We start from the raw sequence: 121,896 nt of genomic DNA on the forward strand, positions 1-121,896 counted from the left end.
ACGATTTGGAGCTTTGCTGCATCAAATTTTTCCAGAAACTGTGAGAGACCTGCAGGTGGACACCATTCGGAAAATTCAGATGGCTTTCAGGGACCATTTTATGGGGATTACACAGATTAAGGAGTGCTCCAGCCGGTTTAAAGACCGCCCACAGCGTCTGAGAGCGCGGCGCACTCCGAGCGCCGATCAACAGGCTGACACCCTGGTGAAACAACCAGATCATTTCCAACGTGAAGGCTTTGTTGATCCGGGACGTCGTCTGACTTCCACAAAAAAGACATAAGGCGTGGACATCAGCAGTTTATCGGCGACGCGCAGAATTCCTCCGCTCCTCTTTCCATGACAAAAACTCCTGTAACAGTGGAATGTGCCGTTCATTTCTAAACTGGACGCTGTGTTTTATCCGGGACATCCTCTGACTAGCACAGGAATTGCGGAATATGTGGACATCAGCACTTTTTCGGCACATTGAGACAGACATGTGGTTGGCTACTGGCTACTGGTGGTTGGCTCTCACTGCGGTATTGTATCACTTCCTGTTCCGGAGCACAGCGGTGTTTTTCTGTATCTGTTAGCTGTTTAATCTGCGCAGTTAGATTGATCTAGTTACCTAGATTACAATTTGTTTCCCAGTGTAATCTTTACGTGCCTTAACTAAAGCACTCCTTCTGCTGAATCACCTCTAAATTATTTACACATTATTCACTTTGCGTGTTTTTAGGAATCCGGTAGCTTAGCGTAGCTACTAGCTCTTAGCCGATTTAGCATGGCGGCTTCTCCTGTCTCTCCCGCACTTTTCTGCTCTGGGTGTGAAATGTTTAGTTATTCCTCGGCCTCCTTTAGCAGTAACGGTACTTGTAATAAGTGTAGCTTATTCGTAGCTTTGGAGGCCAGGCTGGGCGAATTGGAGACTCGGCTCCGCACCGTGGAAAATTCTACAGCTAGCCAGGCCCCTGTAGTCGGTGCGGACCAAGGTAGCTTAGCCGCCGTTAGTTACCCCCTGGCAGATCCCGAGCAGCCGGGAAAGCAGGCTGACTGGGTGACTGTGAGGAGGAAGCGTAGCCCTAAACAGAAGCCCCGTGTACACCGCCAACCCGTTCACATCTCTAACCGTTTTTCCCCACTCGACGACACACCCGCCGAGGATCAAACTCTGGTTATTGGCGACTCTGTTTTGCGAAATGTGAAGTTAGCGACACCAGCAACCATAGTCAATTGTCTTCCGGGGGCCAGAGCAGGCGACATTGAAGGAAATTTGAAACTGCTGGCTAAGGCTAAGCGTAAATTTGGTAAGATTGTAATTCACGTCGGCAGTAATGACACCCGGTTACGCCAATCGGAGGTCACTAAAATTAACATTAAATCGTTGTGTAACTTTGCAAAAACAATGTCGGACTCTGTAGTTTTCTCTGGGCCCCTCCCCAATCAGACCGGGAGTGACATGTTTAGCCGCATGTTCTCCTTGAATTGCTGGCTGTCTGAGTGGTGTCCAAAAAATGAGGTGGGCTTCATAGATAATTGGCAAAGCTTCTGGGGAAAACCTGGTCTTGTTAGGAGAGACGGCATCCATCCCACTTTGGATGGAGCAGCTCTCATTTCTAGAAATCTGGCCAATTTTCTTAAATCCTCCAAACCGTGACTATCCAGGGTTGGGACCAGGAAGCAGAGTTGTAGTCTTACACACCTCTCTGCAGCTTCTCTCCCCCTGCCATCCCCTCATTACCCCATCCCCGTAGAGACGGTGCCTGCTCCCAGACTACCAATAACCAGCAAAAATCTATTTAAGCATAAAAATTCAAAAAGAAAAAATAATATAGCACCTTCAACTGCACCACAGACTAAAACAGTTAAATGTGGTCTATTAAACATTAGGTCTCTCTCTTCTAAGTCCCTGTTGGTAAATGATATAATAATTGATCAACATATTGATTTATTCTGCCTTACAGAAACCTGGTTACAGCAGGATGAATATGTTAGTTTAAATGAGTCAACACCCCCGAGTCACACTAACTGTCAGAATGCTCGTAGCACGGGCCGGGGCGGAGGATTAGCAGCAATCTTCCATTCCAGCTTATAAATTAATCAAAAACCCAGACAGAGCTTTAATTCATTTGAAAGCTTGACTCTTAGTCTTGTCCATCCAAATTGGAAGTCCCAAAAACCAGTTTTATTTGTTATTATCTATCGTCCACCTGGTCGTTACTGTGAGTTTCTCTGTGAATTTTCAGACCTTTTGTCTGACTTAGTGCTTAGCTCAGATAAGATAATTATAGTGGGCGATTTTAACATCCACACAGATGCTGAGAATGACAGCCTCAACACTGCATTTAATCTATTATTAGACTCTATTGGCTTTGCTCAAAAAGTAAATGAGTCCACCCACCACTTTAATCATATCTTAGATCTTGTTCTGACTTATGGTATGGAAATAGAAGACTTAACAGTATTCCCTGAAAACTCCCTTCTGTCTGATCATTTCTTAATAACATTTACATTTACTCTGATGGACTACCCAGCAGTGGGGAATAAGTTTCATTACACTAGAAGTCTTTCAGAAAGCGCTGTAACTAGGTTTAAGGATATGATTCCTTCTTTATGTTCTCTAATGCCATATACCAACACAGTGCAGAGTAGCTACCTAAACTCTATAAGTGAGATAGAGTATCTCGTCAATAGTTTTACATCCTCATTGAAGACAACTTTGGATGCTGTAGCTCCTCTAAAAAAGAGAGCTTTAAATCAGAAGTGCCTGACTCCGTGGTATAACTCACAAACTCGTAGCTTAAAGCAGATAACCCGTAAGTTGGAGAGGAAATGGCGTCTCACTAATTTAGAAGATCTTCACTTAGCCTGGAAAAAGAGTTTGTTGCTCTATAAAAAAGCCCTCCGTAAAGCTAGGACATCTTTCTACTCATCACTAACTGAAGAAAATAAGAACAACCCCAGGTTTCTTTTCAGCACTGTAGCCAGGCTGACAAAGAGTCAGAGCTCTATTGAGCTGAGTATTCCATTAACTTTAACTAGTAATGACTTCATGACTTTCTTTGCTAACAAAATTTTAACTATTAGAGAAAAAATTACTCATAACCATCCCAAAGACGTATCGTTATCTTTGGCTGCTTTCAGTGATGCCGGTATTTGGTTAGACTCTTTCTCTCCGATTGTTCTGTCTGAGTTATTTTCATTAGTTACTTCATCCAAACCATCAACATGTTTATTAGACCCCATTCCTACCAGGCTGCCTACCAGGAACCCCTACCATTATTTAATGCTTCGATCTTAAATATGATCAATCTATCTTTGTTAGTTGGCTATGTACCACAGGCTTTTAAGGTGGCAGTAATTAAACCATTACTTGAAAAGCCATCACTTGACCCAGCTATCTTAGCTAATTATAGGCCAATCTCCAACCTTCCTTTTCTCTCAAAAATTCTTGAAAGGGTAGTTGTAAAACAGCTAACTGATCATCTGCAGAGGAATGGTCTATTTGAAGAGTTTCAGTCAGGTTTTAGAATTCATCATAGTACAGAAACAGCATTAGTGAAGGTTACAAATGATCTTCTTATGGCCTCGGACAGTGGACTCATCTCTGTGCTTGTTCTGTTAGACCTCAGTGCTGCTTTTGATACTGTTGACCATCAAATTTTATTACAGAGATTAGAGCATGCCATAGGTATTAAAGGCACTGCGCTGCGGTGGTTTGAATATTTGTCTAATAGATTACAATTTGTTCATGTAAATGGGGAATCTTCTTCACAGACTAAAGTTAATTATGGAGTTCCACAAGGTTCTGTGCTAGGACCAATTTTATTCACTTTATACATGCTTCCCTTAGGCAGTATTATTAGACGGTATTGCTTAAATTTTCATTGTTACGCAGATGATACCCAGCTTTATCTATCCATGAAGCCAGAGGACACACACCAATTAGCTAAACTGCAGGATTGTCTTACAGACATAAAGACATGGATGACCTCTAATTTCCTGCTTTTAAACTCAGATAAAACTGAAGTTATTGTACTTGGCCCCACAAATCTTAGAAACATGGTGTCTAACCAGATCCTTACTCTGGATGGCATTACCCTGACCTCTAGTAATACTGTGAGAAATCTTGGAGTCATTTTTGATCAGGATATGTCATTCAAAGCGCATATTAAACAAATATGTAGGACTGCTTTTTTGCATTTACGCAATATCTCTAAAATCAGAAAGGTCTTGTCTCAGAGTGATGCTGAAAAACTAATTCATGCATTTATTTCCTCTAGGCTGGACTATTGTAATTCATTATTATCAGGTTGTCCTAAAAGTTCCCTAAAAAGCCTTCAGTTAATTCAAAATGCTGCAGCTAGAGTACTGACGGGGACTAGAAGGAGAGAGCATATCTCACCCATATTGGCCTCTCTTCATTGGCTTCCTGTTAATTCTAGAATAGAATTTAAAATTCTTCTTCTTACTTATAAGGTTTTGAATAATCAGGTCCCATCTTATCTTAGGGACCTCGTAGTACCATATCACCCCAATAGAGCGCTTCGCTCTCAGACTGCAGGCTTACTTGTAGTTCCTAGGGTTTGTAAGAGTAGAATGGGAGGCAGAGCCTTCAGCTTTCAGGCTCCTCTCCTGTGGAACCAGCTCCCAATTCAGATCAGGGAGACAGACACCCTCTCTACTTTTAAGATTAGGCTTAAAACTTTCCTTTTTGCTAAAGCTTATAGTTAGGGCTGGATCAGGTGACCCTGAACCATCCCTTAGTTATGCTGCTATAGACGTAGACTGCTGGGGGGTTCCCATGATGCACTGTTTCTTTCTCTTTTTGCTCTGTATGCACCACTCTGCATTTAATCATTAGTGATCGATCTCTGCTCCCCTCCACAGCATGTCTTTTTCCTGGTTCTCTCCCTCAGCCCCAACCAGTCCCAGCAGAAGACTGCCCCTCCCTGAGCCTGGTTCTGCTGGAGGTTTCTTCCTGTTAAAAGGGAGTTTTTCCTTCCCACTGTAGCCAAGTGCTTGCTCACAGGGGGTCGTTTTGACCGTTGGGGTTTTACATAATTATTGTATGGCCTTGCCTTACAATATAAAGCGCCTTGGGGCAACTGTTTGTTGTGATTTGGCGCTATATAAAAAAACTGATTGATTGATTGACATGCGGAGGAATTCCACGCGTCGCGGCGGAGCCGTATGGCGCAAAGCAACGCCGTGTTGGGGCATGTCCAGCTCATCCACAATTTCTCGGATAGTCACACGAATAAAAAGCCACCGACAGCCGTCTGAAATCCATCTCAAAGCCGTCCTGTGAGACCAACACCGAGGTGGTTTGACCCGCGCAATGAGCGGCACGGTGGCGCATCTGTCCGCTTCTTTTTCCATGAAAAAAACTCCTGTAACAGTGGAATGTGCTGAAAAAGTGCTGATGTCCACGCCTTATGCCTTTTTTGTGGAAGTCAGACAACGTCCCGGATCAACAAAGCCTTCACGTTGGAAATGATCTGGTTGTTGGGGTGTCAGCCTGTCGATCGGCGCTCGGAGTGTGCCGCACTCTCAGACGCTGTGGGCGGTCTTTAAACCGGCTGGAGCACTCCTTAATCTGTGTAATCCTCATAAAATGGTCCCTGAAAGCCATCTGAATTTTCTGAATGGTGTCCACCTGGAAGTCTCTCACAGTTTCTGGAAAAATTTGATGCAGCAAAGCTCCAAATCATTCAGACATTTATTCGCAATAAAAATCCGATGAGTGGGGTGGACCACTGCTCACACAAAGCCTGCTCACAGGCGAATGACGCAACCGACAGGCGTGAAAAAACTCACGCATGCGCACGAAGGTTCAAGCTTGGCTGATGAAATCACACGTGATTCAAATCCATATGGTTTTTGCAAAAAATAAAAAGGTCCGATACTTTTCTGACAGACCTCGTATAAGCAGTGCCTTGATTTCCTTCTCTGAAGACCTCAAGTTCTCAAGCACTTTCACCATCAGACTTTTTAGTGAGGTGCAGCTTCTTTATGAACCATTATGTTGGGTTTCTGCTCCAATTTTCTTATGTTGAAGAAAATCTGAGTTGAGCTCAGAAATAACTGACAGTTACAAACATGAATTGTCTATAGTTGTCTAAGTCACACGACTTCCATCTTTTATTGGATTGTTCTTGTTTTGAAGTCTCTTTGTTACAAAGAGAACCTAAATGACTAATGTTCTCTGTTCTTCTGTCTTTGCAGGCATTTGATATGTTGATGGAAGTTAGTTACAGTAATGGACTGGAGGCTGATCTTTCCCAGCATTATCCTCCACCCTTATTACCAAAACCAGGCAAAGACAATGCAAAGCTTCAGAAAATCAAGAAAAAGAGATCCAAGAGAAAAGGTAGCCTCTCTCAGACGCCTGTACCCTTCCGCTCCTGCTTGTCGCCTGTCAATGAAGCAAGCACAGACCTCGAGTACAGTGACCAGTGCAGCCCAACAAGGACACCGGAACCAAGGACACCAGATTCACTTGACACTGCAGACTCCACGGTGTCTGGTTTCCCCTTTGGCTCACTCTATCACCAGCCTGCACCTGCATTCCCTCATACTCAGAGCAGACCCCACAGCCAAACTGGCAGCTTCTCTGCTCAGCCTTACACACCTCAGGTCAGAATGTCTGACGAGGTGGTGGCTCCATTGTACGAGTGCTCCTCTTTTCTATTTGATGATGCTACAATTCCGCCATCAACTTCACCTCTACCAGAACCACCTGAGCTGATTTTAGCACCCCCTTTTCCTACTGCTATGAGTTTTAACATGACACCACATCCCCATGGGTCAGTCACAACAATCGTCCCACCGCAAACCTCAGTGCCAAAGCAAAGTGCTGAGATATCAACTCATAGCCTGACCCTCTCCTCAGCTGCCCACAACTGTAGCTCAGATTGCGCACCTTCTCATATTGCAGACCTACCTCCTGTTCCACTGTTACCATCAGTTGATGCCAAGCAAATTTTTACTGTCAGCCAGAAGGAGACAAATGCAAAATCATTGATCAACCCTCCAAACCATTCATTTTCTTGGACTGCGAGACCTGATAGGAGTTGCAATTCCCTCATAAACCAGATGCCTACTGAAGTAGTTGCCTCAAAGGTATCGTTTGTTAAAGCAGTGAGAGAAAAAAGGCCTGACACACCACACACCAGGATTTATACATCAAAAGCAACATTTTATGAGATTTCTAAGCCACCTTCCTTCCAGGACCTCACAGAAATAAATTCACCCATCCAGGCTCCATCAGTTTCAGTCATATACAAGGATAAAATAGCAGTCTCAGCTGTATCCAGGACACCAAGCGGAAGACCAAAGACTCCTGCCTGCACACCGTCACGGTTGACACCTCTTTATGAAATGTCCAAACCTAATCCTCTGCTATTTGCTGCAGGTCCTGCGTTTAACTCACTGAAAGATTTGCAAGCTCCTGATATTAGCAATGATGCTCCAAGAAACCAATCAGCAATGAAAGCCAGCAGCAGGGCTTCCAGGACTACAGAAGAACTGAAGCAGACTGATTTTAATCACAGTAAGTCCACCAAATATCCTTCAGAACAAATTAGCAATGAGAAAGAAATGCAGATTCAAAATGCCAAAAATGATCCAATAAGCAGTGGCAATGCTGAGCAATCCCTAAGAGAGGATTTAGGACCAAATATGACTGCACTCACTTGCACTCTGGTCAGACCATCTCTAACAGAACCTGTTATCCCAGATGTAAAAGCTAAAGTCTGTGAAGGTGAAGCTTCAAATTTGCCAAAGGTTCCTTCAAATCTATCTGCTATATCAGAGACCTCAGTTCTCAACTCTACTCCTGTTATTTCAGTCGAGGTCTCACCAAGTCCAAGCCTTCAATCATCCACTTTTTGGCCACCTGGCACTCCTGTCATCGAGGCACGCAAGTCACTAACAACATTATTGGAAACGCAAATTACATTAGAGACTTCAAAGTCCAAATCCAGGTCAACATATTATGGCCTTACTCCGAATGAGTATCTTGCCCATGGTGGGATTAGGACTACCACATGTCCCAGCCCTGTAGTCCCCAGGGTAAATGAGTGTTTCTCAAACAACAGACAGCCAAATCTAGCTGCAAATGCATCACATGTCTCATCAAAAACTGATGTAATACAACCTGTTAATGGACATGAAGATCTCTCTGCTGCGGTGGAGGTTTCCGCTGGTCATATCTTGCAACCTCTATCTCCTTCAAGGGATGATGAGGTTCAAGATGAACTGATGGTCACACATAGCAAAGATGTGTTTGAGGATCATCAGTCAGAAGCTCACAGTACTAGAATAAAATCCAATAAAACATCTAGTATGGAGACAGTAACATCTGAGCTTCCCCTTGTCTCGGGACAGAAAATGAAACAACAATCCACATCTGAAGTATCCACACCAAAAGCCTCACGTTCTGAGGCTTCAATACTCATACCCACAGCAGGTGAGGTACACCCACAGACAAAATGCTCACTAAACTTGACTCCATGCTTTATTGATAGCAGTGGTCTTTCAAGTTCGTCCATACCCTTAGTGAAGATAAATTTGCAGTGTTCAACTGTAGAAAAAATGAATAGCGTGCATGAAATAGAGAGCATACAGAAAACTGGTGTATGTGCAAAAACGTCCACAATACCAACTTTACAGCCTGACAAAAACTATAAATTTCAGTCAGAAAAATTTGAAATTGCTCACAAACTATCTCACCAAACTACTAGAGAAGTTTGTCCACCAACCGCAAATGGCATAAGTGTTCATGTCATTGCCAAGCATGTCAATGTGCTCAGTCATACTGCCAGTTCTAATGTTCAAGAAGAACGGCTAGGGAGCATTATTACAAATGGTAAGGATTTCTTAGAAATACAGCAATCCACCAAACCAGATTTAGAGGCACTACTGCCTCGTAAAGAGGTCCTTAAAGTCGAGGTCAAACAATGTCAACAATCTCAGAAAAACAGAAAAGCTCACACAGATGTTATTCTCTCCAACAAGGCGACCATGTCTACTGGTGCAGATCATGCTTTATGCGGAACCAACACTGAGCCCAAATTCTCAAATGTATTCTCTCCACAACAAATCATTCCTACCTCAAGAGCCATGTTGCTACATGAACCTGTGACAGCATCAATATGTTTTGCAGAGAACAGTATCTGCACAGAGTCTGTAGCCAAGGAAACCACAGAAAAATCACAACAGTTTAACACAGAATATCAAAGTCATAAAAAAATCTCAGAAAACCAAATCCCTTTACAGCAACTTTCACAAGCATTAAATGCAGCAAATATAGCTTATGTACATGCAACCAATCTACCTGGTCTACCTAGCACTGGAAACAAAGTGCCCAAAATGTCAGATATTATTTTTCCTGTAGCCAGTGTAGCCACAAAAGGTACTGAGAAGCTAACTCAAACAATTGAAAATGAACTTTCAAATACCCAAAATCACATGGCATCTAGTCACCAAGACAAAGTTGTTCAAGTCACATGTGTCTATACAAACTCAAGCAGAGCCACAACAGATGCTGTGCCAGATATCAAGCCTACAATCAAATCTAGTTTTACAATCCCTGCTCAAGACTCAGTAAAGACAGAAGTTAGTTTCCCCAGTACTGTTAAAAGTGACTCAAACCAAGTCACCTGTTCAGCAGTAGACACAGATCGGCATCCACTTGCCACCACTGGAAGTTTACTGACTAGAAAAACACCAACAGAACAAGTCCCCATTATATCTCATACAGTTGTTGGCAGTAAAACAAAATGTGGTACGGAAAAAGCTTCTAACAACAACAACAACAGTGTTACCAAAATGCCCATCAAAGTCTTAACAGGCATGTTAAATGACATGATTTCACTTGGACAAGTGCAAAATTCAATAGGTGTTGATCATAGTGGGCATGCTACAGAAATGCCACGGTCAAACAAATCTGATAAGGGCAGCAATTCTCTCAGTAAACCTACAGACGTTATTCTGCCTGTAATGACAGATACAGGAATAAACAGTAACCCAACATTTACAGTGGAGGTCAGTAAACAGACTATACCTTCAAGCCTAACTATGAGGCACATCATACCAAAAAGTCCTCAAATGAGATCAAAGAGATCAGAAAATCAATCTGCAGAAAAGACTGCTATGGATGCAAAATCTGTCACCGGTTCAATTGGTCAAACAGGTTTCTATAGACATTCAGAAGCAGATGGCGAACAACTCACTGAACCCGAAGTACCCAAAACACCTGAAGCTCAACTCTGCAATAAAACTATAGTAAAACATCAAGCCTCTTGCTTTGTCCCAAGCCAAGAAAATATGCCTTTGGTTAGGTCAACTACACCAACAAAAAAGCATTTATCATGTTTAACTGAAACAAGTATTTCTCCTTCTCCTGGGAATTTAACAGCCACCATACCTAGTTTTAAGACTCCAACAGAAAATAAACTCTTAACAAATCCATGGAATATAACAAGAGTTTCACCTCTTCCAGAGACAAGAGCGTTTAACAAGACTATAACAGTTATTCCTGATTTACCTTACTCCTCCAAAATCCAATCGCCCATAAACCATGAAATAGAAATTAATCCTTCAGGCATCGCAAGCAAACCACCAAACTCTCCAGTTATACATCTTCAGACAAATATCCCTGCTGCTGTTGTTCAGCCCTCTTTAAAGTCTGCAACAGGGAGCACCTTAAATACAGAAAAGACAGTACCCACAACTAAGGGCATTACATCTGTTACCAATGATCTCATGACAAAAATGCATTCCAAAGCCACACTAACAAAAACACACCTAATACCAAATTGCAGTAAGGTAGACAACCTTCCATTGATGGCAACTCAAACTGGTGCTCTGCTCCATCCTGCAGATCCAGATTTAACTATTAGTTGTACTACAAAACTACAATCTCCCACAAAGCAGGTAGACTTGTGGCCTTCATCTGCTGTTGTTGAAACAAACCCCCCTCTGATAGCAGGTGCTGAAAATTCAAAACCTTCCCCTGAGCCTATGCACACTATCATACACAGCACTAAGGATCACACTTTGACAGAGCTGCCAAAAAAGAACATTTCTCCAGGAGAGACAGCAACAGGTAGTGACATGAAACCGTCCATATTTAAAGGAGATGTGATTGATTCTGCCTCTCTGCCTCAGGACTCAGTCTCAGTCAAAGCTCCATCCCCAAACAGAGGAACGTCACTGCCATCTCTGCAAAAAACTGGACTGAAAGACATTCTGAAGACCAAATCTACAGTTGGCCCAGAGGACGCCCTTGCACCCTTTTCGAAGTCAGCGACATCAACTGCATTTTCAACTGCTGACAACAATGTTAGAACAGTAGAGACATCCCCACCATCCACTGAGTCCAAGTCAACTCAGAAGCCAAAAGGCCTTAAAGCAAAGCTCAGTGGATGGTCCCGACTCAAAAAACACATGATTGTTGAAGAGGAAGAACCCAAGTTTCCTGAGCCAGAGGAGAAATCACAGCTTGATTCTAGTGATGCTGATGGCATTGGCGACAAGGACACAACACAAAAAAGTACCAATCAACAGCTGCTGAACAACAAAGACAACCCAAAGGCCTTGAAGATGTGGGATGCACTCCTCTTTCAGATGTTCTCCACCAAAGAGAGGATCATGCAGCAGATCAATGCCCACAAAAAAGATTCAGACACAAAAAAATCCTCTAAAGACAACCAAGAAGAGGTTGCATCTTTTGTCAATCGGCTGCCAATTTTACTGTACAGCCCCCGTTTCGATGCCAGGAAGCTTAAAGAGGCAGCGGAGAAACCACTTACCAAAATTGCTACTGTGTTTGAAAGGGGTTTGCTGAAGCGAAAATCTCAGGAAGATGAGCACAAGGATTTCAACCGAAAAGCTAAAGGATTTGGTTCACAGAAAACTAAAGACATGTAACTGGAACTGCTGTATAAAGATGTCTGGCGATGCTGAACAATTGGTTGCTGGCTTCTCTGTTAGGTAATAATCTATCCAAAAAAGAATGTTAGAGTGATTCAGGGAAGACGAAGGGGATTCCAAGAAAAAAAAAAAGAAGCAGACAGAAGAATCTGGCTGCATAATGAAAGTGAGCTGGAAGAATAAGTAGGTTTCAGGAATGAAAAAAGTGAAGTGAATTTTGTGTGTCCGCACAGCAGCCATTCTTTTAAAACTAATCATTTATCGAACCTGATCACACAGCAAAAAGGTGATGGTGTCATGAAAAGTGATTTAATATAGTAGTTCGTGATACCGTCATGAGACTGAGTAGATGTTTGTGATGTTGACGTTACGAGGAAAGGAGACGGAAAAGAGAAGATAAAAGGAAACAAACGGATGTTACAGTTATTTGTATGGATTTATAAAAATGGGGGAGGGGGAGGCATTGGGGGAAGGGTTAGAAATAGTGAGCAAAGGTTGATGGCATCAAAAAATGTAACATTTCGTCACAGTGTCAAAAAAAGAAAAAAAACCTGAACAATCAAACATGAGACTGGACTGCATTTATCACCATTTAGCCTGCAAAAAAGGGGGTGTCTATAAACAAGATAAAAACACTAAATCTAAGGGAGAAGGTACTCAAAACAAACAAGATTATCTGTCCATGCAGCAAGATAATTTCACTTGTCAAGATTTCTTAAATTAAAAAATAAATGATTGATAAAATAAATGATTGTTAAATCTAGAAAGAAGATTAGAGTGTAAAGTTGAACACTTAAAATAGGAAATTAACTCTTAAAACAAGATAATTTATCTACCAAGATTTTTTTTGCTTGTTTGATTTTTTTTTTTATCTTCATAAGATCCAAATAATTTGCAGTGCAAAACTGGTCAAAAATGTTGCCATGGTCCTTAAAACTAAAACCAAATTTTAAAAGTCTTTTACCCTGGTATTTAATCAGTTATGGACATTATAACATATCGGACACATCTATCAGGTAAAACACAAAATAATAGAAACACGTGAAGAAAAAAAAGGCAGATGGTCTCATGTTTCTGTAGCATAACTCAGCCATTAGCAGCCAGTAGTGCTTTTAGTGAAGTGAAACTGTTCCGGTAGGTTTATAACATATTTCATTTGACTGTTTGGAATGTCAAAAAGACACAAAAGTCCTTGTTTAGACAAAAAGGTGAGTGTACAAATGTTTTAACTTTCTGACTTTGACAGCTCGATAGTCTTTTTTTTTGTTTTTGTTTTTTTTTGCCAGGAGAGAACTAACTTTGGTAGACCCGTAGTTGTTACTACTGATAGGTACAGCAGGTCATTATTTCTTTTGCTCATGCACAGGAAACAATAAAGCAAAATTTTATTTTTGTCAACAAAGTGATAACAGTTCTTTCATCCCACATCAGAATATGAGCAATCAGCAGAACTGAAGGTGCAAAGACTGTAATGTTTTGATAGTGAATGTTATTACTGTGAAAGCAAAACAAACAAACAAACAAAAAACAAAACAAACAAACAAACAAAAAACAATAGGGTATAATACAGGTTAGTACATAGGGACAGCTTTGCATATTAAATAAATATGTGATTAAAGTAAATTAAGAGAATATAGGAGAGGTAAATTACTTTTATTCTACTTTGTTAGATCATCTGGGTGTAGTTTTGTCCAGGTGTAGATAAAGATTGTTCATTTGCTGCTATGTTTTTTTTTTCTAACCATATTAAGGCACTTTGCGCACAACGCTGGTAGGCCGTGTTTAATCTGTGTAATCCAGTGGTTCCTAAACTCAGTCCTCAGATTAACTGTAATCAGCTAATCACCAGAGGGGACAGGTGTGAGCAGGACAAGGTATAGCAGGAGGACACAGTTTAGGACACCCCTCATCAGCAATAGAGCTTCTACATTCCTGAAACAACTGCAAAGAACCTAGAAAAAGGAACTGGAGAACTGGTTTCATCTCGACTGTGTCATGACTGTTTAGAAGATAAGCAAAACATTAGAGGCGGCTGCCTGACTGTGCCTGACTGTTAGGGCCCGATCACATGGCACACGGCAATAGCTGAACAAAGGAAAAAAAGCAAAATTTCACAAACCGTCGAGAAAAGGTGGGCGAATGATCCTGTACCTTTTCCATCAACAAAAAGCCTGCAAATCAAGAGTGCAAAAAGGAACAAAACAAAACTGAAGCTACCGATAAACTCTTTAACCGAAATCAAAACATTCACAATTACATGACTGATAGAGGGTTTGAGACCGAGCGCAGCCAGCCTTGTCCTCGTGTCCACAGCACTTGCAGGGGCGGGATTTGGTTGTCTTGACAACAGGTGAGATGTTGTCTTCACAACAACACAATGTGTGTGCACACGCAGGCCACCCACAAACAGCTGGAACATGTGTAAAAAGTTAAAGTAGTTGATAAAACGCTGTGCCGCTATTGTTTCCGTATGAAAATGTTGCTTTAGTTATTGACCTATTCAGATATCACCAACGCCTGTGCATTATGTCAGACTTGGGAGGTTGGACGAAGTTGGATGACAGTCAAATGGAATGGTGACGTCACGGAAACTACGCAAATGATAAGGAACCGTCAAGACAGAAAGCAAAAGGGAATACAGACGAATTGAGGTTGTTGTCAGGATTCGTTCACATTTTTCAACAGTTTGAAAATTCTGACGAAGCGCCATCTGCAGGAACAGAGCCGGATGGCGGTTTAAACAATTCCTCCAAACATCAGCGCAAGTCCCAATTTCTTGTTTTGTTTGGGCTTCGTTGTCCTTCGTCAGTACTGTGTGAATGGGGCTTTAGACTGCTCTGAGAATGCTGGCTAACGTTTTCAAATGCAACTTGACACTCCCCAAATGTGGGTCAAATTTTCATTCGGACATGATTCGGGTTCATTCAGCCTCTAGTGTGATGGGGGTATAACTTTCACTGCATCTGTCTCTTGCTGTCCACTCCTGTTGTTTGTTGCTCCTGTTTAATTAAATTCTATTTAAATTGAAAGTAGAATGTGGACACTGCATACTTCTACACTATTGTCCTTTATTGACTGAGTCATCCTGTCACTTCGGATCCCGCAGTGTTTTTTTAGCCGCCTGTTCACACCCACAGCAAAGTTCAAACCGCCCGCTCCCGCGATATTTGCGTTGGTTCCCGCGGGACCTAATCCCAATGCAGCCCTTTACTCTAGACTACATCACTTGCCTCAGATGATTAAATCTGTGCACCATTCTCTTTGTTCCTCTACCATTAACACATATGATGGATTTTTTGCACTAAATAATCCAATCCAATCCACCTTTATTTGTATAGCACATTTTAAGAAACAAGGTTACCAAAGTGCTACACAACAGATAAAGTATAAAAAAATTAAATAAAGTTAAAATACAGTAGATTAAAAACAAATAAAAACAAAAAGATATCAGATAAGATAAAACAGTAGAATATAAAAATACAAGAAAAACAGAGACAGAAGATCACACAACTCTCATGCAGTATTAAAAGCCATGGAATAAAAATACATAACATATAAAGTCACTTCTGTTTTATTTCCATTTCACTCCCTGTTCCCACTGGTGTGGAACTGATATTTGTATATTACAACCCCAATTCCAATGAAGTTGGGATGTTGTGTGAAATGTAAATAAAAACAGACTACAATGATTTGCAAATCCTCTTCAACCAACCAGTTCCCAAACGCTTATTGAGTGTTGTTTGAAGGAAAGGTGATGTAACACAGTGGTAAACATACCACTGTCCCAGCTTTTTTGAAACATGTTGCAGGCATCCATTTCAAAATGAGAAAATATTTGCACAAAAACAATAACGTTTATGAGTTTGAACATTAAATGTCTTGTCTTTGTGACGTATTCAATTGAATATAGGTTGAAGAGGATTTGCAAACCATTGTATTTTGTTTTTATTTACATTTTTGTAGAGCAAATAAAAACAGACAGTAAATAAACAAACATTAACATGAAAAGTGGTAATCTGATGATGGATAATTTCTTGCCTTATTGTTCAGGAAATGTGAAAATATGGCAATGTTTGGATGGTAATGAGACATAAGGACTGATCAAACAACCAGTGATGATAATGAGAAAGAAGAATAAGGTGTTGGCTGTAGGAGGATAAATGGATGATTACAGTTTTATTTTAGGAATGAGGTCAGATATTAAATAATGTGCATTGTTTCAAAGGTATTCAGCATTTTGCATTTTTAAGTTGTAGCTATTCTTTAACACTGTGCCTCTGAGTTATAATGTTGTTTCTGCCAAGTAACTGTTGTGATGTGGAATTTATTTTAAAAGTCGAGAGATTTACCCAATACCCACACACTGTGCCATATCCACTGTCCCATTTATTACACCCTTTGATTTTTTTTTTTTTTAGATTAATGTGTGAGTAAAAAAATGCATTAAAAATCAACATGAAACTCTTGTATTTGTTATTATTTATCAAACTAATTTACTTGGTGCCTAAAACAGCTCAAAAGTCATTTTCAAGTCTTAAAAAATTGGTCCTACCCAATTTGGGTGAAGTTGGCCTCCAAACTCGCAATCTGTGCATATGAGTGAATATTGCAGGAGACCCAGTGTCTCGACTGCACATTGATTTATGACATGGAATGCAGCATGAACTCCAAGGTACTGGTACCTGATTTATTTATTTATTTTTGAACTTGGGACTTTCCTTTTCTGCAGTGAAATACCAATGGCATCAACGTCAAAGTAATATAAACATGTTTAAAACATTGCACAGGTTCCTCAAGCAGTTCAGGTAACTGTGTAATGTCATGCTGAGTTTATTCCACATCTTTAAACTTTGCAAACCTTATCCAATATGAATGAATTCATTATGTTGCCTAGCTTTTAGAGAATTACATGTATCAGTTTTACTTGACAGATGCATCTTCAGTGTATCTTAACAGCAAATTTTAACAGATTTTGTAGCTTCATTTGTCAGTGAGTTCAGATAAGATTTAAGAGATGGTCGTGAGTGATAGTGTTTATCTTTTATGACTGGCTGTTGGTTTGATACTCCGATTACTGCAAAATGGTTATAGTTTTTGATCAAGATATTATGCTTTCTTTATCATGCTAATTGTTTTACTGTTTGTACTTTTCAGGTTTTATTTCCGTTTTTAAGATTAGCAGGTACACCCTAATACTGCATTCACATTTTAACAATAAAAAACCTTCTTGCCAGTCATGATAGAAGATTTCCTGCCGTCAACAGTGACAACATGAGAGGAAGGCATTTTTCAATGATAACAACAATGACAATAATGTATTTGATTGAAAAATAGAAATATTTTAATATTTTGCACAATGTTATATTAAAACAGGAACACCTGACTCTGATGGCAGCTTAAAAATTTAACTTTTGTCATGTATTGTAATGTCACTGATTAATTTTGGTCATTAGTATCACATAATTTATTCACATTAATCTGCTTTAAACACTTTGACTCTCTGCATTTACATATTCCGTGTCTTGCTGCCTGTCTTTTCTCCTTGTTAACCTTCAAGTGGCCAAGTTATTTTAGCAGCTGAAATGATCAAGTGGGGTCTTTTATAACCCATTTTATATAACGGCTGAGTGGGTCCTTGTCATTTGATTGGTGCTTTGTATGTCACATGACATGGATTATTTGTCCCATTTGTGTTGCATTGCATTTAGAGTGCGATTTGGTTCCATTTATACCCCCGTCACACATAGCCGGAATCACACAGAGTGGTGTCGGACTTATGAATTGGCGCACATCCCAAAAGGTGTCGGATTTCAGTTCCGAAACGTTCTGACAGCCATCCACAGAAGTTGAAGCAATTGGTCAAAATCGGCTGGCAGCCCCGAGTGTGACGCACATGTTCATAATTCTCCAGGTGCCATCGAGATGGGACACCTATCCGACAGCGATCCATGTGTTATCTGAGGACCATCTAACTGCAATTTACATATTCTGATGGCGGCTAAACGGGATCTGAAATTATTTGAGCGCATAGAGGGAACCTAGAGATAGATCTGGCACACTACTATGCCTGCGGTATGACCCGCAGTGCCACGTATAATATGCCCCCCGGAGTGCAAAGGAACTGTTTAACTGTATGTGGCCCGCTTCATCATGATAATAATTCATAATTATTATCATGTCCAGTGAAGTGCGAACAGAGTGAGATCCGGCGGCTCCAAGCCTGACGCGTGCCATGACACGTTACTGTGCAGCATGGAGAGGCAAGCAGCCCGTGTTATGATGGAGACAATAGTTCACATATTTACGTCGCCCATGAAGCTCACATTATTTACGTCGCCCCTGAAGCTCCGTGTGCTCCATGCGCTGTGCACTGGAGCTAAAGCTTCGTGTGCTCCCTGCACTGCACCGCAAATCTGAATGGGCTGTTATATCCACAATAGACCTTACAGTACAGATATTTATCCATTCCCTTCCCATGGGCGACATAAATAATGGTGAACTATTGTCTCCATCATAACACGGGCAGCTGCTTCTCTGTGCTGCGCAGTAACGCGTCATTGCGCGTGTCAGGCTCGGAGCCAGACAGATCTCACATTGTAATACATGTCCATCCTTCTAACTCTGGAGGAGATATACATGGAGCTTGTGCCAGCCTGTTACACCATTAATAAACATGCATCTTACATCCAACAGCAGTCCGGAGTGTTTCACAGCGCCGATGAGGGACATGAAACCGGGACAGGCAGCCTGCGGTTAGAATCCTCTCACCAAAAGAAAAAATAACTCCATGTGATAATCCAACCATCGCGGTGTCCAGAGTTGCATTCTAAAAGTGTTAGTTCCCATGGCATAGGCACTAACACATCTGTGATGGCACCATCAATGCTGAAAGGTACATCGAGGTTTTGGAGCAACACATGCTGCCATCCAAGCAATGTCTTTTTCAGGAACGTACCTACTTGTTTCAGCAAGACAATGGCAAGCCACATTCTGCACATGTTACAACAGTGTGGCTTCGTAGTAAAAGAGTGCGGGTACTAGACTGGCCTGCCTGCAGTCCAGACCTGTTGCCCATTGAAAATGTGTGGCACATTATGAAGTGCAAAATACGACAACGGAGACCCCGGACTGTTGAACAACTGAAGTCGTACATCAAGCAAGAATGGGAAAGAATTCCACCTACAAAGCTTCAACAATTAGTGTCCTCAGTTCCCAAACGCTTATTGAGTGTTGTTAGAAGGAAAGGTGATGTAACACAGTGGTAAACATACCATTGCCCCAACTTTTTTGAAATGTGTTGCAGGTATCCATTTCAAAATGAGCAAATATTTGCACAACAGCAATAATGTTTATCAGTTTGAACATTAAATATCTTGTCTTTGTGGTGTATTCAATTGAATATAGGTTGAAGAGGATTTGCAAATCATTGTATTCTGTTTTTATTTACATTTTACACAATGTCCCAGCATCACTGGAATTGGGGTTGTACATTTCACACATTGTCCCAGCTTCATTGGAATTAGTTTATACAACAATATTTTGTCTTAATGGTGGTTTTTGTACTTATCATACCTAATCTGCTTCTTTTTATCAATGGCAGATATTTTAAAATGTGACAGAGTTGCACCCTGAGATGTGATTGCACTTGAGGCAGAATATGCGTTTGGGTGCTCGACAACAAATCGAGACAAGCTGCTTCAAAAGATGAATAATGTTGTTTGCTTCCTTCTTGGATTTTAGTGAATCATAAACAAATTTGTGGAATTCAGATAAAAATTCTGATTTGGATTCTTGTGAAATAGCTTTACTGTTGGGGTTTTAAATTTGGAACTCGGTTGCCTCATTCACTGAATAAAGTTCAATAAGGCACCACTTGGTGTCACTGTTTGATCATATACACATATTTAGGGGTATAACATGTAAAGTCACTTCTGTTTTAGTTCCATTTCACTCACTGCTCCCACTTGTGTGGAACTGAGGTTTGTATATTATTAACATAAATTAAGATTTTGTAGAGCAAAACGGTGACAATCAGAGCTGCTGGTTCTCTGGCCGCTTGATTTTGAGATAAACATGATCAATTTTTTTTATTATTTTATAGCATCTGGTTGAAAAACTGTCTTACCTGATGGACAGTTCTCACTGCAGCTGTCGTCAACAGAAATCTTCTCATACTTGCCGTGACCCGTCACAACAAACTTGTATCTTTTGTCAATGGAGCTTTCCTGCAATGACATCAGTGTGTTAGCCAACACAGATTCACAGACATTTACATAAACAAAACAGTCTAATAATATTCTTAAATTTAATAATTTCATCATGGATGAGCAATTACTATTACATAAAAGACAGAAACAACTTTACAGTGTGACAATCACATCCTGTTTTTATGAAGCGGAGCTAAAAGGTTTTGAGCTAAATTATAGTACAAGACTCCCTCAACCAGTGGTTTAAATTTAGTATCAAACTTTAAAAAATACTGTACTAGTTGTTTTTAAGATTCCCAACTAAAGAGTCTTTGGTCAAAGGAAAAGTCCAGGGATTAAAGTTGTGTTTGAACTAGTCTTGCAAATTTCTTCTCCTTCGCGCATGCTCAGTAGTCCAGAAACACGCTTATCTTTGTTTTGGTTTCTCCCTTTGACCACAATGAGTGGAAAGAATGTGAAAAGGAAAAGAAGTAAAATGTCTTAAAAGTAATTGGGTGAAATTAATTTATCCTATTATCTTATTTACTGAATATTCTGGGCAAAACCCTTCCTCAGTGTACACTTGGCAGGCGATCGATCAGTGATGGGCTTGAGACCAGAGGATCTTCAGTTCAAATCCCCACCAGAATGGAAAAGTTGTTGAAAGCTCCTTTGGCTTTTTCCTTAACCCAGTTGCGCAGTTGTGCAGTTGAGTGCCTTCCATGATGTGTATGTGTGAATGGGGTGAAAGTGAGTGTTAAGAAACATTAATGTTGTCATGCTCTGTCAATCTATTTACCATTATATTATGTTAGTAATTGATGGAACAATGCCATGGACAAGGAAGAGCACAGATAGATTGATGAGGGTGAACTGTGAGACTGATTGACTGACGCTATATCTAGAGGTGAGACAAGGTTATATTAGTGATAAGAACAACAAGGAACAGACTTTGATTCATTGAATGGACTTTGTGACACCTTGGGACGCTATATAAGTGGCATGAAAACTGAATGCACTTGTATTTGTCTTTCAGACTGAAACTCTGTATGACATCTACCCTTAAAGCTTTAAATGAAGAAAGATCTTAGAAAGAGAAACCTGTTTCCCCTGGTGTCTCATTTGTTGTCTGTGTCAGTGTTTTTAGGTAATTTTCCTAACAGTGAGCCATCATTGTAAAGCACTTTGAGCTCCTACGCTTTTGATTCAAGTGGAAATGCACTGCATAAATGCAAACTATTTTCATACACGTCAATGTAATTAGGCACAGCTGAGTGGGCTTTCAACTAAACATGTTTTGCTTTTTCATCCAAATAATCTGTTTAGCTCTCTGATATGTCTGTGGTACACATTTTTGTCTGTTTTATTTATTTATTGTATTTTTCATGGGTTTATCATTTAGACTACATAGTATCATGCTACAGCTGTGTTTGGAAGATTACATACACTCATCATGGGCATGAATGGTAATTTTGGACTTTTAATGAAGTCTTTGCCTTGCAGCCAGTCTCCTCTGTGTACACCTGATCCTATCAGATCTCAGAAGCTGAGCAGAGTGGGTCCCAGAGTGGAAGACCTCTCTGGAAGGCCAGGGACTGTGTGTTTCAAACGTGGAGATGCGACAGTAAAGGGATCCAGCATAAAACTTGTGCCAAATTCCAGTGCCACAGACTTTCAGACCTAGAGAAACAAAATTCTCTGATTTGACGAGACAAAGATTGAACTCTTTGGTGTGAATGCCAGACGTCATGTTTGGATAAAACCAGGTACCAATCCCTAAAGTGATGACATCCTGGATGAAAACCTGCTCCAGAGTGCCTCTTGACCTTGGACAGGGGCGACGTTCATCAACGACCCTAAGCACACAGCCAAGTGTCTCCACTGTGTCGCTCGCTGTTCGCGCAATGTAATATTTGCTGCTCCTGTTAAATTATTAAAGATGAAAGGTAGTGTGTGGACACACATACGTTGCACTATTCTCCTTTATTGACTGAGTCATCTTGTCACTTATGTTCCCGCAGTGTTTATTTTTAGCCGCCCACTCCCGCCTGCAGCGACATTCTGACCGTCCACTCCCGCAAATTTGCATTGGATCCCGTGGGACCCGGCGGGACCTAATCCCAATGCAGCCCTCTAGTGTGTGTGCCTTTCCAAATCATGTCCAATCAACTGAATTTACCCCAGGTGGACTCCAATTAAGCTGTAGAAACATCTCAAGGATGATCAGTGGAAACAGGATGCACCTGAGATCAATTTGGAGCTTCATGGCAAAGGCTGTGAATACTTATGTTCAGGTGATTTCTTAGTTTTTTTAAATGTGCAGAAATATAAAAAAACAAAAAACAAAAAAACTTTTTTCACATTGTCATTATGGGTTATGGTGTGTAGACCTTTGAGACACAAAAAAAAAGAATTTCATCCATTTTGGAAAAAGGTTATAACATAACAAAATGTGGAAAAAGTGTAGCGCTGTGAATACTTTCCGGTTGCACCGTATGTTATTCAGTGATTTAACTGGCTGATGGGTGTTTGAGATGGGAGTGGCTTGGCCTTGGTTGCCTCAAAAAGTTTGGTTACCAGCCGCCACTGTTTGATAACTATACAAACTCTACATTGTTGACTGTCGCTGCGGCCACAGTGTTGTGAAAGTGTAGGAACACGGACCCACAACAGGGGCGCAAATGAACGGACAATGGAGGAAGTCAAATAACAATACTTTACTGTTGTGAAGAAGCACAACCAACACGGCGAATTACAATTATAGACACGTAGTCAATTCACAAAAAATTGTCACGTGGCAGGCTCGAAGATAAGAACTCCGTCCAAAGCAGAACCGGAACCACACGATTTCCTCCGCCACCGAACCCCGGGAATACTGGAGCCGCCAAGTCCCGAACACCCAGGTGGCCACTGCCTCCGCTTGTCGGATCTGGTACTGCTGGCGAGGAACAAAAACAGTTAGATGTGGGTGCGTGTGCACCCAGCAACACGTACGGTGGGAAAACCACCTCCACCTCTCGTCGAAAAAAGAAACAGAATATCCAACTCACACAAGCAACAGATATTCTTATCGAAAACACAGTCAGCTGAGAAATTACCTCCTTGGTAGAGCGATATCTCGGCCAAGAGGTGGAGATGTCGTCCTGCTGATATACCACTGTTGATCAGATGATGGTGACAGCTGTTGTAGGTGATAAGTGACAGCTGTCACCCCAGCTGCTCCTGTGAGGCGGCAGCGCCCTCTGGTGCCTGGAGCCCGCACTCCAGACAGGGCGCCCTCTGGTGGTGGTGGGCCAGCAGTACCTCCTCTTCAGCGGCCCACACAACACACAGGCTTTTTTTGGTTGCATTCCTCTTTCCCTTTACCACTGTGTCTTTTGTGTCCAATCTGTTTTATGTGTGTGTGTGTGTGTGTGTGTGTGTGTTGTGATTGTGCAGTTCCTCTCTGCTGCTCATAGCTCCCCGATCTGCACACATCATCCATCATTTCACCATCCCAGCGTCACTATTCTACTTTCTACCACCGGCAATCATTCCTCATTACCCTGGAGTATATTAACTCCAGCTTCTTTCTCACTTCTTGCTGGATTGTTGGTCCAATCCCCCTGAAGTCTTGCTCACCACCTCCGGCTCATTGCAGTTTACCACCTCCATGACCACATCACACCCTCACCACCTCCCATGTCCTCGTCTCCCTGCCACTCATCTACCCTCCTGTGTTCCATCTCTTTGTTTATAAACCCTTCATCTTCCTGACAGCTCTGAGTTTGTGTCCCACGTTGGGTTCAGTTCTCTCATTCATACAAATATATTACTGCTCAAGTGGACTAGCTTGGAGCCCATTCTTCACAAATCTTAGCTTTTCTGGGGGCAGCAAAGTGTAAACTACCAAATGTTACATTAACTACACATCATCTGGAAGTTTAGAGATGACAGTCATCCCACAGAACTACAGAACCCTGTCAGGCGCCCTCTGGGAAGTTGAATTTATGGCCATTTATGAGTATTTGTCTCATGGTCACATAGTGTCATGATTTGCCCTGGATCTGGGCTCATGTCCTGTTTGGACCTTTTTTATATGTGAGCCACAGAATATCCAACTCACACAAGCAACAGATATTCTTATCGAAAACACAGTCAGCTGAGAAATTACCTCCTTGGTAGAGCGATATCTCGGCCAAGAGGTGGAGATGTCGTCCTGCTGATATACCACTGTTGATCAGATGATTGGTGACAGCTGTTGTAGGTGATAAGTGACAGCTGTCACCCCAGCTGCTCCTGTGAGGCGGCAGCGCCCTCTGGTGCCTGGAGCCCGCACTCCAGACAGGGCGCCCTCTGGTGGTGGTGGGCCAGCAGTACCTCCTCTTCAGCGGCCCACACAACAGGACCCCCCCCTCAACGGGCGCCTCCTGGCGCCCGACCAGGCTTGTCCGGGTGGCGGCGGTAGAAATCGGCCAGGAGGGCCGGGTCCAGGATGAAGCTCCTCTTCACCCAGGAGCGTTCTTCGGGTCCGTACCCCTCCCAGTCCACCAAATACTGGAAGCCCCGGCCCAACCTACGGACATCCAAGAGCCGGCGCACAGTCCAAGCCGGCTCGCCATAGATGATCCAGGCAGGAGGTGGCGCCGGACACGGAGCACAGAGGGGTGAGGTGTGATGCGGCTTTATCCGGGATACATGGAAAACAGGATGGATCCGCAGTGAGGCCGGAAGCTGAAGCCTCACTGCGGCTGGACTGATGACCTTAAGGATGTTGAAGGGGCCGATGTAACGGTCTGTAGTTTGGGGAGGTCCACTTTGAGGGGAATGTCCTTTGTGGACAACCCACAACCTCCTGCCCTGGCCGATACGCATGGGCCGGGTCCGCCGACGGTCTGCATGGGCTTTTGCCCCGTCCGGCCTTTAGCAAAGCAGAACGGCGGCGCGGCCCACCCCGCGACGGCACTTCCGCAGGTGGGCCTGACCGAGGGCACAACCGACCTCGCCCTCAACCACCGAAACAACGTGGGGCTGATACCCCAACACACCTCAAAAGGGAGAGGCCGGTGGCTGAAGACACCTGGCTGTTATGGCATACTCGATCCAGGCCAAATGGGTACTCCAGGCTGCCGGTGCGCGGGCCGTCACGCAGCGCGAAGGCCTGTTCCACCTCCTGATTTACCCGTTCTGCTTGCCCGTGGTCTGAGGATGATACCCGGAACGAGAGACTCACCGTGGCCCCCAGTTCCGGCAGAAGCTCCTCCAGACTTGCGAGGAGAACCTGGGGACCGTGAATCGGAGACGATGTCTGTTGGAATCCCATGCAAGCCGGGACGACGTGGTGGGACCAGGAGTCCGCTGTCTCCTGGGCAGTCGGGAGCTTCGGGAGGGCCACGAAGTGGGCTGCCTTGGAGAATCGGTCCACTATCGTGAGGATGGTGGTGTTGCCCTGGGACGGTGGGAGGCCCGTGACAAAATCCAGGCCGATGTGGGACCAGGGGTGACGAGGCACGGGTAGCGGCTGGAGCAGTCCCGAAGCCCTGTGATGATCCGCCTTGCCCCTGGCGCAGGTGGTGCAGGCCTGGATATAATCCTGGACGTCGGCCTCTAGGGACGCCCACCAGAAGCGCTGCCGACAACTGCCACGGTTCTTCGCACCCTGGATGACAGACGAGAGCTTGGAGCCATGACAGAAGTCCAGGACTGCAGCCCTTCTTCTGGTGGGACGTAGAGGTCTGTTCTTCGGCCCAGTTTCCGGGGTCCGGGCTTCGTGCCAGGGCCTCCCGGATGGTTCTCTCCACGTCCCAGGTGAGGGTGTCCACGATAGTGGACCTCCAGGATGATGTGGTTCCGGTGGATACCGACAACTCCGCTTTGACTTCATCTTCATGTACCCGGGACAAGGCATCCGATCTTTGGTTTTTGGTCCCGGGACAGTAGGTGATCCGGAAGTCAAAACGGCCGAAGAACAGTGACCAGCGGGCTTGCCTGGGGTTCAGCCCGCTTGGCGGTCCTGATATACTCCAGGTTCCGTGTGTCAGTGAAAACCGTGAATGGCACGGACGTTCCCTCCAACAGATGTCTCCACTCTTCAAGAGCCTCTTTCACCGCAAGGAGTTCTCGATTGCCGACGTCATAGTTCCGTTCGGCCGGGGTCAACCTGCGGGAAAAATAGGCACACGGGTGAAGGACCTTATCGGTCTTCCCGCTCTGGGAAAGCACGGCTCCTATCCCTGAGTCCGAGGCGTCCACTTCAACCACTAACTGGCGACTAGAATCGGGCTGCACCAGAACGGGTGCAGACGAGAAGCGCCGTTTCAACTCCTTGAACGCGGCATCGCAACGATCCGACCAGGTGAAGGGGACTTTTGGTGAGGTCAGGGCTGTCAGGGGGCTAACTACCTGACTGTAGCCCTTAATGACCTCCTGTAGAATTAGCAAAGCCGAGGAACTGTTGCAGCTTCCTACGGCTGGTGGGTTGGGGCCAGTCTCTCACCGCCGCGACCTTGGCCGGATCAGGAGCGACGGAGTTAGGGGAGATGATAAACCCCAGGAAGGACAAAGAAGTGTGGTGGAACTCGCACTTCTCGCCCTTCACAAACAGCCGGTTCTCCAACAAACCGCTGCAGGACCTGACGTACATGCCGACATGAGTCTCAGGATCCGGAGAAAAGATGAGTATATCGTCCAGATATATACGAAGACGAATCGGTGCAGGAAATCCCACAAGACATCATTAACCAATGCTTGGAACGTCGTGGGGGCGTTTGTAAGACCGAACGGCATGACCAGGTACTCAAAATGACCTAAGGGGGTATTAAATGCCGTCTTCCACTCGTCTCCCTTCCGGATCCGAACCAGGTGATACGCATTTCTAAGATCCAGCTTAGTGAACATTTGGGCTCCATGCAGGGGCGTGAACACTGAATCTAACAAGGGCAATGGGTATCGGTTACGAGCCGTGATTTCGTTCAGCCCCCTGTAATCAATGCATGGACGTAGTCCGCCATCCTTTTTCCCCACAAAAAAGAAACCTGCACCCATCGGGGAGGTGGAATTCAGGATCAACCCGGCAGCTAGAGAGTCCCGGATGTAGGTCTCCATTGATTCGCGCTCAGGTCGTGAGAGGTTGTACAGCCTGCTGGACGGGAACTCAACGCCTGGAACCAAATCAATGGCACAATCGTACGGGTGGTGCGGGGGAAGGGTGAGCGCCAGATCCTTGCTGAACACGTCCACAAGGTCGTGGTACTCCACCGGCACTATCCCGAGATTGTCTTGGCCCACCCCTAGCCCAGTTTCTAGGGGCGGGCGTTGGTGTTTAACCGCTCGGGACAGTCCCTCACTTGATGCTCTATCGAGCCACAAGCAAAGCACGCTCCACGGACCAGCCTCCTCTGTCTATCCGGTGGTCTAAATGTGGCCCTGCTCGTGTCCATAGCTTCATCAGCAGGGGGAGCTGTAACCACACGGAGCGTAGAGGTGGTGGAGCGTGGGGAGGGCGGAGCTCGGTTGGAACCGGAAGGGAGAGGGACGGCGCGTGCCCGGCTACGCCCTTCGTCTCGTTCCCGACGGCGTTCTTCTAACCGATTGTCTAATCGTATAACCAGATCAATAAGCCCGTCCAAATCCCGCGGTTCGTCCTTAGCCACCAGGTGCTCCTTCAGGACCAACGACAGTCCGTTTACGAAGGCGGCACGGAGGGCAGTGCTATTCCAGCCGGACCTCGCCGCCGCGATGCGGAAGTTGACTGCATAAGCAGCTGCGCTCCGGCGCCCCTGTCTCATTGACAGCAGCACGGCTGAAGCGGTCTCTCCTCTATTTGGGTGATCGAACACTGTTCTGAACTCCCTCACAAACCCATAATATGTCTGAAGGAGCCGTGAATTTTGCTCCCAGAGCGCTGTAGCCCAAGCGCGTGCCTCACCGCGAAGCAGAGTTATAACATAAGCTATCTTGCTAGCATCAGTCGCGTACATGATGGGACGTTGTGCGAAGACGAGCGAACACTGCATAAGTCCGCGCACGTCTCCACACAACCCCCGTACGGCTCTGGAGGGCTTATGTATGCTTCAGGGGAAGGTGGGAGGGGTCGTTGAACGACCTGTGGAATGTCAACGTTGCGCACAGGATCGACAGGAGGGAGAGCCGCAGCAGCGCTCCTGAGGGCACGCTTCGCACCGGAGTCACGAGAGCCTCACCCTGCGGTTAAGGAGGGACGTTCTGCTCGGTCATTAGATCCAACCGAGCCGTAAAGGCCGGTGGAGTATTCGCGTGCATACGCACCGATCATTCCTCCTGCAGACGCCTGTGCGGCCCTGTTCTTCCATTGGCCGTTCAAACAGCCGGTTGACGCCCCTCGGGGTCCATGACGTTGGCCGAGATATCCTGTTGTGAAAGTGGTAGGAACACGGGACCCACAACAGGGGCGCAAATGAACGGACAATGGAGGAAGTCAAATAACATACTTTACTGTTGTGAAGAAGCACACCAACACGGCGAATTACATTATGACACGTAGTCAATTCACAAAAAATGTTCACGTGGGCAGGCTCGAAGATAGAGACGTCCGTCCAAAGCAGAACCGAACCACAACGATTTCTCTCCGCCACCGAACCCCGGGAATACTGGAGCCACCAGTCCCGAACACCCAAGGTGGCCACTGCCTCCCGTTGTCGATCTGGTACTGCTGGCGAGGGAACAAAAACAGTTAGATGGTGGGTGCGTGTGCACCCAGCACACGATGGTTGGGGAAAACCACCTCCACCTCTCGTCGAAAAAAAGAAACAGAATATCCAACTCACACAAGCAACAGATATTCTTATCGAAAAACACAGTCAGCTGAGAATTACCTCCTTGGTAGAGCGATATCTCGGCCAAGAGTGGAGATGTCGTCCTGCTGATATACCACTGTGGATCAGATGATTGGTGACAGCTGTTGTAGGTGATAAGTGACAGCTGTCACCCCAGCTGCTCCTGTGAGGCGGCAGCGCCCTCTGTGCCTGGAGCCCGCACTCCAGACAGGGCGCCCTCTGGTGGTGGTGGGCCAGCATTACCTCCTCCTTCAGCGGCCCACACAACACACAGGCTTTTTTTGGTTGCATTCCTCTTTCCTTTACCACTGTTGTCTTTTGTGTCCAATCTTGTTTATGTCTGTGTGTGTGTGTGTGTGTGTGTGTGTGTTGTGATTGTGCAGTTATCCTCTCTGCTGCTCATAGCTCCCCGATCTGCACACATCATCCATCATTTCACCATCCCAGCTGTCACTATTCTACTTTCTTACACCCGGCAATCATTCTTCATTACCCTGGAGTATATTAACTCCACTTCTTTCTCACTTCTTGCTGGATTGTTGGTCCAATCCCCTGAAGTCTTGCTCACCACCCTCCGGCTCATTGCAGTTTACCACCTCCATGACCACATCACCCCTCACCACCTCCCATTCCTCGTCTCCCTGCCACTCATCTACCCTCCTGGTGTTCCATCTCTTTGTTTATAAACCCTTCATCTTCCTGACAGCTCTGAGTTTGTGTCCCACGTTTGGGTTCAGTTCTCTCATTCATAACAATATATTTACTGCTCAGTGGACTAGCGTGAGCCCATTCTTCACAAATCTTAGCTTTCTGGGGGCAGCAAAGTGTAAACTACCAAATGTTACATTAACTACACATCATCTGGAAGTTTAGAGATGACAGTCATCCCACAGAACGACAGAACCCTGTCAGGCGCTCTCTGGCCATTTATGAGTATTTGTCTCATGGTCACATAGTGTCATGATTTGCCCTGGATCTGGCTCATGTCCTGTTGGACCTTTTTTATATGTGAGCCACTTGTCTTTGATTTTCTGTTTATCATAATTTCAGTCACTGGTTATCTGTATCGTGTCACTATATTTTAGTCAATTGCTAAGGGTCCCGTTGACTTTTGTTCTGATTATCTGTTTCTGTGCATATTACTTTTGTCCACTTGTTTATGCTCTAATCATTTATTTCTGTGTAGTCATTAGTTGTATTTAGGAAATAACCCTGTTGTGTCTGATGATTTGTGGACGTTCAATGCTGTTATAGTCTGAAACTGAGCCGTAAAACGGATATTTGCAACCATATACAGCATGAACGTCCGCAAATCATCAGACACAAGGGATTATTCCCATTCCAATCCAATTCCATTGTTTGCCACGGTTTATTTTTCTATAGGTCATTCAGGTCGGCGAGGCTTAACGGTGAGGCGGCATCGCTCCCAACAGCGGTCAGGGCACGGAGTAATCCATCAAATGTGAAACAGCAATTCTGTATCAGAATTCACATCGATGCCTTTCGTATGTAGCTTAAATTCACCACCATTCGTCGGCGTCGATACGTGACTTTCTCTTGCTCTCAGCTAACACGCGCTAACAGGTAGCAGCACGTGTGGCCAGTGTTCTGTCGAATTTGTGCGTGTCGTCACATAAATCGACAGATCCACGTCCCCACAATACTGCGCATTCGATAGGAATGACATCTTGTCAGAACACCGGTCAGAGCACGGAGTATACATCCAAATGTGAAATGGTTGAATATTTTGCCAACCGTTACTCCGATATTATATGGTCTGAAATCTCACACAATTAACCAATCAGATTTGCAGAAAAAATGTAATTGGATTAGAATTTCTGTTATACTGTTGGCCACTTGTTTACTCCCGTTCCAGTTGGTCTCTACTTTATTTTCTTGTTGATACCTTTTTGTTCATGTCGTTATTTTTTTCTTGTCTTTGATATTTGCTACATCTTCTGCGTTAGGCATTTCAGTTTTATCATGGTCGGGGTTTGATGTTAAGTCACTCTGAGTCTGTTTCTGTTAGTCACGCCCACCTGTCACTCTACTCCTGTCTCACCTCTGTCTCATCTGACCACGCCCCTTCCAGAACATTCCCTGACACCTGCGTCTTGTTTCCCTAATTACTGTACCTGTTATTTAAGCCCCTCACTTTCTCCACTCCCTGCCACTTTGTTGTACTTTCTAGTCCATGTTCCAGCCTTTTTGTCTCACTCTGATTTGCTCTGCCGTGTTTTGACCGTGTTCTGCTTTCGACCTTGCTCTCACCTCAACCCATGACCATTGTCTCCTTGTGTATGTTTTTGACCTCGCCTTAGCTTAGCCTGTACCGCCGCTTCTCTGACTGTCCACCTGTGTACTGAATCCCAGTCTGTCTTTTGGAGATAAAGCCTTTTTACTCTCACGCCTGTCTCTGTGAGCTTTAAATTTGTGTCCATCCACCTTCTGTGCCACACATATTCGAACCCTGACACAGTGCATACAACAAAATCACATCCAACCATATCGAATTCAGTGTGAGGTTGATCCTAAATCAATGTGCTCAACATCTGTACCTTTAAATATTTTAAAAATGTGCCACCATGAATCAACAAATCACGTATGGTTATGCAGTTGCGTACCTTTCCATCTCTTCCAGATGACAATGTGTCTCCAAGGCTTTCCCACAAATTTTCTTGTTTAAAAACATCACCAGATTTATTTCCTGGAAAGACGAAAACACAGCTGTCACCTGTTGCTCATTTCAGTGTGAATAATCTGAGTGGTACTGCCACAAGAGAGTCAAGTCAAACCAGGCTGAGGTGATAAATGTTTGAATTAAAAAAAAAACTGAAAGGACAAGTTCACCATTTCAAAGCTTTGATCACATTAAAACATTGCTAGCAATCAAGGTTGAGTGGTCGACTAACTTTTGACAATTGCTTTGTATGAGAGAATTCACATTTTTCACAAATGACTCTAAATTGAACTATTTGGTGAGAGTCGTGTGGGGTGGGGTAGTCTCGGGGCCAAGCGATTAGTGTTCTTGTTTCCAAAGTGGAAGACCCATGGTTAAAGAAACCCACCCCTGCCCATTCTCTACGTAATGTGGAGTTGCTTCAGGAAGGGCATCCGGTGTAAAACATGTGCCAAATCAACATGTGCTGGCCCCATGTGGGAAAGTGAGAAGCTGAAAGAATTTACTATAAACATAACTATGTGGGTATCAATAAGGCGCCTGCATTAGAGGACAAAATGAACTCGGACTGTGTTTTTTTCCAAACCTTAAAATTGTATTGTGTAAGGCCATTTTGCATTTTATGATTACTTGGAACATACACTCTTGGTGATATGACTACATTTTTTGAGGGACAATTTGTCGTACTCCAAACTTCTGCTGAAGAGTCAGTATCCACCTTTGGTGACCATAGGTGATGGTCTAGTGGTTAAGCGTTGGGCTAAATCAAAGTCACAGTAGAACCCCAGCAGCAAACAACCACAACACAGGGGTGTGTGTTACCAAAATCCAAGGTGTTTTAATAATCCAAATCACTGGGTAAAACTCAAACACTCAGGTGCAGGTTAGTGAGTACAACATAAAGTCCAATACTAAAATACAAAGCGGGGGAACAACCGGGAGGAGCGAATGAGGAAGACAGAACTAAGGCCAGCTGAAGATTTTGGAGCGTGACAAATCAAACAGGGTACTTACAATATGGAGGGAGCACGAAACAGATCACCACCAAGCATCACGACACGTTACATTTAGTTACACTATTTAATCGACCGGCAAAGAAACAAGCAAATGGGTGAGACTTAAATGCAGAAGAACAAATTAACAACAGGTGCTGGAAAAGCAAAAACGGAAATGCTGAGACACAAGAGGAAATGAGGAAAACCAAGAAGTACAGATAAAAGAACATCACAAGGTGAGTGAAAACAAAACTTAATCAAGAAATATAAAACCAAAACATAAGGTACACAAAATGCCAAAAAATAAACAAGGAACTAAACCACAAGCAACAACTAAACAAACAAACAATGAGACTACAGAACCACGAATGAATCCTAGTGCCACAGGGGGAAAAAATCAACATGACAATAACAAACACACAAGGTTAATGTGGAACTGAGAACAACTAGAAAAATCACAAACGTAATGAACACAGAGAAGCACAAAAAACCCTGATCCTGGATGGATGACGCAACCGACAGACAACAAACACAGACAGTGACAGACACTGATGACAGCTCACAGACAGATCACAAGGGCAGGGGGAGTGACCTCGCACCAACATAAGACACATACGATTGAGACACAACCGAGGGCGCACACACACAAGAGGACCCACAAGAATGACACACACACACACACACACACACACACACACACACACACACACACACACACACACACACACACACACACACACACACACACACACACACACACACACACACACACACACACACACACACACACGGGACTTGGGCACAAAGCAACAAAGCAAGAATCAAACATACACCAGACAGACATGGCCCAGGGGTACACACACACACACACACACACACACACACACACACACACACACACACACACACACACACACACACACACACACACACACACACACACACACACACACACACACACGCACGAATGCACATAGAGAACCCAAAAAGGGGGGCGCGGGCAACAGATGAAATGAACCATATCAAGACAGCGACAGGACGGAAACACACATCGAAAAACATAAGACACAGACAAGATCAGAGAAACACACACACAACACTAGGTTTTGATTTCATTCCATTGTTTGTCTGTTCTATGTTGCAAATCAAGTAAAAAAAAGAAAAAAAGAAAAAAAATGCAACATACATCACCCGGAAACAAACTGACCTAAATTCTAAGACTAAAGCAGGATTGACATTGGTACATGAAAAAAATACGCCCTGGCCATATTTTGAGCAGACAGTGGACTTGTGTATCTCCCAACATGACAGCCTGTTCACTCATATTCCTTCCTTTATAATCAAATTTTTGTAAAATTGAACTTTTCACCAGTAAACCAGTTGTCAAGTGTGAGTTGAGCACTCAGAAGCTTGATTATAAAAAGATTTTCATTTAACTACATATGGTTATAAAAAGCAAACTTATCCTTTGATAAGATCTGAGAAGAACTTAGAAACACTGAAGTTACCCGAGATGAAATAAAGACAAGGAGTTATGAGTCATGTAGAGAGACAATTTATAAGAGAAAAAAAGTTGAATGAAATGAAAACAGTTACTGTAAATCTGCTGACTCCTGATCAGTATTCAGCAGAAAGGAAATCGTTTTTTATGTTCATCTGTTTGGGTTGGAAAAAGTAAAATGTGACTTACTGTGGGTTTGGAGGGCGAGCTGTTTCTATTCTCATCTTCACCTCCTTTCACCCACTGGCTGATGAGTTCAGCCACACCAACTTTTAACCCATCTCCATCCTGGGACAGAGGTGGAGAACAAAAGATAAAAGTATAATGTGCGGCTTTAGGTGTCTCAGCAAATTTTGAGTGTGTTTTTCAGAGCTGCACCCTTAAACATATTGAGTAAACGGCTCATCATTCATTTTTTTTTTTCCTCAGGGGAAACATGCCTGATCCTGTGTTTTGTCTATGTACGTGTGTGTAGCATGTAGAATGTATTGCCTGATTGCACATTATGGAGAGTCCACCACAGATTAAATGCAGTAGGATTTAAAAAGCGTTCCTGTCCACAGGTCAAAACCCCCCACACTCTAATCTTTGTGTCAGGGCGAGTTAAGGGAGTAGACTGGATTTAATGCGTCCAGTGAAGTTTTGACACACTGATAAGATAAACGGCTTCCAGGCAGGACTCCGATAATTTCATTCAAGAATCAGATCGTTTACTGATGACACAACACTAATTTTTAGTTCCTCACCCACACGTGAGTGCTGGGCGTAAAAATGTCAACTTCGTCAGGTTGGTTGGTGCAACACGGAGGAGTACAGCCACAAATGTTCATCCATACTGTCTCAGTTGTAACCACTTCCCAACTTCAGGGATGCATAAGTCCTTGCGTGCACGGCATAGTGCCGGTCTCAACTTTCATTCACTAAGCTGTGAACAGATGAGTGAAAATTGGTCATCGAAAACTTTCGGAAACAAGGCAAGTGTTGGGAATTCTGGTCGTGTGCAGTAATCAGAGTGTAAAAAGAAAGTTTAACAGAGTTAAGTATGCTCAACAGTTAATGGACTACCATATTTTCCAGAGTGTAAGTCACAGGACCTTTCAAACTGGAAAACAAAAGCTGTGGCTTCTATAGCACGTTTCCATCTGAACAGATCCACCAAATACTTTACAATGACTCCTCACCAAAGGGCCCATTTCAGTCTGACTGGGATTTGAACCCAGGAATTGTTCTGATCTCTGGTTTCAAACACACCGCTTTTAATCATTAGAGCATCAACATATATAACAAAACATCTAATTTTTTTAAAGCCCACATAGTGACAGATTCGGCACGTGCTATAGTTTAAGGGTTATTATAGATTAAGGTAGGCAAAATAGTTCATAGCTTGTGATGAAACTTTCTCTACAGTGCAATTTGTATGTTTGACTTAAAATGAATTCATAGAGTTCATTATCATCCCAAATCTGTAAGTGACTTTTGTTTTAAACATAATTTTTTCAAGTACTGGCCTTTTGACACTTAAGTTTTATGTTAAAACAATGCTCATGTTAACACTATTTAACAAAGCCGCCACTGAGACCAGAACTACACTCAACAAAAATATAAACGCAACACTTTTGGTTTTGCTCCCATTTTGTATGAGATGAACTCAAAGATCTAAAACTTTTTCCACATACACAATATCACCATTTCCCTCAAATATTGTTTATAAACCAGTCTAAATCTGTGATAGTGAGCACTTCTCCTTTGCTGAGATAATCCATCCCACCTCACAGGTGTGCCATATCAAGATGCTGATTAGACACCATGATTAGTGCACAGGTGTGCCTTAGACTGCCCACAATAAAGGCCACTCTGAAAGGTGCAGTTTTATCACACAGCACAATGCCACAGATGTCGCAAGATTTGAGGGAGCGTGCAATTGGCATGCTGACAGCAGGAATGTCAACCAGAGCTGTTGCTCGTGTATTGAATGTTCATTTCTCTACCATAAGCCGTCTCCAAAGGCGTTTCAGAGAATTTGGCAGTACATCCAACCCTGCTCACAACCACAGACCACGTGTAACCACACCAGCCCAGGACCTCCACATCCAGCATGTTCACCTCCAAGATCCATCTGAGACCAGCCACTCGGACAGCTGCTGAACAATCGGTTTGCATAACCAAAGAATTTCTGCACAAACTGTCAGAAACCGTCTCAGGGAAGCTCATCTGCATGCTCGTCGTCCTCATCGGAGTCTCAACCTGACTCCAGTTCGTCGTCGTAACCGACTTGAGTGGGCAAATGCTCACATTCGCTGGCGTTTGGCACGTTGGAGAGGTGTTCTCTTCATGGATGAATCCCGGTTCACACTATTCAGGGCAGATGGCAGACAGCGTGTGTGGCGTCGTGTGGGTGAGCGGTTTTCTGATGTCAATGTTGTGGATCGAGTGGCCCATGGTGGCGGTGGGGTTATGGTATGGGCAGGCGTCTGTTATAGATGAAGCAGAGCATTTTATTGATGGCATTTTGAATGCACAGAGAGTACTGTGACGAGATCCTGAGGCCCATTGTTGTCCCATACATCCAAGAACATCACCTCATGTTGCAGCAGGATAATGCACGGCCCCATGTTGCAAGGATCTGTACACAATTCTTGGAAGCTGAAAATGTCCCAGTTCTTGCATGGCCGGCATATTCACCAGACATGTCACCCATTGAGCATGGTTTGGGATGCTCTGGACCGACGTATACGACAGCGTGTACCAGTTCCTGCCAATATCCAGCAACTTCGCACAGCCATTGAAGAGGAGTGGACCAACATTCCACAGGCCACAATTGACAACCTTGATCAACTCTATGCGAAGAAGATGTGTTGCACTGCATGAGGCAAATGGTGGTCACACCAGATACTGACTGGTATCCCCCCCCAATAAAACAAAACTGCACCTTTCAGAGTGGCCTTTTATTGTGGACAGTCTAAGGCACACCTGTGCACTAATCATGGTGTCTAATCAGCATCTTGGTATGGCACACCTGTGAGGTGGGATGGATTATCTCAGCAAAGGAGAAGTGCTCACTATCACAGATTTAGACTGGTTTATGAACAATATTTGAGGGAAATGGTGATATTGTGTATGTGGAAAAAGTTTTCGATCTTTGAGTTCATCTCATACAAAATGGGAGCAAAACCAAAAGTTGTTGCGTTATATTTTTGTGTGAGTGTATGTCAAACACGTGTTGCATGTTGGGACCCTGAAAGACAGAATATTGGCTCTGATGAAGAAAACATTTACAAACTCATCACACATAACTCAAGATAAGTGTTGCTGTTCCTCCCAGTGTGTTACGGAGCTCAACAGGGATAAGTTTGGAACTACTGTGTGTCAGTGGTTTGAGGAAATGCCATTATTATGTCAATTTACTGTCTTTTTTTCCCTAATGACAAACAGAAAAATGAAAAGCATTTAATGAATAATGTTTGCTTGTTTAGTTGTTTTTACCTCAAGAGCATGTGTGTACTGTGCAGTCTCTTGTCAATCTTGGAAACAGCAACAGGGGGCAAGACTCTTCTGTATGGCGCTTTAGGAGAACAGATAAAGTCATTCAGTTAGAGTATGGTTAGTGTCAAATTGTCTTAGCTCTGTATTATGTATTGTTATCATTGCTGTAATTTAATCTCTACCTACAAGGTTATGTGTTCACAAGTGTCTGTCAGTTGGTTTAATTGTCACCGGGAGTACTCAGAAACCTACATTAGGGACAAACGATCATGAACATGTTGGAGGGGTTGCCAGGGGCTGAGGAAAAATTCATTCAGTTTTGTTGTGAATCCTAAATGAGGGGTGAAAACAGCAAGCTTTGCCCTCCTTACCCATCTTGGTTAACCCTCTATACTAAGGCATCTTTTGGAATTTTTATGATTTTCACATGAAATGACGCATGGCGGTTAATAACAAATGCAGCTTGGGAAGTTTGTTGCCACACAGGACACAATTACTGGGGTTCATTCTTCCTATTGAGGTTTCAAATCTGGCAAAATGTCAGAGGGGTGGAAGCAACAGCGAGATGTCAACAACATTGTGAACTACTATAAGATGCTTAGATAACGCTGCAATTTGACCGCTGCACATGGACAATAGCATCAACATCATAAGGTAAAAATCTTTGTATTCTTCTTTTTCTTTTGGCTGTTCCCATTAGGGGTAGCCACAGCAGAGCAATTGTTTCCATCTCACCCTGTCCTCTGAAACCTCCTCTGTCACGCCAACCACCTGCATGTCCTCCCTCAGCACATCCATAAATCTCCTCTTTGGCCTCCCTCTTCTCCTCCTGCCTGGTATACCCGGGTCCCTCCTCTGCACATATCCAAACTATCTCAATCTCGCCCCTCTGACTTTGTCTCTAAACCGTCCCACCTGAGCTGTCCCTCTGATATGTTCATTCCTATTGTGCCTAAAATACTCATCTCTAGGTTTTTAGATGTTGTTAAATGGTAAATGGACTTCATTTATGTAGCACATTTCCATCTGCATCAGACACTCAAAGTGCTTCACAAATAATGCCTCACATTCACCCGATGTGAGGCTGCTGCCATACAAGGCACTTACTACCACCAGGAGATCTTGGGGATTAAGGCCCTTAGTGATTTTCCGGTCAGGCTTGGATTTGAACAGAGGATCCTCTGGTCTCAAGCCCAACGCTTAACCACGAGATCATCACCTCCCCCCATTGTTATATAGAGTAATATATATAAGATGTCTGAAATTCGGTATGCGTTTAAGGAAGTTCCACGCAGGTTGAAGGTAGCAGACATGGAATACTTGGAGTATTTGTTTTAGCAAGTGTTCAGGGGTCTCATGCAGTCTCTTATAAATGTGATGGTAGTATAATGCTCATTTGCAACTGTCATTGTGTGGTTTTCTCCATGTTGCCTCTCTGGCACGCAAGGAATTGTGGGATATCTGAATAGGGTGAATGCAGCACTTTAATTTTAGTCCTTCTGTGACTAGTGTGAGCAAATTGGCAAACCTTTACAATTTGATGTCACAAAAAACTAACTCCCCATTTGGAATAAGCAGATGTCATACAAGGATTCTAAAACGGCTGTAAAATTCGGCAGTCAAATACGGAAATAGAATGAGTGGATAAATACAATAAAACAAATAAAGTATGATAAAATACAGCAGTGGGCTATTTTGCAGTAGTTTCTCTAACTCCACGATGGACACTCTGAAGAATGTATGTTTAGCAAATGGACCTTGCAAGACAAATAAGGACATGGTGAGCTAAAGAACCCACCACGAGGACAAGCGGTTAACATTATCAGCTCCTGCTTTATCACAAGAAGTGACCATTACCGTCCTATATGTCTCCAGCTCTGCCCACAGGTAAAATGAATGCTAGACCAAGATGCACCTGGCGAAATCTGTGCGGGATCACTATCATACTATCATCATGCAACACAACACTGCTACCTCCTGCCTACCATTTGTAATATCAGGTGGAGTGCTGGCAGCTCACATGAACCCAACATATTACATATATAACCCTGAAAACAAACAAACAACAACAAAAAAAAAAACACTACAGTCAAAGAATTGAACAAAGAACACTTTAGCTTCTTATTCCAGGGTGCTTCAAACATTTAGGGGAACCCTTCATAAACCTAAGTAGGAGGACAATATTATGGATTCAGTGTGAGAACTGGGGTTGTACATGCTCTCAATTCTGAACTATGAACCCTCTTAGTAGGGCCTCCCTCAGAAGGTTCAGCTGTCTGTGTGGTACCTTGAATGTTCACTACTCTGTAAACCAGGGGTCGGCAACCTATGGCATAATCACTGGCACGCACAACACTGGACCAGCATCAGCAAAAAAAAAAAAAAAATCTCTGAGTGACAGCACGGTCTTGCAACCGCATTCGCTCCACAGCGCTCTGCACCCAGCTCCCGCCCACTTTCCCAGAGACCCATATGTAAAATTAGCATCGAAATCGAAAGCATCAAGTTACCAGCGTTACAAGTAGGGATGGGTATTGAGAACCGGTTCCTTTCGGGTACGTTAAGAAATCAGGTACGACATCAATAAGCTTTTTGCTTAACAATTCTGTTATTGGTCCTTCAGATTGACCGTTGTATTGGGGGGTGTTTGTCAGGAAAATGATAATTTCTCTACATTGATTGCAGACCCTGTGTTGTGTGGGCCGCTGAAGAGGAGGTACTGCTGGCCCACCACCACCAGATGGCACCCTGCTTGGAGTGCGGGCTTCAAGCACGAGAGGGCGGCCGGAGCCACTGGGAAGTGACAGCTGTCACTCTTCATCAGCACCAGCTGTCACTCATTCAACTCATCACCATCACCATAAAGGCCGGACTGCAACTCCACCTCCTCACCGAGAAATCAGCTACCCTGGAGGTAATTTCTCTGCTGACTTGAAACTGCATTATAGTCCTGAGCTCTCTTTGGTGTGGACTGCGACGGCTTCGCCTCCCACCCCAACCACCAGATAAGTGTTGTCTCAGGAGCTGTCCGAGTGGTGTTATCGAAGGTTGAGGTTCTCCCCACTAACTGTATACAGACTGTGGATTACTGAGTGTGGCGTACTCACACTCACCTGTGCTGTTTCTGTTCTCTGCCGCAGTACCAGGTCTGACAGTGGGAGACGGTGACCACCTGGGGGACCCAGACTTGGCGGCTCCGGTGTTCTTCAGTCCATTGGCGGTGAGGGCCGTGTGGGATCCGGCTCGTTCTGGACGGGCGTCGTCCTATCCTGAAGCCTGCCACAATGTCACCCAACGTGTAGATTGACTGTAGTTCCAAAGTGATTGTTGTCTGTATTCCGTTGGTGCACAATTTACAACATTAATTGTTACTTTTGGCTTATCCATTGTCCGTCATTACGCCCCCTGTTGTTGGGTCCGTGGACCTACACTTTCACACAGGATTTCTTCGGCCAGCGTCATGGATCCCGAGGGTGTCAACCCATTGCTTGAACAGCCAATGGAAAAGCGAGGTGCACAGGCGCCAGCAGGAGGCGTGTTAGTGAGCTGCAGCACAATCTTAAACCGCTTTTACTGCTCGGTTGGACTTAGTTACCGAGCAGAGCACTGTTCTCAATCGAAGGATGGAGGCCTCTCCCGCCCCAGGGTGGAAGCGCATGCTCAGGGTGCTGCTGCCAGCACCTCCTCCTGCTGACCGAATGCCAGAGACAGACATTCCACTGGTCTTTCAACGAACCCCCCCACCTTCCCCTGAAGCATACATTAAGCCCTCCGGAGCCATACGGAGGCTGTGTGGAGACGTGCGCGGACTTCTTGATGCAGTGCTCGCTCGTCTTTTCACAGCGTCCCGTCATGTACGCGTCAGACGCTAGCCGGGTGGCTTCGTTATAAATTGCTTCGAGGAGAGGCACGCGCCTGGGCTATGGCGCTCTGGGAGCAGAATTCACGGCTCTAACGATTACACTGAGTTTGTGAGGGAGTTCCGACAGGTGTTCGACCACCCTCATAGAGGCGAGACCGCTTCAAGCATCTGCTCTGCCGATAGACAGGGTTTGTCGGGAGCGCAGCGAAGTATGCAGTCGACTTCCGCATCGCGGCAGCGCTAGCCGGCTGAATACTGTTGCGCTCCATGCTGCCTTATGTAAACAGACTGGTCCCTGTTCCTTAAGGAGCACCTGGTGGCGAAGGACGAGCCGCGGGAATTTAGACGGGGCTTATTGACCTTGGTTATAATACGGTTAGACAACCGATTAACAGAACACCAGACGGAGCAAGACGAAGGGCGTGGCAGGCACAAGCGTCCCTCTTCCTCCCGGTCCGAAAGGGAGCCGACTTCCTCCCCGCTCCACAGCCAGGGCACTCCACGTGACGACGGCTTCCCCCTGCTGACGTTGCTATGGAAACGAGCAGGGCCAAAAAGCGAGCAGATCAGAGACAAAGGAGGCTGATCCGTGGAGAGTGTTTTCTCTGCAGCTCAACCGAGCACACAGAGAGAATGCCCCAAACGGTCAAAACAGCAGCACTCGTCCTTAGAGACTGGCTAAGGGTGGGTCACAATACCCACGCGGGAGACCCCGAAAATCTGCACGTATCCCAGTCACGATCCTGAGTGGGATCTAACCCTTCACGCCCCAGCACTGGTGGACACGGTCGGAATCTGCTGAATAGCAGATGGGCAAAGGAGGTTGGGCTCCCTCTAGTGGCCTTACCGTCACCATTGTCGGCGGGCACTAGATGGCACCTTCTTCCACTAATCACACACCAGACACAGCCCGTGACTTTGGTTGTGTCTGGGAATCACAGGGAGGATATTGTGTTTTATGTAGCACCTTCTACCTCCCGAGTGATTTTGGGTTTTCCATGGGTGTTAAAACACAATCCCCGGATTGATTGGCCATCTGGGGTTTGGTTCAGTGGAGTGAAACCTGCCACCGGGAGTGTTTAGGATCCTCGGTTCCACCCGGTGTGACAGCTAAGGAGGAGGTTTTAGTCCCCCCAATGTGGCGGCGGTGCCAGCCGAGTACCATGACCTTGCTGCGTCTTCAGCAAGGATCTGGCACTCACGCTGCCCCCACACCGTCCATATGATTGTGCCATTGATTTGATACTGGGCGCTGAGTACCTGTCCAGCAGGCTGTACAACCTCTCACGTCCGGAACGCGAATCAATGAGACCTACATCCGGACTCGTTAGCTGCCGGGTTGATCCGGAACTCCACCTCCCCGATGGGTGCTGGTTTCTTTTTTGTGGGCAAGAAGGACGGCGGACTCCGTCCATGCATTGATTACAGAGGGCTGAACGAGATCGGTTCGCAACCGATACCCGTTACCTCTGTTGGATTCAGTGTTCCGCCTTGCATGGAGCCCAAATTTTCACGAAATTGGATCTTGGGAATGCTTATCACCTGGTTCGGATCCGGAGGGAGACGAGTGGAAGACGGCATTTAACACCCCGTTAGGTCACTTTGAGTACCTGGTCATGCCGTTCGGCCTCACCAATGCGCCCGCGACGTTCCAGCGTTGGTTAATGACGTCTTGCGGGACTTCCTGCATCGGTTTGTCTTCGTATATCTAGACGATATACTCATCTTTCTCCGGATCCTGAGACCCATGTCAAGCATGTACATCAGGTCCTACAGCGGTGTTGGAGAACTGGCTGTTTGTGAAGGGCAAGAAGTGCGAGTTCCACCGCACTTCTTTGTCCTTCCTGGGATTCATAATCTCCTCCAACTCCGTCGCCCTGATCCGGCCAAGGTTGCAGTGGTGAGAGATTGGCCCCAACCAACAAACCGTAGGAAACTGCAACAGTTCCTCGGTTTTGCAAATATCTACCGGAGGTTCTCAAGGGCTACAGTCAGGTAGTTAGCCCCTGACAGCCCTGACCTCCACAAAAGTCCCCTTCACCTGGTCGAATCGGTGCAAAGCCGCATTTAGGGAGTTGAAAACGCCGGTTCTCGACTGTACCGTTCTGGTGCAGTCCGATCCCAATCGCCAGTTTGTAGTTGAAGTGGACGCCTCTGACTCAGGGATAGGAGCCATGCTATCCAGAGCGGGGAGTCCGACAAAGTTCTACATCCATGTGCCTACTTTCCCGCAGGTTGACCCGGCTGAAAGGAACTATGACGTCGGCAATCGGGAACTCCTTGCGGTGAAGGAGGCTCTTGAGGATGGAGACACCTGTTGGAGGGAGCATCGGTACCATTTATGGTTTTTCACGGACCATCGGAACCTGGAGTACATTTGGACCGCCAGGCGTCTGAACCCCAGGCAAGCCCTGGTCACTGTTCTTCGGGCATTTTGACTTTCGGATCACCTACCACCCCGGGACGAAAAACCAACGATCTGATGCCCTGTCCCGGGTGCATGAAGAGGAGGTCAAGACCGAGCTGTCAGACCCGACGGAAACCATCATCCCCGAGTCCACTGTCATGCCACCCTCACCTGGGACGTGGAGAAGACCGTCCGGGAGGCCCTGACATGGAGTCCGGACCCAGGGACAGGTCCGAAGGACAATTGTACGTCCCACCAGAGGCCAGGGCTGCGGTCCTAGGCTTCTGTCACGGTTCCAAGCTCTCCTGTCATCCGGGGTGCAAAGGACCGTGGCAGTGGTCCGGCAGCGCTTCTGGTGGGCATCTATGGAAGCCGACGTCCGTGAGTACGTCCAGGCCTGCACTACCTGTGCCAGGGTAAAGCCGACCACCACCAAGCCCAGGCCTCCTCCAGCCTCTGCCCGTGCCTCATCGCCCCTGGTCTCACATTGGCCTGGACTTTGTCACGGCCTCCCGCCGTCCCAGGTCATGACTACCATCTTCACGATAGCGGACCGTTCTCCAAGGCGGCCCACTTCGTGGCCCTCCCGAAGCTCCCGACGGCCCAGGAGACTGCAGACCTCCTGGTCCACCATGTCATGCATCTGCATGGGATTCCATCAGACTTCATCTCGGATCGTGGTCCTCAGTTCTCCTCCCAGGTCTAGGAGTTTCTGCAGGGAACTGGGGGCCACCGTCAGTCTCTCGTCTGGTACCACCCCCAGACGAACGGGCAGGCACAGCGGACGAACCAGGAACTGGAGCAGGCCCTCCGCTGCGTGACCTCCGCGCACACCGATGGCCTGGAGTGACCATCTGGCCTGGATCGAGTACGCTCATAATAGCCAAGTTTCATCTGCCACCGCCTCTCCCCGTTTGAGGTGGGTTTGGGTACCAGCCCCATTGTTTCCGCTAGTGGAGGAGAGGTCGGGTGCCCTCGGTCCAGGCCCATCTGAGGAAGTGCCGTCGGGTGTGGCGCACGCCCCTCTGCCCTGCTCAGACCCGGATGAGGGCTAAGGCCCATGCAGACCGCCGGCGTTCCTCGGCCCCTGCATACCAGCCGGGCAGGAGTTTGGCTATCCACAAAGGACATCCCCCTGCAGGTGGAATCCCAGAAGCTCAAGGACAGGTACATAGGACCCTTTACCATACTCAAAGTCCTCAGTCCAGCCGCAGTGAAGCTGGCAGCTTCAGCTTTCATGTGTCAAGACTCAAGCCCTGCCATACCTCACCACTGTGTGCCCCTGGACGGCGCCGCCTCCTGCCCGGATCATCGACGGGGAGCCCCGTGGACGGTATGCCGGCTGCTGGACGTCTGTCGAAAGGGCCGGGAATCCAGTATCTGGTGGACTGGAGGGGGTTATGGACCCGAAGAGCGCTCCTGGGTGAAGAGGAGCTTCATCCTGGACCCGGCCCTCCTGGCCGTCTTCTACGGGCGGCACCCGGACAAGCCTGGTCGGGCGCCAGGAGGCGCCCGTTGAGGGGGGGATCCTGTTGTGTGGGCTGAAGAGAGGAGGTACTGCTGGCCCACCACCACCAGATGGCGCCCTGCTTGGAGTGCGGGCTTCAAGCACGAGAGGGCGCCGGAGCCACTGGGAGTGACAGCTGTCACTCTTCATCAGCACCAGCTGTCACTCATTCAACTCATCACCATCACCATAAAGGCCGGACTGCAACTCCACCTCCTCGCCGAGAAATCAGCTACCCTGGAGGTAATTTCTCTGCTGACTTGAAACTGCATTATAGTCTGAGCTCTCTTTGCAGCCGTTTTCCTGTGACGGATTCCCGGTCTGCGGTGTTGGCGTTTGGTGTGGACTGCGACGGCTTCGCCTCTCACCCCACCCAGATAAGTGGTTGTCTCAGGAGCTGTCCGAGTGTGTTATCGGAGGTGGAGGTTCTCCCCCCTAACTGTATACAGACTGTGGGATTACTGAGTGTGCATACTCACACTCACCTGTGCTGTTTCTGTTCCCTGCCAGCAGTACCAGGTCTGACAGCGGGAGACGGTGACCACCTGGGGACCCAGGACTTGGTGGCTCATGTGTCTTCAGGTCCGTTGGCGGTGAGGGCCGTGTGGGATCCGGCTCGGTTCTGGACGGGCGTCTCCTATCCTCAAGCCTGCCCACACGTCACCCAACGTGTAATTGACTGTAGTTCCAAAGTGATTGTTGTCTGTATTCCGTTGTGCACAATTTACAACATTAAATTGTTACTTTTGGCTTATCCATTGTCCGTTCATTAACGCCCCCTGTTGTGGGTCCGTGTACCTACACTTTCACAACACCCTGCAGCGGGTCTGTGATCAACTTTTCCGCAGCACGGCTTTGCTTTGAACCTTGAATCAATCGAAGCAGTGGTTCGCAGATTGAAGCAGTGCTTCGAACTATTGCTTCGTTCATTCTTTCTTTCTTTCGCTTAATTTTCCCCCGCTAAAACCCTAAAGAGCATACGTCTGTGAGTATTATTTACCTTTTTTTATGTTAAACCGACCTGTTATGGTCTTCTGAAACAGTTGATAGATGTATTTATAACTTAAAAACGGGAGCGATGCTAACGCGTTAGCATGTCTATGGCATTTTCAATGTTAAAAGTTAGCATTAAGCAGTTGCAGCTGTCATCACGTTCGGGTGCATTTGTTTTCAAATTGTAATATTTCTTACTTATTTTTGTTTATATGTAATAATCTAATGATTATTATATACAATATTACTTATTATATACAATTTTAGAGAAAGAGACAAAAAGAACCTGAATAGAAACACAACAGAAAATATAAAAGCAACTAACAATGAACATAAATAAATAAATACATACAGAAATGAATGTTTTCTGTGAACTGCTCAACATACCTGTGTGAGCAGGTATTTTTGCACATGAAAAGTGTGCTCAGCCCCATCCGCAGCCGTTTGACGACGGATCATTCTGAGGCATGTTCACAATTAAAAGTGACAAACTACGAACCCCAGATAAAAAAGCTCAGCCAAAAAGCAAGGACAGGGATCACACTGACTGGTAGGCAAGATATATTAATTGAGACATAGCCTATGATTCATTTTAGTCTCAGCCCACACTGATTAGTTAAATACGTTGCTGTTTGCTTTGAATTTGTTGAAATGTATTCCTGTAGTTTGTGCCATTTTTACCATTATTGTTGATAGTGGCACACTCATTGACTAGAAAATTTGAAATTGGCACTCAGTATCTCAAAGGTTGCCGACCCCTGCACAGTTGCGCCCCAAGCATCTTGGATCTTAATTCTCCACAAGGGTTGGTGACGTAAAAATATCAGCTGACCAATGCTTACAGGGGGACAGTACACGTTGTCATTATGCCATGAAACCGTCTCAGCAGCCTTCTGCTCAGAATCCTCTCTGGCTCGCGCTCGTGTGCGTGTCTGAGCCGCTCCTGATGGACTGACAGCAAGTCCTGTCTGTTGTCTAACACACCTCCACACCCTAATAACGCATCTACTGGAAGATGGGGCTCGACCCCAAAAAGCAAAAAATATGAAGAGTATCCTGTAGTAGAATGAGGCGGCATTATAGACATAGACTATCTCAGGGAGATACTCTGGCCAACGCCTTTTCTTCTCTGGTGAAAGTGTTGTTAGTAAATCATGAAGTGTTCAGTTGTTCTCATTTTCATAACACCATAGAACTTGCACAGCTCTGCTACAACTTCACTCTAAGTTTTGGCCTTAGTCCGTGTGCAGTCTCTCGGGCACTTCACACTTCATGAACCACTCTCCCTTAACAAAACCTTAGCTGCAGTGTCAGCTTTCTGATCCTTAGCAAAAATAAGCTTGTGTGAACTTTGTGAACACATCAGTAACAATCAAGACATTTTCACATCCATCAGAAGCTAGCAGCAGCACTGTGAAATCACAGCTACAACCTCTAAAGGCCAGGAGGCCAGAAATGCTTGGACTGGGGCCTGGATCTTTGGCTGAGGCATCTTAGTCAAAATGCAACTCTCATAGATTTGAACCCAGTTTTCCAGACCTACCCAGAAACATCTCTCCTGTAGTAGGTTTGCAGTGCGTTCTATGCCTTGGTGTCCCATATGATTGTGAACACTGTTCAGTATTTGGTCCTTCAGGCAAACAGGTAATGTAACTGCCACACCTGACCATGGTGGGGGGTCTTCCACCACCCTGTAGACCAACCCATCTTGTTGCTGTATGCAGTTCCACTGTTTCACCAGCCTTTCACTGGGCTAGACAGAACTACTCTTTCTTTGGGGCTCGGCTTCCTCTCTCGTCCCAAAAGGTGTGCTTTGAACATGTGGTTACTGCTCTGAAAAGTTATCAGCTTTTCTTTGGTATAACCCGGCAGGGTGTGAGTGTTTCCATGCCCACTGCCAGCATGGACCTGCCTCAATTTGCAACCCTCAAGGCCTCTAGTGACAAGATCAGGAACTAGAGCTCTCCCTCGCCCATCAAGTTACAAACATCCAGTGCAATCATCAATGCCTGAATCTGGATCTGTTTCAGGCTCTCCTGCAAGTTCCTGCTGAGACAAGGAATCTGCTGCAGCATTACTAGACTAGACTAGATTTCTTCAGAATCAAAGATGGACAGCTGCACCACCCACCTCTGCCCTATGGCGCCTAACTTGCTGTTTTGAGGTGGCAGAGTGGATTCTACGGCTGGTGGGTTGGGGCCAGTCTCTCACCGCCGCGACCTTGGCCGATCAGGAGCGACGGAGTTAGGGAGATGATAAACCCCAGGAAGGACAAAGAAGTGTGGTGGAACTCGCACTTCTCGCCCTTCACAAACAGCCGGTTCTCCAACAACCGCTGCAGGACCTGACGTACATGCCGGACATGAGTCTCAGGATCCGGAGAAAAGATGAGTATATCGTCCAGATATATACGAAGACGAATCGGTGCAGGAAATCCCACAAGACATCATTAACCAATGCTTGGAACGTCGTGGGGGCGTTTGTAAGACCGAACGGCATGACCAGGTACTCAAAATGACCTAAGGGGGTATTAAATGCCGTCTTCCACTCGTCTCCCTTCCGGATCCGAACCAGGTGATACGCATTTCTAAGATCCAGCTTAGTGAACATTTGGGCTCATGCATGGGGGCGTGAACACTGAATCTAACAAGGGCAATGGGTATCGGTTACGAGCCGTGATTTCGTTCAGCCCCCTGTAATCAATGCATGGACGTAGTCCGCCATCCTTTTTCCCCACAAAAAAGAAACCTGCACCCATCGGGGAGGTGGAATTCAGGATCAACCCGGCAGCTAGAGAGTCCCGGATGTAGGTCTCCATTGATTCGCGTCAGGTCGTGAGAGGTTGTACAGCCTGCTGGACGGGAACTCAACGCCTGGAACCAAATCAATGGCACAATCGTACGGGTGGTGCGGGGGAAGGGTGAGCGCCAGATCCTTGCTGAACACGTCCACAAGGTCGTGGTACTCCACCGGCACTATCCCGAGATTGTCTTGGCCCACCCCTAGCCCAGTTTCTAGGGCGGGCGTTGGTGTTTAACCGCTCGGGGACAGTCCCTCACTTGATGCTCTATCGAGCCACAAGCAAAGCACGCTCCACGGACCAGCCTCCTCTGTCTATCCGGTGGTCTAAATGTGGCCCTGCTCGTGTCCATAGCTTCATCAGCAGGGGGAGCTGTAACCACACGGAGCGTAGAGGTGGTGGAGCGTGGGGAGGGCGAGCTCGGTTGGAACCGGAAGGGAGAGGGACGGCGCGTGCCCGGCTACGCCCTTCGTCTCGTTCCCGACGGCGTTCTTCTAACCGATTGTCTAATATAACCAGATCAATAAGCCCGTCCAAATCCCGCGGTTCGTCCTTAGCCACCAGGTGCTCCTTCAGGACCAACGACAGTCCGTTTACGAAGGCGGCACGGAGGGCAGTGCTATTCCAGCCGGACCTCGCCGCCGCGATGCGGAAGTTGACTGCATAAGCAGCTGCGCTCCGGCGCCCCTGTCTCATTGACAGCAGCACGGCTGAAGCGGTCTCTCCTCTATTTGGGTGATCGAACACTGTTCTGAACTCCCTCACAAACCCATAATATGTCTGAAGGAGCCGTGAATTTTGCTCCCAGAGCGCTGTAGCCCAAGCGCGTGCCTCACCGCGAAGCAGAGTTATAACATAAGCTATCTTGCTAGCATCAGTCGCGTACATGATGGGACGTTGTGCGAAGACGAGCGAACACTGCATAAGTCCGCGCACGTCTCCACACAACCCCCGTACGGCTCTGGAGGGCTTATGTATGCTTCAGGGGAAGGTGGGAGGGGTCGTTGAACGACCTGTGGAATGTCAACGTTGCGCACAGGATCGACAGGAGGGAGAGCCGCAGCAGCGCCCTGAGGGCACGCTTCCACCTGAGCAGCGAGAGCCTCCACCCTGCGGTTAAGGAGGACGTTCTGCTCGGTCATTAGATCCAACCGAGCCGTAAAGGCGGTGAGGATTCGCTGCAACTCACCGATCATTCCTCCTGCAGACGCCTGTGCGCCCTGTTCTTCCATTGGCCGTTCAACAGCCGGTTGACGCCCCTCGGGGTCCATGACGTTGGCCGAGATATCCTGTTGTGAAAGTGTAGGAACACGGACCCACAACAGGGGCGCAAATGAACGGACAATGGAGGAAGTCAAATAACAATACTTTACTGTTGTGAAGAAGCACAACCAACACGGCGAATTACAATTATAGACACGTAGTCAATTCACAAAAAATGTGTCACGTGGGCAGGCTCGAAGATAAGAGACGTCCGTCCAAAGCAGAACCGGAACCACACGATTTCCTCCGCCACCGAACCCCGGGAATACTGGAGCCACCAAGTCCCGAACACCCAGGTGGCCACTGCCTCCGCTTGTCGGATCTGGTACTGCTGGCGAGGAACAAAAACAGTTAGATGTGGGTGCGTGTGCACCCAGCAACACGTATGGTGGGAAAACCACCTCCACCTCTCGTCGAAAAAAGAAACAGAATATCCAACTCACACAAGCAACAGATATTCTTATCGAAAACACAGTCAGCTGAGAAATTACCTCCTTGGTAGAGCGATATCTCGGCCAAGAGGTGGAGATGTCGTCCTGCTGATATACCACTGTTGATCAGATGATTGGTGACAGCTGTTGTAGGTGATAAGTGACAGCTGTCACCCCAGCTGCTCCTGTGAGGCGGCAGCGCCCTCTGGTGCCTGGAGCCCGCACTCCAGACAGGGCGCCCTCTGGTGGTGGTGGGCCAGCAGTACCTCCTCTTCAGCGGCCCACACAACACACAGGCTTTTTTTGGTTGCATTCCTCTTTCCCTTTACCACTGTGTCTTTTGTGTCCAATCTGTTTTATGTCTGTGTGTGTGTGTGTGTGTGTGTGTGTGTGTGATTGTGCAGTTCCTCTCTGCTGCTCATAGCTCCCCGATCTGCACACATCATCCATCATTTCACCATCCCAGCTGTCACTATTCTACTTTCTACACCCGGCAATCATTCCTTCATTACCCTGGAGTATATTAACTCCAGCTTCTTTCTCACTTCTTGCTGGATTGTTGGTCCAATCCCCCTGAAGTCTTGCTCACCACCTCCGGCTCATTGCAGTTTACCACCTCCATGACCACATCACCCCTCACCACCTCCCATTTCCTCGTCTCCCTGCCACTCATCTACCCTCCTGTGTTCCATCTCTTTGTTTATAAACCCTTCATCTTCCTGACAGCTCTGAGTTTGTGTCCCACGTTTGGGTTCAGTTCTCTCATTCATAACAAATATATTTACTGCTCAAGTGGACTAGCTTGGAGCCCATTCTTCACAAATCTTAGCTTTTCTGGGGGCAGCAAAGTGTAAACTACCAAATGTTACATTAACTACACATCATCTGGAAGTTTAGAGATGACAGTCATCCCACAGAACTACAGAACCCTGTCAGGCGCTCTCTGGCCATTTATGAGTATTTGTCTCATGGTCACATAGTGTCATGATTTGCCCTGGATCTGGGCTCATGTCCTGTTTGGACCTTTTTTTATATGTGAGCCACTTGTCTTTGATTTTCTGTTTATCATAATTTCAGTCACTGGTTATCTGTATCTTGTCACTATATTTTAGTCAATTGCTAAGTCTCGTTTTACTTTTGTTCTGATTATCTGTTTTCTGTGCATATTACTTTTGTCACTTGTTTTATGCTCTATCATTTATTTTCTGTGTAGTCATTAGTTGTATTTAGGGAATAACCCTGTTGTGTCTGATGATTTGTGGACGTTCATGCTGGTTATATAGTCTGAAACTGAGCCGGTAAAACGGATATTTGCAACCATATAACAGCATGAACGTCCGCAAATCATCAGACACAAGGGGATTATTCCCATTCCAATCCAATTCCATTGTTTGCACGGTTTATTTTTCTATAGGTCATTCAGTCGGCGAGGCTTACGGTGAGGCGGCATCGCTCCAACAGCGGTCAGGGCACGGAGTAATCCATCAAATGTGAAACAGCAATTCTGTATCAGAATTCACATCGATGCTTTCGTATGGTAGCTTAAATTCACCCATTTCGTCGGTGTCGATACGTGACTTTCTCTTGCTCTCAGCTAACAGCGCTAACAGGTAGCAGCACGTGTGGCCAGTGTTCTGTCGAATTGTGCGTGTCGTCACATAAATCGACAGATCCACGTCCCCACAATACTGCGCATTCGATAGGAATGACATCTTGTCAGAACACCGGTCAGAGCACGGAGTAATACATCCAAATGTGAAATGGTTGAATATTTTGCCACCGTTACTCCGATATTATATGGTCTGAAATCTCACACAATTAACCAATCAGATTTGCAGAAAAAATGTAATTGGATTAGAATTTCTGTTATACTGTTGCCACTTGTTTACTCCCGTTCCAGTTTGGTCTCTACCTTTATTTTCTTGTTGATACCTTTTTGTTCATGTCGTTATTTTTTTCTTGTCTTTGATATTTGCTACATCTCTGCGTTAGGCATTTCAGTTTTTATCATGGTCGGGGTTTGATGTTAAGTCACTCTGAGTCTGTTTCTGTTAGTCACGCCCACCTGTCACTCTACTCCTGTCTCACCTCTGTCTCATCTGACCACGCCCCTTCCAGAACATTCCCTGACACCTGCGTCTTGTTTCCCTAATTACTGTACCTGTTATTTAAGCCCCTCACTTTCTCCACTCCCTGCCACTTTGTTGTACTTTCTAGTCCATGTTCCAGCCTTTTGTCTCACTCTGATTTGCTCTGCCGTGTTTTGACCGTGTTCTGCTTTCGACCTTGCTCTCACCTCAACCCATGACCATTGTCTCCTTGTGTATGTTTTTGACCTCGCCTTAGCTTAGCCTGTACCGCCGCTTCTCTGACTGTCCACCTGTGTACTGAATCCCAGTCTGTCTTTTGGAGATAAAGCCTTTTTACTCTCACGCCTGTCTCTGTGAGCTTTAAATTTGTGTCCATCCACCTTCTGTGCCACACATATTCGAACCCTGACACAGTGCATACAACAAAATCACATCCAACCATATCGAATTCAGTGTGAGGTTGATCCTAAATCAATGTGCTCAACATCTGTACCTTTAAATATTTTAAAAATGTGCCACCATGAATCAACAAATCACGTATGGTTATGCAGTTGCGTACCTTTCCATCTCTTCCAGATGACAATGTGTCTCCAAGGCTTTCCCACAATTTTTCTTGTTTTAAAAATCACAGATTTAATTTCCTGGAAAGACGGAAAACACAGCTGTCACCTGTGCTCATTTCATGTGAATAATCTGAGTGGTACTGCCACAAGAGAGTCAAGTCAAACCAGGCTGAGGTGATAAATGTTTGAATTAAAAAAAAACTGAAAGGACAAGTTCACCATTTCAAAGCTTTGATCACATTAAAACATTGCTAGCAATCAAGGTTGAGTGGTCGACTAACTTTTGACAATTGCTTTGTATGAGAGAATTCACATTTTTCACAATGACTCTAAATTGAACTATTTGGTGAGAGTCGTGTGGGGTGGGGTAGTTCTCGGGGCCAAGCGATTAGTGTTCTTGTTTCCCAAAGTGGAAGACCCATGGTTTAAAGCAACCCACCCCTGCCCATTCTCTACGTAATGTGGAGTTGCTCAGGAAGGGCATCCGGTTGTAAACATGTGCCAAATCAACATGGTGCTGGCCCCATGTGGGAAAGTGGAGAAGCTGAAAGAATTTACTATAAACATAACTATGTGGGTATCAATAAGGCGCCTGCATTAGAGGACAAATGAACTCGGACTGTGTTTTTTCCAAACCTTAAAATTGTATTGTGTAAGGCCATTTTGCATTTATGATTCTTGGAACATACACTCTTGGTGATATGACTACATTTTTTGAGGGACAATTTGTCGTACTCCAAACTTCTGCTGAAGAGTCAGTATCCACCTTTGGTGACCATAGGTGATGGTCTAGTGGTTAAGCGTTGGGCTAAATCAAAGTCACAGTAGAACCCCAGCAGCAAACAACCACAACACAGGGGTGTGTGTTACCAAAATCCAAGGTGTTTTAATAATCCAAATCACTGGGTAAAACTCAAACACTCAGGTGCAGGTTAGTGAGTACAACATAAAGTCCAATACTAAAATACAAAGCGGGGGAACAACCGGGAGGAGCGAATGAGGAAGACAGAACTAAGGCCAGCTGAAGATTTTGGAGCGTGACAAATCAACAGGGTACTTACAATATGGAGGGAGCACGAAACAGATCACCACCAAGCATCACGACACGTTACATTTAGTTACACTATTTAATCGACCGGCAAAGAAACAAGCAAATGGGTGAGACTTAAATGCAGAAGAACAAATTAACAACAGGTGCTGGAAAAGCAAAAACGGAAATGCTGAGACACAAGAGGAAATGAGGAAAACCAAGAAGTACAAGATAAAAGAACATCACAAGGTGAGTGAAAACAAAACTTAATCAAGAAATATAAAACCAAAACATAAGGTACACAAAATGCCAAAAAATAAACAAGGAACTAAACCACAAGCAACAACTAAACAAACAAACAATGAGACTACAGAACCACGAATGAATCCTAGTGCCACAGGGGGAAAAAATCAACATGACAATAACAAACACACAAGGTTAATGTGGAACTGAGAACAACTAGAAAAATCACAAACGTAATGAACACAGAGAAGCACAAAAAACCCTGATCCTGGATGGATGACGCAACCGACAGACAACAAACACAGACAGTGACAGACACTGATGACAGCTCACAGACAGATCACAAGGGCAGGGGGAGTGACCTCGCACCAACATAAGACACATACGATTGAGACACAACCGAGGGCGCACACACACAAGAGGACCCACAAGAATGACACACACACACACACACACACACACACACACACACACACACACCACACACACACACACACCCACACACACACACACACACACACACACACACACACACACACACACACACACACACACACACGGGACTTGGGCACAAAGCAACAAAGCAAGAATCAAACATACACCAGACAGACATGGCCCAGGGGTACACACACACACACACCACACACACACACACACACACACACACACACACACACACACACACACACACACACACACACACACACACACACACACACACACGCACGAATGCACATAGAGAACCCAAAAAGGGGGGCGCGGGCAACAGATGAAATGAACCATATCAAGACAGCGACAGGACGGAAACACACATCGAAAAACATAAGACACAGACAAGATCAGAGAAACACACACACAACACTAGGTTTTGATTTCATTCCATTGTTTGTCTGTTCTATGTTGCAAATCAAGTAAAAAAAAAGAAAAAAGAAAAAAATGCAACATACATCACCCGGAAACAAACTGACCTAAATTCTAAGACTAAAGCAGGATTGACATTGGTACATGAAAAAAATACGCCCTGGCCATATTTTGAGCAGACAGTGGACTTGTGTATCTCCCAACATGACAGCCTGTTCACTCATATTCCTTCCTTTATAATCAAATTTTTGTAAAATTGAACTTTTCACCAGTAAACCAGTTGTCAAGTGTGAGTTGAGCACTCAGAAGCTTGATTATAAAAAGATTTTCATTTAACTACATATGGTTATAAAAAGCAAACTTATCCTTTGATAAGATCTGAGAAGAACTTAGAAACACTGAAGTTACCCGAGATGAAATAAAGACAAGGAGTTATGAGTCATGTAGAGAGACAATTTATAAGAGAAAAAAAGTTGAATGAAATGAAAACAGTTACTGTAAATCTGCTGAATACTGATCAGGAGTCAGCAGAAAGGAAATCGTTTTTTATGTTCATCTGTTTGGGTTGGAAAAAGTAAAATGTGACTTACTGTGGGTTTGGAGGGCGAGCTGTTTCTATTCTCATCTTCACCTCCTTTCACCCACTGGCTGATGAGTTCAGCCACACCAACTTTTAACCCATCTCCATCCTGGGACAGAGGTGGAGAACAAAAGATAAAAGTATAATGTGCGGCTTTAGGTGTCTCAGCAAATTTTGAGTGTGTTTTTCAGAGCTGCACCCTTAAACATATTGAGTAAACGGCTCATCATTCATTTTTTTTTTTCCTCAGGGGAAACATGCCTGATCCTGTGTTTTGTCTATGTACGTGTGTGTAGCATGTAGAATGTATTGCCTGATTGCACATTTATGGAGAGTCCACCACAGATTAAATGCAGTAGGATTTTAAAAAGCGTTCCTGTCCACAGGTCAAAACCCCCCACACTCTAATCTTTGTGTCAGGGCGAGTTAAGGGAGTAGACTGGATTTAATGCGTCCAGTGAAGTTTTGACACACTGATAAGATAAACGGCTTCCAGGCAGGACTCCGATAATTTCATTCAAGAATCAGATCGTTTACTGATGACACAACACTAATTTTTAGTTCCTCACCCACACGTGAGTGCTGGGCGTAAAAATGTCAACTTCGTCAGGTTGGGTTGGGTGCAACACGGAGGAGTACAGCCACAAATGTTCATCCATACTGTCTCAGTTGTAACCACTTTCCCAACTTCAGGGATGCATAAGTCCTTGCGTGCACGGCATAGTGCCGGTCTCAACTTTCATTCACTAAGCTGTGAACAGATGAGTGAAAATTGGTCATCGAAAACTTTCGGAAACAAGGCAAGTGTTGGGAATTCTGGTCGTGTGCAGTAATCAGAGTGTAAAAAGAAAGTTTAACAGAGTTAAGTATGCTCAACAGTTAATGGACTACCATATTTTCCAGAGTGTAAGTCACAGGACCTTTCAAACTGGAAAAACAAAAGCTGTGGCTTCTATAGCACGTTTCCATCTGAAACAGATCCACCAAATACTTTACAATGACTCCTCACCAAAGGGCCCATTTCAGTCTGACTGGGATTTGAACCCAGGAATTGTTCTGATCTCTGGTTTCAAACACACCGCTTTTAATCATTAGAGCATCAACATATATAACAAAACATCAAATTTTTTTTAAAGCCCACATAGTGACAGATTCGGCACGTGCTATAGTTTAAGGGTTATTATAGATTAAGGTATGCAAAATAGTTCATAGCTTGTGATGAAACTTTTCTCTACAGTGCAATTTGTATGTTTGACTTAAATGAATTCATAGAGTTCATTATCATCCCAAATCTGTAAGTGACTTTTGTTTTTAACATAATTTTTTCAAGTACTGGCCTTTTGACACTTAAGTTTTATGTTAAAACAATGCTCATGTTAACACCATTTAACAAAGCCGCCACTGAGACCAGAACTACACTCAACAAAAATATAAACGCAACACTTTTGGTTTTGCTCCCATTTGTATGAGATGAACTCAAAGATCTAAAACTTTTTCCACATACACAATATCACCATTTCCCTCAAATATTGTTTATAAACCAGTCTAAATCTGTGATAGTGAGCACTTCTCCTTTGCTGAGATAATCCATCCCACCTCACAGGTGTGCCATATCAAGATGCTGATTAGACACCATGATTAGTGCACAGGTGTGCCTTAGACTGCCCACAATAAAAGGCCACTCTGAAAGGTGCAGTTTTATCACACAGCACAATGCCACAGATGTCGCAAGATTTGAGGGAGCGTGCAATTGGCATGCTGACAGCAGGAATGTCAACCAGAGCTGTTGCTCGTGTATTGAATGTTCATTCTCTACCATAAGCCGTCTCCAAAGGCGTTTCAGAGAATTTGGCAGTACATCCAACCAGCCTCACAACCACAGACCACGTGTAACCACACCAGCCCAGGACCTCCACATCCAGCATGTTCACCTCCAAGATCATCTGAGACCAGCCACTCGGACAGCTGCTGAAACAATCGGTTTGCATAACCAAAGAATTTCTGCACAAACTGTCAGAAACCGTCTCAGGGAAGCTCATCTGCATGCTTGTCGTCCTCATCGGGGTCTCAACCTGACTCCAGTTCGTCGTCGTAACCGACTTGAGTGGGCAAATGCTCACATTCGCTGGCGTTTGGCACGTTGGAGAGGTGTTCTCTTCATGGATGAATCCCGGTTCACACTATTCAGGGCAGATGGCAGACAGCGTGTGTGGCGTCGTGTGGGTGAGCGGTTTTCTGATGTCAATGTTGTGGATCGAGTGGCCCATGGTGGCGGTGGGGTTATGGTATGGGCAGGCGTCTGTTATAGATGAAGCAGGAGCATTTTATTGATGGCATTTTGAATGCACAGAGATACTGTGACGAGATCCTGAGGCCCATTGTTGTCCCATACATCCAAGAACATCACCTCATGTTGCAGCAGGATAATGCACGGCCCCATGTTGCAAGGATCTGTACACAATTCTTGGAAGCTGAAAATGTCCCAGTTCTTGCATGGCCGGCATATTCACCAGACATGTCACCCATTGAGCATGTTTGGGATGCTCTGGACCGACGTATACGACAGCGTGTACCAGTTCCTGCCAATATCCAGCAACTTCGCACAGCCATTGAAGAGGAGTGGACCAACATTCCACAGGCCACAATTGACAACCTGATCAACTCTATGCGAAGAAGATGTGTTGCACTGCATGAGGCAAATGGTGGTCACACCAGATACTGACTGGTATCCCCCCCCCAATAAAACAAAACTGCACCTTTCAGAGTGGCCTTTTATTGTGGACAGTCTAAGGCACACCTGTGCACTAATCATGGTGTCTAATCAGCATCTTGGTATGGCACACCTGTGAGGTGGGATGGATTATCTCAGCAAAGGAGAAGTGCTCACTATCACAGATTTAGACTGGTTTATGAACAATATTTGAGGGAAATGGTGATATTGTGTATGTGGAAAAAGTTTTCGATCTTTGAGTTCATCTCATACAAAATGGGAGCAAAACCAAAAGTGTTGCGTTTATATTTTTGTTGAGTGTATGTCAAACACGTGTTGCATGTTGGGACCCTGAAAGACAGAATATTGGCTCTGATGAAGAAAACATTTACAAACTCATCACACATAACTCAAGATAAGTGTTGCTGTTCCTCCCAGTGTGTTACGGAGCTCAACAGGGAATAAGTTTGGAACATACTGTGTGTCAGTGGTTTGAGGAAATGCCATTATTATGTCAAATTTACTTCTTTTTTTCCCTAATGACAAAACAGAAAAATGAAAAGCATTTAATGAATAATGTTTGCTTGTTTAGTTGTTTTTACCTCAAGAGCATGTGTGTACTGTGCCAGTCTCTTGTCAATCTTGGAAACAGCAACAGGGGGCAGACTCTTCTTTATGGCGCTTTAGGAGAACAGATAAAGTCATTCAGTTAGAGTATGTTTAGTGTCAAATTGTCTTTAGCTCTGTATTATGTATTGTTATCATTGCTGTAATTATAATCTCTACCTACAAGGTTATGTGTTCACAAGTGTCTGTCAGTTGGTTTAATTGTCACCGGGAGTACTCAGAAACCTACATTAGGGACAAACGATCATGAAACATGTTGGAGGGGTTGGCCAGGGGCTGAGGAAAAATTCATTCAGTTTTGTTGTGAATCCTAAATGAGGGGTGAAAACAGCAAGCTTTGCCCTCCTTTACCCATCTTGGTTAACCCTCTATACTAAGGCATCTTTTGGAATTTTTATGATTTTCACATGAAATGACGCATGGCGGTTAATAAACAAATGCAGCTTGGGAAGTTTGTTGCCACACAGGACACAATTACTGGGGTTCATTCTTCCTATTGAGGTTTCAAATCTGGCAAAATGTCAGAGGGGTGGAAGCACAGCGAGATGTCAACAACATTGTGAACTACTATAAGATGCTTAGATAACGCTGCAATTTGACCGCTGCACATGGACAATAGCATCAACATCATAAGGTAAAAATCTTTTGTATTCTTCTTTTTCTTTTGGCTGTTCCCATTAGGGGTAGCCACAGCAGAGCAATTGTTTCCATCTCACCCTGTCCTCTGAAACCTCCTCTGTCACGCCAACCACCTGCATGTCCTCCCTCAGCACATCCATAAATCTCCTCTTTGGCCTCCCTCTTCTCCTCCTGCCTGGTATACCCGGGTCCCTCCTCTGCACATATCCAAACTATCTCAATCTCGCCCCTCTGACTTTGTCTCTAAACCGTCCCACCTGAGCTGTCCCTCTGATATGTTCATTCCTATTGTGCCTAAAATACTCATCTCTAGGTTTTTAGATGTTGTTAAATGGTAAATGGACTTCATTTATGTAGCACATTTCCATCTGCATCAGACACTCAAAGTGCTTCACAAATAATGCCTCACATTCACCCCGATGTGAGGCTGCTGCCATACAAGGCACTTACTACACACCAGGAGAATCTTGGGGATTAAGGCCCTTAGTGATTTTCCGGTCAGGCTTGGATTTGAACAGAGGATCCTCTGGTCTCAAGCCCAACGCTTAACCACGAGATCATCACCTCCCCCCATTGTTATATAGAGTAATATATATAAGATGTCTGAAATTCGGTATGCGTTTAAGAAGTTCCACGCAGGTTGAAGGTAGCAGACATGGAATACTTGGAGTATTTGTTTTAGCAAGTGTTCAGGGGTCTCATGCAGTCTCTTATAAATGTGATGGTAGTATAATGCTCATTTGCAACTGTCATTGTGTGGTTTCTCCATGTTGCCTCTCTGGCACGCAAGGAATTGTGGGATATCTGAATAGGGTGAATGCAGCACTTTAATTTTAGTCCTTCTGTGACTAGTGTGAGCAAATTGGCAAACCTTTACAATTTGATGTCACAAAAAACTAACTCCCCATTTGGAATAAGCAGATGTCATACAAGGATTCTAAAACGGCTGTAAAATTCGGCAGTCAAATACGGAAATAGAATGAGTGGATAAAATACAATAAAACAAAATAAAGTATGATAAAATACAGCAGTGGGCTATTTTGCAGTAGTTTCTCTAACTCCACGATGGACACTCTGAAGAATGTATGTTTAGCAAATGGACCTTGCAAGACAAATAAGGACATGGTGAGCTAAAGAACCCACCACGAGGACAAGCGGTTAACATTATCAGCTCCTGCTTTATCACAAGAAGTGACCATTACCGTCCTATATGTCTCCAGCTCTGCCCACAGGTAAAATGAATGCTAGACCAAGATGCACCTGGCGAAATCTGTGCGGGATCACTATCATACTATCATCATGCAACACAACACTGCTACCTCCTGCCTACCATTTGTAATATCAGGTGGAGTGCTGGCAGCTCACATGAACCCAACATATTACATATATAACCCCTGAAAAACAAACAAACAACAACAAAAAAAAAACACTACAGTCAAAAGAATTGAACAAAGAACACTTTAGCTTCTTATTCCAGGGTGCTTCAAACATTTAGGGGAACCCTTCATAAACCTAAGTAGGAGGACAATATTATGGATTCAGTGTGAGAACTGGGGTTGTACATGCTCTCAATTCTGAACTATGAACCCTCTTAGTAGGGCCTCCCTCAGAAGGTTCAGCTGTCTGTGTGGTACCTTGAATGTTCACTACTCTGTAAACCAGGGGTCGGCAACCTATGGCATAATCACTGGCACGCACAACACTGGACCAGCATCAGCAAAAAAAAAAAAAAAAATCTCTGAGTGACAGCACGGTCTTGCAACCGCATTCGCTCCACAGCGCTCTGCACCCAGCTCCCGCCCACTTTCCCAGAGACCCATATGTAAAATTAGCATCGAAATCGAAAGCATCAAGTTACCAGCGTTACAAGTAGGGATGGGTATTGAGAACCGGTTCCTTTCGGGTACGTTAAGAAATCAGGTACGACATCAATAAGCTTTTTGCTTAACAATTCTGTTATTGGTCCTTCAGATTGACCGTTGTATTGGGGGGTGTTTGTCAGGAAAATGATAATTTCTCTACATTGATTGCAGACCCTGTGTTGTGTGGGCCGCTGAAGAGGAGGTACTGCTGGCCCACCACCACCAGATGGCACCCTGCTTGGAGTGCGGGCTTCAAGCACGAGAGGGCGCCGGAGCCACTGGGAGTGACAGCTGTCACTCTTCATCAGCACCAGCTGTCACTCATTCAACTCATCACCATCACCATAAAGGCCGGACTGCAACTCCACCTCCTCACCGAGAAATCAGCTACCCTGGAGGTAATTTCTCTGCTGACTTGAAACTGCATTATAGTCTGAGCTCTCTTTGGTGTGGACTGCGACGGCTTCGCCTCCCACCCCACCCAGATAAGTGGTTGTCTCAGGAGCTGTCCGAGTGTGTTATCGAAGGTGGAGGTTCTCCCCCCTAACTGTATACAGACTGTGGGATTACTGAGTGTGCGTACTCACACTCACCTGTGCTGTTTCTGTTCTCTGCCAGCAGTACCAGGTCTGACAGTGGGAGACGGTGACCACCTGGGGACCCAGGACTTGGCGGCTCCGGTGTTCTTCAGGTCCATTGGCGGTGAGGGCCGTGTGGGATCCGGCTCGGTTCTGGACGGGCGTCTCCTATCCTGAAGCCTGCCCACATGTCACCCAACGTGTAATTGACTGTAGTTCCAAAGTGATTGTTGTCTGTATTCCGTTGTGCACAATTTACAACATTAAATTGTTACTTTTGGCTTATCCATTGTCCGTTCATTAACGCCCCCTGTTGTGGGTCCGTGTACCTACACTTTCACAACAGGATTTCTCGGCCAGCGTCATGGATCCCGAGGGGTGTCAACCATTGCTTGAACAGCCAATGGAAAAGCGAGGTGCACAGGCGCCAGCAGGAGGCGTGTTAGGTGAGCTGCAGCACATCTTAACCGCTTTTACTGCTCGGTTGGACTTAGTTACCGAGCAGAGCACTGTTCTCAATCGAAGGATGGAGGCTCTCACCGCCCAGGTGGAAGCGCATGCTCAGGGTGCTGCTGCAGCACCTCCTCCTGCTGACCGAATGCCAGAGACAGACATTCCACTGGTCGTTCAACGAACCCCCCCACCTTCCCCTGAAGCATACATAAGCCCTCCGGAGCCATACGGAGGCTGTGTGGAGACGTGCGCGGACTTCTTGATGCAGTGCTCGCTCGTCTTTTCACAGCGTCCCGTCATGTACGCGTCAGACGCTAGCCGGGTGGCTTACGTTATAAATTTGCTTCGAGGAGAGGCACGCGCCTGGGCTATGGCGCTCTGGGAGCAGAATTCACGGCTCCTAACGATTTACACTGAGTTTGTGAGGGAGTTCCGACAGGTGTTCGACCACCCTCATAGAGGCGAGACCGCTTCAAGCATGCTGCTGCCGATAAGACAGGGTTGTCGGAGCGCAGCGAAGTATGCAGTCGACTTCCGCATCGCGGCAGCGCGAGCCGGCTGGAATACTGTTGCGCTCCATGCTGCCTTTGTAAACAGACTGTCCCTGGTCCTTAAGGAGCACCTGGTGGCGAAGGACGAGCCGCGGGATTTAGACGGGCTTATTGACCTGGTTATACGGTTAGACAACCGATTAACAGAACACCGACGGGAGCAAGACGAAGGGCGTGGTCAGGCACAAGCTGTCCCTCTTCCTCCCGGGTCCGAAAGGGAGCCGACTTCCCCCCGCTCCACAGCCAGGGCACTCCACGTGACGACGGCTCCCCCTGCTGACGTTGCTATGGAAACGAGCAGGGCCAAAAAGCGAGCAGATCAGAGACAAAGGAGGCTGATCCGTGGAGAGTGTTTTCTCTGCAGCTCAACCGAGCACACACAGAGAGAATGCCCCAAACGGTCAAAACAGCAGCACTCGTCCTTAGAGACTGGGCTAAGGGTGGGTCACAATACCCACGCGGGGAGACCCCGAAAATCTGCACGTATCCCAGTCACGATCCTGAGTGGGGATCTAACCCTTCACGCCCCAGCACTGGTGGACACGGGGTCGGAGGGGAATCTGCTGAATAGCAGATGGGCAAAGGAGGTTGGGCTCCCTCTAGTGGCCTTACCGTCACCATTGTCGGTGCGGGCACTAGATGGCACCCTTCTTCCACTAATCACACACCAGACACAGCCCGTGACTTTGGTTGTGTCTGGGAATCACAGGGAGGAGATTGTGTTTTATGTAGCACCTTCTACCTCCCGAGTGATTTTGGGTTTTCCATGGGTGTTAAAACACAATCCCCGGATTGATTGGCCATCTGGGGTTGTGGTTCAGTGGAGTGAAACCTGCCACCGGGAGTGTTTAGGATCCTCGGTTCCACCCGGTGTGACAGCTAAGGAGGAGGTTTTAGTCCCCCCCAATGTGGCGGCGGTGCCAGCCGAGTACCATGACCTTGCTGACGTCTTCAGCAAGGATCTGGCACTCACGCTGCCCCCACACCGTCCATATGATTGTGCCATTGATTTGATACTGGGCGCTGAGTACCTGTCCAGCAGGCTGTACAACCTCTCACGTCCGGAACGCGAATCAATGGAGACCTACATCCGGGACTCGTTAGCTGCCGGGTTGATCCGGAACTCCACCTCCCCGATGGGTGCTGGTTTCTTTTTTGTGGGCAAGAAGGACGGCGGACTCCGTCCATGCATTGATTACAGAGGGCTGAACGAGATCACGGTTCGCAACCGATACCCGTTACCTCTGTTGGATTCAGTGTTCACGCCCTTGCATGGAGCCCAAATTTTCACGAAATTGGATCTTGGGAATGCTTATCACCTGGTTCGGATCCGGGAGGGAGACGAGTGGAAGACGGCATTTAACACCCCGTTAGGTCACTTTGAGTACCTGGTCATGCCGTTCGGCCTCACCAATGCGCCCGCGACGTTCCAAGCGTTGGTTAATGACGTCTTGCGGGACTTCCTGCATCGGTTTGTCTTCGTATATCTAGACGATATACTCATCTTTTCTCCGGATCCTGAGACCCATGTCAAGCATGTACATCAGGTCCTACAGCGGTTGTTGGAGAACTGGCTGTTTGTGAAGGGCAAGAAGTGCGAGTTCCACCGCACTTCTTTGTCCTTCCTGGGATTCATAATCTCCTCCAACTCCGTCGCCCCTGATCCGGCCAAGGTTGCAGTGGTGAGAGATTGGCCCCAACCAACAAACCGTAGGAAACTGCAACAGTTCCTCGGTTTTGCAAATATCTACCGGAGGTTCATCAAGGGCTACAGTCAGGTAGTTAGCCCCCTGACAGCCCTGACCTCCACAAAAGTCCCCTTCACCTGGTCGAATCGGTGCAAAGCCGCATTTAGGGAGTTGAAACGCCGGTTCTCGACTGTACCGGTTCTGGTGCAGTCCGATCCCAATCGCCAGTTTGTAGTTGAAGTGGACGCCTCTGACTCAGGGATAGGAGCCATGCTATCCCAGAGCGGGGAGTCCGACAAAGTTCTACATCCATGTGCCTACTTTTCCCGCAGGTTGACCCTGGCTGAAAGGAACTATGACGTCGGCAATCGGGAACTCCTTGCGGTGAAGGAGGCTCTTGAGGAGTGGAGACACCTGTTGGAGGGAGCATCGGTACCATTTATGGTTTTCACGGACCATCGGAACCTGGAGTACATTTGGACCGCCAGGCGTCTGAACCCCAGGCAAGCCCGCTGGTCACTGTTCTTCGGGCATTTTGACTTTCGGATCACCTACCACCCCGGGACGAAAAACCAACGATCTGATGCCCTGTCCCGGGTGCATGAAGAGGAGGTCAAGACCGAGCTGTCAGACCCAACGGAAACCATCATCCCCGAGTCCACTGTCATGGCCACCCTCACCTGGGACGTGGAGAAGACCGTCCGGGAGGCCCTGACATGGAGTCCGGACCCAGGGACAGGTCCGAAGGACAAATTGTACGTCCCACCAGAGGCCAGGGCTGCGGTCCTAGGCTTCTGTCACGGTTCCAAGCTCTCCTGTCATCCAGGGGTGCAAAGGACCGTGGCAGTGGTCCGGCAGCGCTTCTGGTGGGCATCTATGGAAGCCGACGTCCGGGAGTACGTCCAGGCCTGCACTACCTGTGCCAGGGGTAAAGCCGACCACCACCAAGCCCAAGGCCTCCTCCAGCCTCTGCCCGTGCCTCATCGCCCCTGGTCTCACATTGGCCTGGACTTTGTCACGGGCCTCCCGCCGTCCCAGGGCATGACTACCATCTTCACGATAGCGGACCGGTTCTCCAAGGCGGCCCACTTCGTGGCCCTCCCGAAGCTCCCGACGGCCCAGGAGACTGCAGACCTCCTGGTCCACCATGTCATGCATCTGCATGGGATTCCATCAGACTTCATCTCGGATCGTGGTCCTCAGTTCTCCTCCCAGGTCTGGAGGAGTTTCTGCAGGGAACTGGGGGCCACCGTCAGTCTCTCGTCTGGGTACCACCCCCAGACGAACGGGCAGGCACAGCGGACGAACCAGGAACTGGAGCAGGCCCTCCGCTGCGTGACCTCCGCGCACCCGATGGCCTGGAGTGACCATCTGGCCTGGATCGAGTACGCTCATAATAGCCAAGTTTCATCTGCCACCGGCCTCTCCCCGTTTGAGGTGGGTTTGGGGTACCAGCCCCCATTGTTTCCGCTAGTGGAGGGAGAGGTCGGGGTGCCCTCGGTCCAGGCCCATCTGAGGAAGTGCCGTCGGGTGTGGCGCACCGCCCGCTCTGCCCTGCTCAGAGCCCGGATGAGGGCTAAGGCCCATGCAGACCGCCGGCGTTCCTCGGCCCCTGCATACCAGCCCGGGCAGGAGGTTTGGCTATCCACAAAGGACATCCCCCTGCAGGTGGAATCCCAGAAGCTCAAGGACAGGTACATAGGACCCTTTACCATACTCAAAGTCCTCAGTCCAGCCGCAGTGAAGCTGGCAGCTTCAGCTTTCATGTGTCAAGACTCAAGCCCTGCCATACCTCACCACTGTGTGCCCCTGGACTGGCGCCGCCTCCTGCCCGGATCATCGACGGGGAGCCCGCGTGGACGGTATGCCGGCTGCTGGACGTCTGTCGAAAGGGCCGGGAATCCAGTATCTGGTGGACTGGGAGGGTTATGGACCCGAAGAGCGCTCCTGGGTGAAGAGGAGCTTCATCCTGGACCCGGCCCTCCTGGCCGACTTCTACCGGCGGCACCCGGACAAGCCTGGTCGGGCGCCAGGAGGCGCCCGTTGAGGGGGGGATCCTGTTGTGTGGGCCGCTGAAGAGGAGGTACTGCTGGCCCACCACCACCAGATGGCGCCCTGCTTGGAGTGCGGGCTTCAAGCACGAGAGGGCGCCGGAGCCACTGGGAGTGACAGCTGTCACTCTTCATCAGCACCAGCTGTCACTCATTCAACTCATCACCATCACCATAAAGGCCGGACTGCAACTCCACCTCCTCGCCGAGAAATCAGCTACCCTGGAGGTAATTTCTCTGCTGACTTGAAACTGCATTATAGTCTGAGCTCTCTTTGCAGCCGTTTTCCTGTGACGGATTCCCGGTCTGCGGTGTTGGCGTTTGGTGTGGACTGCGACGGCTTCGCCTCTCACCCCACCCAGATAAGTGGTTGTCTCAGGAGCTGTCCGAGTGTGTTATCGGAGGTGGAGGTTCTCCCCCCTAACTGTATACAGACTGTGGGATTACTGAGTGTGCATACTCACACTCACCTGTGCTGTTTCTGTTCCCTGCCAGCAGTACCAGGTCTGACAGCGGGAGACGGTGACCACCTGGGGACCCAGGACTTGGTGGCTCATGTGTTCTTCAGGTCCGTTGGCGGTGAGGGCCGTGTGGGATCCGGCTCGGTTCTGGACGGGCGTCTCCTATCCTCAAGCCTGCCCACACGTCACCCAACGTGTAATTGACTGTAGTTCCAAAGTGATTGTTGTCTGTATTCCGTTGTGCACAATTTACAACATTAAATTGTTACTTTTGGCTTATCCATTGTCCGTTCATTAACGCCCCCTGTTGTGGGTCCGTGTACCTACACTTTCACAACACCCTGCAGCGGGTCTGTGATCAACTTTTCCGCAGCACGGCTTTGCTTTGAACCTTGAATCAATCGAAGCAGTGGTTCGCAGATTGAAGCAGTGCTTCGAACTATTGCTTCGTTCATTCTTTCTTTCTTTCGCTTAATTTTCCCCCGCTAAAACCCTAAAGAGCATACGTCTGTGAGTATTATTTACCTTTTTTTATGTTAAACCGACCTGTTATGGTCTTCTGAAACAGTTGATAGATGTATTTTATAACTTAAAAACGGGAGCGATGCTAACGCGTTAGCATGTCTATGGCATTTTCAATGTTAAAAGTTAGCATTAAGCAGTTGCAGCTGTCATCACGTTCGGGTGCATTTGTTTTCAAATTGTAATATTTCTTACATTTATTTTTGTTTATATGTTAATAATCTAATGATTATTATATACAATATATACTTATTATATACAATTTTAGAGAAAGAGACAAAAAGAACCTGAATAGAAACACAACAGAAAATATAAAAGCAACTAACAATGAACATAAATAAATAAATACATACAGAAATGAATGTTTTCTGTGAACTGCTCAACATACCTGTGTGAGCAGGTATTTTTGCACATGAAAAGTGTGCTCAGCCCCATCCGCAGCCGTTTGACGACGGATCATTCTGAGGCATGTTCACAATTAAAAGTGACAAACTACGAACCCCAGATAAAAAAGCTCAGCCAAGAAAAGCAAGGACAGGGATCACACTGACTGGTAGGCAAGATATATTAATTGAGACATAGCCTATGATTCATTTTAGTCTCAGCCCACACTGATTAGTTAAATACGTTGCTGTTTGCTTTGAATTTGTTGAAATGTATTCCTGTAGTTTGTGCCATTTTTACCATTATTGTTGATAGTGGCACACTCATTGACTAGAAAATTTGAAATTGGCACTCAGTATCTCAAAGGTTGCCGACCCCTGCACAGTTGCGCCCCAAGCATCTTGGATCTTAATTCTCCACAAGGGTTGGTGACGTAAAAATATCAGCTGACCAATGCTTACAGGGGGACAGTACACGTTGTCATTATGCCATGAAACCGTCTCAGCAGCCTTCTGCTCAGAATCCTCTCTGGCTCGCTCGTGTGCGTGTCTGAGCCGCTCCTGATGGACTGACAGCAAGTCCTGTCTGTTGTCTAACACACCTCCACACCCTAATAACGCATCTACTGGAAGATGGGGCTCGACCCCAAAAAGCAAAAAATATGAAGAGTATCCTGTAGTAGAATGAGTGGCGGCATTATAGACATAGACTATCTCAGGGAGATACTCTGGCCAACGCCTTTTCTTCTCTGGTGAAAGTGTTGTTAGTAAATCATGAAGTGTTCAGTTGTTCTCATTTTCATAACACCATAGAACTTGCACAGCTCTGCTACAACTTCACTCTAAGTTTTGGCCTTAGTCCGTGTGCAGTCTCTCGGGCACTTCACACTTCATGAACCACTCTCCCTTAACAAAACCTTAGCTGCAGTGTCAGCTTTCTGATCCTTAGCAAAAATAAGCTTGTGTGAACTTTGTGAACACATCAGTAACAATCAAGACATTTTCACATCCATCAGAAGCTAGCAGCAGCACTGTGAAATCAACAGCTACAACCTCTAAAGGCCAGGAGGCCAGAAATGCTTGGACTGGGGCCTGGATCTTTGGCTGAGGCATCTTAGTCAAAATGCAACTCTCATAGATTTGAACCCAGTTTTCCAGACCTACCCAGAAACATCTCTCCTGTAGTAGGTTTGCAGTGCGTTCTATGCCTTGGTGTCCCATATGATTGTGAACACTGTTCAGTATTTGGTCCTTCAGGCAAACAGGTAATGTAACTGCCACACCTGACCATGGTGGGGGGTCTTCCACCACCCTGTAGACCAACCCATCTTGTTGCTGTATGCAGTTCCACTGTTTCACCAGCCTTTTCACTGGGCTAGACAGAACTACTCTTTCTTTGGGGCTCGGCTTCCTCTCTCGTCCCAAAAGGTGTGCTTTGAACATGTGGTTACTGCTCTGAAAAGTTATCAGCTTTTCTTTGGTATAACCCGGCAGGGTGTGAGTGTTTCCATGCCCACTGCCAGCATGGACCTGCCTCAATTTGCAACCCTCAAGGCCTCTAGTGACAAGATCAGGAACTAGAGCTCTCCCTCGCCTCATCAAGTTACAAACATCCAGTGCAATCATCAATGCCTGAATCTGGATCTGTTTCAGGCTCTCCTGCAAGTTCCTGCTGAGACAAGGAATCTGCTGCAGCATTACTAGACTAGACTAGATTTCTTCAGAATCAAAGATGGACAGCTGCACCACCCACCTCTGCCCTATGGCGCCTAACTTTGCTGTTTTGAGGTGGCAGAGTGGATTATTGTCTGTTAACACAAGAAACCTAGACCCCAGCAAATAACACCTAAACCTTTCAGCAACTTTCCATTTTAACGCAAGAAACTCCAGCTTCATGCTGCTGTAATTTCTGTAATTTTTCTCAGCCTGGTGCAGCCTGCAGCTAACATAGGGTGTTACCTGCTTGGTGTCACCCTGCTGCTTATACAATACAGCACCTAAGCCATGGTGGCTCCCATCTGTCTCAACTATGAAGGGAGTGGATTGCTGTGTCAGTATAATATCTTTAAGATGGGAGTGTTATGTGCCGACGCGGGTTGAGGAGCGGACCTGCGTCTGACTGAACCCAGCGCTAAATAACCAGAAAGCGGTTCCAAAAACAAAACATTTATTCCCCTTTTGTGCAATACTTGGTGTACAACATAACAGTGCGTTTGTGGAAGACCATTGCAGGTCACACCAAACTCATTTGTGCCTAAACATTCATTCATGGGTTTAAGATTCAAAATGGTGTCCAAAATGGACACCGATAGACCATTATCATTGAATCTCTGTGATATTTAAGTTGTTTATATGTTGTTTAAAGGTGTTTTAGTGAAAAACCCTATTTTGGCGGCCATCTTGGACGCTATCTTGGATAGCTGGCTTGAGGCCAGGATTTTATTTTTGGGAACATCCTGATTGTGTTTTGGGGTCATCTGAGGAACCTAAAAAAGTTGGTTTGGTTTAGTCCTGGGGGAGTGCAAAGGTAGTGGTTGTAGCTCCCCTAAGATTTCTGCGATATGCACACTGCAGACTGTTCGGGGCCTGCACATCCACACTTCTGAGTTCCACCTTTTCCATTCAGTCAATATTATGTTATCAATTAACATTTGCAAAATCTGTTTTTGACATTTGTGAATCGATTTGAATTTGTCCACATCTGCATCACAATGCATGTAAAAATCTAATTTTGTCACCACCCCTAGTCTATCCCGCTGCCTAGGCTTTTGTCTCGTATGCAGCAAATAAATTATCATGACTTGTTTGTTCGATACTGTCAGAAACCTTTGTGCTTTTGCAGTGTTGTCTAGTGAATGTGCTATTTAACATGTGTGTCACTGTGAAGGATATATGGGAGTATATGGACAGTGAAGGTTACAGATACATTTACGTTGTTAACTGGAGTATAAATTGGCCTTTAGTTCTGACATTTTTAGGTCTTAGCAACTATTATTTTACTGCTTACAAACACTGACTCACCTTTTCTCTAGAGACTCTTTTTTCTCTGCAATCTAAAGACAGAAAGAACACACCCAGTTGTTAAAACTCACAGGAATTTTTCTGTTTAACATGTACCCAGTTGGGAAATGGCCTGACACACATCACTGATGCTGAAGACAGCCGACGCCGTCACTGTCTGTACCTCTGGATGTAGTGAAACAGAAGTGAAATCATACATCATAAAAACTGGAGTCCTGCAGCAGAGATGATGGCCAAAACAAACATACCTCATGCCTCATTAAATAAAAACTGAACAGAGCTGGAACTACGTTTTCTTTTAATTTATTGCAGCGCAGTGTTTTTCAAAAAGTCTGCTCACTTTCAAGCCTTTCAAACACGATAATGCACTCACCATACATTTACTGTCTGCTGAGACTCTGCTGCTCACTTCTTCCTGTAAGAAGACACAGTGTGCTGGTTACACTTTGCACGCTGGCAAAATACTATTTCTGGTTTATGTTGATATACTGAGGGATTGATTGCATTTAAAAAAATTATTAATTTTGAACATCTTACTACATAATTATGCAATAATAATTATCATTGTACTCATGTTTGAATTTATTTAAATCATTTATTGCAAAACCAACAGCAATTTAGACCAAAGTCTCAAATAACTTAATATTTGGCTGCATTTTGGATGTATGAATGATTCTGAAATGTTTCATCTTATTTGATGTGTATATTTAACCAGACCTTATAGAAAGATTGGACAGAAAAAGTGTGGCAGCAATCTGAACAGTTAGAAAAGCTCTTTTCCTATCAAAAATACTGAATAATAATAATCAGAATCAGAATCAGAAGACGTTTATTGCCATTGCCAGTGAACAGGATTCACAGACTAGGAATTTGTTTCGGTACAATGGTGCAACATTAAGAAGAGATAAAATGCTAGGATAAAATATAACGTATGTGTCAAAATAAGATAAAATATAAGATAAAAAAAAGAAATATGAAATATGAAAGGCTGTGTGCAACAGAAAAACAGAGAAACAGAAAAAACAGTGCAGTGGGAGGAGTGCAATTAAAAACCAAAGTACATTGTCTAAAGTGACCCGTGATAAAATGATAAAGTGACAGAGTTAAGCTTAAGGTGACTGAGTTATGAGGTGTTCATGAGTCTAACGGCAGAGGGGAAGAAACTGTTCTTATGGCGGGAGGTTCTGGTCCGGATGGACCGTAGCCTCCTGCCCGACGGGAGTGGTTTGAACAGACCGTGTGCAGGGTGAGAAGAGTCAGCTGTGATCCGACCTGCTCGGCCCAGAGTCCTGGAGACGTGCAGGTCGTGGAGAGATGGAAGGCTACAGCCGATCACCTTCTCAGCAGAGGCCACAATGCGCTGCAGTCTGTGTCTGTCCCTGGCTGTGGCCCCGGCGTACCACACCGTGATGGAGGAGCAGAGGATGGACTCGATGATGGCCATGTAGAACCGCACCATCAGCTGGACAGGCAGCTTGGCCTTCTTCAGCTGCCGCAGGAAGTACATCCTCTGCTGGGCCTTCTTGATGAGGGAGCTGATGGTTGACTCCCACTTGAGGTCCTGGGTGATGGTGGTGCTGAGGAAGCGGTGACAGACCACAGTGGTGATGGGGCTGTTGGTGAGGGCGAGGGGGGGCGGGGGGGCTGTGGCTTTCCTGAAGTCCACGATCATCTCCACTGTTTTCTGGGCGTTGAGCTCCAAGTTGTTGCTGCTGCACCAGGTCACCAGCCGGTCCACCTCCCTCCTGTAGGCAGACTCATCCCCATCCGAAATGAGTCCGATGAGTGTGGTGTCGTCCGCAAACTTGATGAGCTTTACAGAGTCGTGGCTGGAGGTGCAGCAGTTAGTGTAGAGGGAGAAGAGCAGAGGGGAAAGGACACAGCCCTGTGGAGATCCTGTGCTGAGAGCCCGAGTGTTCGAGACATTTTTTCCCAGCCTCACATGCTGACTCCGGTCCGTCAGGAGGTCTGTGATCCACCTGCAGGTGGAGTTGGGCATGTGGAGCACAGAAAGCTTGTCCTGGAGCAAAGCTGAAAGGATGGTGTTGAATGCAGAGCTGAAGTCCACAAACAGGATCCTAGCGTAGGTTCCTGGGGAGTCCAGGTGCTGCAGGATGGAGTGCAGGGCCAGGTTTATGGCGTCATCTACAGACCTGTTGGCTCTGTAGGCAAACTGCAGGGGGTCCAGGAGGGGTTCGGTGATGGACTTCAGGTGGGATAAAACCAGGTGTTCGAAGGTCTTCGTGACTACAGACGTGAGAGCCACAGGACAGTAGTCATTAAGTCCAGTGACGCGTGGTTTCTTGGGGACTGGAACTATGATTGAGGACTTGAAACAGACTGGAACATGGCATGACTCCAGGGAGGTGTTGAAGATCCCTGTGAAGACTGGGGCCAGCTCATCAGCACAGTGTCTCAGGGTGGCAAGAGAGACACAGTCTGGCCCGGGGCCTTACGTGGATTCAGCCTTTTGAAATGTCTCCTCACGTCCTCCTCTTGGACCGAGAGGGCAACAGGGGGAGTGGGGAGGGCAGCAGTGAGAGGGGGGAGGTCCAGAGTGTTTGAATATCCAGTTGTGTGGGGGGTGGGGAGGTGTGAGTCCTTGTCTTCAAAGCGTGAATAGAAGACGTTCAGGTCGTTGGCCAGCTTCAGGTCGTCAATAGAACGAGGTGCTTTGGGCTTGTAGTTGGTGATCTCTTTCAACCCCCTCCACACAGAGGCCGAGTCGTTGGCAGAGAACCTTTGCTGCAGACGTGAACTGTACATGGATTTAGCCTTTGCCACCTCCTTGCTAAATCTGTACTTTGCACCTCTATAGTTGTCTCTGTCTCCTTCTCTGAAAGCCACCTCTTTCTGCTGACGGAGCTGCTGGAGTTTAGGTGTGAACCAGGGCTTGTCATTGTTATATCTCACCCTGGTACGCTGTGGGATGATGCTGTCTTCACAGAAATTAATATGTGAACTCACAGTGTCCGTGTAGTCATCTAGACTGTCTGTTGAAGCCTCAAACATACCCCAATCCGTGGTGGCCAAGCATGCGTGTAGCTCCTCTACAGCTTCATTGCTCCACACTTTAGACGTCCTCACAACAGGTTTAGAGAGTTTAAGTCTCTGTCTGTACGTGGGGATCAAGTGGACCATCACGTGATCTGAGAGTCCCAAAGCTGCACGGGCCACCGCGCGGTAGGCGCTGCTCACTGTCGTGTAACAATGATCTAACGTGTTCCCTTCTCTGGTCGGGCATTTAACAAACTGTATTTTGGTAATTCCTGACTGAGATTCTCTTTGTTAAAATCACCGAGAATTATAACAAGAGAGTCCGGAAAGTCTCTCTCCACGCTCATAATCTGATCCGCGAGCGCACGCTCGGCCTCGTGCACGTCCGCGCTCGGTGGAATATACACAATACAATAATACACAATACAATAATAATAATAATAATAATGATAAAGGATTATTAACCATGCGTGAGGTCTGTACAGGAAAATATCAGTACAGACTGTGGATCGTCTGAATGTTAACAGAACCTGGGGGAGGCGATGGTCTAGTGGTTAGGTGTTGGGCTTAAGACCAGAGGATCCTTGGTTCAAACCCAAGCCTGACTGGAAAATCACTGAGGGCCACTGGGCAAGGTCTTTAATCCCACCCTCTCCTGGTGTGTAGTGAGCACCTTGTATGGCAGCACCCTGACATCGGTGTGTGAGTGTGTTTGTGTGTTTGTGTGAATGAGGCATAATTGTAAAGCGCTTTGAGCATCTGATGCAGATAGAAAAGCGCTACATAAATGCAGTCTATTTACCAGAACCTAAGCAGGAGTCAGTGGAGGACCGGGGTCATGTGGTGAATGAAGGTGGTTCTGGTGATGATACAGGTAGCTGAATTCTGAACCACCTGAAGCTTATTTGTGAAGGAGACCAAAGAATTGCAGTAAGTCCACATTGTAGAAGAGCACTCAGGCAATTTTAGAATTCAGATAAGCAAAATCAGGTTAGGGCACAATGTGCATCGCGACAAGTGAGCTAATGCTAGTCCAAACACACCCATGCAGGAGTGTCAGTTAAATCATTGATCTTGCTAAAATATCTGCAAAATAATTCTCCCATATGACAATTGCACAGTCCATTAAACAGCAAAACAAATGTAAAAGTAAAACAAAGTTTAAGTAAGTTTAACTGTTATTGGTGAGCAAGTGGCAGCGAGCAGCGGCAGCAAGTCGCGCCAGCGTTTACTTGGCCAGCCGACTGAGTGAAATGTTCTAAAAGAAAACATCCCAAATGTGGCTCCAACACATTGTTGCTGCATGCTGTTAACAGTGTGCAGGATCTGAGCAGTGTGCACAGCTTATATACGTGGAGGAACTCACCGGGTAAAACTGGATCAGCAGCTTCTGTTAGAACAGGATAAAGAAAATACGGCATTAACTCTCAGGAATAATCAGTAAATAAGGGTAAAATAAACAACAGTAATAATAAAATCCATGTAACAATTGTCAGAGACAGCAGCACCAATCATATTTCTTCTGAATTGTGTTATTATCAGCAGACAGGCCTCCAGGTGGCATTGTGCTGTATCTTTCTAGACTGTGCACAACTTTATCAACATGTCTTTTTTTGTTGTTGTTTTTCTTGTAAATGAAGCATTTCTTTGAAAAACAGATGAATTTGTTATTTTCAGAATTTTTTTCATCCTTGATTCCAGATGAAGTCAATCCTCATACAATATGTTTTGTTTAGTTGAGTTACTGTTCTGCCAAAAGGTTTGTTTTAGTACACTTCAACTTTTACACAGTTGAATTTTTTAATGACATCTAATAATAACAATAATAATAATAATAATAATAATAATGTATGTGTAATAGGACTAGGTGTTAAATATCCCTTAATGATCATGGGGATTTCCTCTTAGGTAGGTTGGGGGTGTCCTCCTGGGTGGTAAGTGTTTTTTCTCCAGTAAGACACATCATCAGTTGTGTACTCCGGGGTCATTGGATGTTTCGGCCAGGGTGAGGGTGCATTGTGAATTATCACAATACACGTCACCCTCACTCACATAATAATAATAATAATAATAAATAATTCAGGTTTCATTGTATTAAACTTTTGAAAATTATGCCCTTTAAACTCAGTGAAAACCAATCTCTATAATATAACATAAATGAAATTAAAATCTAAAAAGCAAAACAATGGCATGCATAAATATGGACACCTTTATGTATAATATAACCAGATCACCAGTTTTACAGTCAGTTTCCATGAGACAAGTCATGCGATGGATACATAAACATTTCCAAGTCACTAAATATGTCTTGGATATTTATATAAATCTTTATGAAATACATACAGTATGGTATTTGCATGGTTAATCTGTGTCAAACATGGAACTTGCAAAAATTGAGTGACCATGTTGGAAGGAAACTAGTGAGGGAAGCCATCGAGACACTCAGGCAACCCTGAAGAAGTTATAGGCTTCTGTGGTTGTGGTTGGAGAAACTGTGCATAGTGCAACTTTTGTTTGTTGCATCACCCGTTATACAGCTTCATGATGTAGTGGCAAAGAGGAAGATTTTCTTAAAAACAACATGCAAAATTTCAGCTGCAGGGATCCAGGAAACCCAGGTCTAGATTTGATCTGTTTTCCTGTTTCACAATCCTTCTACTCCAGTATGAAGCTGTGAATGGGTTTGAAACAGGCAAATGTTGAACCATTCCCAGTTTCTCTGCTCACATCAGCAGAAGCGTACAATTCTTTCAGAGCTGTCATGGGTGGCTCAGTTGGTTCCCTCACTTTTTAACAACTGCCTACTTGATACAGATTTAGCACACAGTCTGTTTGTTGTTTTTAATGATTGATGTAAATGAAGTCCAACGCATTTTCAGTGAGTTGGAAATGTTCATGTATCCATCCCACTCTCTGATTTGTCTCAAGTAAACTGGCTGTAAAAGATGATTTAATCCTTATACTTATAATAAACTGGATTTATTGGATGCATTTTAACCAATGAAATGAACTTGACCACACAAAACATGAAATAACGGGTTCATACTGTCTGTGTTGTGTGGGCCGCCAGAAGAGGAGGTACTGCTGGCCCACCACCAGAGGGCGCCCTGCCTGAAGTGTGGGCTTCAGGCACGAGAGGGCGCTGCCGCCTCACAGGAACAGCCGAGGTGACAGCTGTCACTCATCAACTATGACAGCTGTCACCGTTCATCTGCACTTCACCCCGGATAAAAGCAGGATGACACCTCCACCACGTCGCCGAGATATCATACTTCTATGGAGGTAACCCTCTCAGCCTGAATATTCTGATAGTGATTTCAATAGATACATTGTTGCAGCTGTCTCCCCGGAGGACCGGCGTGGGCCGCGACTGCTTCGCTCTGCTTTCCGCCAGATAAGTGGTTACACAGACGCTGCACGAGTGTGTGTTAGAGGTGGAGGTGGAATTCCCACCGTTGTTGTTACTGGGTGTACACACACCCACACTTGACTGTCTTTGCTCTTCGCCCGCAGTACCAGATCTGACACGCGGAGACGGTGGCCACCTGGGGGACTCGGGACCTGGCGGGTCCAGTATCCTTCGGGTTCGGTGGCGGAGGAAATCGTGTGGTTCCGGTTCTTCTCCAGACGGACGTCTCCTATCCTCGAGCCTGCCCACACGACACCTTTATCCATTGACTTTGTATTTATTCTATAATCGGCTGTGTATGGTTGTGACATTCACAACAGTAAAGTGTTCAAATTTAACTCCTTCTATTGTCCGTTCATTTACGCCCCCTGTTGTGGGTCCATGTCACTACACTTTCACAACAGGATATCTCGGCCAGCGTCATGGACTCCGAGGGGCGTCACCCAGCAATTGAACGGCCAATGGGAGAGCAGGGTGCACAGGCGTCTGCAGGAGGCGTGATTGGTGAGTTGCAGCACATCCTCACCACCTTTACGGCTCGGTTGGATCAGATGACCGAGCAAAACATCCTCCTGAACCGCAGGGCGCTGCTGCAGCTCCTCCTCCTGCCGACCCTGTGCAGGATATGAATGTTCCAGTGGTCGTTCAACAACCCCTCCCACCATCCCCTGAAGCATACATAAGCCCCCCAGAGCCGTACGGAGGTTGTGTGGAGACGTGCGCAGACTTTCTCATGCAGTGTTCGCTCGTCTTTGCACAACGTCCCGTCATGTACGCGTCTGATGCTAGTAAAGTAGCTTATGTAATTAATCTGCTTCGAGGAGAGGCACGCGCTTGGGCTACGGCGCTTTGGGAGCAAAATTCACGGCTCCTTCATACGTACACTGGGTTTGTGAGGGAGTTCAAAACCGTGTTTGATCACCCTAACAGGGGAGAGACCGCTTCAACTGTGCTGCTGTCAATGAGATAGGGACGCCGGAGCGCAGCCGCTTATGCAGTCGACTTCCGCATTGCGGCTGCGAGGTCCGGCTGGAATAACGCTGCGCTCTGCGCCGCCTTCGTAAACGGACTGTCGTCGGTCCTGAAGGAGCACCTGGTGGCCAAGGACAAACCGCGGGAATTAGATGGGCTTATCGACCTTGTTATACGGTTAGACAATCGGTTGGAGGAACGCTGTCGGGAACGAGACGAGGGGCGTGGCCGGGCACACGCCGTCCCTCTTCCTTCTGGGTCCGAAAAAGGTCCGCCCTTCCCACGCTCCATGGCCTCTATGCCCCGTGTGGCTACAGCTCCCCCTGCTGACGAAGCTATGGACACGAGCAGGGCCACATTCAGACCACCGACTAGACAGAGGAGGCTTCCCCGCGGGGCGTGTTTTGTTTGCGGCTCAATTGAGCACCAATTGAGAGACTGCCCCGAACGGTTAAACACCAACGCCCGCCCCTAGAAACTGGGCTTAGGGTGGGCCAAGAAATTCACGTGGGACACACACATATTTCCACACGGCTCCCAGTTACAATCCTTAGCGGGGATTTAACCCTTCAGGCCCCAGCACTGGTAGACACAGGGTCAGAAGGGAATCTGCTAGACAGCAGATGGGCCAGGGAGGTAGGGCTCCCTCTGGTGGCGCTTCCTTCACCATTGCAGGTGCGAGCACTAGATGGCACCCTACTCCCTTTAATCACACACAGGACACTACCAGTAACTCTGGTGGTGTCAGGGAATCATCGAGAGGAGATAGAGTTTTTTGTGACTCCCTCTACCTCCCGTGTGATTCTGGGGTTCGCATGGATGCTAAAACACAATCCCCGGATTGATTGGCCATCCGGGGTGGTGGTACAGTGGAGCAAGACCTGCCATCGGGTGTGTTTAGGATCCTCGGTCCCTCCCGGTTCCCAGGCTAAGGAGCAGGTCAAAGTCCCTCCCAATCTGTCGGCGGTGCCGGTTGAGTACCACAATCTTGCTGATGTTTTCAGCAAGGATCGGGCACTCACCCTTCCCCCGCACCGTCCGTACGATTGCGCCATCGATTTGATTCCAGGCGTGGAGTTCCCGTCCAGCAGGCTGTACAACCTCTCATGACCTGAGCGCGAATCGATGGAGACCTACATCCGGGACTCCTTAGCTGCCGGGCTGATCCGGAACTCCACCTCCCCGATGGGAGCAGGTTTCTTTTTTGTGGGCAAGAAAGATGGCGGTCTTCGTCCATGCATTGATTATCGGGGGCTGAACGAGATCATGGTTCGCAACCGATACCCGTTGCCTTTGTTGGATTCGGTGTTCACCCCTCTGCATGGAGCCAAAATATTCACAAAGCTGGATCTTAGGAACGCATATCACCTAGTTCGGGTCCGGAAGGGAGACGAGTGGAAGACGGCATTCAACACCCCGTTAGGTCATTTTGAGTACCTGGTCATGCCGTTCGGCCTCACTAACGCCCCCGCGACGTTCCAAGCTTTGGTAAATGACGTCTTGCGGGACTTCCTGCACCGATTCATCTTCGTGTATCTGGACGATATACTCATTTTTTCTCCGGACCCTGAGACTCATGTCCAGCATGTACGTCAGGTCCTGCAGCGGTTGTTGGAGAACCGGCTGTTTGTGAAGGGCGAGAAGTGTGAGTTTCATCGCACCTCTTTGTCCTTCCTGGGGTTTATCATCTCCTCCAACTCCGTCTCCCCGGATCCGGCCAAGGTCGCGGCGGTGAGAGACTGGCCCCAACCTACGAGCCGGAGGAAGCTGCAACAGTTCCTCGGCTTCGCAAATTTTTACAGGAGGTTCATTATGGGGTATATTCAGGTAGTTAGCCCCCTGACAGCCCTGACCTCACCAAAAGTTCCCTTCACCTGGTCAGATCGGTGCGATGCCGCGTTCAGGGAGTTGAAACAGCGCTTCTCGACTGCACCCGTCTTGGTGCAGCCCGATCCCAGTCGCCAGTTTGTGGTTGAAGTGGACGCCTCTGACTCAGGGATAGGAGCCGTGCTATCCCAGAGCGGAGAGACCGATAAGGTTCTTCACCCGTGTGCCTATTTCTCCTGCAGGTTGACCCCAGCAGAGCGGAACTATGACGTGGGCAATCAAGAACTCCTAGCGGTGAAAGAGGCTCTTGAGGAGTGGAGACACCTGTTGGAGGGAGCGTCAGTGCCTTTCACGGTTTTTACTGACCACCGGAACCTGGAGTATATCAGGACTGCCAGGCGACTGAACCCCAGGCAAGCCCGCTGGTCACTGTTCTTCGGCTGTTTTGACTTCCAAATCACCTACCGCCCCGGGACCAAGAACCAGAGGTCGGATGCCTTGTCCCGGGTGCATGAACATGAAGTCAAGACCGAGCTGTCGGATCCACCGGAACCCATCGTACCGGAGTCCACTATCGTGGCCACCCTTACCTGGGACGTGGAGAAGACCGTCCGGGAGGCCCTGGCACGGAGCCCGGATCCCGGAACAGGGCCAAAGAACAGACTATACGTCCCACCAGAAGCCAGGGCTGCCGTCCTGGACTTCTGTCACGGGTCCAAGCTCTCCTGCCACCCAGGGGTGCGTAGGACCGTGGCAGTGGTCCGGCAGCGCTTCTGGTGGGCGTCCCTGGAGGCTGACGTCCGGGCTTACATCCAGGCCTGCACCACCTGCGCCAGGGGCAAGGCGGACCACTAAAAGGCACAGGGACTCCTTCAGCCGCTTCCTGTGCCTCATTGCCCCTGGTCCCACATTAGTCTGGATTTCGTCACGGGCCTCCCGCCATCCCGGGGGCACACCACCATCCTCACGATAGTGGACCGGTTCTCCAAGGCGGCCCACTTCGTGGCCCTCCCAAAGCTCCCGTCGGCCCAGGAGACAGCGGATCTCCTGGTCCACCATGTCGTACGTCTGCATGGGATACCAACAGACATCGTCTCAGATCGTGGTCCCCAGTTTTCCTCGCAGGTTTGGAGAAGTTTCTGCCGGGAGCTGGGGGCCACCGTGAGCCTCTTGTCTGGGTATCACCCTCAGACCAACGGACAGGCTGAACGGGCTAACCAAGAGCTGGAGCAGGCCCTGCAATGTACCACATCCGCACACCCGACGGCTTGGAGTGAACACCTGGCCTGGATCGAGTATGCGCATAACAGCCAAGTGTCCTCTGCCACCGGCCTCTCCCCGTTCGAGGTGTGTCTGGGGTACCAGCCCCCTTTGTTTCCTGTGGTGGAGGGAGAGGTCGGTGTACCCTCGGTCCAGGCCCACCTGCGGAGATGCCGTCGGGTGTGGCGCACCGCCCGTTCGGCCTTATTGAGGGCCCGGACGAGGGCAAAGTCCCATGCAGACCGTCGACGGTCCCCGGCCCCCACATATCAGCCCGGGCAGGAGGTGTGGCTATCCACACGGGACATTCCCCTCCAGGTGGATTCCCCCAAACTGAAGGACCGGTACATAGGGCCCTTCAAGATCCTCAAGGTCCTCAGTCCCGCCGCAGTGAGGCTCCAACTCCCGGCCTCACTGCGGATCCATCCAGTATTCCACGTTTCAAGATTGAAACCACATCACACCTCACCCCTCTGTACACCCGGTCCGGCGCCGCCTCCTGCCCGTATCATCGACGGGGAGCCAGCTTGGACAGTGCACCGGCTCCTGGATGTCCGTCGAATGGGCCAGGGTTTCCAATATTTGGTGGACTGGGAGGGGTATGGACCCGAAGAATGCTCCTGGGTGAAGAGGAGCTTCATCCTGGACCCGGCCCTCCTGGCCGATTTTTACCGTCGCCACCCGGACAAGCCTGGTTGAGGGGGAGGGGGGGTCCTGTTGTGTGGGCCGCCAGAAGAGGAGGTACTGCTGGCCCACCACCAGAGGGCGCCCTGCCTGAAGTGTGGGCTTCAGGCACGAGAGGGCGCTGCCGCCTCACAGGAACAGCCGAGGTGACAGCTGTCACTCATCAACTATGACAGCTGTCACCGATCATCTGCACTTCACTCCGGATAAAAGCACGATGACACCTCCACCACGTCGCCGAGATATCGTACTTCTATGGAGGTAACCCTCTCAGCCTGAATATTCTGATAGTGATTTCAATAGATACATTGTTGCAGCTGTCTCCCCGGAGGACCGGCGTGGGCCGCGACTGTTTCGCTCTGCTTTCCGCCAGATAAGTGGTTACACAGACGCTGCACGAGTGTGTGTTAGAGGTGGAGGTGGAATTCCCACCGTTGTTGTTACTGGGTGTACACACACCCACACTTGACTGTCTTTGCTCTTCGCCAGCAGTACCAGATCCGACACGCGGAGACGGTGGCCACCTGGGGGACTCGGGACCTGGCGGCTCCAGTATCCTTCAGGTTCGGTGGCGGAGGAAATCGTGTGGTTCCGGTTCTTCTCCAGACGGACGTCTCCTATCGTCGAGCTTGCCCACACGACACCTTTATCCATTGACTTTGTATTTATTCTATAATCAGCTGTGTATGGTTGTGACATTCACAACAGTAAAGTGTTCAAATTTAACTCCTTCTATTGTCCGTTCATTTACACCCCCTGTTGTGGGTCCGTGTCACTACACTTTCACAACAGTCTGAAATGTAAGTCAATGTAAATGCAAGAATCAACACTTTCTTTTTTTTAAATGTTCATTTTCCATATTGTCCCATCTTTTTCTGATTTGGGTTTGTAATTGGGGTCACTCGATAGGATTACTCTAGATGGATGATTTACATAATTTAGCTGATTTTACGAGTCTAGGGTGGTGGTGTTTGTTGGAATTTGTTAAAGAGCATGAATTGATGCTGTACGTATGATAGCGGTTGTCGGGTTTGGCCAAGAATTGCTTGAACATTGTACATTGAACATTGAAACATTGAAAACATTTCAAGAAACGTTTCAAGAAATACCTTAAATGTTGGGCTCATGGGGCCGTAGCATGCTAATGGCTCCTCACACCTCTCGTAAACCCCTTTCACTGACCTCTGTGAAAAAGAAAAGAGAATAACTGTTCTGTACAGGGCTGGATCCAGAGTGAAAATCTGACAGATGCATTTTTGCCCAATGATAAAAAAAAATCATACACGTCTTGTTATTCAATAATCTTCATTCTTTTATTCGTGTGCAACATACACTGTCACACTTCTTTTAATATATTTATTATACTTCATGGACCATAGTGAACACTTCTTATTTGTATAAATATAATGTCCTAAAAAAACAACACTATAACAAAAATTGACATGGTGGATCCTTGATCTCTGGACATAAATAGGAATAAACAAAATCTGTAGCATTTCTTTTCAGACATTATTGGCATGAATGTCTTTCCATACATCTGAGCTGAGCTCTTGCAGCTGCTGTGCTGCACGTCAGGATGTAATTTGTAAAGAAATACAGCATGTCTCATTTTGGGAGGAAAAAAAATGTTTTAGTCGATTGTAGTTTCTTGTCTGTATTACAACGTTTGTAAGAGGTGTCATTTTATTTAAAGCGGCAATTCATTTTGAAGTTATTAATTCTGACCGGACTCTGTTTCAGCAGAGAGCCACGCAGCATTTGGAGCTGTGCCAACGGAACGAAGGACGATTCTCATTTCTTGACTGCAATAAGACAAGAGTCCCAGTTAGTGACTTTAATCCACACAAAAGTGACTCACAATATTTTAATGGCTTTGAGAGGGGTTAAGAAGTGGACTTGCCGTTTCTGAAGAGCAGCGAATCAAAGAACCACGAGCTAGTGGATCAAAGCATTGCTTCAATGGTTCATGCTTCAAAGTGGAGTCGCGCTGCAGAAACAGTTGATTACAGACCCGCTGCAGACCAAACCCTGAATATCTGACTTTATTTGTACGTCCGTATGACTCTGAAACTCGGAAAAATCTGTATAATTTACAGACAATCCGTATAGGTTGACATGTATGGTCGGAAAACCACCGAAAATGTAATTTCAGTCATCATAGAATGCCTTTCAAACACACTATTGTCTGAAAACTATTTATAAACCACTCACTGTTTCTTGCTGAAATAAGCGCCCAATTTTCCTTGCAAAACTTTTTTCCTGGATGCCATAATCATCGACTGGACTGACGCTATGTTTGTTTGATCTGGTTTGAATTTTCCTGTGTGCACCACAATGTGTGGTCCATTGTGGGATCAAATCAAAACCTGTGTTCACTGCGGGGACATGTTTGGCACTATTCTGGATTATTCAGGATTTTTTTTTTTTTTACCGATGACAAACGATGCACAAAAAAATCTGACCGATGCAACTGCATCGGTCCAAACCAGTCTGGATCCGGGCCTGCTGTATGCTGGCGTTTGAGAATACTTGGTAAATGAGCACGTTTTCTGGCTACAATCACTTCGTATTCTATCGTCTATATGTTATTTAAAAAAACATCAGTTGCAAACAAATGTGCGTAACTAATTACTAATAAGAAAACACATTTTCATCACACAAATCATAAAGACAACAATACACTCAGATATTCTCCAATATTTGTTGAACTCACACAATTTTATCTATCTATCTATCTATCTATCTATCTATCTATCTATCTATCTATCTATCTATCTATCTATCTATCTATCTATCTATCTATCTATCTATCTATCTATCTATCTATCTATCTATCTATCTATCTATCTATCTATCTATCTATCTATCTATCTATCTGCTGTTGTGACAGCTGGATCAAACATCCTTCATACTGTTCACGCTTAGGGCCCCTTCACACATAGTGCAAATACGTACAACTCAGGGCGACTCACGTTGAAACAGCTCGTATGAGCACACCGTGAAACATTGTGCTGATGGGCAGGAGTGCACGATCGTGCATAGTTCGTGCACGCAACAGTGTCTTTCGAGCAGGAACACAGTGCGAGCAGCTGCAGCACATCATGCCACTGATGTGGAGAACAATAAAATAAAAAAACAGCTGTATAATTAGTGAATATCACTGGGTTGATGTAAATAATACATAAAAGGGGACGCAATACAGAACCCTGCATTTAAATAACCCTGGTTAAAAAAAAAAAATGTCACTCACAGGATTCAAACCCATAAGCCCTGATAACCAGACAGAAACTTTACCAATGCACTACCATCACTGGCCTGTAATCAGTGTGGAAAAGTGCCTGAAATCAACAAAGATATGGACGAGGTGTGCTGTATGCAGCCGCTGCAGCCCGGGGGCAGAGGCGAAAGATGTTTTATATATTCAGGAGCCGCAGCTGGCTCCTCCACTTCGAAAGGAGCCAGCTGAGGTGGCTCGGGCATCTTTTCCAGATGCCCCGTGGATGCCTCGCTGGAGAGGTGTTCCAGGCACATCCCATCGGGAAGAGGCCCCGGGGAAGACCCAGGAGACGCTGGAGGGACAACATCTCTCAGCTGGCCTGGGAACACCTCGGGGTTCCCCGGAGGTGTGTGTGGATTGGGAGGTCTGGGCGGCTTTGCTTGAGCTGCTGCCCCTGCGACCCGACCCCGGATGAAGCGGAAGAAAATGGATGGATGGATGGATGGATGGTTTTATATATTTCCATGTGAAGAGAGCAGGCAGAGACATGCACCTCACGGAGGACTGTTGTAAGTTCACGTCCTTCCAAACACGGAACGTGTTGTCAAGCTGGACATCCAGGAGCAGAGATCTTTACAGCTGTGGTTGTGAGCAGACCCCCCCCCCCCGTCTGTTCAGTGCCAGACCAACGTTTCACTCTGTGTTATGTGGTCATTCATTTTCGTTATTTGTTATGTAATTGCATATGTAGGTATTGACGTAATTATTTATATAACTGTCCTGGTGGTGGTTTCTGTGTTTGTAATGTGTGCACTGAGCTGTCATCCAGCTGTTAGTGTGCTGCGATCAGACCTCACTGTCCGGCCCCCATGTGATCAGATCTGTACATACATATGAGCATTTTATGCGCATACAACACACATGCACACGTGCGAGACACATGCACCACATGTGTGTGGCTTTTTGCAAATCCACAGTCATGGGGCACTTAGACAAATTTCACATCCAGCTCGACAGTGATTATCTGCTGACTGTTTTTGTGATGATAGTGCAAATGGCCACACATTTTCTAAATGCCATGCGAGCGGTGTTAGATGTTCGTGTGTGTCAGCTGTAATTTGGCCGACACCTGCCGCGAGAGGGTTCAATGGGTTCGCACAGCACACACACTCTGTCTTTCAGCTGCTGGTGTGCACAAATAGCTGTAGCAACAGGTGTATGAGGTGTTGGATGCAGCTACGATTTTACAAATTTTTCATACAATTCCTGCTTCATGCGCATTATATGCGCAAATCAACCAAATTGACACTATGTGTAAAGGGGCCCTTAATGTTTGATTGTGACAAAAGATTACTGAATGCTGGTCAACTTTTGCTCACTCTGTGTGTGTGTGTGTGTATGTGTGTGTGTGCGTGCGTGCGTGATTTTTAAAATCTGAGTCAAAGCAGTTGATTTGACCACATTCATTTGAGCCTTCAGAGAACACTATAATAATAATAATAATAATAATAATAATAATAGTAGCAGTGTTTTTTGTGTGTTTCTGGGTTCCTGATGATGCTGGTGTCTTTGCAGGAGAAAAGAATTTGACAGTCTTCCTTGTAATGTGTAAAATGTATTTGCTCGTGTGTTTGTGTTATTTGGCAGCCAGTCCGTTTGAAATCTGTTCAGTAAATATCCAGTGACCTCTTCTGGCAGGCTGAGCTCCTCTTTCTCCTCCCTCCTCAGGTGGAAGTCTCCCTTCTCCTCCTCTTTGAAGGTCTGCTCTTCTTTCTTCTTTCTTTCTTCTTCTTCTCTGTAGGTCTGGCATCTTTGTTCTGACCCCCTCTTTACCTGGAGCACCTCCTGCTCCTCTGCACCCTCTTTGCTCAGTTCCTCACTGGAGAACGAAACAAAACCTGTCAGTAAGGATTCGCATGAGGAGCACATTGATGGAACTCCTCAAGCAACAAAAGCAAACATCTTATATTTTTGTTATTACTATTTCTTTTACAACTATCTTGTGGAAATAAATCTGCTGCCGTCACTGAGTAACTGAGTGATGATAACTGGATCACTGGAGTCATGTTCATCTCATTCTACTGTCTTGAGGGGAACCAAGTACAACAAACAGAAAGTAGACTGGACACGTGTGTGTGTGTGTGTGTGTGTGTATGTGTGTGTGTGTGTGTGTGGGGGTGGGGGGGGTGGGGGGGGGGGGGTTGTTACCATTGGTTTATCGTGGCTGCAGCAAAGTGAAACAGTCCGTCCAGTGTTTGGTCATCGAGCTGCTGCAGCCTAACTTCAGAAGGCAGGAAGACCATCGGGCTGTGCAATGTTTCAGCTTCTTTGTTATTGGTAGATACCTAAAAAAAAAAAAAAAAAAAAAAAAAAAAAATTTTATTTACCTTCACCAAGGAGGTTATATTTTTACTTTGTATGCTTCATGTCTGTTAATAGAAAAACAAGTAAAGAAACAAAACCTGAAAGCCTGAAATCTGTATCAAAAAGCTTTTGGAAAGAGATATTATCAGGAGAAAAATAAAACCAAGTCATCAAATTTAACAGTAATTTTGTAACTTTTGTGAGATGGGGCATTTCTGTAATGAACCAGCTTCTATAAAAACTTGGATAATTAAATGATTGACAGGTAACTGGGGATAGATTCATTTTCTGCAGACAGGACTTTGTTTTTCAGAAGATGTGAACTATAAGCGCCCTGTCATTTATCAGCGCTAATGTGAAGATGTTCCACCAAACTGACTTGCACCTCCTGTCTGCTGCAGTGACAAATGTTGTTTGGCTTGTCTGAATAATAAGTCTAAAAGCAAAGCAACAGTGAACCACAAACAGACGATTCATCAAACTGCCACTGTGGCTGTGGTCTTATAGTCTTTTATTAATGTGACAAAGGACCACTAGACCATAAGATGTTCTGAACATCTTCACCTTCTCTGGAGGCCTTGTTGAAGCCGGCTGGGACCAGCTGCATTGTTCTGTCTGCCCTCCTTCCTGTTCCTCATTGCTCTCCTCTGTAGGGGCTGTGGTCCTCTGTGATGCTGAACACATGTGTTGCCGGTTCCTGCAGTCCTCCTGAGCCTCCTGCTCAGTACGGTGTTCCAGCTTCAGGCTCCAGTCACTGAAACCCTCATCCTCCTCCAGAACTGAGCAGCAGCTAGACTCCAACTCTTCAGCCAACCTAAAAAACAATTCCAAAACACAAGCTTTACTTTACACAAACACTCGTAATATAAGCTTATCCACTGTTGAGAGAATTAACTCTTTTTTCTGGCTTGGGTTATTGGGAGGAGGACCCTCTCATTTATCAACTCTTTGTATACACAGAGTTTTGTGTAAATCATGTGTACAAAGATTCTACACAAGATATGGAATTTACCAATTTGTACATCTCCTTAGAAGTGTGAATAAATGTACATACAGCTCTGACTGTGCATTTAGAGTTAGAACAGGGAAAATACAACTGCAAAGTACACTCAAAAAACCAACATGGTGTTGTTGGTTTTTATGTCATTATTATATGTCATTCAAAGCGCATATTAAACAAATATGTAGGACTGCTTTTTTGCATTTACGCAATATCTCTAAAATTAGAAAGGTCTTGTCTCAGAGTGATGCTGAAAAACTAATTCATGCATTTATTTCCTCTAGGCTGGACTATTGTAATTCATTATTATCAGGTTGTCCTAAAAGTTCCCTGAAAAGCCTTCAGTTAATTCAAAATTCTGCAGCTAGAGTACTAACGGGGACTAGAAGGAGAGAGCATATCTCACCCATATTGGCCTCTCTTCATTGGCTTCCTGTTAATTCTAGAATAGAATTTAAAATTCTTCTTCTTACTTATAAGGTTTTGAATAATCAGGTCCCATCTTATCTTAGGGACCTCGTAGTACCATATCACTCCAATAGAGCACTTCGCTCTCAGACTGCAGGCTTACTTGTAGTTCCTAGGGTTTGTAAGAGTAGAATGGGAGGCAGAGCTTTCAGCTTTCAGGCTCCTCTCCTGTGGAACCAGCTCCCAATTCGGATCAGGGAGACAGACACCCTCTCTACTTTTAAGATTAGGCTTAAAACTTTCCTTTTTACTAAAGCTTATAGTTAGGGCTGTCCTATAAAAGGTGCAGGAAAATGCCTGATATCAAGAACGGCATGGACATATTTAAGAAAAAATAAAACCACACACCATATAAAACACAGCCCAGTCTCACATTGTTTTTTCATGCTCCTGTGATGAAATGAGTCAAATTTTCGTGACGGGGTGTTTTGTAACTCACTATTCCTAACCCTACTCCTACCCCCGACCCTAACCTTAACCATAACCTAATATTACTCTTTCCCCCCACCCTAACCATAACCACCCTTGACCCCCCCCCCCCCCCCCCCCCACGCTTCACTTTTAATTTCGTGCAGCCATCACGGAATGGTTTAGAATAAATTTGTGCCGCCGTGATGAAAGTGAGACACTTTTCATCACAATATCACAAACCAATAGATTAATGTATATTTCATGCTGCTGAATCATGACTTGCTGTGAGACCATGTTGATAAAACACCAGATTTTATTGAATCCCTCTTATCAAGCGGGCAATACAAGTATGATTCATCTGTTCCTCCGTAGATGACCCATGGTCACAGACGTACAGTCATAAAATGACAAGAATGAGAAGCAGGGCGCTCTTATCATGTCCACATCTACTGGCAGCATGTCCAGCTGTCCCCGCACATGTGTCTTGTGGACACCGCAACATGTGGAACAGAGCTGATGTGGGTGACGTGACATTCAGATCATCCCCTGCATGTTATGATCTGAAGGTCTGCTTCACCTGGGACAGCCTGGCAATGAGCGCATCGTGTACTCGCTTGCTGCAGTCCGTCGCAACAGTGGTATGTTTTTATGTATGTTCACGTGAGGACAGCAAGCAGACACACGCGTCACAGTGGACAGTTGTTATTTCATGTCCGTCAAAACACTGTACATGTTCCCCAGCCATGACGTCCAGAACCACAGAACCACAGCCTCTCCTGTGGGTGGACACACCCCCTGTCAGTTCAGTGCACACACCAATGTGTCACTGTGTCTGTTTGCAAAGCCACACTTGTGGGAGCACTGAGACAATGGGTGAAGGGGCCCTAAAACTTGTTAAAGCTTGTTAGAGTCATGCCCATAAATAACTGTGTTGTCTAAATTAACCCATTTATGCCGATTTTTTTTTTTATAAGTGGAAAAAGTTGCATTAGTACCTTTGAGATTTTTTATTGTGAGTAGAAAATGACAGTGATACACTTCGGCAGCAATTGTTGCCAGTGGGGCAAAACGGGTTAAGAAGCAACACGTGACACCATTCTTGAATGGCCATTGAGAATGGTGGGGCTGAAAACTTGCCACCACCTAATGTTGCCACTTGCTGCATTCATTTTTTCATCTTACTGTTGTGCCCTCACACAAGTGCGTGAATCTCCAATTTACAAATGCTTGTTTTGTGCTCTCTCGTGATCATTTTTCTGGTGAGAAACACGTTTTATTTTTAAAACATGTTTTGTTACTTACTAATGTGCGTATGACCTTTATGTACCTGTTTGATAAACACAGATTTTTAAAATATTTATTCACATATTAAATTTTGTTCCTACATGCCGACAATTGAATCCATCTCCAGCTTTAAATTGCTTTTACAGAAACCTCTGTCTGAGGTGTACAGCCACCTCCAACTATGTTGTAGGAAAAGCGAGAGAGGGAGAGAGAGAGAGAGAGAGAGAGGGAGAGAGAGAGTGAGAGAGAAAAGCAAAATTCAAATGTGGCCATGTAAAGATTGAATTAGTATTGATATTGGTGTAATTCATTAACAGGGTGTCAAAATCCAACCGCTCGTCTGAGGTGTGACACCAACACTGACAGGTTGGGAGACAAATATCCAGATATAAATTTAGATGTAAATGTTTTGATTTAGTTTAACGCTGAAATGGGTCTCAGCAAAATTAAGTATTGGTTTTGAGTAAATTCTCTGTGCCAGCAACAGCAAAAATGAGGTAAATCCACCCGAGCAACTTGTGCACCTCATAAATTCAAAATTATAAAATGCTCATGGTGTACCTCGCCAAATTAAATGAGGATATAATGTAGATTTACGGTGGATGCAGAAAGTATTCACAGCGCTTCACATTTTTCACATTTGTGATATGTTACAGCCTTATTCCAAAACTGATAAAACTCCTTTTCCCCTCAAAATTCTATACAAAATACCCATAATGAGAATGTGAAAAGTTGTTTTTTTTGTTGTTGTTTTTTTGCGAAATTTTTGCAAATTTATTTAAATAAAAAAAAAGGAGAAATCACATGTACTTAAGTATTAAGTATTGCCATGAAGCTCAAAATTGAGCTCAGGTGCATCCGGTTTCCACTGATCATCCTTGAGATGTTTCTGCAGCTTAATTGGAGTCCACCTGGACTTTAAATTAAGTTGATTGGACATGATTTGAAAAGACACACACCTGTCTACATATAAGGTCCCACAGTGGACAGTGCATGTCAGAGCACAAACCAAGCATGAAGTCAAAGGAATTGTCTGATGAACCATGGTTACAGTCTTCATACTGACAGGGCATTAAACCACACAGCAGGTGGCGAATGCGCCCGGACATGTTTTCCTCCCTGGAAACAGATGGTTCCTATGGTAAAAGCAAACAAGACTCATGGCTGAGTCATGTTTCAGCTCAGCTCAACCACTCGACTGAATATTGTCTCTTCAAAGTGCCAGGTTTCGCAGGTTCCTTCAGAAAACCTCCACTTCTTCTATGTAACATTTGCCATTGTATTTGTTTCAGGTTTGATGCTTCCTGGAACTGTAAGCAGTCACACCGGGGGGATTGAACAGGGAACACTTTCTTCTGATCTAAATGTTCATTCAAACTTAAATGTCCTTGGAGGCTGATTAGTTGGTTGTTTTATCCATGTGGTTGTTATGATTACAGTAATGTTTGATGCTGTATTACAGTATAAAGCAGAACACTTCAAAAACTGTGTAACATATATCAGGATTTTATTTATTTCCGTATCATTTTTTGGTATTTTTTTTCATATTCATTAACAGCTTTTGTGACAAGAGCAAGCTGCCAAGCAACTGGTTTGGACCACCCACTGTGTCCGAGTAATTACTGCCAGATGTGTTCACCTTCTATGATTTTTTTTTTTTTTTGCAGTGAAGAAGACATTGCAGCAGCTCAAATTGCACAAGATGCTCAGAGCAAACTCTCTCTTGGCTCATTCATGCTGTGCGATAAAGCAGTTTTTTTTTCCACAGTTCAAGGGGTTGTTTTATGCTACCCTTCAGGAAGGTGTAGGTCAGAGACAGCGCTGAGAACATGCCACAGCGAAACCTGTTTTGTGGACTAAAGTGTATTACTCACAATGTGGTGTTGTTTTCTGTGAGGTCTTTGTCTTCAGGAGGTTCTGGCCAGGAGGGGCTCCCCTCTCCTCTTTGCTTCTCCCGGGCCCTCCTCCTTCGCTCCCGCTCCACCTCTTCAGCATCCTCCAGGCTCCTCTGGGCCGTTACCCTGCAGGCATTAAAACGACAACAGTGTGTCAAAACAATTTCATCCTCCCACAAACCATCAAACATTCATTTGAAACAATGTGTCAGATTTTGATTATAGTCCCATATGATGCTTCATGTACTTGTGACTCTAAATTTCACATTTAATTTTTTCATCTATATGTTAAAAGCCAAAAGGCATCTGTGTACGTGCGTGGGGAGAACAGACATTTGCCGTTTAATATGCTTATGTATTTTGGGTCAAGGATGAACGCCGCCAAAACGGAATGTTGATAGGACTTGTCGGAATGTTCCATGATGCATACCCAAATGTCATCACACCACATAATGTTACAAAGTGAATTTGACCTGACTGCTTTACGCACAGTCATGACACACACCCAAATACTCGTATCATCATTTGTGTGCAGTCTAAACTGATAAAACCAAGTGCTTTATATCTGTTTGAAATGAACCAGGGCACCTGATGGAATGTTCCGTTACTGCTTATCACGCTGACACAAACAAATTCATCACAAAGTTTTGATGTGACACATGCTGCTTGACCAAACAATGTGCTCATGTCACCAGCTTACCACGTTGACGCACCAGTATTTGCAGCCAATCACATAGCTCCACACGGCAGTGCAAAGACCATCCACTTGGGGGCAGGTCGATGCAGGAATAAGAACAGCTGAGCCCTAATGTCGAGGCTATCTGTTGCAACAGTGCATGTGACGCGTTGTTTCTGGAAGACCCCAGGGCTGCCTTAGTGACTCTTTTATCAGTGTAGGCATCTTTTAATACATCTGTTTATGAAGTCTGTGTCCTGTCAGTTACTGAGTTCGTTCACCACATAAAACTACTGGGAAGGGTTCAGGCAGGCAGAAAAACCCCCAACAGACTCATATTTTTTGAGAAACTACAGATATTAGTTAACAATGGATGCTGGTTTAATTTAACCTTTACTTAACCAGGTTAGTCCCATTGAGATCAACATCTCTTTTATAAGGGAGACCTGGACAATTTTTAAAGTTTCCAATTCACCTAATCTGCATGTCTTTAGATGTGAGAGGAAGCCAGAACAACCAGAGGGAACCCACACAAACACGGGGAGAACATGCAAACTCAACAAAGAAAGGCCACAGGTGGGAATCGATCCCATGACTTTCTTGCTATGGACTCACACGCCATTCCAAATCATTATAGAAACTTTGCATAATTTATTACCACCCCTGAAAAATGTCAGCTACCTATTATATAATCACTACCCAATCTATAGCCTGTTGATCTCCACAGGCAATGCACTAGTTAATTTTTAAAGGTGTGAAGGAAAACAGTAAAATTTTATGTAGCACAAGGCTGTTTTCATGATTTAAAACATAAGTCACTTCCAGCTGTGGAAGCTCTTTAAGAATGCAACTTTTACATTTGAATATGGTCAGATTTAAATGTTAAACATCCTCATAACCCCACAATCCATTGTCTGCATATGTAGAAACTCCTCTGCTATAGGAAAAATGTGAGCCTAAAATTGTTGATTTTACATTTCAGTGGGTTCAATAACAAGTTGTTCCATAAGCCCTGTTTTGATAAGGTTCATTTTACATGGGGAGGTGGAGAAATGTAGTTTTTAAGACAGGACTTCTGTAATATTCATGACTGATTTGCACGGGATAATACATCTTGGTATAAATAACAGCGATGGCAATGGCTACTCAATAAACAGGCCTAATGCACCACTGGCACTCCTCAATAAACAAACAAACAAACAAACAAACAAAAAATTGCCAGGTATCTGGCCTTTTTTCATTTCTGTATTCTCCATTCTGTGAAAAACTGATTCTTATGGACAGTCAGTTACTCTCCATCATCGTCATAAATTATCTGTCAGCTTTGTGTCTACCTTTGGCTGTTTCTGCTCCCAGTAGAGGCACAATCTACGCAAGTGCCAAAGCAGAGCACGTGCTCCGAAGACCCGACCTACATGGATGAAACAACTGTGTTCCTTCCCCCTGACTTTGTACAACACCAAATCGGAAAAAAAGTTTGGACAGTATGAAAAATAGAAACCTCCAGTGATTCTTACATTTGCTTTCACTTATATTTCATTGCACAACCTAAGATATTGCACGTTTTGTGAGGTCAACTTCATTTCATTTTTAATATACATCCATTCCTGTATTTCAGGCCTGCAGCACGTAAAAAGTGAGACAGTGACAATTTAGGGTATGTAATAAGGACATCATAATAAATAAATAAATTAATTTCAAACAGGTGATTGTAATTATGATGTGGTCCAAAAGCAGTATCCACGATAGTCCAAGTCTTTGAGGAGAAAAGATAGGCAAAAGTGTTTGTCAAAATAATGAATGAGAAAATTATTGTTTAAAAAATGTTCCTCAAAGAAATATTGAACAAATCCAGGAATTTCAGTGCATAAAGGACAAGGACTCAAGCCTAACCTGAATACCTGTGGCATCTGATACCCAGACAGCACTGCAACAACAACTGCTATTCATCAATAGTTGATATATCTACATGGGCAAGGTATTACTTGCCCATGTGGATATATGGGCACATGGGCAATACCTTACATTCACAAATACCACTTACGTCTTTACTGTGCAAAAAATAAGCCTTATGTTAACCTTATCCAGATGTCTCATTGATTTCTCTGGCCTCAGAGGCACCTGGATTGGGCCATCACACAGTGGAAATATGTATTATGGTCATTGTTGACAATCATTGTTGCAATATCTCTATAACATCTACGGCACCAGCTGATAAACACATTGCACGGTGTTTCACTCAGAAAATTACCATAGCAACATCCACACAAACAGCAGCACAACAGTACAGTGTCCACAAATGATTAATTTGAACACAAAAAAGAAGTAAACAAGTCCCTTCAGCTTGGAGTTTTCACAGCATTTTGCAAATATGGAATATTATGTAAAACAACTCATGTCAACAAGTAACTGAAATATGATTTTAGTCAACAGTCAGATTGTAGCTGTCTGTGTAAACCTAGTCAGCAACAACACAGCTGCAACATACCAAAAGTTTGACCAACACACCAAGTGAATAAAAGCAGTATTGCTAACAGTTAATATGGACACAGCATTAAACCAATATTGAAAGCACTTCAGTAATTTTGTTGAAACTGAAAACAGAAGAAATCCATGGGTTTCCTACAGTGCTAATTTACCCATGTAATACATTAGAATAACTTACAAGATGCCCCTGGATAATTCTTTCTAACCCAAATATGAGTCATTGCTCACCGAATGAAAAGCAGTTATTTAACTCTCATTCTAACTGTATTTTTCCAATTATAGGCAAATTGTATACTGTTGGTGTATGTTGCAAATACTTTATGTTTAATTGTTTAGAAATATTTTAATGAAGTTTGGTCCAGGATTACTACTGAAGTAGTTCTATTTTAACAAATACTTTGAGTCTCAAGAACACATTCAGCTGCATTTTCTATCTGCTATTTACATTGTACTTAGTCTACAGTGACATTCATGGAAAAGATTATGTATGAGCCTTGTTTCACATTTGTGGATTTAGGAAAGAATTTGTTGGTTTCCCATTCCACAATGAGCTCATCCACTTGTCAGCTTGATAACAATAACTCTTTTTGTTGTTTTTGAACATCTGGTGGAGAATCAGCCAGCTGCTGATCTATTTCACTCCATTTCAGTCTATGGAGTGAGAGAGGAAGAAAGAAAGACAGAAACAGACTGAGGCAAAGGGGAAAATATGATGTTAACCAGAGAACAGGATGAAAGACAGAGAAACTTTAATCTTGAATGTCCTCATCTGGACCTCATCAATATTTAGCTCTGAAGAAAATGTTCTCTTAAAATTAATTGCAATAAAATTTTAAAGTCCAAGTTAAATGAATCATTCGTGACATCTCTGGATCAACTTTGAGTTTAAAAGAACAGTTTTGCAGATTGACAATGAAGCTGTTCAGAGTTGTGTAATTGTGTCTCTTCAGTAGCAGAATTACACAGATTACTCATAAACTGTTCTTATTGAAGTCTGTTGGTTGATCCAATTACATTTTATTGATGATCATCAGTATTCAGACACAAAACCCAGGAAATAATTAACATGTTTTGAACTTTTTTGTCAGTTGCTCCAAAAGTAATACACATACCATAGTTTCACCAAAAAACTAGACACAAGCCTGTCAATGCATCCGTAAGTTTTATGCTTTATTTATTTGTCTTTCACTTTCTGCTGCCCTTGTTCACCATAACAGACCTGCTACAGCTCCACATCTAGATTTGGCACAGGTTTTACACAGCATGCCCTTCCTGATGCAATTCCAATTCTACAGTACATGGACAACCATAGTCATAGCTTCTGGAGTTCCCAAGCAGTCTGCCAGCCAAGTACTTCAAAAGCAAATACATAAACATTTATCTCATATTATTGCTTACGTGCCTGCTTAGAATTATTGGTACCTCTGAATTTTAAGGATAGAATTGAAAATATATTGAGAAATAAATATAAATGAATCAATTTTGAATATTCAAAAAATTTAATAAAATGTGCAAAGTTATTGAACAAAACCACGAAAATAAAATGCTTTCACACAGTGAAATAAAACGTACAAACATAAAATGTACACGACACAGTTATAAGCAGCATTTAATAAATTTACAGTAAATCATCATTTTCATAGCCAGTTTTCTTGAGACAGGTTAGGGGATGGATACATTAATATTTCCATCACTGAATATGTCTATCACTTCATTAATTAGTATTATTAATTAGTACATTAAATGAATATGAACTATAATATAATAACAATAACAACAACAACAATAATAATAATAACTAGGACTGCAAGCAGTCATGGATGGGCCTTTGCGCCCCCGCGCCACCGTCTCCCCGGGCCACCGTGCCCCTTTGCTACTGTGACCTTTGCTCAGTGCACACATTACAAACACAGAAACCACCGCCAGGACAGTTATATAAATAATTACAACTATACCTACACACGCAATTACATAACAAATAATGAAAATGAATGACCACATAATACAGAGACACGTTGGTCTGGGCGCTGAGCGGATGGTGGGTGCGTGTCCGCTCACAGCGGCTGCTGTTGTGATCTGTGCTCCTGGATGTCCCAGCTTGACATTCCGTGTTTGGAAGGACAGGAACTTACAACATTCCTCTGTGAGGTGTGTGTCTCTGCCTGCTGTCCTCACATAGAAATAAATTAAACATATTTTGCCTTTGCTCCGGGCTACAGTGGCTGCACACAGCACACCTCCTCCATGTCTTTGTGGATTTCAGGCATTTTTCCCGCCCCAAGTACAGGCCAGTGATGGTAGTGCAGTTGTAAAGTTTCTGTCTGGTAATTAGGGTTTATGGGTTCAAATCCCGTGAATGACTTTTTTTTAAACCAGGGTTATTTAACCACAGGATTTCTGTATTGTGTCCCCTTTTATGTATTATTTCTGTGAAACCAGTGATATTCACTAATTATACAGCTGTTTTTTAATTTTATTGTTCTCCACATCAGTGACGTGATGTAGTGCAACACATCCCAGCTGCTCGCACTGTGTTCCTGCTAGCACGACACCGTCGCATGCACGACACCGTCGCAGTGGGTTCGTTCACACCTGCCCGTTGTGATTCGCCCTGATTTGTACTTATTCATACTATGTGTGAATGAAGGTGCCCTAAAGTCTGGGTCTTTTAGTGAAGCTTAGGGCTAGTGGTCGGCGATCACCTTAGTATTTCTTGTGTTTATTTATTTTTTTTGTTGATTAATGCTGACAAATTATACTGTATTTGTTGTCTTTCTGATGACTGATTCTGTTTTTTTCCTCTGTTTGAGGTGAGGCCCAGAGATGGGAGTGGTGTCTTCTTCTGGAAGCCCCCTGTCCTGTGCACCGGCATGGACTCCCAAAATATCCTGTATATTTGTTTTGTCAATTAGGTAGCATGGCCAAAGCAGAGGGTCACCCCTTTGAGTCTGGTCTGCTTGAGGCTTCTTTCTTGATATGAAAAAGTTTTTTTTTAATTTTTGCAAATTAAAAAAAAAAGAAATCACGTGTAAATAAGTATTCACACCCTTTGATCAGTACTTTGTTGATGCACCTTTGGCAGCAATTGCAGCCTCGGGTCTTCTTGAATATGATGCCACAAGCTGGCACATGTATCTTTGGGCAGTTTTGCCCATTCCTCTTTGCAGCACCTCTCAAGCTCCATCAGGTTGGAGGGGGATTTTCAGATCTCTCCAGAGATGTTCATTTGGATTCAGGCCTGCATTCACAGAGTTGTCCTGAAGCCACTCCTTTGATATCTTGACTGTGTGCTTAGGGTAATTGTTGGACTCTGCTGCAGGAACAGATCCAATGAGTGGCTTGATGAATCCCCAAACCCCCACCCCCAGTGGTGGAGTGGATGCCTGCATGGACTCTCATCAATTGTTGTTATGTTGTGTTCTGTATTGTAAACTTTTTTGGTAGAATGGCCTATGCAGTGGGTCACCCCTTTGAGTCTGGTCTGACTGAGGTTTCTTCCTCAATATCATCAGAGGGATAGTAGAGAAGCTTGAATCTTCAACTGGACTGGGTTGCTTGACGCGAGGACGTTTCGCTTCCTTATAAGCTTCCTTATCTAAAATTCTTGCTCTGGTAGTCTGACTTCTGTCTTGACTCTTGTAGAGAAGAATAACAGAAGCCAGCAAAAGCTGGAGTTTAAACCTAACCAGACCCTCCTACTGAGAGGCCGACTGCTATTGGCTAGTGACTAACAATTGCTCTAATTAGCACTTATTGTGCTCTAGTTAGCACCCTCCTAATGACAGGGCAGCTGTCCCTCCTAACGATGGGACTGACGCCTCTCCTGACGCCTCTCCTGACACCTCTCCTGACGAGGTGAATGACTCATTACCATGAACAAAAGACTGGAACTGCTTTGACCTGACAACCCCATTGTAAACAGGGGACAAAGCGTGTCTCAGACCCCCTCCCCGGTTAAGGCTGGATTTCAACTGTTTCACATACAATGCTTCTTTCACACCCCTCTCAAACCATTTCTTTTCTCTGGCTAAGATTTTAACTTCCTTGGCCTCAAACATGTGGTTAGTGTCTTTAAGGTGGAGATGAACTGAGGCCCACCGGTGCCCTCTCTGTGGTTCTGGTATAGCCTTTTGTGCAACGGCTGCTTAGTCTCATCTATGTAGTGTTTGTTACAGTTTTCCTGACATCTGATAGAATACACTACATTGCTCTTTTTGTAACTAGGGATCCTGTCCTTAGGGTGAACTAATTTCTGTCTCAAGGTGTTAACAGGTTTAAAGTAAACTGGGATTTTGTGCTATCTGAAGATCCTCTGTAGTTTTTCCCCTACTCCACTTTGCTGGCTTCTGTTATTCTTCTCTACGAGAGCCAAGACAGATGTCAGACTACCACAGCAAGAATTTTAGCTGAGGAAGCTTCTGCGATTAGAAGCGAAACGTCCTCGTGTCAAGCAACCTAGTCCAGTCGAAGATTCAATGTTCTCTACTATGGAAACCACCTGGACAACTGAGAGCCTTCACAGTATCATCAGAATCACCACTGTTGCCTGTATGCTTGCTCTAGGGGTTGGTTAGGTTAGACCTTACTTGTGCAAAACACCTTGAGGCAGCTTTGTTGTGATTTGGCACTATATAAACTAAACAAATTATATTGTCCTGCTGAAAGATGAACCGTCACCCCAGTCTGAGGTCAAGAGCACTCTGGAGTAGGTTTTCAATTTCAGTTTATTTTCATGAATATTTTCCATCCAGGATGTCTCTGTACATTACTGCATTCATCTTTCCCTCAATCCTGACTAGTGTCCCAGTCCCTGCCACTGAAAAACATCCCCACAGCATGATGCTGCCACCACCATGCTTCAGTGTAGATAGTGCCTGGTTTCCTCCAAACATCACACCAAAGAGTTCAATCTTTGTCAAAACAGACCAGAGAATCTTGTTTCTCATGGTCTGAGAGTCCTTCATGTGCCTTTTGGCAAACTCCAGGTGGCCTGCCATGTGCCTTTTACTAAGGAGTGGCTTCCATCTGGCCACTCTATCATACAGGCCTGACTGGTGGATTGCTGCAGAGATGGTTGTCCTTCTGGAAGGTTCTACTCTCTCCACAGAGGAATGCTGGAGCTCTGACAGAGTGACCATCAGGGTCTTGGTCACCTCTCTGACTAAGGCCTTTCTCACCCGATTGCTCAGTTTCGATGGGCATCCAGCTCTAGGAAGAGTCCTGATGGATCTGAACTTCTTCCATTTATAGATTATGGAGGCGATTATGCTCATTGGGACCTTCAAAGCAGCAGAAATGTTTCTTGACCTTTCTGTTGTATGGCTGGGGGGGCCTGGCTGCCGGTTTGTTTGCCTTTTGTGTTTCCTCCCAGGTGGCATGCATTTGGGACTGAGTGGCTGTGTTGCTGAGGCTGTTAGGACTTCACCCTGATCACCTGCGACTCGTCAGGACTCACAGCTGAGGTGCATCTGGAGGGATTGGAGTATGTTGGCATTTAAGACTGAAGTGCACAGTGTGCATTTGCCAGAGACTCGACCTTGTGACCAGACGGGTGAGATCGTCGTCTTGGGAGCCATCTCATCAGCAGCGGACGCTGAGAATGTCCAGGTTTGATGCACGGTCTGTGAAAGAGGAGAGGGTGAGGTCTCACGCTCGTCAGCACACTTCCTGAGGTACGTTGGATTTTGTGACTAACAGTTATACAGTCAGTAAATGTGGTGTCCCTCACACCTTATTGTATTGAGCTGTATGTTAGTCATGTATCAGCTTCCACTGCGGTGGTGATTTGTGAACGGGATGTTCCATGCCTGCAGGTTGGAAGCTGATCAGTAATCAAGCCAGGAAGTGTTTGCTGTTTGTACACCTTTAAGTGTTCTGTGTGTAGAGTGTGGACTCACATAATGGTTCCTTCTTTCACAGACTCGGTTGTTGCGGCCACCTGGGGGGTGTCGGCGGGGTCCTTGGGTCCGAAACAGCTTCTGGCTCCGGACCATTAGCGCTGCTGGGAGCGCACCACGCCAGACCGCACCTTTTATTATTATTATGATCACTGTTATGTATTAAATTCAGTTAGCCTTTGTACCGTGCTCTGCTTATTTCATACTGGGTCCTTCAAACGCTGGTCGGTTCTCCGAGCTGCGTCCGACACATAACACTTTCCCCAGATTTGTGCCTTGAGACAGTTCTGTCTCGGAGGTCTAAAAACAATTCCTTTGACTTTATACTTGGTTTGTGATCTGACATATAATGTCAACTGTTGGACCTTATATGTAGACAGGTGTGTGCCTTTTCCAAATCATTCCAATCAACTGAATTTACTCCAGTTAGGTTGTAGAAACATCTTAAGGATGATCAATGGAAACGGAATGCACCTGAGCTCAATTTTGAGCTTCATGGTAAAGGCTGTGAATACTTATGCACACGTCATTTCTTAGTTTTTTTTTTTCATTTTTAATAAATTTGCAAAACTTTTAAAAAACTTTTTTGACATTGTCATTATGGGGTATTGTGTGTAGAAATTTGAGGGAAAAAATGTCTTCCATTTTGGAATAAAGCTGTAACATTAAAAAATGTGGAAAAAGTGAAGAGCTGTGAATACTTTTGAGATGCACTGTAGCTGCTGACAAGGACTCGAGCAGCCTGGACCTGATATAATTATGACTGCACAATGAAAAGATGTGCAAGCTCCATTCTGATTGTTTTGCATGTTTTTTTTTTTGTTGTTGTTTTTTTTTGGTATATGAAATTATATTAAAGAGAAGTGGACACTAGGCTGAGAAGGGAAATAGCTAAATGCCAAGAAAGAGCACTACAAATTCAATGTTTGCATTGAGACTGCTGATACAGAAATATGGAGAAGGCCACAAGGATGTGCACTGCATGTTTGTGGAAAGTTTATGATAGGGTACCAAGAGAGGAGTTGTGGTAGGAGGTGTATATGACATGCATTCACGTTTGAAGTGCAATTTCGTCTGAGCCTGCTCTTGTTTGCAGTGGTGATGGGCAGGTTGACACTTGATGGTCTCAATGGATGATAATGTTTGAAGAGGATATTGTGATGTCTCATGAGAGTAGGGAACCTGGAGAAGTGGAGGTATGCTCTGAAGAGAAGGTGAATTAAAGTTAGTGGCAGTGATTACTTTTGCATGAAGGGAGGATGGTGGAAGTGGGAGTGTTCAAAGTACTGGACAATATAGGAGACAGGCAAAGAAAAGAGTGGCGGCAGAGTGGTAGCAGGCGGACATGCAGGAGTGACTCGAGAAAGAAAAAATCATATATGTCAGTCTTAAATTGTTTTTGTGACATGATAATTATTTTTGAGCAATGATAAACATGCTTAACATACAACCTAAATATTAACAACTGATTTTGCATAAGGTGACGTTCTTTAATAATTATCTGATTTGACTGTGTGCAATATGAACTATTTTCATTTTCAAATCTCCTACTTGAAATTTAGAAGCTGAGTGAACATCTGCATAGATCTCTTCAATTAACTGAACTCTGCTGCTCCTTAATACAGCATGTAAGATATGGAAATTCTAATTTATTGATGCCAAGTTGCTCTAATTTATTGATGTAGAGTTATAGGGGAGGTGATGGTCTAGTGGTTAAGGTGTTGGGCTTGAGTCCAGAAGAAGATCAAGGGTTCAAATCCCCGCCTGACTGGAAAATCACTAAGGGCCCTTGGGCAAGGTATTTAATCCCCTATTGCTCCCGGTGTGTAGTGAGCGTCTTGTATGGCAGCATCCTGACATCGGGGTGAATGTGAGGCATAATTGTAAAGCGCTTTGAGCGTCTGATGCAGATGGAAAAGCGCTATATAAATACAGTCCATTTACCATTTGTAGTAGTTGTGTGCTGCTCTATTTCCTTTCTTTCATCAAGTGGGACTGTTTGTGATCAATTTTGGGACTGCGATGGCTTTGACTGTGGAAACTGCAACCTTTATCTGTTGCATCATCAGTTTCATGACAGACTGGCACAGAGAAGGATTTTCTTCAAAAGAATTTGTGAAATTCCAACCCATTGTTTATTAAATCTAAAATATTAAAACTCCAGGATATGATTGCATTTAAGACTGTTCAATTAATGTATAAAGTGAAAAATAAGCAACTGCCCTTTAGAATTCAAGAATTTTTTTCACGGACAGAGAGGGAAAATATAATCTAAGGGGCTTGTATTATTTTAAAATTGCAGGGGCTCGGATGACCAGGAAAAGTCCCCCCCCCCCCCCCACACCCACACACACTCCTTTTTGGACTAGATTTAACTGGATGGATGTATATTTTTATATATACAGTGGGGTAAAAAAAATTATTTAGTCAGTCCCTGATTGTGCAAGTTCTCCTACTTAGAAAGATGAGAGAGGTCTGTAATTTTCATCATAGGTACACTTCAACTATGAGAGACAAAATGAGAAAAAAAAAATCCACAAAATCACATTGTAGGATTTTTAAAGAATTTATTTGTAAATTATGGTGGAAAATAAGCATTTGGTCAATAACAAAAGTTCAACTCAATACTTTGTAACATAATCTTTGTTGGCAATGACAGAGGTCAAACATTTCCTGTAAGTCTTCACCAGGTTTGCACACACTGTAGCTGGTATTTTGGCCCATTCCTCCATGCAGATCTCCTCTAGAGCAGTGATGTTTTGGGGCTGTCACTGGGCAACATGGACTTTCAACTCCCTCAACAAATTTTCTATGTGGTTGAGGGCTGGAGACTGGCTAGGCTACTCCAGGACCTTGAAATGCTTTTTACGGAGCCACTCCTTCATTGCCCGAGCGGTGTGTTTGGGATCATTGTCATGCTGGAAGACCCAGCCACGTTGCATCTTCAATGCTCTCACTGATGGAAGGAGGTTTTGGCTTAAAATCTTACGAAACATGGCCCCGTTCATTCGTCCCTTAACACGGATCAGTTGTCCTGTCCCCTTTGCAGAAAAACAGCCACAAAGCATGATGTTTCCACCCCTATGTTTCACAGTAGATATGGTGTTCTTGGGATGCAACTCAGCATTCTTCTTCCTCCAAACACGACAATGTGAGTTTTTACCAAAAAGTTCTATTGTGGTTTTATCTGACCATGTGATATTCTCCCAATCCTCTTCTGAATCATCCATATGCTCTCTGGTAAAATTCAGACGGGCCTGGACATGTACTGGCTTAAGCAGGGGGACAAGCCTGGCACTGCAGGATTTGAGTCCCTCTCTGCATAGTGTGTAGCCTTTGTTACTTTGGTCCCAGCTCTCTGCAGGTCATTCATCAGGTCCCTCTGTGTAGTTCTGGGATTTTTGTTCACCGTTCTCATGATCATTTTGACCCCACAGGATGACATCTTGCGCGGAGCCCCAGATCGAGGGAGATTATCAATGGTCTCGTATGTCTTCCATTTTCTTACAATTGCTCCCACAGTTGATTTATTCACACCAACCTGCTTGACTATGGTAGATTCACTCTTCTCAGCATGGTGCACATGTACAATTTTCTTCCTGGTGTCCTTCGACAGCTCTTTGGTCTTGGCCATGGTTGAGTTTGGAGTCTGACTGTCTGAGGCTGTGGACAGGTGTCTTTTATACAGATAATGAGTTCAAACAGGTGCCATTAATACAGGTAACAGATGGAGGACAGAAGCACTTCTTAAAGAAGTTACAGGTCTGTGAGAGCCAGAAATCTTGCTTGTTTGTGGATGACCAAATACTTATTTTACACCATAATTTACAAATAAATTCTTTAAAAATCCTACAGTGTGATTTCCTGGATTTTTTTTTTCTCATTTTGTCTCTCACCGTTGAAGTGTACCTATGTACCTACAGACCTCTCTCATCTTTCTAAGTAGGAGAACTTGCACAATCAGGGGCTGACTAAAATACTTTTTTGCCCCACTGTACATATGTGCAATTTTATTTCTTTGGTTAATGGGGTAGGCATCCACAAGCTTTGCTGTATGGGTGCTATGTGTACTCCTCAAGCTCGCCAATATAATTGATTCCCATGTCTCTTGTGTGGACACAGTAACCATTCCTGTCTGTCATTTTTGTTTTAAGGACTTGGATGTAGATTCGCAGGCTTGCTGCTGTTCCCTGGTATATGTGCAGGTCTTCCACATTTCAACAGCGTCTGTTTGGGCACTTAGTGTGACGCTGTGAGGCAGTAAGTTCAGAAAGAAATGTGTCTGATATGCATCACTTTTTCCAACATTTACACGATGAGGCAATGGAGGCCCGGGTGACAGCGACTTCTTTGTGTGTGTGTGTGTGTGTGTGTGTATGGGGGTGGGGGGTGAACATGAGGCCAGTAAAGACTCAGCCAGATGATCTCATGGTCATTAAGAAAGTAGCACCATAAAACAAGCTATTTAACTGGGAGCGCTGCCTCATTTTTCATGAAATCACAAAGGAATATTCTGCCAGTCACTGTGAAGAGAAAAACACACTGAAAACTGGAGCAGTGCTGCTTAAAAAGCATTCCTCTGTCAAATAACATATTTATTCTTCTCCATCTAATGTTTCTGTGCAAACGTTTTTGCATTCAGTGGTGCTGTAGATCGTTAAAAGGGCAGACAGTAGTGATTCATCATTGTATAGCCACCCTGCTGTGGTCCAAGATGCCACTGCTCGTGGCATTTAACAGTGACACACACACACACACACACACACACACACATGCAATATCTTCAGTGTGGAATAAGCAAACAATCTGGACAAATTTAATTTTAGATAGGAAGACAATTCACAGATGGGCACAACATTCCTTTAAATTTGTAAATATTATTTGGTGTATTGTGCATTAAAATTGATCAAATATTCATGGATTTATTTTCAGAGTACCTGTGACCCTCAACTGCAGTAAACAGGTATAAATAGTGACTGATTGGATTTTCAGAGTAAGTGAGCATCTTCGCAGAGGTGGAAAACCTCGGCTTCAGTCAACAAAAGTCTGACCACATAAAGTATTTGTTCCATCCACCTACTAATCCATCTAATTCTATTCGATTCTATTATTTCAACTCTTCAGAAGGGTATATGATCTAATTGGTGCAATTTAATTAGCTTATAATGCGCCAAATCACAGCAAAACCGTCTCAAGGCACCTTACATGAAACAATTCAACATAAAATTTAAATAAATAATTAAAAATGAATAAAAAAAAAATTCTAATACATGATTAAAAACAGAAGTAAAAGAATACAACATAAAAATAAAAACTATTCATAAGAAAGAGAATAAAAATAGGTTTTCAGTCTTGACTTAAAAATGTCCACGGACTCCGACTGCCTCATGGTCGCAGGAAGACTGTTCCACAGGGTGGGTGCACGATGCAAAAATGCTCTTTGACCTGATGACTTCTTCTTCACCCTGGGAACACAGAGAAGTCCCGCATCCTGCGACCGCAAAGCCCGGGCTGGCACGTAGAGTTCCACCAGATCAGCCAAATAAGATGGTGCCAGTCCATGAACAACCTTATAAGTCAATAACAAAACCTTAAAATCTGCTCTCACAGAGACAGGGAGCCAGTGTAAAGATGCCAAAATGGGTGTGATATGGTCAGACCTTCTGCTACGTGTCAAAAGTCTGGCGGCAGCGTTCTGAACCAGCTGAAGACCCCTGATGCTGGACTGCGGTAACCCTGAAAATAGAACATTACAATAATCTAATCTAGAAGTAACAAAAGCATGAATCAGGGTCTCAGCATCAGCCATAGACAGGATGGGGCGGATCCTCGCTATATTTTGCAGATGAAAAAAAGCAGTCCTAGTAACATCCCTGATGTGGAGGTCAAAAGACAACGTGGGATCAAAAATTACCCCAAGGCTCCTCATTTTGTCCGTATGATGTATGACACACGAACCCAGGCTGAGTGTCAGCTGGTCAAACTGATGCCGATGTCTCGCTGGACCAAGAACCATCATTTCAGTCTTATCAAAGTTTAAAAGTAGGAAGTTACTAGACATCCAACTTCTCACTGATAGAAGACAGTTCTCCAGGGATTTTATGGGAGTGAGATTTCCTGCAGCTATCGGCATGTACAACTGAATATCATCAACATAACAGTGAAAGGCAATCCCAAAACTCCGCAGTATATGCCCAAGGGGTGCCACATACAGGGAGAAAAGCAAAGGGCCTAAAATGGATCCCTGTGGACCCCCAAATCTCATATCACCAAGGTCAGAGGTAGTGCCATTATACAAGAGACATTGAGAACGACTGGACAGATATGACGTCAACCATGCAAGGGCACTTCCAGTAATCCCAAAAAGATTCTCCAACCTATCGAGCAAAATATGATGATCCACGGCATCAAACGCAGCACTGAGATCTAACAACACCAAAACCGTTGTGGTGCCTGAGTCCATTGCTCGCAGTAGATCATTCACTACTTTAGTGAGCGCTGTCTCTGTGGAGTAATATTTCTTAAAAACAGACTGCAGCGGCTCAAAAAGATCATTCTCAGTGAGGTGGTCTACAAGCTGCCGTTAAACCACCTTTTCTAAAATTTTGGAACAAAATGATAGATGTGATATTGGCCTGTAATTTTTCAAGACACTAGGGTCAAGATTAGATTTCTTAAGTAATGGTTTAATCACTGCAGATTTAAAACATTTCGGAACAGATCCAGAGGTTAATGACAGACTGATAATTTCCAGCACAGTCGGCCCAAGATTGGACCACAGGTCCTTAAACAGTTTTGTTGGTATAGGATCATATAAACAGGTTGTGGTTTTTGTAGACGCCACAAGTTTAATCAGCACGCCAAATGAAATACTGTTAAATTCTGTAAATCTAGGTAACACCTCAGTGGTAGCGCCCACCTCCATAGCAGGTTTTAATGGCTGGGCCAAGGCGTGCTGTAATATGTTCAGCCTAATATCTTCTATTTTCTTCTGGAAATAATCCAAGAAATCCTGCACTGAAAAGGGAGAATGACTAACAGGTGGCTGCCTGTGAATAAGAAATGCTACGGTGTCAAACAAGAACTTTGAGTTATGTTTGTTTTTACTGATCAAATCAGAGTAATAGGCCCACTTTGTGGCCAGTAGTGCATGCCTATAATCTAACATAGCATCCCGCCACACAAGGCAGAACACCTTTAATTTGGAACAACGCCATTTCCGTTAAATTATTGAAATGTTTAAAAAAAAATTTCCTCAAAGAAAGACTGGAAAGGATTTGGATAACAGTCTTGAAATAATTCAAGAAATCTGGAGGAATTTCAGTCAGTAAAGGACAAGGGTGAAAGCCTAAGCTAAACATGCATCATTTCCAGTCCCTCAGATGGCACTGCATCATGAACCCTCATTCATCAATAGGTGATATAAGCATATGGGTGAGGGATTATGCAGCCCAGTCTCACATTTTTTTTTCATGCTCCAGTGACGAAATGAGTCAAATTTTCGTGGCAGGGCTTTTTTTAAGTCACTATTACTAACCCTACTCCTACCCCCAACCCTAACCTTAACCATAACCTAATCCTACTCCTTACCCTAACCATAACCACCCGACCCCCCCCCCCCCCCCCCCCCGCTTCAGTTTTAATTTCGTGCAGCCATCACGGAATGAATTAAAATGAATTTGTGCTGCTGTGACAAAAATGATACAACAATATCATGAACCAATAGATTAATGTATATTTTGTGCTGCTGAATCACGACTTGCCGTGAGACCAAGTTGGGATTATGTTGCAAAACCTTTATCCAGCACTACAACACAGAGTTACAATCACAAATGGCAATTAAAACTTTACTGTGCAAAAAAGAAGCCTTATGTAACATTATCCGCAAGTAAAATCAACTTCTCTGAGTTCAGAGGCATCACACAATGGAAACATGAATTCTGGTCAGACAAATCATGATTCCTGATATGTTTAGGAAGAAATGGACACTGTGTGTTCTGCACCAAAGATGAAAAGGACCATCCAGACAGACTGTTATCAGCAACACATCCAAAAGCCTGGGTCTAGCGTGGTATGGGGTTGTGTCAGTGTCCTTGGTAAAAGGTAATTTACACTTCTATGATGGCAGCATTAATGTAGAAAAGTACATTGTGGTTTTAGGGAAGCATATGCTGCCTTTAAGGCAACATCTTTTCCAGGAAAGTTCATGCATTTTTCAACAAGACAATGCAAAACCACATTCAACACACATTCCAAAGGCATGGCTGTGAATAAGATGGACCAGATCCTGGACCCACCTGCCTGCAGTCCTGACCTGCCCATAATATAGAATGCAGCAGCAACCCTGTACTGTTGCACACCTTAGGACATGTTTGCAGGAAGAATGGGAAAATTGCTTGGCATCCGTAGAGCCAAAATTAACTAAGTATTATGAGAAGCAATGACATGAATTTTGCATTTTCCATAGGCTATTGTCCAAATTTTTTTCTGGTTTTGGGTTATATATAGGGGAGTGATATGAGCTAAACAGTTGTTTTAGGACAATGAAACTGAATTCAAAGTAAAAGTAACAGCTGGGTTTTTTTTAATTTACATTGTTCATATCATCCCACCTTTTTCTGACAAGACATCAGCTGATGTGGAAAAACAAGCAAAAAGTTGCTTGGAATTTAGTGTGCCAGTATTCACTTGTATATCTAATCAACTTCCCAAGAAAGTGTGAGATGTCATGAGTATGAGGAAGGTTAGTTATCAAACGCTCCTCAGTGGTGTAAGCACGTGTATGTATGTATGTGTGCATTTGTATGATGCAAGTGATGGAATCTGTGGTCTGCAGTGAAGCCATATGGTTTCTTGACTTGATGTCTGCGGCTTCAAAAAAGTGGGCAGGGTAGTAAGGGATGAAAGGTAATACAGTATGAACATACTAAAGTGCAGGGGAAGTCAGAACTGTGTGTGTGCAGGTAGGAGGTTGTTCAGGATTTGAAAGTTACCCAGTAATCCAGGACCTATAGAGAATCTGGTGCTGAAGAAGCGAAAATGGAGACAGAATAACTGTTACTATGAGAACACACGTTTGAATGAATGTTTCCCAAAAGAGATATTATGACTCTGAGGCAGGCTTTGAGACATCTTTGCTTGATTGGACCTATATTCCACTCATTGCTTGTTTAAACCCATCAACTACCCCTTATTCCACAAATCTGGACAGAAAATTTGTGTAAATTTTACTTTAGAATGGACACAATTATGTATGTGAATGCCTCCCTCTGCAACTACTCTACTCACAGCTCTGTGAAGTGAAGAGAAGCCAGGGACGGCCTCAACTCAGATTCAAGGATTCAGCCAATAGAAACATGAAATGGAAGGATATAGACTGGACTGACAACAATATGCAAAGAACAAACCAAAATGTAAGAGTGTACAACACTAGAGACTACAGGAAACAGTCATCACCGGCTCAACAGACTCCCACAATAACCAAATATCCAGTTATTTGTTGTGACCAGTCATGGCGGCTCCGTGCTGAGGCTCCAGTCATCACTGTGAATCAGGATTCAACAGCAAAATGTTGCACCATTCCCAGTTTCTCCCCTTACATCCACAAAAGCCTTCTTTCAGAGCTGTCATGTGTGTATTGGTGGGTTTCCTCACTTTTAACAACTGTTTATAAGTCTTAATGTTTGAAGTAAATGAAGTCTAATACTTGTACATATTTAGTGACTTGGAAATCTACATGTAGACATCTCCTGACTTCACTTGTCCCAGCAAAAGTGGCTGTAGAAATTATGATTTAAATAATCTTTGGAATAAATTGTCTCATCCAAACTTTTCTTGGAATGTGTTGCAGGCCTTAAAAGCAGGAATTGCTCTATATTAACAAATGAAATCAAGTGAACCATAGAGAACATCTTGGGTTCATAGTGTCTGCAGTGAAATAAAAGTCAAATTACATAAATGTTAGGCTCAGTGATTTTATTTACTTACTTTTTTGTATTGTCCTAACCTTTATCTGATTTGGGGTTGTATGTATTGTATTAATGTTTGGTGTTGGGTTATGTGGTGGCGGGGACATTGTGAGTACACTGTAAAAAATGAACCGCTGTATCAACAACAAAAAGTATGTAACAATTTGTATAATTTTATAAAAGTTATTTCACCTTAACTAAATTTATTTCAACGCAACTAGAGACGTCTTGTGGCATTAACTCAGTTGAAAGTTGAAATAACTAAGTTGAAACAAATCGATGCAAATTGTTACGTTAGTGAGACAGCAGTTCCTTTGTAGGCATTCGATACCCCAGAAAATCTCTCTCTTTTTCACAATTCAATTTTGGCAGGTATATAAAAGCTTCAATGCTCTTGTTTTCTTTCTTTTTGTTTTTTGAGCTGCAACACTGCAACAGAGACATGCAATAGCAACAGAATGATCTGTGAAACATTTACATTTCAGGGTGACCCTGACATAGAATTACACTTTTGTTAGACGACTTGAGTGACCCATAATTTGTTCCATCTGTTTGTTCCACTATGAAAACTGGAAATTATGATGTTGTTTTGACACTTTTGAGTCCCTCAAATTCATCAAATTTTCTCAAAAGCAAATTCAGAAAATTTCAGAATATGTGACAATCCAAAGTTTTTTGGTGGTGCAAAGGAAGCAAAACAAACATCAGTACCATCTGGAAGTGTTTCTCTTCTCTTACCTGATGAGGTTTTGCAGCATCTGTCTGCTGGAGCTCCTTCTTTTGATGGATTCAGACATGGTGGACAGAGTCGCTGCAAGGCTGCTTGTTGCGTTTCCTCTGATCTTGGTTCCTCTTCTAGAGTCTCAGACCCGTATCTCTCTCGTTCTCTATTTCATATGCAGTTCTCTCCCTCTTCCATGTGGTTTTCATTGTGGTGTTTGACCCCCCCTTTACAGCCAGGGGTCATGTGACTTATCTCAAGGGAACGTGTAAAATGATATCCCGTACAATGGAGTGGTGCTTATATATACACATGTGCATTTTGCAAATATTTGTAGGGGAAGGACGCACAGAATAATGCTGTTTTCTTTTAAACTATTGTTTGAAATGTGTTAGGAAATGCTGCCATTCATTACATTTAGGCTGCCATCTCAGGGAAAGAAGGAATTTCCTAAATGCTTATCAAAAACTGTAACACTAATTTCCACATTTGCATTGTTGATTTTCCACTGGAGAGAAGTTTAATATGTTACAATGTGTGACCGTGAATGATCATAAAAACTATCCATTTTTACATAATTGATAAGATTCTCTGAATTTTGGTTGTTCATCTTAATTGTTCATCTTAATTGTTTTTGAATCTCTCAACAACCATCTTAATTTAATTTAATTAGCTTATAATGCGCCAAATCACAGCAAAAGCCATCTCAAGGTGCCTTACATAAAACAAGTCAACATAAAATTTAATAAATAATTAAAAATGAATTTAAAAAATTCAAATACATAAATTAAAAACAGAAGTAAAAGAATAAAACAAATAAAAATAAAAACTATTCAAAAGAAAGAGAATAAAAATAGGTTTTGAGTCTTGACTTAAAAATGTCCACAGACTGTCTCACGGTCGATCTTCATCACATTCTATGAGTTGACTACAAAAGAAATCATTTTCATTGTTGTAACTATAACAGACCGATCAAAACGTGTATAAATAACTTGAGTTTATCTTAAATATGATAAAATATAATTGGGTGTTTGAATACTACTACTTTTACTGTAATAACAATAACTATATAGGTTTGTTTACAGGCACTGATGTAACAAAATATTCAGCGGATTTTAAGATAAACATAATTTCAGTGGTTTTCTTAGTCTGTTTATCAAGAGTTCTGTCAATCAGTGTCTGAAGTTCAGTCACAGTGATGAAGTGATGACACTTTTGTTTAGATTTCAATAATTATTACTCTCAGATTTAAGTGATTATTTCTCAGCAGAAATGTCAAAGTGAGTACATATGGAAATGCAGTGCAGCGCAAGTTCTACCAGTCTCTTCCAGAGTCTCTCACAATCAGCTAATTAACTCCAGCGTGAACATAACCCTAAACAGGTGTTACCATTAATCATCACCACAAACTAATAGGATGCAGGCATGTCCTTTAAGTGGCTCAATGTTTCATTCACATCATGCTGTTTTTTAGTTCCCCACCTGGCGCTCCCTCCACCACCCCACCACCACCAGTTGTTCTCTATCCGCTGCAGGGCATCCATCAGCAGGATTCAAGAGTCTCTGCTCGTGGTACTGCTGCGACGGAACTGAGGCTAAAGCAAATTCATAACTCTGCACTCTCCTATGTAATGAATCATTTTGTTTAACCTGATGAGTTCGATGGTAGAACTGTGTACATTTGCATTTTTGACTTGAGAAATGTGTTGATTGATAAACATTTTATTATCAGGACAGGTCAGGTCTGGGAGCATGTGCTGGTCACATTTTATTCTTTTTTTAAAGATTGATGTTGTATCTCAAACAATAACATAATACATCCTTTTGATGGTTGTTTTGTGCAAGTCCAATTATCAGTTGGTTTATCAATCAGTTTCAGTGTTTAAAACAACATGGTGACTTTTTATCTTGGGACTATTTTTTGACAGTTTTGATCATTTATGCCTTTGCAAGCTCCTAAAGAATTTTTACATCAGTAATTCTTGCAAACAGCCATAAAACCACTGCATTTTCTTAGTTGACAAACACACAAAATGTACTTTTTTCATTCTTCATATAGTTACAAAATACAACCCCTGGCAAAAATTATGGAATCACCGGCCTCTGAGGATGTTCATTCAGTTGTTTAATTTTGTAGAAAAAAAGCAGATCATAGACATGACACAAAACTAAAATCATTTCAAATGGCAACTTTCTGGCTTTAAGAAACACTATAAGAAATCAGGAAAAAAAATTGTGGCAGTCAGTAACAGTTGCTTTTTTTAGACCAAGCAGAGGGAAAAAAAATATGGAATCACTCAATTCTGAGGAAAAAATTATGGAATCATGAAAAACAAAAGAACGCTCCAACACATCACTAGTATTTTGTTGCACCACCTCTGGCTTTTATAACAGCTTGCAGTCTCTGAGGCATGGACTTAATGACTGACAAACAGTACTCTTCATCAATCTGGCTCCAACTTTCTCTGATTGCTGTTGCCAGATCAGCTTTGCAGGTTGGAGCCTTGTCATGGACCATTTTCTTCAACTTCCACCAAAGATTTTCAATTGTATTAAGATCTGGACTATTTGCAGGCCATGACATTGACTCTATGTGTCTTTTTGCAAGGAATGTTTTCATAGTTTTTGCTCTATGGCAAGATGCATTATCATCTTGAAAAATGATTTCATCATCCCCAAACATCCTTTCAATTGATGGGATAAGAAAAGTGTCCAAAATATCAACGTAAACTTGTGCATTTATTGATGATGTAATGACAGCCATCTCCCCAGTGCCTTTACCTGACATGCAGCCCCATATCATCAATGACTGTGGAAATTTACATGTTCTCTTCAGGCAGTCATCTTTATAAATCTCATTGGAACAGCACCAAACAAAAGTTCCAGCATCATCACCTTGCCCAATGCAGATTTGAGATTCATCACTGAATATGACTTTCATCCAGTCATCCACAATCCATGACTGCTTTTCCTTAGCCCATTGTAACCTTGTTTTTTCTGTTTAGGTGTTAATGATGGCTTTCATTTAGCTTTTCTGTATGTAAATCCCATTTCCTTTAGGCGGTTTCTTACAGTTCGGTCACAGACGTTGACTCCAGTTTCCTCCCATTTGTTCCTCATTTGTTTTGTTGTGCATTTTCGATTTTTGAGACATATTGCTTTAAGTTTTCTGTCTTGACGCTTTGATGTCTTCCTTGGTCTACCAGTATGTTTGCCTTTAACAACCTTCCCATGTTGTTTGTATTTGGTCCAGAGTTTAGACACAGCTAACTGTGAACAACCAACATCTTTTGCAACATTGCGTGATTATTTACCCTCTTTTAAGAGTTTGATAATCCTCTCCTTTGTTTCAACTGACATCTCTCGTGTTGGAGCCATGATTCATGTCAGTCCACTTGGTGCAACAGCTCTCCAAGGTGTGATCACTCCTTTTTAGATGCAGACTAACAAGCAGATCTGATTTGATGCAGGTGTTAGTTTTGGGGATGAAAAATTACAGGGTGATTCCATAATTTATTCCTCAGAATTGAGTGAGTCCATATTTTTTTTCCCCTCTGCTTGGTCTAAAAAAGTAACCCTTACTGACTGCCACAATTTTTTTTTTCTTGATTTCTTATAGTGTTTCTTAAAGCCAGAAAGTTGCCATTTGAAATGACTTTAGTTTTGTGTCATGTCTGTGATCTGCTTTTTTTCTATAAAATTAAACAACTGAATGAACATCCTCCGAGGCCAGTGATTCCATAATTTTTGCCAGGGGTTGTAATTCATATAAACAGGGGTGCACATAACTGGTACTCATGGTGCTTGTGCATGCTAAAAAATAAATTATGCGTAGCAGGAAATGAGGGAAGTACTTTATAAGAGGAAAGCAATGACAGATTGTAGGAAAAGTGTTTCCCTCTGCTGTGCATCAATGATGCACCTCTGCATATGAACTTAGATTAAACCCTCATGGCTAGGAAAAAAATGTGACCCTTGAACCTACTAAAGTAAGTCCCTTCAGCTTCTCTCTTGTTTCACTTGGGGTCACCACTGCACATATGAGGTTGATCTGCATGTTGATTTGGCACAGGTTTTACGCTGCATGTCCTTCCTAACACAACTCCATATTACACGGAGAATGTGACAGGGTGGATTCAGATTTTTTTTGGGGGGGGGGCGGGGGGAGCTGATTCATTACCATTGTACAATCTTCTCATTCATGGACAGACAGCATAATATTGTCATTGATATTAATAGAGATAAAAAAAAAAAATGTATGCGTTACAGGTGCTGTAATTAAATAATGGAAATTAACACATTATTTTCACAGCCATAACAAAGATTATTCAAAAAGAATAAGTTTGTATACTTGCTGCGAATTGAGTTGAATACACATATATCCATATGTGAACTGAGTTACTCTTTCAAAGTCTCTTTTGACACTCATGCATTATGCAGTGTAAGTTGTACTTTCATTAAAATCATGCATTATTAATACTTAAGCAAGCGCACTGCGTAAAAACAAACAGATCATGCAACAAAAACGTGACAATGTTATGATAAGTGATTTAACACAGTATCTTGCGATACCGTCAATTGAGTAAATGTTCGTGATGTGTAAATTCTTATCATGAAATTTGGGGTGACATGGGGGGCGGGGCAGCCTTGGGGTTATGGTTAGAGTTAGGGTTAAAAATATTAACCGAAAGCTGATCATGTTGCAAAATGTAATGCATTTGGTGACACCAACATGAAAAAAAAACAACAGACTGGGCTGGAAATATCAGATCTAGCCCTGAGGCGTGGTTTTGAACCAGGAACCTTCTGCACTGGAAACAAGCGCACCTGGCCACCAGCCCTGCTGTATAATTAATCAAGCCTTCCTTTAAATGTCTGATTTTAAAATGAAATCTTATCATTTTGTTTAATTTTTATTTTATTTATTCAAATTCATGCAGGTTTGGTGGATTGGAAACATTAAAAATTGTCCAGGTCTCCCTTGTAAAAGAGATCTTGGTCTCAGTGAGACTATTCTGATTAAATAAAGGTTGAAATAAAAATGTAAAAAAAATTGCAGTGAAAATTCAAATAGCAGGACTTTTGCAGTGAAAATTCAAATAGAATTTTTCTTAACAAATTTTTGACTATCACTTCCCAATCATTCACAGATCTGACAATATATGAATTCATTAACAGAGCCTCCTTTGCAGAGGACTAAACAGCAGCTCAGTATTTAATTTAAAGGTGTGTAGGACAGTCAGGGTGAAGTCTTGCTATTTCCACTTCACTGACTCCTTAATTTGCCTCCTCACATAACCGGTCCCACTGTGTGCTGCTAAGACATGCTCAGTCTGCTTGAGATTCTAAAGCAGATTCATTTGACAGCATGCACGCACACACACACACACACACACACACACACACACAACAACAACAACAACAACAACAAAACAAATAAGATTCAAATAAGCTAAAAGAATACCTTAAAGTTTGTTGACAAAAATCTGAAAATAAATTAATGTATCCAAACTTTCTAGATTGATAATATCATGACGATTTATTTGTTTGCATTCAGGTACATTAACTTCTTTTTTAAAATTTCTATTCTGTACTTATTTACATCTGGGTATCCACTGTAGAGGATAAATAAGTATGCCCGCTTTCATCATTTTCAAAGGTAAAGCTTTTTAATAAAAAGCATAGTTATGAATACCTTAGTAGTAACTATTGTCAGGATGTGAGTTTTTCCTTTGTTTTATTTTTCATGCTTTGGTTTATTTTGTCATGGTTCTGTTGTTTACTGTATGGTTATTCTCTTGTTGGATTTTTCCTGCATGGGTTTGGCTGTCCCTGTCTCTCTTGGTTCTTGGTGGTGGGCGTTTCACTCTCTCTGGCCACACCCTTGTTCTGGTGCATTCCATGCACACTTGTTCTCAATTTGAAGCTCATCACGTGGGTGTATTTAAGATCCTCATTCTGCTCTGCTCCTTCACCAGATGGATGCACCCCGTACCTTCTCTTCAGCTATGTTTTGTGTATTCTCGACCTGCTTGCCTCTCGTGTGTTTTGACCACCTGCCTGTATTACCGACCACTCCTGATGTTCCATGTACTCCTGCTCTTGTTGGACTGCCTTTTTGTGTATCAGACCCTGTTTATATGAAAGAAACCGTTTTTACCAACCTGGTCTCATGGCAAGTCGTGACTCAGCAGCATGAAATATACATTAATCTATTGGTTCGTGATATTGTGATGAAAAGCGCCTCATTTTCGTCACGGCAGCACAAATTAATTCTAATTCATTCCGTGATGGGTGCACAAAATTAAAAGTGAAGCGGGGGTTGATTATGGTTAGGGTGGGGGGAAGGAGTAAGATTAGGGTATGGTTAAGGTTAGGGTTGGGGTTGGGAGTAGGGTTAAGAGTAGTGAGTTAAGAAAAGCCCCATCACGAAAATTTGACTCATTTCGTCACAGGAGCACAAAAAAAAAAACAAAAAAAAAACGTGAGACTGGGCTGATTTTTACACACAGAGCTCTGTCGTCAAGTCGTGCATTTGTGTCCACCCCTCTCGGTTAGCCAGACCTGATAACGACTAAATAAAACGTAATAATGGTTTCATAATAAAGCAAGCTACAAAAAAAAAACATTTAATGATGGGGAAGTGGGGGAAGTTAATGGACTTTTTGTTCAGCTGGAGATAAAAAAAGGGCTTTCATGAACCTAAAATGATTGTTTGGAAAAAACTGAAACAGATGGTTAAGTTTAATTTGCAATCACCCCCTGCCCATCCCCAATGGAAATGGATCTTGCAGCTTGGTCACCATAAGTGTTTAGAAAATCATCAAACAAAGAGTGTATGCATTTCTGTAAACAGCACTATCTAAAAATAGAAAGATATCAATGACAGAAGTGTTACATTTAGAAAACAGATATTGAGGTCAGAGACTTTGGTTTGTCTTTCTTCTCTGTCCTGTTCATATGAGCGGCAGCTTGAAGATGAGGTTGTAAAGGCTGAAGAATTAAAAGACTTTGCAGTGGATCTGGTTTCTGTTCATAGGGTTATGAATAAGATATGGCAGCACAGAAGAGTTACAGCTGCTGCAGGAGATGAGCTAATTCTGCTCGGTCCAAATCCTGAATCAGATCAGAGCAGCCAGACTTCACACACACTGTGACGGTTAGTGTTCAGCTACAGTTCATCACAAACTGCAAGTATGCCGAGGGGTGGACTACCATGTGAGATGAATGAATTTAGTGAGGGTTACATTAAGCCTTAATCCACAGCCAAGCCACTCTGATCTGATCACATCTGGTCCTGTCAGATCTCAGAAGTGAAGTGGACGAGGTCCTGATCCATACTTGGCTGAGAAGCCGCTTGTGTTTCTTCCTGTAGAACTGGAATGGACTACACGCACTAACATTTGTGGCATACTCACGATTTAAAATAATACTTTTTGGTAATTTCTGTTGACAATGTTTATGGTATTTCAGCATGAGTCTACGCAGGAAAACATTTAAAATGGAACATTTTCAAAAACACTCAGAGCACGGAAACAGGTGGGAGGGCAACATACACGTTACGGTTGTGGGCGGTATGGGGCGAAATTCAGTGGGAGCGAGGTGGGCAGTAGCAGCTGCGGTAATGGCCCCGCGGCTGCGGTACCGGCCCCGCAACTGCGGTAGCAGCCGATCCCGGATAAGCAGGTGAAAATGAGTGAGTGTGTTAAAAATAAAAAAAAACTAAGAAATCACATGCGCATATGTATTCACAGCCTTTGCCATGAAGCTCAAAATTGAGCTCAGGTATATCCTGTTTCCACTGATCACCCTTGAGATGTTTCTACAGCTTAATTGGAGTCCACCTGGGGTAAATTCAGTTGACTGGACATGATTTGGAAAGACACACACCTGTCTGCACATAAGTTGACAGTGCATGTCAGAGCACAAACCAAGCATGAAGTCAAAGGAATTGTCTGTAAACCTCCAAGACAGGATTGTCTTGATGCACAAATCTGGGGAAGGGTACAGAAACATTTTTTCTGCTTTGAATGTCCCAATGAGCATAGTGGCCACCATCATCCGTAAATGGATCAAGTTGGGATCCACCAGGACTGTCCCTAGAGCTGGCCACCTGTGTAAACTCAGCCATCGGCGGAAAAGGGCCATAGTCAGGGAGGTGACCAAGAACCCGATGGCCACTCTGTCAGAGATCCAGTGTTCCTCTGTGGAGAGAGGAGAACTTTCCAGAAGGACAACCATCTCTGCAGCAATCCACCAATCAGACCTCTATGGTAGAGAGCCCAGACGAAAGCCACTCCTTAGTAAAAGGCACATGGCAGTCCACCTGGAGTTTACCAAAAGACACCTGAAGGACTCTCAGACCATCAGAAACAAAATTTTCTAATCTGATGAGACAAGGATTGAACTCATTGGCATGAACGCCAGGTGTCATGTTTGGAGGAAACAGCACCATCCCTACAGTGCAGCATGGTGGTCGCAGCATCATGCTGTGGGGATGTTTTTCACCCTAAAGCCCCGGTCACACGGCCCTAATGAAGGACACCGAAGCCAAAATGAAACAAGAAATCTCGACTTATGTTGATTTTAAGGAGACACTGTTTAACCGTCATCCAGCTTCGTTT

At 44.6% G+C, this 121,896-nt stretch overlaps 2 protein-coding genes across 2 annotated transcripts in view; one reads left to right on the forward strand and one right to left on the reverse strand.

Moving 5' to 3' along the window:
• The window catches only part of prr33 (proline rich 33), a 22,535-nt gene extending 10,616 nt beyond the window's left edge, over window positions 1–11,919 (forward strand). The window contains exons 3-4 of the mRNA XM_034163568.1: window positions 6,211–7,537; window positions 11,054–11,919. Of these exons, the coding sequence (XP_034019459.1) occupies window positions 6,220–7,537; window positions 11,054–11,919 (2,184 nt within the window). The 5' untranslated portion in view covers window positions 6,211–6,219. The remainder of the gene's footprint in view (window positions 1–6,210; window positions 7,538–11,053) is intronic.
• Window positions 11,920–53,341: 41,422 nt separating this feature from the next.
• On the reverse strand, window positions 53,342–113,459 carry LOC117530395 (non-muscle caldesmon-like). Its single transcript, XM_034193253.1, has 12 exons — window positions 113,290–113,459; window positions 93,503–93,649; window positions 89,030–89,279; window positions 88,310–88,446; window positions 87,788–87,980; window positions 83,994–84,068; window positions 76,099–76,122; window positions 72,109–72,150; window positions 71,736–71,767; window positions 59,502–59,580; window positions 56,200–56,298; window positions 53,342–53,553 (listed from the first exon to the last, which is right to left on the reverse strand). Exons 1-12 carry the CDS (start codon window positions 113,346–113,348, stop codon window positions 53,446–53,448), a joined length of 1,245 nt encoding a protein of 414 aa, XP_034049144.1. The 5' UTR covers window positions 113,349–113,459; the 3' UTR covers window positions 53,342–53,445.
• Between the last annotated feature and the right edge of the window lie 8,437 nt (window positions 113,460–121,896).

Source organism: Thalassophryne amazonica, chromosome 2 (assembly GCF_902500255.1).
Source record: "Thalassophryne amazonica chromosome 2, fThaAma1.1, whole genome shotgun sequence".
In the NCBI taxonomy this organism is placed as follows: Eukaryota; Metazoa; Chordata; class Actinopteri; order Batrachoidiformes; family Batrachoididae; genus Thalassophryne; species Thalassophryne amazonica.

Bases quoted from the DNA above. Each gene is read 5' to 3' on its own strand.
- LOC117530395 (XM_034193253.1), bottom strand. From the start codon at position 113,348: ATGTCTGAATCCATCAAAAGAAGGAGCTCCAGCAGACAGATGCTGCAA. The intron at 87,981-88,309 runs GTAACAACCCCC...TTCGTTCTCCAG, and splicing joins GCAGCCACGATAAACCAATG to TGAGGAACTGAGCAAAGAGG. The intron at 72,151-76,098 runs GTGAGTTCCTCC...GTCTTCTTACAG, and splicing joins TGCTGATCCAGTTTTACCCG to GAAGAAGTGAGCAGCAGAGT.